Raw genomic sequence first — 126,584 nt, forward strand, 5'->3', positions numbered from 1 at the left:
CGGGTTTGTGTGTAACCTGAAGGTTGCAAACTGGGACACTTCCAGAAGCCGTTGGCACCACAGGGCATACACCTGGACTATAACACTGGGGAAATTGGAGAAAATTGCCAAGAAAAGGAGTGAGGATGAGGACAATGAGAAAATCATTTAAACCACCACAGAGGTAAAAAGCAATATGTACATGGAAATAAAACAAATCATAAATCTAATATATAAAGCAGAGTCGATGTATATATGTGTGTTTGTTTGTTTGTTTGTTTGTCCGCCGGGCATCCGATCGCCACCAAACTGGGGATGGGGCTCCTTTGTGACCAGGAGGTGGTAATGGGGTAGGTTTGGTTCAGAAAAATGTTTGTGTTGAAGGGCAGGGCACCTTTCCACCAACACAATGTTCGGCACACGTCCCCATACTTATCATTGACAAGATGGCCGCACGTTGCAACAGACGTTCACTGCGGCGCCATCTAGCGGCACGTTTGGTCTCTGTGCGTCGCTCTTTACCCATGTTTCTTTAAATTGCCAAGAGATCGCGGAAGTGTCCAAGTAAAAGAAGGCTGACTGCTTTGATCGGGTGAAGGGGAACTGCCGTATGGATGTAAAACGTGAACGACCCACTGCACGTGACTGGCTAACACACCCGCTTTTCCGCGGGTCACTCTCCCACATGCACTGATAGCGCTGTATGTCATTCGCCAATGTCCGTTGTATGCAAGCATGTTTGAACAGAGACTCGCCTTAAAAAGACAGCATCCTTCCCTCACCATTTTCCCCAGACGCAGCACCGGCTGTATGTCACTTCTCTCTGGAGTTACCATCGCCAACGTCTGTTAGATGGCAGCACGGTTCAACACAGACGCTCCTTAGAAACAGAGCACCCCTCCCAGCCATTTTTCCCAGTACAGTTTCAGTGCTACTCTCTCTCACTGGCTTCCCGTATTTGTGGTACTATTTGCTCGTTTTCTGACTCACAGTACGATTTCAGTGTTGCTCTTTCTGACTGACTGGTGCTATTTGTTCGCTTTCCGACGTACTGTAAATAACGTAAATTCATCTCACTGTGGTGCTTAATCTGTACGTAATACCATGTAACACATTATATTTGTCCTGCTTTTCACCAACATACCCAAGACACCGAAAAAAAGACATAGAATTGGAAGGTCCACTTCAGATGCCACAGCAAAGTCTATTTCAAGGGCGTCTGAAACGCCACAGCAGACACAATCCAGAGTGGACGAACTTACAATAAAATGTCAATCAGAAAACTATTTGTTCTATTTCTATGTTGTGTTTCTTTCACCGGTTATAGATTCCGGGGCAACGCCGGGTACTCCTGCTAGTTCATAGATAAATATGATGGCAGGAACAATCATTATGGCACATGTAAACCATAAGGCACTTGGGTTCATCGCTTCTCCACGACGTTACCTCAAACAGCTGAGAGAAAAGAACCTTCCGAGGGGTCTCGTACTGTAAACGTCCAGAATTCATGGAAGCAACGATTCAAAGATAATCCACAGAAAGCCTGTTGGCTAACAAGGGACGAAAATCTGATTTCCTTTCTGTCAAGTGTGCACATACTGTACAAAGAAAAGCACAAATACTGTCAGTCTTCAAAGTTCATTTTCTATGCTGTGCAAAACTTTAAAAGCCCACCAAATTGGCACTCTTTCCAAATCAAGCCCCCACCCAAGTTGGGAGTGAAGCAGTTATCACTTTTATGGTTAAACGTGTATCATAAGGGAAGCTGCAGCGCCTTGTGATGGCAGCACGCCGGGTGAAGTGGGGCATCAAACGTGGCTGGCATACAGCAAGGGGCATTGCATCACACCATTATAAAACCCTGCTCTGCAAATACAGTAAGCTGGCGGATGTGCCAAGATACCGCAGTGGGGGGGTAGGATAGCAATTTAGTGTCATCAAAACTTTTAAGGTATATCAGGTTTTAGCTCCAGGGACAAGTGACGGACATCGGCAAAAAAACATTCTCTTTATAGAGGGGACACGACATTCATCAGGTCTTCTTCCCTTTGGAACCATCATGCTGGGAATTATCTGTCCATAGATTAAAAAAGAGTTAATGAAAGAGGGGACAGATGGGAGACCAAGGAAAAGCAAGGCTGGGATGCGATGTCAATAACAAGCATGAGAAGTAACCGCTGAAGAGGGTCGGAATTTAAGTGACAATCGGAGCTCATTAAACTCAAAAAGCGGATTCTGTTAACTTTGGCTTACAGCAGAAAGGAAACAGAAGCCAAGTCGGGACACAGCTGGAATAAGACACCATCGTGGCTCCCGATGACGGCACGTGGCCCACTGGTCTGCCAGATTAAACAGAAAACTGGAAATTCATGGACGCGAGTTTTCAAAGAGCTGGTAAGGAGCCCAATTCCTTCTGATTCATTTGGTGGATAGAGCCAAGACACATCTGATCTCGTTTTAGAGTTGCCCGCTAAATTTACCGCACGATTCCTAATGGAACACGTGAGTGCAAATGAAGGGGAGTGTTTAAACTCACGTTTGATGGGCTGGCAAAGTTTATTCTGCACTGGCAAAGTGAGGAATGACTAAAAAGAAAAAATGAAAAAAAAAAAAAGATTCAGAGGGATGACATCAACAATTAAAATGCGTAAAAGGACAGAGAAGGGAATGAGAAAGTTTAGAAAACGAATGGACGGACTCCCCTGGTTTTCTGGTCTGCTGTTCCTTGGCACAAACACGATGCCACGCGACTTGGGCTCTAGTTCGCTTGTGTTATGTCTGTCGCTACACAGCTCTGGATATAACAAAGGTAGCTCACATTTCAATATGAAGTATTAACAATCCGACATCACATTGGACCCAACCACAGTTTAGTAGTGGCGCTGTGCTTTCAGTCTGGCAGTGCAAAGATGATGGAGAGCCTGCTACGTTTTCATCTTGCCAAGGTTAGAAGAAGCGGAGCAAAGACCACAAGATGTCGGGCAAAAATAAAGAGAGGAAGAGCGTTCAGTACCTTACGCTCCTACATCCGTTTAAAAAGTTGACCAGGTTTCCACATGAAGAAATGCTCCCTGGTTCTCCATTTTAAAAATACCGTCTCCTTAGGCTCTTACTAGATGTCCCCAAGTGAGCGATTCACTGTTTGAACTGAAAGGAACCCCTGGCTCAGCTTTATCAGTGCCTGCTTGAGGTCACCATGCAGACAGACAAACTACCTTAAGCTGTCAGAGTAAGACTTGCCCTTCAATCCTTGCATGAGCAGCTGCCGCATCTCTTTTGTGGCATAGCGACCTGACCAGCAAGCAGTGTGCAGTCTAAAGGCCTCCTTCGTGAACTTCTCTATTTTATTTAAACCAATATACAGGGCGAGTCAAAATTATGTTAACACTAATGGATTCTTTTTATCTCAACCACACGTTTCCAGGTTAATGGGCAGGTCGTGGTGGACAACTGCCACGGCCTCCATACTCCCCTGACTTGACACACTGTGATTTCTGGTTATGGGGTATGGTGAAGGAGCATGTGGATAGCAGGAAAGTTTGTGATATCAATGACCTGAAGGGCAGAATACAGACCTATCCCCCATGAAATGCGTGTCCGGACTTTAAATGGTACTATTGCTCATTGGTTTGTGTGTGTTGAACATGATGGCGAACAGGTTGAGACATTCCTGTAAATCATCTTGCACATGTGAAGTACCTCTTGGAACCTCGGGTCACGAACGTCTCAGACCACGTACAAATCAGGTTACGACCAAAAAGTTCGCCAAACTTTTGCATCTGTTCACGACCACACACTCGGGTGACGAACAAGCCAGTTTCCCTTACGTACGAACCGTGTTCAGTCTTTCCTGTGCAGCGAGAGAGAGAGAGAGAGAGAGAGAGGGCTGGCCGCGTAAGGCCGAGAAGGCAGTTAAAGAATGCATTGGGCTTGTTTTTAAAGAGACTACTTCGAGCATTGTTTTAACCTCATTGTATTTAATGTAAAGACTTTTTTCTATTGGATTTTAACCTCCACTTCACTTCTGTTTACAGAGATCGCTTCATAGCATGCATTGTTGTAATGTTACTTTTCTTAGTTTTTTATTAAATTATGGATTTTTCAAATGGTCATGTTTTTCCCTGTGCTTAAAACTCATTTAAAAAAAGTGTTTACAGCAAACAGTTCGTCAGGCTGTAGCGTGAACTCCTACTTTTCTCTGTTCAAGGTTTTCTCAGCGTTATTCAATGTTTTTACATTTAGCTTACTATTACACTGTACATTCTATGGTATAATTATTTTTGTGCTTAAAAATCTTTAAAAATATATATATTTACATACAGTTTGTGCAGTCTGGAATGGATTAATTGTATTTACAAACAATACAATAGGGGAAATTACTTCGCGTCATGACCAAATCGGGTTATGACCAGTTTTGGAATGAATTACGGTCGTGACCCGAGGTTCCACTGCATGTTTTGTGAATAAATTGTTTCTGCCATTCAAATATTAACATAATTTTGATTCACCCTGTATTTTAATTGGGGCCAACGTATGTCGCGTCTCTGTTATGAGGGCACAGAATGTATGAGCTTTGGTGGCCGATTGTGCCAAAGGCAAGCCTCCATTCTTGAACTGTAATGTCTTGGATCCAGGTGCACCACGGGTGGCCTGGAGGCCTTTTTCAGCCCTCTGGTGCATGTCTCTCCGCCTACTGGTCAACTGCGAACACTAATGCTCCGTGGCTTAGGGTGGAATTGTTCAGTCGGCCAACGTAACCAAACGGTATGGCAGCGGTGGCAGTAATGGCTACAGTGAACGGTAACCCCTGTAGAGACAGTGACCTTCGAATTCCTCATAAGGCCACACATGCAGGGAGCTGAAGAAGAGAGAGTAGGCAGGGTGGACTGGTGGAGAAGAGTAGCAGGAGTGATTTGTGATAGAAGAGGACCTGCAAAAGTGAAAAGGAAGGTCTAGAAAACGGTAGTGAGACCAGCTATGTTGTATGGTTCGGAGACGGTGGGAATGACAAAAAGACAGGAGGCAGAGCAGGAAGTGGCAGAGTTGAAGATGCTACTATTTTCGCTCGGAGTAATAAGGGTAGACATGATTAGGAATGAGTACATCAGACGGACAACACAGGTATGAGAATGTGTTCACAAAGTGAGATCGAGACGGTTTGGGCACATGTACAAGGAGAGATGATGGGTACACCGGAGAACGTTGAGGATGGAACCGCCAGGCAAGAGGAAAAAAGGAAGGCCAAAGAGGAGGTTTATGGATGTGGCGAAGGAGGACATGAAGGCAGCCGGTGAACCAGAAAATGAGATAAAAGACAGGTGATAGATGGAGACAGATGATCCACTGTGGCGACCCCTAAATGGGAGCAGCCAAAAGAAGAAGATTGCATCTGGGACCACATATGAAAAGACCGGAGGGTAACAGGGTGCAAGATTCCAAGCCTCAAAAGTAAAATGAAGGTTTGATCAATTCTGACCTTCAGGCTGACTTGGACCTTCCGCTCGGTGCCAGAGCTTCTGGAAAAAACTCGTGGCGGTAGCAGCCAGGCGAATTGTATGCACCATAATGATGTAATTTTAGGTTGGGGGCACATCAACCTACCATTGGAGCTTTGTGCAATTCCTAAACAGGCAAGCTCAACTGACAATCCAAAAATCCAATTAATTCATCGGACACCCACATTCGGGCAAAAGGAAGGGGTTTAGAATACTGGCAGGAAGCTTCACAAAACGAAAGTTCATTATTTTAAGAGAATTTGTCACGTCACAATTTGAAAAGCAAAAACGGTCACAATTTTCCTCAATCAGAAACCATCAACAATGGTGAATGATGTAATGATATCCTTTACTTTTTATAAAGTGGGTACCTTTAATCATAACCTTTAAGTACTCTGGCAGAACTGGCACCTCCTGCTATTCCACCAGAAAGTTCATCTCACACTCAGTATTTATTAAAGATATTGACTGTCTCCTGTAAACACAAAAAAGTAAAATATGCAACACTCGTTCAACCATTAAGGTTGATGTACCATCCCAGAGAAACACAAGGCAAACCCCCCAGACTGGTGATCCACACCTTGGCAGCCAGATTAATACGAATTACACAGTTACAAACAATACAGAAGAATTAAGAAGACTCTTTCTCTACTAGTTCAGCGTTTTTGAATAAGCGCCAGTCTTATGTTTGACATTTTTCACATTTCTATCTATACATTTTTTGTAAAGCGACACCAGAGTGGGCATTCAGACTGAACACTCCTGGCTTTAAGGCACTTCTGGTTACATCGTCGCCCGCTTCCAGTTTTATACTAAGCACCAACTCCCCAAGTAATTCACCCTCTAGAAAACCTCAAGATCTGTTTTAATTGGCCATACTACAGGAGAAAACGTACAAATCACAGAAAACAGTGTAAATGTGCACATACTTGAGGGGTCTCGAGTCTACAGGCCAGTAAGGAAAACACCAAAAGTAAAAAAAAATAAAATAAAATAACAGGTGAATTAATGCCCCGTTAAAGGTCTGTAAGATTCCAGACAACCATATAAAGCCAGCCGTCTCCATCTGGAGGCAACTCAGAATGGACCTTAGTGTAAGTGGACAAAGGACCCCCATTTAAATTAACACCAGTGACTGTGACTAATTAAAGCTGAAAGTGCCACTAAAATGCCCCTTTACCACTTTGTGGCCTGCAGTGAGCTACAGTAGTGACAAATGACCTCATTCAGGACAAACATTACACAAATTCATTCAACTTCTCATTTGTTTAAGAAAGAGTGATACTGCTAGGCTATAAACTAAAACGTCTTTTTTTTTTTGTCTCCCTAAATGAAAAAGACACCACTTTTAGTGTGTTAATTCAAAATTACAATAAATCAAAATCTTTTCATTACAATATATTAAGATTCAGCATAAAACTATCAATTAGAATTACTCCCCTAACTAGTACACTGGAATTGTATTTCATTTTTATAATTAAAGGCTGCAAACTTGATTGACAAAGGACATGACTCCATCGTCCATTTCTTTTCGTCCGTCGCTGCTCTCCACAAATCGGAAAGATAAGAAGTGCCGACTCTCCATGCTGGGTCCCCCTCCCCCAAAACATCATGCTATAACTTTGATCCCAAAGTACTTTCGAAGTTGTTCAAGAAAGACAAATGTGAGGATCGTGTGTGGGACAAGTCGAATTGCAGCAGGAACAAAGCCCTGTAGTGAAGAGAAGTCAGAAAATAACGAAAGAAAAGCATAAAATATTTACTCTTCTATTCTATGACTAAAGCCGATGTCACATTACACGACTTCTGTCAAACTGCCAACTGCTCATTTTGCTGCTTGGGATGTCAGATTACGAAACTAGGAATCACAGGCTCATGTCAAACTTGTAGCAGCGTTTCTAAAAGTTGCCTACAACTCCCAGCAGCCCCGACAGAGCTACACTACTGGGCAAATTCAGAGGGTGCAGGGGTTGCTGGGAAGAAGGATAATTAAGCTGACTCTTCAAAAGGGAGCCAAAAAGACGCTGAGGAGATTGTGATCAACTGTAATCCACGGTGGTTGCCTTGTAAATTGTAGTATTTGTTTCTAAGCCTCACACACACACACAATTGGATTACAACTCAACCACTGTGGACTACACTTTCTATCTGGATGTATGTACCTCAGAGTGCCTGCTTATCTGTGTGATTTTGTCAAGGGTGGGTACCTCTTTGTCTGCAGAGCGCACCCAATCACACCAAATCTTCTCACTACAAATGGAACCTGGTAGGACAAAACTTTACATTTCTTTCAGAGGGCAGTTCACTGGGATTGTCATTCCAGACTCCATCGTCATCTGTGCCTGCTGTCCTGGACAGTTTTTGGACTTTATTGTTAAGTGTCTGTTGTTCTGTTCTGTTTCACGTATGTAAGTAATAATTGCCGGCGGGGAACCTGGGAGGACTTTTGCATACGTGCTGTGTATTTATTTTTTTCCTTCTTTATTAGTTGAATTTATACTTTATTATCTTTATTATGTTTAATAATTTATCAAGTCTTTGAATCACTTATCAATGTCTGTGTGCGTGTGAGTGTACGCCAGGTCAAGGCTGGGGGTGTTCCTCCAGTGGCCGTAATAAAATAAACAAATCTCGGTCTTTGGACAGTGTGAATCTTAGCGTCCTCGTGACCGCTACATGACTGTGTGAGAACTTTCCAGCACGGTTTCACATTTTGCAGGTATTGCAAGCTCCACCATTGTTTTGGACCGCCAATAACTGCTATTTTTATTACTTATTATTTGGCTGACACCTTCATCCCCTGTGACTTAGAATATCTGAGATACAACTAAATAAAGAAATGTATTTGTTTTTCCAATTGGAACAGAGGCAGGTGAAGAGACCAGCTTATGGTCACACAATATTAGTAAATGGACTTGAACCCACGACCTTGGGGTTGGATGTCCAAAGGTATTACCCACTATGCCACTGAGCCTGTGCCAAATCTTTGCAGTTATAGCAAGTTCAGCTGTAATCTTAAAACACCATTCTGTTGAGGTACATAAAACATGAGACATCAGACAGACGAGCCTCTCTTCTGTTTTTAAGGTCCAAAACACACACAATCCTTATTTATTACAAGGGGGCTTCACCACCCCTCCCCCCCAGGAATGCTATGCAAAAGCCACTGTTGTGAAGGGGGGGCTAAACGCATACTAAGGAGATGCGGACAGATCAACTGCTGTCTTGCTGCTGCCGAGCTGCATGTTCTGCTTGTCGCGCTGCGCGTCAATCATTTAAAAGCCTGTACAGCAGTTGTCCTTTTGTCTTACTGACTTGTCTCGTAGGACGTAAAAGTGTCTCTCGCGGGACGTAAAAGTGTCTTCCGAGAAGATCATGTCTCAACCCAAGATTTTTTTATTATAATAGAGGGGTATGGATTACACTTGCAGGTGGGCGATCATTGGTTGTCCGCTCTCACACGCACACAAGCCCGCCTCTGCGACTTAAGACTAAATCAAACTGGATTTGTCAGGGCTACTCGCAGACTGGTCTGACTGAGTTACTGGGCATGTCAGACTTGACAGCTGGAGTTCACTGGAGAATGCCACGACTGCCTGCTAAGATTACGCAAATGAAGTCCGTGACTGGAAATTGCTGGAAAAGTCGTGTGATGTGACATGGCCGTAACACATTACATTCATTGACAAATAAGTCAGAGTAATTCGGGGTGATGGTTTTACCTTATAAAAGGCCAAAGGTCCCAGTTTTCCTGTCTCCACTATGCAATGCATTACACCCTGAAAGGCAAAAAAAAAGCAGAAACACAGTCATGTATGGAAAAACCAGTGGCTACTGGTCAGAGTCAGCACTTCTAGAAACCCTAACTGTGTGCAACACAAACACGAACGTGGCCAAAGAAACATTTGCTCTATGAAGACTGTAGCATAACGTTAAAAATACAAACACTCATAATTTATACATAAACAGTAAAAATAGAATAATACCACATAGTGCGATGGTGTAAACACTGGTAATGTAATTGCTGCCAATCACAACAGGCCACAGGACCCGCTAAACCCCAATAACGTGTAAGGACCCTGCTAAGTCAGGGGCACCAAGAGAAGCCCAGGAACCTGGGGGACATTGGGAATCAGGCACTTATGTGGCAGCAATGAGGACATGTCAGGTAATAAATATCTCCCTGCTCTCCTCCAGATCTCTGAGGGAATGCCTGGCCACTTTGATAAGAGGGTGAGGGTCCGGGATTGTGTGGACACCTGGTGATACAAGTCATACTCCGAGTCGGGAGGTATAGCAGTGGCAAGGGTAGAAAGAGAGGCCAAAGAGAGAGAAATGTAGGCGGTGGCAAGCAGGAAGAGATAAACTGAGGTGGGCAAAGTGGGCCAAGCACCCTGCCTGGTAGACAGGAGTAACCTTAGTTTAATCAGGCCCAGAGGACTGCAAGGTTTATTTTTTTTACCTATCATTTGGTATCCTTACCACCTAAACACAATACTCTGTTTTTTCCTCCTCTTCTTCTTCTTCTTCTTTCAGCTGCTCCTGTTTGGGGTTGCCACAGTGAATCATCTGTTTCCATTTCTTCCTGTCCTCATCATTTTGCTCTGTCACACTCATCACCACATCCATAAACCTCCTCTTAGGCCTTCCTCTTCTTGGCAGCTCTGTCCTTAGCGCCCTTCTCCCTCCTCTGCACATGTCCAAACCAACACAATCTCGCTTCTCTGACTTTGTCTCCAAACTGTCCAACTTGAGCTGACCCTCTAATGTCCTCATTTCTACTGCTGTTCATCCTCGTCACACTTAATGCAAATCTTAGCATCTTTAACTCTGCCACCTCCAGCTCTGTCTCCTGTGCCATCTCCAGCCCTTACAACATAGCTGGTTTCACTACCGTCCTGTAGACCCTTCCCTTTCACTCTTGCTGGTACCCGTCTGACACAAATCACTCCTGACACTCTTCTCCACCCACACCATCCTGCCTGCACTCTCTTCTTCACCTCTCATCCGCACTCCCCATTACTCTGTACTGTTGATTCCAAGTATTTAAACTCATCCAGCTTCGCCAGCTCTACTCCCTGCGCCCTCACCATTCCTCTGACCTCCCTCTCATTCACACACATGTATTCTGTGTTGGTCTCACGGACCTTCACTCCTGTCCTCTCTAGAGCACATCTCAACCTCTCAATGGTCTGTTTGACAAACTCCCTACTCTCATTACAGATCACAATGTCATCCGCAAACCTCTTAGTCCACGGGGTCTCCTATCTAATCTCTAATGTACATCTTTGGGTATAATGGAGGAAGACAGCAGCACTAACCACGGCACCAATGTGTCTTTCCCATAAAGGCTCCACAACAAAGGGGGCTGTGACTTTCATACCACTTTAAGCCACACATGAGGAGTGGTGGCTCTGAGGCCAAGGATCTGCAGTGGTATCGGGGAGGTTTGTCAGATTCAAATTCCGCTACAGCCAGAAGGGATCCTACTCCATTGGACCCTTGAGCAAGGCCCTTAACCTGAAAGCTGCTCCAGGGGGTGCTGTACATTGGCTGACCCTGCTCTCTGATTCTCCAAAAGGGTTGTGTGAAAAGACTATTAATAAAGTTCATCAACATCAAAAATCTGTAGTGATTCCCTTTGCCGTTTGCATTCCTAGATGTTCTCCTCATTGTGTCTCCCTGGAGGAAGTTTGACATTTCTTCTCTAGATTGTCTTCGATGCACCTCAGAACAAATCTTCTGAACCTGTGTGTGTGTGTGAGGCATTTATGGAGTGGGGTCTTTGCTGCTCCATCTCCTGCCACATCATAACCCACAATTTCTCATTTTTACATTCACTTTCACAATGCATCTGCTAAGATGTAAAGGAGACCCGCATGTTATTAAATAAAAGCAGGCGTGTGTGAGCATCTTACCCGGTATTCCCCTTTGGAGTTCATCAGCCTGGTCTTCAAAACATCCAAAGGCTGGCAAAGGAAAGTGGCACAGCCACCCTGGAGGGAAACAAAAAAAAAAAAAAAAAAAGAAAACAAGCTTTATATGTTTTTATTTTCAGCTTGGGTGCTTTGAGTTTATTTTAGTCGAGGCCAGTCCTTACACGCTGCTGGTGCCTTATCAGTTTTGGACGCACTAACCCGACTCTGCTCTCCAGCAAGGTATGCAAAGTTGCCACACAACCTGTGGCGGGAAGGAGCGGCGGTGTAATGAAGCAGACACGTCACAGTCAGCCGCACAACAGCGGTGCAGTAGGCACATAAACGACAGAGTGAGCCGAGGTTGATTCTTTATGATTGGGAAATGGGATGAGCAGGATAGAAAATGGAGGAGTCTGCAAGGCGCGTGGATACAGTGGGGCAGCAGCTGGCTGCACTCAAAAACGCAGATCCTGCTTAAACGTGAAAATTAAAAATCAGTCCAGCAATGATGACGGCAAATTCTTACGTGCAGGTGCTAATCCAGTACAGCAATGTGAAAAAGTAAGTGCACCCCATGAAAGGGGTTTTTATTCTTCAAAACTTTGCTCGCCAACCCATTCCCCAATCCCCCCTGGCAGCGCTACACGCCGTTGTGAAGAGGGGGGCTGAACGCACCCCTAGGAGACGCAGTCGCTCCTCCGAAATCCCTCTAAAATGGTGACACAATGGGAAACAAATAGTCAAGTCAGTCATTATCCAACCCACTATATCCTAACACAGGGTTACGGGGGTCTGCTGGAGCCAATCCTAGCCAGCACAGGGCACAAGGCAGGAACAAACCCTGGGCACACCGCAGGGCACACACCCTAGGGACAATGTAGGATCGCCAAAGCCTCGCCAATGCCCCTAACCTGCATGTCTTTGGACTGTGGGAGGAAACCAGAGCACCCGGAGGAAACCCACACAGTCACGGGGAGAACATGCAAACTCCATGCAGGTCTCCTTACTGTGAGGCAGCAGCGCCACCGTGATGCCCGGGAAACAAATATTTTTTTTTTTTTACTTCCTCTTTGCACGATCAGTTGCTGGCTTGCTGCTGCCGTGCCGGGTGATCTGCATCTCGTGCGCCGCTTTGAACACTTAAAAGCCCGTACAGCAGCTGTCCTTTTGTCTCACTGCCTTGTCTCTCTCCTCCCCCAGACATCCTCAAACACTACACGATCTCTTTTCACTGTTCTGTTATTTCACCAAGTAATATCCATCCATCCATTATCCAACCCGCTATATCCAAATTTCAGGGTCACGGGGGTCTGCTGGAGCCAATCCCAGCCAACAGAGGGCGCAAGACAGGAAACACACCTCGGGCAGGGCGTCCGCTCACTGCAGGGCACACACACACACACAATCGCCAGTGCACCTAACCTGCATGTCTTTGGGAGGAAACCCACGCAGATACGGGGAGAACATGCAAACTCCACGCAGGGAGGACCTGGGTCTCCTAACTGCGAGGCAGCAGCGCTACCCACTGCACCACCATGCCACCCACACCGAGTAATATTTTCCACTTTTTTGCGCTAATGCGATCTTTACTATCATTTTTTTGAGACTTTCAAATTTTCCTACTTCCATTATCTCTAACCTGCTCTGCATGTGTATGGCGCCAACATTTTTGAATTCTTTACGACGTTCTACTTTGTCTTTTTCCAGCCCTGGACGTGGTTAAATCTCCTGGCACAAAGTCTAGTCTCATGGGACGGGCTGATTATTACTTTCCTTATTTTCAGAATTTGCTTGATTGTTCTTTTTTGCATTATTTTCTCTAAAAACGCTTTTGGGTCTGTTTTTCGACGCGCTGCTCTTTCTTCTTCGCTTAGTCGTTGACATGTCATCTAGAACGTAGGCATGTTTTTAAGAGCTGAGAACACAGGATGTGCGTCTGCCAAAAGCATTGCAACAACTGAGAGGTGAGATGACCGTGGTCTTGTTTGAAAATGGTTGTAAGTGAGGCATGACTTGCAAAAGTCTCCGTCTCACGGGTCGCGCTTCCAAAGGTTGCAAGTATGATGCGACTTGACCGCCTCACAGGACGTGAAAGCATCTCTCTTCAAAAGATCACGTCTCGTCTCGTCCCAAGATTCTTTTTTTTTTTTAATAATAGAAAGATATCTGGACACATCAAGTTTAGACCTTCATTTAAACAATATCTTTACATTACAGCAATCGATTCAAGGACACACTCAAGCACACACACAGCCATACACACCTTCCCCGGAGTCTTACTGACAGTTGCCACGTATCCTCAGCGGTGAATGGATATATGGGCAGGAAAAAAAAAAAAAACATGGTGGCAGCATTCAAGTATTTACAGAGATAATAAATGGGCATGGGAATCAAACTACAAGGCCACATCATTCACGATTGTGCCACCTTTCCAGTATATTTACCACTACATACGATAAAAACTGACTGAACATGCAAGCATAATTCCCGGCAGTACGCAGCTACAGAGTGCAGATGCCAAGCTGGGACGTGAATATTCTCCCCGTGTCTGTGACGTTTGCCCTCCAGGCATTTTGCCTTCTCCTCCCACATCTTAAAGACACGTGTGTTAGGTTTCATCTCTAAATTCACTAATAGCAAGGGTGGCATGACGGTGCCCTGCAACCGATCGGGGCTCCTTCTAGTGCTTGTTCCAGTCTTGTACTCAGTGCTACTGGGATAGCTAAACTGGATAAGTAAATTAGAAAATGGATTTAAATGAAAGCTCTCACTGAACAACACAGGCCCTGTTTCATTGTGACAGTTACAACCCGTCCAGCAATGACCCATTAAAATTAAATAAATAAATGCATTTCTATTTCTGCACGTCTTGATGTGTACGAATGTTAATACAACATTTCTAGAAGCCTCCAACGTTACATTTTGCTCAAAAACGCTCCTCCCTGCGGGTTTGAGGACACAGGTTTTTGGCAGATCCCGTTTGCCCCTATACAGTCTTCTCATTGCTGCTCATTTCCCCAGGCCTACTGCTTTGCACGCTGTTGCCTCATATGCACGAGATCCCTGGTGACACTGGGATGCCAGCTGCCTGCTAGCTGCCATCTTCTGCTATCGCCTGTCCAGCCTGTGACGACCCTTCTGCAGATTCCACTTCTATGTATTTTAGTCAGGCAGGCCCTTCGCTATTCCCCATTAAATAAGGTTCGCGTCAGGCCATCAATTTCCTGATTTAGTGTGCTTGACGTCTTTATATCGAACAGATCAAAAGCTGACCTTTAAGATACTAACTTGGACTTTTTACAGACTTTATGCCTCAGCTGGCTGTGCGTGGACTGTGACTGAGAGACCTCATAAGAGAACACGGTGCTGAAGCGGACGGTGATTTTCCTAACTTCTGTGTCACTTAAAGACGGATTATTTCTATAGATTGACAGACAGACAGAACTTTATTTGTCCCGTTGGAGAAATGTGGCATTCTAAGGTTACCAAAGCGTAACAGTTTCACCATCTGATGGAAATAAAAGTTGACTGTTTTATTCATATAATAAAGTAACTGGACTGGCACTGCTGGCGCTGGCTGATTCCAGCTGTATGCACGATGCTGACAGTATGGGCTGCAGCCCCCCAGTGACCTTCAGTGAATTCAGGAAGAGTGCAAACGGATCTCTCACGGACAGCTTTTTACGTATTTTGAGGGTATATCAAAAAATAAAGGCAATTTAAAAATTATGCAGTAGCCGCAACGGATAGAATTGGACACAATAGAAAGTGTCATAATCTCTCCCTCTATATAAATTCCAACATTTGTCTGTCTGTCCGCTTTTCACAGGAGAACTACTTAACAGATTTAGATCGGGTTTTTTATCTATAATTTGCTTGAACATTCCGGTTGAATTTGTGACTTCTCTCTTCATGCTCTGTATCGTAGTTCGCTTGCGGTACCGATTTATTTCCGCAAATCCGAGAGACACGCAGTGGGCCGAGGCCCTCCTCACTCACACGTCAGCCTCAGGGCATATCTTACATCTGCTTACCTAGCAAACAACAGAACTATAATTTGCTTGAACATTCTGGTTGATTTTGCGACTCCTCTCATCGCACTAAGATTCAGAGTTCACTTGCACTAATCCAAGAGAAAGGCAGCAAGACGTCAAGAGTGGGGAGCCGGGCAGGGCCCCCCTCACTGTCCTGTTTCACTAATACGCGGGCAAAGCCGCGGGGCTCGGCTAGTACACAATATAAAGAATCACATGTAGGAAGTAAAAAATGTGAGGTTTGAATACACAATGGGAGGTCTGAAAATTGAAAGTACACCTTATAAGGATTCAGGAGTCGTAGTGGACTCTACGCTATCTACTGACAGACAGTGTTCAGAAGCCATTAAGGAGGGTAACAGAATGTCAGGTTATACAGCGCCTTGATGTATGGAGTACAAGTCATTGGAGGTTCTACTCAAGCTTTATAACACACTGGTGAGGCCTCATCTGGAGTCCTGTGTGCAGTTTGGGTCTCCAGGCTACAAAAAGGACATAACAGCACTGGAGAAGGTCCAGAGATGAGCGACTAGGCTGATTTCAGGGGTACAAAGGATGAGTTATTAGGAAAGATTAAAAGAGCTGAGCTTTTACAGGAGATTAAGAAGAGAACTGACTGAAGTGTTTAAAATTATGAAGGGAATCTGTCCAGTGGCTCGACACGGTGACTTTAAAATGAGTTCATCAAGAACACAGCTGGAAAATTGTGAAGGGGAAATTTCACACAAACATTTGGACATTTTTTCTTTACACAGAGATCTATAGACACTTGAAATAAGTGACCAAGTAGTGTAGTAGATAGACAGCAGGACTCTAGGGACCATCAAAACTTGACTTGAGGTTATTTTGGAAGAATTAGTGGACAGGACTGGCAGGTTTTGTTAGACTGAATGGCCTGTTCTCGAACAGATTGTTCTAATGTTCTAACACGTTCGCGGTGGATTAAACACATGCCGTGTGTCGTGAAAAGATGAAATAAAATAATAAAAATGTTCAAGATGCGCAACAAAAGCAGGAGAGAGATCTTAAGAAAGAGCAGGACAGCAGGCTGAAGTGGTATGGATCAGTGACGAGGAGAGACAATGAACATGTGGGCAAAAGACTGATGGGAGTGGAAGTCCAAAGTGGAGGTGGACAGGCAAAGTAAAAGAAGAAGTCTTGACTGGAGGAGGTCCAGAACTGAACCGAGCTGTATGGAGAAGGTTGATCAAGGAAATTGACCCCACAAAGAAGTTGGAAAAGAAAAGGAAGATGAAGAACTGGTGCATTGTAACTAAATTATCTCTAATTTTTAGGTTAAGAGTTGTATTATTGGAAGAGCATCGATTTCTGATCAATTTTAAGAACATTTTTATTATTTATATTTTTTGCTACACATGGCATGTTTTGATCTATAGTAATATTCCAAGTCAGTTGCTCTCTCTGTAGATGAACTGCAAGCACCCAGTAATTATAGCCAGCATTAACTGCTCCGTACGATCGTTTACTTGTGACAGCACAGTCAGGCCTCGGCCTGCTCAGTGTCCCATTCCGATGGCTCCAAAGGCAGCATTTCCTTTTAGAAAACAAATAATAAAGTAGCCAACCGTGACGGGGCCTTTCACACCATGACCTCCTCCACCTTGCACACACATGACCTCCTATACCCGCTCATGACGAGACAAGACAACAGCCTGCCCGCCACCCAACTGCTGCACACCTCCGTTTACTGACCTTAGGACGCAGTCAAAGCTGTTGTATCTTCCAGTCCATAATGTGCAGTGAAAAAGTTTCAAGCAAATTCAGCCTCCGCCACTCGAGTTTCGTTTATGGTGAACGTTAAGAAATTTGACGCACGAGAGATCGTTCCGTCCAGTTGTCGCTCATTTGTTCAGCTAACAGCTAAGCTGTCACCTCTGCTCATCCAGATCCTTCTTGAAGGTTGTCAGGGTTTCTAATTGGACGACGTGGCTTGGTAGTCTATTCCAGATTCCCACAGCTCTTCGAGTAAAGACCTCCTGTGTGGCGCTTTTGCTTCTTTTGCACTGGTGTCCTCGAGTACGCGATTTACCGGGAAGTTTAAAGAATTCTGCTGGCGCTACTTTGTCAATGTCTCTGAACGACTGCACCCCAGTGAATATGGACAGGCCCCCTAAACAAAGACTGCGACAGTAGCCACGCTATGGCGCCCCTGAACACGATTCAAATTGGCAAAGTGAGCAAAAATGAATGGACCATTAAAGAGCTACTTTGAAATTCCGTGATTATTTGTAACCAAAATTAAGGGTGCACTCGCACTTGCAATTCGTTCCGTACCTGAGTACGTCTGTCCACATGTAATACCCCTCCAAAAGTCAATTTTGTTTGATTAGAGTGATTGCTGTGTGCCAGGCCAACAGTACCATGCCTTGAATGTGGTGGTCCCAAGCACAATTCAGTAGGATTCGGGAACAGTGTGATCGCTGAACGTGCCCGAGAATGGGTCACAGACATGATGTCACTGAATTGACGTCATTTCATTCGATAACAGGTGTTTATTCTCTCCTCACAGATTAACGTGAATTATAGTTGGCAAGAAAATCTGCAAATTCTTACTTTAACATCTTTTGTTTCCGTAAAAATCTTCTCGGTGCAGCATGATTAACATTAAACTGCTGTAAATAAATCTGTAAGAAGGTACAGCGTCATCCTGCCCTACACGACGAAGGGAACTTATTTTGACGTGCACACTGTCACTCCGTATTCGGATCTTGTTTTGGTTTTACACAAAGTCGCAAGGTGATGAGTGGCAGGCCAGCAGGGGGCAGTAGGGAGTCAGTATTAAGTTTGCTCAGGCACAGTAGGGAAGAAACGGGCCTAGTGCGAGTACAGCCCCCCAAGGTTAAGCAGAGGACCGCTCCCCAAAAACACTTACCGCAATAAAACTGGAAAGGAAGTGGGTGAAGATATTATCCGACAGGAAACCCGTGCTCAGAACGAGCTGCTTAGCTTGGTCGTAGCAGGCCAGCTGTAAAGAGAAAGCATCAGCAGACTCAGAGCTCCAATTCCTGCTCTCCTGGTCCATGCCGTCTACACCGTCGGACAAGAAAGGTGTATTCAGCACTTCCAGGATTGGCACAATTGCAGTATTATTGGCTAAAAATGGCTTTCACCCTTTGATGTATGCCCTTTAGTAGAACATGCGGCGGGATCAGGAAGTATTCAGACCCCTTCACTTCCTGCATGCTTTATTTGGTTGTAGATTTGGTTTTAAATGCCCATAAATCTACACTACATAACACGTAACGACAAAGTGAGCAGGTGTGTTCAGATAGTCAAAAAAAACTGAAATCTCTCCTTCATACAAGTATTCTGACCCTTCACTGTGGCACTTCACTTGGATGGGAGACCATCTTGGAAAAGCTTGGGTGGCTGCTGGAAGAGGTGTTGGCGAGGCCAGCAGGGGGCACTTACTCTGTGGTCTGAATGTGGACACCAATGCCCCAGTGCGGTGACGGGGACAACCAACTCAAGTCAAGTCAAGTTGGGGAGCATGCACTGCTACAGCGCGTTGCCGCAAACAACTGGGGATCCCCCCAGGCAGACGTACGGTCCAGACCCACCATCAGGAAATGACCTTCTATCTGCCACAGCCGTGTGTTACGTGGGCGACTCCTTGGTCCGGTCCAGCCACTCGGGGTCCCCAACAATGAGAATCTTACAAGCTGGATCACCCTCGGGGAAACGCGCCATGTGGCCATAATGCCATAACTGAAGCTCCCTCACAATGCAGGTCATGTGCCTCATTCGGGACTCCGTGAGCAACACAAAGTCAAACCAGCGGGACCCAAGTATTTTCCAGAGAGACACACATGAAGGAGTCCAGTCTTCGTCTCAGGTCACTGGATAGCGTCCATGTCTCACAACCATATAGCAAGACAGGAAGCACCAGGACTCTAAAGACATGGGAACACCGTGCTGTAAAAATGGCGACATCCTTTGGGTGAGACATAAAGCTGAGGCCCTGACTCTCTCTGGTCATTAAAGATCCCTGGGCATCCATAGTAAAGAGTAGGGTGTATCCCAGTGTCCTGGTTAAATTGCCCACCACGGCCCCCTAATCATCCTCTGTCTACCTAACAGCTCATGTGTGGTGAGCATACTGGTCCAAAAATGGCTGCCATTGCATCATCCAGGTGGGCACTGCACATTAGTGGCTCCTCACTCTTGATGTAAAGCACTTTGAGTAGTGAGAAAAGCGCTAAATAAACGTAAGGAATTATTAGTACTGTGTTACTCTTTCTATAGCCACATGCTCGATTGAAAGCCTTTTGACTTTATTTCAATTCATGAAGTTCATGCATAAGAAACTTTGAATAGTTTTTTAATATTACAGAAGGATTTTCACAATCAAATGTATGATTTGGAGGATGGAGGTGGGCTATCAATCCTGCTTCAGGTAGTAGGCAGGAAACAGTCCAGGACAGACCCCTACAGGGTCCCCTTACAGCAACACCAGGGTAGTTTTTTTTGTTCTTTATTTCGCCTTATACGATTTCTTGTATTAAGAATTTGTTCGTTTTCGCCTACCCCTTGGGGTCAGAGACCAGGGTCAGCCATTGTACAGAATCCCTGGAGCAATTCGCAGGTTAAGGGCCTTTGCTCAAGGGCCCAGCATAGTAGGATCCCCTTTGGAAGTAACAAGGATTCAAACTGGCAGCCTTCTAGCTACCAGTGCAGATCCTTAGTCTCAAGAGCCACCACTCTGTTAAGAATCTGCCCAAAAAATTCACACAAAAGTCTTTGGGATGTACAATATAAAGTACATATAAAATTATTATATACAGTATACCATTTTTTTTTTTTTTTGCCTAGAAAGACATCACATCTTACCTGCCCTACTGTGACCAGAGCCCCTCGACTAGATGCCATGGTGGCTCCAGAAAAAAGTTTCCTTAATCCCTCTGGAAGAAGAAAAAGAAGACATGTTGCAGTTTTAGGATACGTCCCACGGGTCAAAGGCCACAGTACAGCTCAGTTCAATTAGTTCTAATAAGGTACACTTCATTTTTGAGCAAAGCGTGTTGTACAATAATCACAAATATATGAAACAAAGAAAAGTAACATAAACAAAAAACATAATGCTGAAAGAGTGAAACATGAAGCACCTTGTAGACACATACTAGTTGTGTTAACCGGCTTCACTTGGCCAATCAGAGTATGTCGCGGAGGACTTTTCTGTAGACATTATTTGTATTGTGTCCCCCCCTGTCACCAAACAGGGGCCAATATTATTAGTTGACTGGAGCCCCTTAACTCTTTCAGGGCTGATGTCGACTTTTGTTGAAATTCAGGGGCAGAGGACGGTAATCAGCTGTAAACTATCAATCAATCAATCAATCAACATTTATTTATATAGCACATATTCATACAAAAAAATGTAGCTCAAAGTGCTTTACAAAATGAATAGAGAAATAGAAGACACAATAAAAAATAAACATAAGTCAACATTAATTAACATAGAATAAGAGTAAGGTCCGATGGCCAAGGTGGACAGAAAAAACAAAAAAAACTCCAAAGGCTGGAGAAAAAAATAAAATCTGTAAAGGGTTCCAGACCAAGAGAACTACAACAAAACTTGTTGTTACGTTATAGTTTGACTTTCCTTTGCTAGACGGAAAGTTAGCTTTGTTGATTTGACCTCGGTTCCCATGTGCTTGCATGAGTAGTGAAGAGCAAACAACGTTTGCAAAATGGCATTGACATCGAACGAGAAACCAAAGTGAATGCGCAAAGGAACATACTCAGTGGACAACGCTTTGCATGTTATCGCTGAATCGGACTCTGGCTTGTCGGACTCCAGAATTGATGGAGATGGAGATCAAAAACGAAAGTGAGGTACCAGCATCAGCTGATTGTGGTGCTGAACACACTTGTGTAGCTGATGTCCTACAGCAATGTTCACCTGGGAGGATCGCCACTTATGATGACAAGCCGTACAAAACCAGATTGCTTCACACTGCGACTGCCACCACCACACACCTGCTCCGCAAAGACAGCCAGCCCGCCACACATTCCTGCTGGCCATCGAGCCGCCCCCACGCAGCTCCTGTTGCCAGAGACGCCAACAGCAGCCACAGCACGCAGCAACAGACATTTTATGTTAAATTTATATGTGAAAACATTGCTTTGTGTGCTTTTCAGAAAATCAGGTTTTTTTGGTAAAAATATTTAGCCCTTAAAGAGTTCAATTAAAACATGAAGTAAAACATTCCTGTCGTAGGTCACTTCCTGCTTTTCCCAGTGACTCGGCTTCTGTAGCTGGCCAATGCAAAGCGCTGTTATAGAAGAAACTGTGTTCTTTGGAATTCAAACTGGTATTTAGTAGGAATAATGGGTATAAATATATGCCACCCCGTGGCAGGTCCTGTCGGCTTCCATTAGATCTGAACGTATCTCTTTGACATGTAATCTTGTTTAGATCGCTAGCCACTGAATCGTCATTTACATTACCTTCGTACAAACCAAGGTTATTATAGTTTTGCCTTTTTATATTAGTTTTTATTTCTATATTTTTTCTGACCTTACTTGGAAATTCAGTTTAGTTTTAGTTTTCCTTCATCGTGTATTTTTAGTTTTAGTTTAGTTTTTATTTCCCAAAGACATTTCTATTTTATTTTTATATCTATTAGTTTTAGTTTTAGTAATTATGGCATGGAGTGCCTAAGGAGTTTAGTTTTGTATCACAATCAGACAGAACTGTACACTTAACGGATTTGGATACGAGTTTAATGTTAGTGGAAGCTTACTGCACTACATGGTTTACTATCTGGTTTTGCTTTTGGCTGATAAAAACAAGCATAATCAAAACTAGATAATGAACATGAACAATTATACACAATTTTATAATTTTAAAAATATTTTCTCATGAAAATCATGGGGGCTTAGGAAGAACAGGGCTTTTAGACTTGAATCATTGTGCAAACCCCACCTAGCTGTATTGAGGGAAACAAAGAAAAACAAGCATGTAGTGTCAAGGTTAGGGGCAGTGAGACTTGAATAGCCCACCATAAAGGACAGTAGACCCATAATGAACAGAGCAAGAGCAGGTAATAGGAGTACGGACAGGCATAAAACGACAGAGACAGCATCTGAGATTAAGAATAATATATACATTATCTAAAGGCAGGAAAAATCTCTGGTGTGAAATATGAATGATAAGGCTGATGTTAAGAACATAAAGAATATGATATTTCATGATATATCTGTTTTGAGAGAGAGAGAGAAAAACATTGAAAAAGGGAGACAAATATTTTAAAATATAATTCTGCTAACGGATTACTTTCACAGTATCAGGTATTTTGAGTTGTGACTATGAACTAAAAAAGATAAATTAATAACAACCCATTAGTATGTTTAGTTTTTCATCACTTGGCAGACTCTCTTCACCTACCTACCTTTGCTTGTATCGCTTCACTGTTAAACGATGTTTTTAAAGCAAAAGTGATTGGTCAGTATGGAAGACGAATGTTCTCTTCGTTCCCTTGTACTAATTCATGTCTGAGAAGTAAGCTTTACTAAACCTTGTAAAAGCATGCTTTGTTTTAGCAAACAGAAAAATGTTTGTGCAAAGGACTCGAGGTCTAAGCATTCCACACATGAGTCTGCCTTATCACGTTTTCCTTTAGCTTACATCTGAACGCCATAACAAAAGGGGCCAAGAATTCAAGTTGCATAAGGGGCGTTAAAGGGGCTCAAGGATTGTGTATAATAAATGTTGACTGTTACATTTCATAACGATATTAAATTACGCATTCTAGGGGTATAAAAACTTGCCCCACCCAACAGACGGGGTTCACAAGAGCCCCGATGCTGTCATGTATATTTGATTGTCTGCTTTTCTGAAACTCTTCTCACTGTGACTCTGAAAAAATAAAGCTGCTTTATAACTACACCTGCTGTCTAGTCTGAAGTCTTCATCCACATCAGCAACAATATGCTGATCTTGTATGATGACCTAGTCAGTCTCTCGATCAGTGCCATTTTATTTTCAAAAACCAGGAGTGGTCTCCCCTCGACTTTCTCGTATACTCAGATATGGGGATGGATATTTGAGGAGTAAACCACAAGATCAGGATTATATTTTTATATTATGTACACTAATGAACCATCGACAACAAATCAAATCAAATCACTTTTATAATAACTGTTCAATATATTATTAAAGTTGAATAAATTGGACTCTGCAGCTGCATGAATAAGAAAAAAAAACAACAACTGAGTATGTGTTCAGGTAAAGTACCACTTCCGGGTGATGGATTTGGCCCAAAAGTTAATACAGATCTACAGTTGGAGTAACAACCACATGCCGAATTTCATCCATCTATCTAGTTGCATTTTTGAGTTATTGTGTTTACACACACACAATTCCAAAAAATGGTATTTTTGGATACTGGGAGGTCTGTAACGTCAAGATTCATCAAAATATCGAGGTCAAATTTATTCATGATTACTATACTTCGCACAGGAGAAATCGTTTTTACTTTCTCATAGACGAAGTGGCAGGTGAATTGCTGTCAACAAAAAAGCAGTCACCTGAGAAATAAACTGAAACGTTACTCTCTCATGATTTTTCTGTCCTTTTAAGGCGACCGACTTTTAAGTTGACCACTTCTTAAGGCAATTCAATATGTCGATCAATTTGATATTTTATACAAACTCATTAATTTGGTTATATTGCATTTGAGCGGTATTACTTTACTACTCGTAGTTTCTGTTATTTTTGTGATGAAATTTCAACTTTTTTTCTATATTGAGGTCGCCCTTTTGAACCCCCTGATATTTAATACGCGGTGAGGCATTTGTACTCCATCAACATTAATTATTTCCAGAGACATAATTTTGTCTATTTTTCCAGCGCATCGCGCACAAAAGCAAGGGAACGATTGGAGCACCAGAACTCTGCTCACATCATGTCGCTTCGTACCGCAAGCTGCAAGTAGTAAGTCTGTGATAAGCGGAATACCGCTACGCTCTCCACTCACGGAACGGAAGGACAATCCCGACCGCTTTTATATAGTAAGAAAGGAGAAGAAGAAATCGCACAGTCTGGAGTAGAAAATCATCTTTTACCTGGAAAAACAAAACTACAAATCCCATCATGCATTGCAAAATGGACGGGGCGTGTGTGAAATTCCGCGCCTGCGTAGCACTCACGGGACGGAAGGACAATCCCGACCGCTTTTATATAGTAAGATGGTAAAGATTTTGTGCACCAGCACATTCTGGTTTCTACCGTTTGAATTACATCTTGATACACAACAAGCGCAAATGAAAGGCGGCACGTAAATCGCTTTGTATTTCACACACTTTACACACCCGCATTCAGCTTGCTCTGTCACCGCAAATGCGGTTTGAACACCCGCCCTCCATCCAGTGAGCGGTGGCTGGTGATGAATATACGCTGGTGGCTTGTGGTGGATGACTTTCTGTTTTAGAGTTAAAACTTACAAGGGTTACAGACTAACAGCAAGAATATTCATTCAAAAACTAAAAATATTTGAGTAAATTCTTATTTTATTTCAGTTAGTCTTTCCAGGCACTTTAGTAGTTTTGTTTAGTTTTTCATTTCAGTTTTGTTAATTATTTTATTTCAGTTTACGAAAATGTTTTTTTAATAATAGTTTCAGTGTTGATTTTAGTTTTCGTTAACTATAATAACCTTGGTACAAACGGCATCGAGGTTTACAGGCCGCACATTAACACGGCCTACGGTTATAAGCTGAACATTTTAAGTGCTGCACAGATAAGAGCAGGTGAAAAGAAATAATATTACAGAGTTGCATACAACACCCACCCCCTCTGTGTTCTGTCCATGAAGCGTTTAAACTGACCAAGATGGGCTGTCACTCCCAACTTGTGTTGTACTCTGGGCTTGAGGTGGGCCGGCATTTCCCTGTTAATGCATTGCAAACCGCTCCAAAGGGACAGCATAATTCACAATACTGTGTGTATTTTACCAGCTCACAAACCCCCCCGTTCTATGACGTTCATGTATATAAAAGAGTGCTCGACCACCCAAGCCGGCTTGAATTTGTATGCCATTTACACCTCATCGTGAGGAGTAAGGAGAAGCCGACAGAGCAGGGGGCTACCTAGTGTACCCAAGAAGGCCACCTTGTCCCCACGTCTTCTCCGAGTTTCGCCCCTGACACCTAATCAAAGCACCGTGATGTCCCTACACTGATGGATTAAAGGCCAGAAGTCCACATGACCGTCATCATCAAGTTCTTCCATGTGAACCCTGAATACAATGAGGACTGATTGTGAGGTCATTTACGTTAGGTAGAAGGCCTAGAGGGGGCTGGGTGGTCTCAGAACACCTGCATATTCAATTTTTTTTCTCCAGCCGTCTGGAGTTTTTTTCCGTCCTCCCCAGGCAACAGACCTTACTTTTATTCTATGTTAATTAGTGTTCCCTAATACTATTTTCTTTGTATTTATTTGGTCTTTTTTCACTTTCTTCATCATGTAAAGCACTTTAAGCTCCATCATTTGTATGAAAATCCATCCACCCATCCATTATCCAACCCGCTAAATCCTAACTACAGGGTCACGGGGGTCTGCTGAAGCCAATCCCAGCCAACACAGAGCACAAGGCAAGAAACAAACCCCGGGCAGGGCGCCATCCACTACATGGCACTCACTAGGGACAATTTAGGATCACCAATCCACCTAATTGGACTGTGGGAGGAAACCCACGCAGACACGGAGAGAACATGCAAACTCCACGCAGGGAAGCGAACCCAGGTCCCCTAACTACAAGGTGGCAGCGCTACCCACTGCGCCTCCGTGCTGCCCTTGTATGAAAATGTACTATAGAAATAAATGTTGTTGTTGTTTCGCGTTTTCCACGCCACTTGCCACCTCGTCCCTTTTCTTCCCGCAGTCCATCAAGTCAGAAGTGTGACCTTAAAGGAGTCGCCGGTTCACTTGGACATATTGAAAAAAATGACACGGAAATAATAGGAGGATTTTTCTGTGCTTGTGAAGTGCAGGAGAGGTCAAATAGAAAAAAAACATTCTGTAAAGTTATTTTTATTAGTTAGCCTGGCAGTGTCAAAAAGCCGGCGTGTTAAGGGAAAGAAAAAAACCCCACAGGAGGTACCGGGAGCTACACTGCTTGCCGGTGCCATTATTGTAAGCATCGATTAACCCAACAAATGGAACTCGGATTGTGGCTAAAACTAACAGGCATCTTGCGTAAGGCTGCCATTAGAGTCATGTCATTAAATCAAAATTTGTAAAAATGTTTCACACCTTCTGTTTTAAAAGATGCCCCCTAAATGCCAAGAATTTCATCGCCTGTTCCCCTTATTAAGTTAATATTTGACTGGGTTGAAAATGACGACAGGATGATAACCTCGCATAAAATAAAATAAAACACTGCCTCTCTCTGGCCCACTGAGCCATTTCTCCTTACCTTCTCTCCAGACCCTGAACATCCCATCCAGTGCGTGAGCGTAGCTGGAAAAAAAAAAAAAACAAAAATGGAGCATTAAAAGGCCACCGCGAGCTTCAGATCACGAGCCAAACCTTCAGCGAGATTCTTGGACGCCGTGCCTGCATTGCTCATGTGTTAGAGCCGTCTTTCCTTGTGGTCTCATATCAGGTGTGCCTTGAAACCTCTGGGGGGAAAAAAAAAAAAAACGTGCAGCAAAGCCATGGAAGTAAAAATAAAAACAATTCCGATTTTTTCATAGCCCGACAAAGCAGTGAGGCAAAGATCCAAGAGGAAGCGAGTCAGTGTCTCAGTATGAAGAGCAAGGATGTGCTGATGGTAACGATTAAACCTTTGCTATCTGCTTTAGGCAGAGTGGTGGCCCTGAGGCTAGCGATCCGCACTGGCAATCGGAAGGTGGATCGTTCAAATCCCGTAAAACGCCAGAAGTGATTCCACTCCGTTGGGGCCTTGAGCAAACACCCTTAAGCTGCAATCGCTCTGTCCTGGGTAGGACGTTAACCTGCATCCAGCCCTGTAAGGAGTTCTCTGCAATGAGCGACGTCATTAACCGAGACACAGGTGACTTAAAGTATACAGGAGGATATGCGTAGGTTCTATGCAAATCCCTTGACACTTTATATAAGATACCTTAACAGGCATGGATTTTGGTATCCTCTGGGGGAATTGGTTCCAGGGTTAGGGTTAGGGTTAGGGAGGGCTAACTGTACAATGTAGCTTCGAAACAACAAGGGTAGATTAGAGGTACAAAAACACCTGGGGTAACGGCAGAAGGCTCTGGGCCTATGGCAGGACCCCGAGGGACTCCTCACTGGCCTACGAACTAAGGGTATTCACCGTGCCCAACAAATCCAAATCGTATTCTGTGATATCATCTACTGTCGAATTCTGTTCTGTACTTGTAATATTTCTATTGCACTATTGTATTGTAGTGAGGATTACTTGTGTTCTGTTCTCTGGTTTTTATTGTATTTACCCCAATTTTTTTTTTGACATCCACTGTACGCCCAGCCTACCTGGAAAGGGGTCTCTCTTTGAACTGCCTTTCCCAAGGGTTTTTTTGTTTTGTGAGTTTTTCATTGTCTTCTTAGAGAGTCAAGGTTATGTCAAAAGGCACGGCCCGTTAAAGCCCATTGCGGCACCTCTTGTACGATTTTGGGGCTATACAAAAATAAATTGATTTGCATTGTATTGTAACGTGATACAAATAAAAGTGTGCTCAGTAATGTTAAAATTGCACATTTTTTGATATACGTGACGTAACAGGCAAACCAAGAAAGTGAGGTTTTAAGAGGCTGAAGGACATTCAGGGATACATTTAGATGACAGTGCTTTGAAGGCCTGTCTGTAAAATCTCGGGATGCACTATAGGGGGGAAACTTTTGTCTGCAAATGTGAAATCTTTGTCCTTGACTTTTGTCTTTTGAAATGCACCATGTGTTATACATTACGGTGTGGACAGGAGCCAAGTGTAATCGAAGGTGCAGTGTTATTGCAGAGCAGACACACGCGCTCTTATTTATTTTATATACACGCACTTGGCCTGACTTAACACTTCTAGGCATCAGCCAAACAAAGCCCAAAAATCCACACCAAGTCCTGACAACGGTGCCTGAACACTTGCCAGGTCTCAATCACACTGACTTACTGAGGCCGGGTGTGCAGCACCCTCTAGAGGAATACTGAAGATATTAAAAAAATGTAAAAAACTGAATACACAGTAAATTATTTATAATAAATTTGAAAACATTCCTAAAATCCAGTTTTCACTTCATCATTCTGGGTTATTGAGTGTTGCGCAACAAGGGGGAAAAATGAATTTTAATGATTTTAAAATGTGAAAAATGTGAATACTTTCTGACTCCGTTGTGCTAAATCCATCTCTCTTTTAAATCCACTTTTTTTTTCCAGTTTAGGGTTGACAATACCACTGGGATCAAATGGGGCACAGAAAGCAGCTTTACATGGAATTCTGGCCTGCCCTTTTCACACACCCCCTTGTCACATAATCGCATCAGGCACCTTTAGAGTCACCCACTGGCCCTCCAGAGGGTCCTGACAATTAACGTCAACGCGCTGAAGGTCCTTGGGCGAGCCAAACAAAACAAAACTGATTTTCATCGCTGGCCTTTTCATTTGGAAACCTTCATTACTAACTAACATCATAAGGCATATTGTGTTGAACTGAAAAGCAGACTGCAAGATCTCGCTTTGCGTGATTGAATTTCCAAGGTCTCGGCCGAAGGAAAAGCCATTCAGTGTGCGCTGTGATGTACATAATGACGCAGGAAGTCACAATTACTAGAACAAGCATGTATATTTAGATAGTTACTTATTTACAATGTTTATTGTCCATGATCTCCAGAGAAATTTAGAAATGAGTAAAAAATTAAAAAAAAAAAAAAAACGATAATACTACACTTTACTTATATAGCACCTCTCCCATGCTCAATTATTATTATTTGTGTAGCGGTTGTGCCACTACACTTGTAAAATGAGGGATGCCCATACCCAACCAACAGCCATACCACATGAGCTTCAGAACAGATAACCCGCCCAGCCAGCACTTGGATGGGACACCATCTAGGAAAAATGTGGGTGGCAGCAGGAAGAAGTGTTGGAAAGGCCAGCAGGGGGCGCTCACCCTGTTGTCTGAATGTGGATCTCAATGCCCCAATGCAGTGGCGGGGAACAATGTGCTGCAAATATGGCGCCCATCCATCATGAGGTCTTGAGGTCATTAAAGATCTCTAGGCATAAAGAGTAGGGTGTATCCAAATCAAATCATATTATGTGATATCATCTACTGTTAAATTGTACTCCGTACTTCTAAAATTTTTATACTGTATTGAGGATTTGTTCTGTTCTGTGTATTATATTGTATTGAATTGACCCCCTTTCTTTATGACACTCACAGCATGCCCAACCTACCTGGAAAGGGGTCTCTCTTTGAACTGCCTTTCCTGAGGTTTCTTCCATTTTCTCCCTACAAGGGTTTTTTTGGGAGTTAGAGAGTCAAGGCTGGGGGGCTGTCAAGAGGCACAAATCCATTGCGGCACTTCTTATGAGATTTTGGGCTCTACAAAAACATAAATTGTATTGTATTGCATCCCAATGTCTAGACTAAACTGCACTCCATGGCCTTTTTATTCAGGCCCCCTAATCATCCCAGGTCTCTAATTGGCCATCTCTCTGACCACTGCACCACCTAGCAGCTAAAGTGTGGCAAGTGTACTGGCACAAAAATGGCTGCCATCACATCTTTTAGGTGGGAACTGCAGGATTTGGGAGTCCCTGTTCTGTGGGGCTCCAACCTCACCTGGAAGTGTTTTGGAACTGCAAAACCATAGCACCGGAAGCACTCTCGGGGGGGATTAGATAAAAGGAGCCGCCTGCCTCACCTCAGGGAGCCAGAGTTGGGAGGAGGTGGACGAGGCTTGAGTGGAGGAGGCAGCAACCGAGATAGAGAACAGGGAAGAGAGAAGCCAAAGTATTGTGGCTTTATTGTGCTTGTGGTGAGAAACGCTTGCTTCAAAGAGGTTCCCACAAAATAAAGACTCTTGTGCTTTGAGCCTGCTTGCTTGTGTTGGGTGTTTGGGGAGCTGGAGCACCCCCTACTGGCCACAGACTGTAAACACATATGGCTCCCTGCTCCCCCACACTATAGTGGGCGTCTCTGCTGTAACGCACTCCACAAACGGTTCACCGGGTTGGGGTTGCTACCTTCCTTTAGTGTCCTGCGTGTTAATATTAATATATACATTCGAAGAGCTACGAGAGCTGCCCCTCTTGGTGAGTTGTATATTCAATTCAACAATCAAAGAGCAGGGAAGTTATGACAGCATTAGTAAACGACCAGGAGTGAGATGCTTGAAGGTACTTCTGGTACCGAAATTAAAGGAATGCTGGTATCTTTCCATTTGAAAAATTGGGTTGCTCACTAGTTTTTATTACCAGTATACCGCGCAGCCCTAACTGACAACAACAAACGAGAAAGCGAGCGATCCTCTGACATAAAATTATCTGTCAGGTAATACCAGTCTAATTAAAGTTCCACACGCCACACAGGTAACAAAACTCACTGCTCCCTATGAAGTGAGACGGAGTTCAGGTTTATTACTTCCCTCTTCTGCTACTTTCATTTCAGCCTGCTTTTTCAGACACCAACACCCCCTGTCAGTTCTCTCGCTCTCCTACTTTTCCCCAGCACATTCCCCTTATTCTGCTTTTTCCAGAATCTGACAGATCAAAACATGGGCCTCAAATTTACTGCCGCTTGCATTCCTCCGCTCTGCTCTGCTCCAGCCACAGTGAAAAAGCCCAACTCTCTTAAATCGTGTACTTAACCCCTAAACACACACACGCACTTTCAGGACTACAGGGGGTGTCAAAAGGAGAATTCCCCTCTCTGTTACCTGACTACTGCTCTACTTGTGTGGAAGGTGGCCCCAGTCACACCTTAACTCCAGAATGTCGATCGATCGATAGATAGATTTTATTAATCCCAAAGGGAAACACTAATTATAGTTGCAGGCTGATCCTTTTAGGAGTGATAGCTCCCTAGTCGGTTCTTTTGTAATCACTGCGTTTTAAGACCAGAAAACTATATACAGTCATGGCCCAAATTATCAGCACCCCTGGAATATTCCCAGAAAATGCACCATTTCTCCCAGAAAATTGTTACAATTACAAATGTTTTGTTATACACATGTTTATTTCCTTTATGTGCATTGGAACAACACAAAAAAACAGAGAAAAAAAGCCAACTCTGACATCATGTCACACAGAACTCCAAAAATAGGCCGGATAAAATTATTGGCACCTTTTCAAAATTGTAGATAAATCGTTTTATTTCAAGCATATGACGCCCATTTGAACTCACCTGTGGCAAGAAACAGGTGCTGGCAATATAGCAATCACACCTGATGGCAGTTAAAATGGAGAAAAGTTGACTCAACCTTTCTGTTATGTGTCTGAGTGTGACTTGAGAACAAAAATTGTGGAAAAATATCACCAATCTCAAGGCTACAAGTCCATCTCCAAATATCTTCATGTTCCTTTGTCCACTGTGCACAACATAATCAAGAAGTTCACAACACATGGCACTGTAGCTAATCTCCCTGGACGTGGACGGAAGAGAAAAATTGATAAAAAGACTGCAACGAAGGATAGTCCAAATGGTGGATAAACAGCCCCAATCAACTTCAAAACATACTCAAGCTGTTCTGCAGACTCAGGGTGCAACAGTGTCAGCTCGAACTATCCGTCGACATCTGAACGAAATGAAACGCTATGGCAGGAGAACCAGGAGGACCCCACTGCTGACACAGAAGCATAAAAAAGCCAGACTGGAGTTTGCCAAAATGTACTTGAGGAAGCCAAAATCCTTCTGGTCGAACGTCTTGTGGTTAGATGAGACTAAGGGTAGAGCATTTTGGTAAAGCTCATCATTCTACGGTTTACAGAAAACGGAATGAGGCCTACGAAGAAAAGAACAACACAGTACCTACAGTCAAACATGGTGGAGGTTCTAAGATGTTTTGCTGCCTGTGGCACTGGATGCCTCGACTGTGTGCAATGCATCATGAAATCTGAAGACTACCAAAAGATATTGGGGCGCAATGTAGGGCCCAGTGTCAGAAAGCTACACTACTGTGCGGCCCCAGAGTTAATTATGACCCACCAAAACAGAAAGATTTATGCTTTGTTAACCACACCAAATAAAAATGTGTCGGAACTTTCAGTTTTAAGAGAGCAAATTGTGGTAGCAGATGCGAGGGATGAATACTTTTGATAACCACTACACAAACAAAACAAAAAACAAAAGAAGCCAAACCCAAACCCTCTCGTCGTGACTTTTAAAAAAAACGGCTACTTACTTTCTTCTTAGTTCAGCAGGAAGCTTCATATCATTCTGCATTCTGAAAACAAAAAACAACAAGAGAATTCATCGACTTATTGTTTTAATATTGCGTCTACAAGTCTCTTCACAACTCCCACACAAAATGTTGGCAGCAACAGGAAGTACTTGGTTGGCTTTAATTGTGGCACAGCGTTTCCCCCTGTCCATTTCCGTTATCCGCAGTTTGAAAATGTTACACCGGAAAACAAAAAATTTGAACAGGAGCGTCAGTAGGCCTTGTGCCCCACGAACCAAGTTACCCAAATTCTTCTCTAACATTACGGTAATTATCTACCGATTATCTTTCTGACCACAAAATCGGTCATTACAATACCAATTGATGAAAAGAATTCATAATTAATTAAAGAATTATGGTATTTGAGGGTTCCTCTCGAGTGCCTCTTTCCCTTGCACTAATCAGCATATCGTCATCTCATAAATAGGCTTAAGTTTCAAGTTTGGTATTTTTCCATCCAGCCATTTTAGCTGTAGATCGAGATACCAACGTTTTCTGTATAAGGGTACCGTAAAACGTCGAGGAGGAGACTGAAATTTTTGACGACTCATATGCTTTCGTTTCTCCCCTATAGACGATAGGTTATGATGGGGGAAGGCGCAAAGCAAAAAATCTAGGACTTAAAATTTTAAAACAGTGCATTTAGGTCCGGCACAAATGATCCTGTTGTCCACCATTTTTGACGTCACCTGCTCCGGCCATCCTCCCTCTCGCCGATAGTCACACTATAGAATCAGAGGTGTGAATCCACACTCGCAGTATCACCATGAATATAACTTTTAGTTCGCTTAATACAGTAAAATCTCACTATTGTTTATCCATGCCTACAAAAGTGTAACCCACCGGTGGTCTACTTGGCCATGCACAGTAGGTAAAAAACAAAAAGAACATTTTGGGGGCCTAGGGCTAGGGGCTGGAGAGAGAGAGAGCACAATGTGATTTCTATTTTATCCTTTATACCCAAATAACCATTAGTGACAACATAACAATACGATCCATAACTGTAACACTTTGCAATAATATTAAATCTATGTCAAAGCTATCGCTTGTACAATATACAACCTTATTCTAAGACTACAAAATGTCAACAAAAATTTAGAAGAAATATTTCCATGACCAAATAGTGAACTGTGCGAGCTGGAATGTTAAGGGTCTCAATCATGAATTAAAGAGCACTTAACAAGTTTAAATGCCAAGATAGTATTTTTACAGGAGACTCACTTATTAAGCAAGGACCCGTTTCGGTTATAAAGAGAGTGGCCTGGCCAAATTTTTCATTCTAGCTATACAAAGTAAACCAGGGGTGTGGGAATCTTAATACATAGAACTATCCCATTTGTAGTGTCAGATGCAATATCAGATTCTGAAGGGCAATATGTCATGGTAACAGGCAATTTATCTAATATTAAAATGATTCTGATTAATATCTATGCACCTAACGCGGATGATAGAGCTTTCTTTCAAAATGTATTTGCATCTACCCCTAATGTGGACCACTCACAAAATTAAAATGGCCGGAGGCTTTAATTGTGTTTTAAATCCAGACCTGGGAAAACATTTGGGAAGCCTATCATGCAACAGCAATAGCAGGTCTAAGATGTCCTTAGATCTCTGAGGAGGGTGCACTGAATGGGCCAACTTGTGTCTACCTGGTGCCAAGTGGCATGGCTGAGTCATTAAGCCCCATTTTTCATGGGGGCTTGCAACTGTTCCCCATGCACAAGGAATTCCCAGTAAGTGCAGGTCATAAGATTCGCACGGAGCCCCTGCCTGTTGGTTGGATGGATGGATGGATAGATGGATAGACAGACAGATTATTAACCCCAGGGGGAAATTCACACTTTTGGATGGTTTAGTCAGGTCGGGGCTTCTGGTGGAGCCCTAGAAGGCGATCAAACTTAACTAAAAAGTTGTAACAAGTTTTCTGAGGTGAACCTCCAGAAAGATACTTACTGAGCCTCAAGGGGTGAGAGCAGAGGTCCGGCATATCTACCAGACCCCGTTTCTCCCTGCCAAGCTTGCTTCCCGCCTGAACCAAGCCCCAGGTTTTCCTATAGGATTAATGCTCCTTCAGAATCTGTGCGCAGTTTCTGAGGAATGTTACCTGAACATTCTTTAGGAAAAAAAATCAAAGGAAACAAACAAACCCCCACAAGAAAACATGTGGAGGGTATAAACGCAACCCACACAGTGAGCAGGCTGGGAATGGGTCCCCACATTCCTGAACTGTTAGGCAAACAAGCTAAGCTTTCTCTGATCTGTGATTTTAAATTGTGGAGCAGAGTGGGAACATCAAGTACAAATGGGTCTTTGTCCCAAACATTACGGAGGGCACTGGATGAGCTCGTGTTTTCTTTTTCCGTATCTTTTATCTCACTGTTTGTCACTCTGTTGGCAGAACTGTCCTCTCTGATCACCCAGTGCACAGCATTGAGCAGTGGATGGCCCAACATTAAACCCGGTAAGAATGAGGAGCTGACTCATTGACACGCTGCCACTTCTCGCTAAGTACAACTCCTCCACGGTTTACACAAAGCATGACTCAGCTCAAGAGGACCATTCCCTTCTGTTTACTTTACGCCAGGAAAAATCCCAAGTAGTGTTCTTTCAGCTACACACAGAGTTCTCAGGGGTCTGCCCTTTTCCAGAACCCTGACCATCCCACAGAAAATGAAAGTTTTAGCTAGTGTCGTAAAAGAGGATGGACCAGCTGCTCACTGCCACCAATATCAAGTCTCCTCTAGAAAGTCTACTGCAAATTTGCAGGTCCCTGACCTTCTATACTCCACCAAAAATGAAAAGCCCAAGGTGCCCAGAGAGTTCAGTGTCAACTCCTTGCCAGCCTGCAGGATGTGATTATAAGCTTCAGAATTTAAGTTAATAATTTATCAATATCAAATCCAGTTATGCCAGTTCAAGGTCATGAGGGCTGCAGTCTATCCCGACAGCATTGGATACAAAGCAAGAATCATCTCGGGACAAGGATCTGTTACATCACAGGGGCCACCCACATGGTGCCAACTTAGAACTGCATATTAACCTAAAATGCACAAATCTGGGATGTAAAATGAAAACCAGAAAAAAATTCACACTGAACATGGATGCAAGTTTCCCCACTCAGGACGGGCAATTTCTGTGAAGTGGTGCCAATGTGAATTTTTTTTCCACAGAAGGGTAACAGTATGCGTGACTATTTTCCAATCGTTCTGGACTGTTTTGGCGGCCATGTGTGTTCAGAGAGAAAACTGATTTCACTTTTACTTGTCTTAATGTCCCTAGTAGTGTTGGACTGGCACTAACATTTTGAAATTGGTATCAATACCAGCTTTCAGTCCCCAGTACTGGTACCAAAACAGTTCAGAAGCAAATAAGGGATAACTCCAAACCTCCCGGCTTACGGCAGCCCCTGATGCCCCACACAACTGCTCACTTCTCAGGAGCACCAGCCATTATGTTGCAGTATGTCCCACCTCAGTGAAGTCCAATTCACATCGAAGCAACATTCTCCCATGAGGTCCTGATGATATTGAAACATTAAGTTGTGCTGGGGTCCCCATTAAATCCTGATCAGGTCAGACCAATTGTAGGGGTAGGGTCCCCATAAAGTCCCAATCACGTGGGTTTGTGTCCAACGTGAAGTCCTGAACGTGTCAGAGCAACTGGAGGCGTGCTGTCCCCATAATCTCCTAATCGCGTGGAAGCAATAATGGCAGTGGTTGGGTCCACCATGAAGTCCTGAATGTGTCAAAGCATTTGGAGGGGTGTGCTCCCCATAAAGTCCTAATAGTGTGGAAGCTAAAAAGGGGGGTTTGGGTCCACCGTGTAGTCCTGATCGTGTCAAACATAGTGGAGGGGTGGGGCCACCTTAAAGTCCTAATCGCATGGAAGCAATAATGGCGGGGTTTGGGTCCACAGTGAAGTTCCAATCGTGTCGAAGTGCATAGCAGGTATCAACAGAAATGGGACGGGGGATTGACAGGAAAGCTGATATTTAACTTCCAGTACCGAAAATCCCAAAATGCTGCCACTGTGGTGCTTTAAAATTTGGCTTTTCCTGTACTTTACCATGTGGCCCTGGCCCCTAATCACTCTTTTGGTCTGGAAACTGCTCCCGACTCCTCATCCTCCTGCCTGGGTCCGTTGCCGTGCAACATAAATCAGGTGGTAGTCACATGATGGGAGGAGCAAAGGGAAATAAAAGCAGGAGGTCGAGGTATTTCATTCCAGCATCCTGTATTTCTGGATTCTTCTGCTTCACTTTTTGGGTATCTGTGCCTACTGCAAAAACAGAACCGTCTATCCGGCGTTCTTTAGTGCCTGCCTCCTTGGGTTGTGACATCTGTCTTTTAAGTAGCTTTCTTGGATGGCAGATATAAATATTTGACAATTCGCTTTGTTCTTTTGTGGGCACCTTCAAGCAGCACTTGTTTGACATTTCCATGCTGGCAGAGATCTGCACCAGATATGCAGCCAGTCAGCGGCATTCGAGCTCTGGGACACAGTCCAATACCTGAACGTTAAAATGTAACGTATCTCCATCACTTGTCTGCTTCTTGAATTCCCGTTAACTGAAAATAAAGCAGATGACACTTCAAAGAATGACTCCTACTCATCAAAACAGCTTCATGGTCCTCTTTAACGCTCCCTTGTGTGGCAACACAATGCCACTTTAAGGCTCGAGTGGGGAGTTTGCATGGCTGCCCCGCGTCCTACTGGCTCACGTCCACCTTACTCTCATCTCCTCTGGCATCCAAAGGACGAGCGCAGATTCTTAATTCTCACCTGGTCAGTGTATACTGACCACGGGAAACGAATTCCAGGATGATTTAGGCCATGGGCCACTTTCATGTGTTACCTTCCCAACACAAGACATGAAGTTTAATGGTTATGAAAAACATGTGACGTCCAAAGAAGAATGGTGCAGTGCGAAGTGAGGTGCACTCAGGAGTTCAGGGGACCACACCTGCCCTCCTTATTGCTTTTGAAGGAATCAAATCTTCACGGAGGACATTATTGCTTGGATGCAGTGGATGGTGCAGTACATCAGGGAGGCAGCTATGAAAAGTGATGCCATGTCTTCTTCTTCTTCCTAACCTGTGGGCCTCAACGGCATTGCAGGTGGGCCGACGGCAATACTGAATAAAACCCTGCCCACCTCCCTCAACCGCTCCACTGATCGAACTCGATTCACTGCAGCAGCATAGCAGGTGGACTGCAGCTGACCCCCCAGATGAAACACCACCCATCGGCCCAACAATCGCATTCAATTCATAGTAGGTGGATTGTGGCTGATCCTGGAAGACCTCCCTAACCGCCATTCTGACGATCAGACTCAACTCACCATGGCGGAAAAGAATCGACGATCGCGTTTGATTCTTCTTTCTAACTCCCTGACGAGGTGGTCACTTTGACAACTGTGCTTGATTCACAACCGTTGCAGGGGATTGTGGCCAGTCTTGGATGCCCCCCTCCACCTCCCCCATCCCTAAACCCCGCTCTGGTGATTGCACCCAATTCATCAAGGATGAAAAGCATCGACAATCACGCTCCTCTAAACCTCTGACACGCTGACCGTTTTGACGAAATCACTCGATTCACTGAGGGGGGGACCACCCCACTCTCCCAGCTCAGATGATCACCTTAAATTTACAGAGAGGGGCCGACCAGTGTGTGCCAAAAAAAAACAAAAAAAAAAAAAACACTGGCACGTGAAAAAGTGGTAGGTGACACCACAAAGGTTGGGAAACAGAGTTTTAGACACCTGTCGGTGTAACTGATCTCCCATAACCTTCATCTTTAGATGACGAATTTTACTGTGGTTTCAAAATTTAAAGAACCAATGACTGAAGGTATCAGCTCACACCTTTTTTCATTTTGCATTGTGTGATATTTCAAGGGGCTGGCAGTATTTGGTGAAAGGCAGGAGACAACCCCGGAAATGGTGCCAGTCCCACTGTAGGGTAAACACATGCTGGGGCAATTTAGAGCACCCACCTTATCTGGCAGATGCACAGACTCCACACAGGCACACAGGGTAGAATTTGGACCCCAAGCTATAGAGCTGTGAGCTAACCGATGTGCTATTATGGCGTTGCAGCGCCGAGCCTGTCTGACGAAAAATCTAACTTGGCCTATGCAGCAAAACAAGACACAACATATAAAGAGTTAAAACGTACAGTGCCATGATGGCGCACTAAATTCACTTCAGAGGGATGCAGCAAGTAGTGGAGCAGAGTAACAACAACCAGAAGAGCTGACATAAATGTGAACTGAAGTTAAATGAAAGGCAAGAAAGAGGGCATACTGGACATCGGGACAGTAAGGTCAGGTCAGGTGGGGGAGCCTGCACTGGTACAGAGTGCTGCGCACATGCCATACGACGAAACAGCTCAGGATCCTGGTTGGCAACCCCTCAGGCAGACACGCGGTTCCATCCCACCCTCTGAAAATGACCCTATCTGCTGAAGTCCAGTGTCACGTGAGCTTCGCCTTGGTCTGGTCCAGCCACTTGGGTCCCCACCAATGAGGTTCCTGCAAGCCGGATCACCCTCAGGTAATCGCACCACGTGGCCATGGTGCCGTAACTGACGCTACCTCACAATGCAGGTCAAGAGCCTCATTTGGGACTCCATGAACAACACAAAGTCAGACCAGCGGGACCCACATAGACACACATGAAGGAGTCGAGTCTTCATCTCAGGTCACTGGATAGCGTCCATGTCTCACAACCAGGGAGCACCAGGACTCTAAAGACTTGGACCTTCGTCCTTTTGCAGAGATTTCAGGAGCGCCACACACCCCTTTTCCAGTGACCTTATGATCCCCCATGCTCTCCCAATCCATCTACTGACTTCATAGGAAGAGTCACCAGAGACATGAATGTGTAAGTGAATCTCTCGACGAGGTCGACACTCTCTCCGCAGACAGACACACGGCTTGATCTTGACAGTGGCTATGAAAAATGTGAAAATAGCACAGGCTTGCGAGAGACAAGCTTTTCTGTAAAATCTTTGACACTGGGAGTGCCACCACGCCTCCAAGTTCTCCGGCTGGCTCTCCACCGACACTCCTCACTACCCCTGGATTAGCGAACGCTAATATTTACTCGCAGCGGCCCGAGTCCAGTAAACATGTCTAAACATTTGTAAACCGTCCTGTCGTGGAACTCAGCGGCCCATTTTTCTCATCTGCTAGCGCCTGTCAGCAGAACACTTGCTGGTGTTTGGCTAAACTGGGAAACGCGCCTGGTGATTGAACCCCAAGGGGGCTGACAAATTTGTCCACGTCTGTAACTTTCTCTGATGTGCTTAACCCAATGTGGGGTGCGAGTCGCACTGGGCCAGACTGGACTCACCCAAACCTTTGGAGATGTGGGGAACCCAGAGCACCTGGGGAAAAAAAAACACGCAAATCTGAGGGGTACCCTTTACTGGTCGTCTTCTCGCTCTTTGGTGGGTCATTTCTGGAAAATGGACAGGATGTGGCTACAGTAATTCCTTCACGTGCATTTCAGGAGCTTGATGAACCCCACTGGCGTTTTTACCAAACATTTCTAATACTCATTACCTGCTCTAAGGAATATGGAATAAAGAATAGTGGATGTCAATTAGTTTGGTCTGTCTCAGCTTATTATTTTTGTAAACAACGTATAAAGGACGAAAAAAAAAATTAGGGAGTGGTCTCCCCTCGACTTTCTCGTCAGATATGGGGATGGATATTTGAGAAGTAAACCACAAGACAATGATTATATTTTTATATTATGTACATTAAGGAACCACCAACAACAAATCAAATCAAATTAATAATATCTTTTTATAGATATTATTTTCACCATTTAAAAAAGATCTTGAAATATCATCGAAAACCTTTGCAGTTATCACTGCAATTCTCCATTAAAATTGCCCAGACCATGGAACATCTGTTACATAGTTGTAGTTACATGCCCTAATGTTTTTATTACGTTTTGAAAGTACAGATACAATGGATACAAAGTACAGTACAATACCATGGAGCGCCTGCTGCTTCACCACCACGCCCTCGACCCTCTGCAGTTCGCATACCAGGAGAAGGTGGGAGCGGAGGATGCCATCATCTACATGCTACACCGATCCCTCTCCCACTTGGACAGAGGCAGTGGTGCTGCAAGAATTATGTTTCTGGATTTCTCTAGCGCCTTCAACACCATCCAACCTCTGCTCCTTAGTGACAAGCTGACAGACATGGGAGTAGATTCACACCTGTTGGCATGGATCGTGGACTATCTTACAGAAAGACCTCAGTAAGTGCGTCTCGGGAACTGCAGGCCTGACATTGTGGTCAGCAACACAGGAGCGCCGCAGGTGACTGGACTGCCTGTTCAGCCAACATTCATCGGACTTCCAATACATCTAGGAGTCCTGCCACGTGCAAAAGCTCGCTGACGACACTGCTATGGTGGGCTGCATCAGGAGTGGGCAGGAGGAGGAGTATAGGAAGCTAATCAAGGACTTTGTTAAATGGTGTGACTCAAACCACCAACACCTGAACACCAGCAAGACCAAGGAGCTGGTGGTGGATTTTAGGAGGCCCAGGCCCCTCATGGACCCCATGATCATCAGAGGTGACTGTGCAGAGGGTACAGACCTACAAATACCTGGGAGTGCAGCTGGATGATAAATTGGACTGGACTGCCAATACTGATGCTCTGTGTAAGAGAGGACAGAGCCGACTATACTTCATTAGAAGGCTGGCGTCCTTCAACATCTGCAATAAGATGCTGCAGATGTTCTACCAGACGGTTGTGACGAGCGCCCTCTTCTACGCAGTAGTGTGCTGGGGAGGCAGCATAAAGAAGAGGGACACCTCACGCCTGGACAAACTGGTGAGGAAGGCAGGCTCTATTGTAGGCACAGAGCTGGACAGTTGTGGCAGAACGACGGGCGCTGAGCAGGCTCCTGTCAATCATGGAGAATCCACTGCATCCACTGAACAGGATCATCTCCAGACAGAGGAGCAGCTTCAACGACAGACTGCTGTCACCGTCCTGCTCCACTGACAGACTGAGGAGACCCCACACTATGTGACTCTTCAATTCCACTCGGGGGGTAAACGTTAACGTTATACAAAGTTATCGTCTGTTACACCTGCATTGTTATCACTCTTTAATTTAATATTGTTCTTTATCAGTATGCTACTGCTGGAGTATGGGAATTTCCCCTTGGGATTAATAAAGTATCTATGTAACTATGTAAGTACACTTGTTTTTGGATCAGTAATAAATTATTACATTTTAATTATATTAACTGTGGAATAACAATGAAAACTGAGTAATTAACTATAACGTTACTTTGTATTACACAGTAAGTACAAAGTAATAACTCATAGTTACACTGTACTTATACAGGTAATTACATAGTAGTTACAGTGTAATTATGGACACTTAATGTAAAGTGTTACCAAAAAAGGTGCTAGCAGCAGGCCCTACACGTCCCGATGACAACAAATTAAACCATTTTTAATAAGTGGGCTATTTCTGTGGACAGGGAAGAGAAATGAATACGAGCAGCTGTAAGTTCTAAAAGAACTCCTTTATAAAATACGTTGCTCCCAGAATTTCTCAAGACATTGGTCTTGCCTTTTGCAGCAAAATGGCAGGAGGAGGTAAAGAACTCACTGAAATCAAATTCCCGTTAGAAGATAAAAACTGAAGAAGTGGAGAACAAGGAAGACAAAGACATTCAAAAGGAGCACCAGAGAGGGCAGGGACAAAATGTATGAGAATAAAATGGAGCCCAGCACTCTGAGAGTGGACGAAAGGGCCGAGCCCATTATTAAATATCGACTTGAATAAATTCTGCAAACGATTTTATATCGAATAAACGGCTACTTTGAATTTATGGAGCAGCTTTAACAATTCATTCACAGTTTAAGGCCGGAGAGGAGTGCAGATCCGATGTTTCAATGCATTTAATATAAAATTGTGATTCTTTCTTGAAACAGTGGATCTGTACGATAAAAAGGCCATTCAGTGTGTGAGACTGCATACTAAACAATTTGCACCAATTCAAGAGGTACCACTAACCCGCCAGCGTAGTACTGAGAAGTCCATCACCAACATGATGTCAATCTTAATCTGGATTACCATACCAGACGTTAGCTATGATGACTCGGGCACTGGAGCATCATAACTGGGACTTTACAAATTGTTCATGGTGGCTTAGTCGTTACCCAACCTACCTGGAAAGGGGTCTCTCTCTTTGAACTGCCTTTCCCAAGGTTTCTTCCATTTTTTCCCTACAAGGGTTTTTTTTTTGGGAGTTTTTTCATGTCTTCTTAGAGAGTCAAGGGTGGGGGGCTGTCAAGAGGCAGGGCCTGTTAAAGCCCATTGCAGCACTTCCTGTGTGATTTTGGGCTATACAAAAATAAATTGTATTGTATTGTATTATATTGTACTCTTCTACAGCTTGCAAAACGAAGAATAAAACAGGCCGTCAACCTCAAGCACCCAGCCTCATTTTTGACTCCCTGTTTCTCTTCTATCCTGATTTAAAAATAAGAGGAGGTAAGGTAGCCAAACCCTATAAAAACAAATCTCCACAGTTGGGTTTATGGAAGTGGCATCATTGGGGGGTTTTCTTTCTGGGGTTTTAATTCCTGATCAATGATAGCCTTCCTCCTTTCCTTTCAAATGCACTTTGGTCTCCAGCCCCTGATGTTGTCAAACTCAGCCCTTGTTCCTCCAGTTTCAAACATTCTCATCAACCCCGAGAAAACTGCAAAGTGGAGCACCCCTCCTGCTAAAACTCCCAGGTGGACCACCCCCTGCTTGCTGGCCCTGCTATAACTTCAAGGCGGACCACCACCTTGCTTGATGATCCTGCTAAAAAAAACCCAAAATGGACAAACCAATTAATAATAATAATAATTCTTTGCATTTATATAGTGCTTTTCTCACTACTCAAAGCGCTCTGCAATTGCAGGTTAAGGGCCGCCTTGCTCAAGGGCCCAACAGAGCAGAGTTCCTTTTGGCATTTACGGGATTCGAACCTGCAACCTTCCGATTGCCAGTGCAGATCCCTAGCCTCAGAGCCACCACTCCGCCAATTAATTGCTTGTCGACTCTGCTATAACTCCAAAGTAGACCACCTCCCTTGCTTGTTGACCCTGCTAAAACTACTGGTTGGACCAGCCCCCAGTTTGCCGATTGTGCTAAAACTCCAAGGTGGAGCACCCCTCCTGCTAAAACTCCTAGGTGGTCTACCACCTACTAGCTGACTCTGCTAAAACTCCAAGGTAGACCACCTCACTTGCTTGATGATCCTGCTAAAACCCCAAAATGGACAAACCCATTAAATGCTTGATGACCCTGCTATAACGCCAAGGTAGACCATCTCCCTTGCTTGTCAACCTTGCTAAAACTACAGGTTGGACCAGCCCCCTTGTTTGCTGATTGTGCTAAAACACCAAGGTGGACCACCCCTCCTGCTAACACATATCAAGGTGGACCACCACTTTGCTTGATGACCCTGCTAAAACCCCAAAGTGGCCCACCCACGTTTGTCAATCCTGCTAAAATTCCATACTGGACCACCCCCTAAACTTTTCAACCCTGATAAAGCTCCAAGGTGGACCACCCTCCTATTTACCATGTTTAAGCCCTCAATATGCACAGCAGTAAGTGACGCCCACATACAGAAGATGTTCCAAGTTTGCATAATTAGAAAACCTGTAGATTCAGCTGAATACCACTAATACAGAGACATAACAAACGTAAGGGGGGCTTACCTAACATTGACCATATCAGCTGGCGTTCCTATAAAGCCACCAGTGAAACCTGCAAGAAGAGGAACTTGTGTCAAAGATGGGAGGTCAGGCAGTCAACTCTGAGACATAAAGCTTTTCGTTATTAAGTTTAGAGTGGCCAGTGGCCACAGCCCACCCCAGTGGCATCAGGGCACAAGCAGGAAGCCACCCACTGAGGTGGTCGCTTGTCCAGTGCCGGGCAAACATGTGCACAGCTCCACACTCACATGGCTTAATCTGGAATGGTGAATTCAACAAACACACGCCTCTTATGTGAGGGGAAAACTGAAGGAAAACCCACAGAGAGAACACGTGAAGCCCACACAGACGTCCACTGAGCGGGGTATCCAAAGCACCAAGGCCGCCTAACTGAACTATAAATCAAGGAGGCTTGCAGACAAGTAACCCTTTTCGTAATTAGTGACCACTTTGTGCTGCTGATTAACTCATTTTACCTTTGTTTTTATTAACTTGACTTGGGGTCAGTTGTTTTTGACATTTTAGCTTTTATAGAGTAAAATCTCCCTCGCTGGCATTAGGGACGGGCGACTTCAGCAGTTTCTAACGCCGCAAGCCCTTCTAAATGGTCCTCTGTCGCCCTCTGCTGGATCTTTATCTGTTCAAAATGCACTGAACACAAAGGCCACGTTCAGAGTGCCAGGGGGGAAGCGACTCAAATCCGACTGGCTTGTCTTAGGGTGACACAGATCTCATGTTTTTTTAGGGCTGTGTGGACACAGAAATCCGATCTTTACAAACCAACTCTGAGCCACTTCCACACGTGGTCCTACGTATTCCAATTCATGGCCATTCGACGTGAACAAGAATGGGCAGATCGGAATTCATATTTGTTTTCTTGCCTAAACAGTACACATGGGTGGAGTGCTGAGGTCATCAGCCAGCACCGGCAACGTAGGAAAACAAAAATGAAGAAGGACAGCTACAGTACTGTGACAACAACAGTCGCGGTCGTCGTCATATCACTGCTGGCCCCTTTCTCCAGCAGGTTTGGGAAAGTTGGATTAAAAGAAAAAAAAAAAAATCAGGATTGAAAGTTTGATTCTATGTTCAAATAAGGATAAAAAAAAATAACCTCCAAAGGCTCCAAGTAAGACTTTCTGGTAGAAGGGAAGAGGTCCTTGACCGGCCAGTTTGTCCCTCACAGTCTCATAAATGGCAAAGCGCGTCAGAGAGTAGGTCATCTGCAACACAAAGAAAAGAATACTGACTGAATAACAAAACGTTCAACAAACTGGCTTTAAATTACACAAAATCTAACCAACTGGTCCATGTAAAGATGTACTACCCGACTAAGATGAGATGAAATCTAAGTAATCAACGTAGACGTCAGCATTACCATTTGCAGTGCACATCTATTGGGGTGTATTTTGTAATGCATGTAAAAAATAAACTGCACTGCATTTGTCATTCCAACACATGGCACATCAGGAACATTTGCAGTAATAGAATGTATTGCATTTGTCACTCCAACACATGGTGCATCACAGACATTTGTAGTAATAAATTTCATTTCATTTACCATTCCAAAACATGGCCCATCACAAATATTGTAGTAATAAAGTGCATTGCATTTGTCCTTCCAAAAGATGGTGCATCAGAAACATTTGTAGTAACAAAATGCATTGCATTTATCATTCCAACTGATGTCATTTCAGAAACATATGTAGTAATAAACTGCACTGCATTTGTCATTCCAACACATGGCACATCAGGAACATTTGCAGTAATAGAATGTATTGCATTTTGTCGCTCCAACACATGGTGCATCACAAACACTTGTAGTAATAACATGAATTTCATTTACCATTCCAACACATGGCCCATCACATTAATTTGTACTAATTAAACACATTGCATTTGTTATTTCAACAATTTGGTATTTCCGTACTGACCCCAACTCTCTCTTCTGTTTCTTTTTCCGGTTACTTTGTGGTGGCGGCCTGTGCCACCACCACCAAAGCATCATGATGCACCAACATTGATGGACTGAAAGCCAGAAGTCTACGTGACCATCATCATCAAGTCCTTCCATGAAAACCCTAAATACAAAGAGGACTGTTTGACTTATGTTAGGTAGATTGTCCAGAGGGGACTGGGTGATCTCGTGGTCTGGAACCCCTACAGATTTTATTCTTTTCTCCAGCCTCTGGAGTTTTTTTTTGTTTTTTCTGTCCACCCTGGCCATCGGACCTTACTTATTCTATGTTAATTAATGTTTATTTTTTATTGTGTCTTCTATTTTTCTATTGATTTTGTAAAGCACTTTGAGCTACATTTTTTTGTATGAATATGTGCTATATAAATAAATGTTGATTGATTGGATTTGAAACAAAACCCATTACTGCAAGTTTTTGTGATGGGCCATTTGTTGGAATAACAAGTGTGATGCATAAGTCTCTGTTAAATGCCATTTGGTATGAGATTTGTAAAAGCAGTGTTAATGTTTGTGATGCACCACCTGTTGGAATGACAAATACAATGTAATACAATTTATTTTTGCATAGCCCAAAATCACACAAGGAGTGCCACAATGGGCTTTAACAGGATCTACCTCTTGACAGCCCCCCAGCTTTGACTCTCTAAGACGACAAGAAAAAACTCCCCAAAAAAAAAAAAAAACGTTGTAGGGAAAAAATGGAAGAAAAGAGAGACCCCTTTCCAGGTAGGTTGGGCGTGCAGTGGGTGTCAAAAAGAAGGGGGTCAGTACAATACAATACACAGAACAGAACAAATCCTCAATACAGTATAAAAATAAACATTTTTGAAGTACGTAGCACAACTTAACAATGGATGGCATCACATAATATGATTTGAGTGCACATGAGTGCATTTGCAATGCACTTTCTTACTACAAATGTTTCTGATACGCCATGTGTTGGAGTGACAAACGCACTGCATATGTCTGTTGAATGCCAGTTGGTATGAAGTAGTGTTAATGTTTCTGATGTGCCATTTGTTGGAATGACAAACACAATGCATTTTATTACTAAAAATATTTGTCAAGGGCCACCTTTTGGAACATCAGAGACCTAGGAAGTGGCCGGACACACTGACACGTATCCTGTCCTTTAGGTACATGAGCAGCAGTCAGCTTTGTTGCTTCATTTTCCAATTCAATCCTTCCATTCACCACTCAGGTTTCAGACCGCCTCATGCCGTTTATATCTCGTGTCCATGTCTGTCCCCTTCTGATCCCCATCCTTTCACCTTAAAGGCAGCACTCGAGTCACCCTGGGGTGGGCATTAGCCCGCCAGGCAATCTATGGAGTGTTTAATGTCAGTCTAAATTGTTTGCCGTGTGGGACGTAATTGTAAATCGTGTAGGAGGCCCAGGAAAAAGACGCAGGACAAAAAAAAAAAAATACTTCATCGCAGACTTCACCTCCATGTGGCCCTGGTGTGTAGAACCAACCAATGGAAAGACAGCAGAACAGTGTCATCTCCTGCCTAATCCAATTATAGGTGACAGCAGAACCGGTCACAATTCAAGAAACCAAAACTAGCCCATTTACACGCAGGCCTCCCTTCACACGGGGTCATGTTGAATTCGCCAATTTAACTACCCTTCATTTCCCTGCAGACGCGAGGACAAAACCTACGCAAACACAGGGAGAACATGCAAACTGCACTCGGACAACAATCCGACGGGTGCTTTCAACCTCAGGTCCCTGGATCTGCGAGGCAGCAGCAGCATCATTAACCACCATGCCACCACGTGAAGGAATTCCTAGCGCAAGCACTTGAAAATGCCCACGGGCTGTGACTGACAGACCCCACACTATTAGTGAGAGATAAGAGACCCCTATAACAAATGCAGGCTATGAAAGCAATGTCAGTATGTTAGGAATGGAGGTCACGTGACTGAAGAGCAACGGTTACCATGGAGAGAAGCCCAATTCTACAATACCCGGGAATGGACGGCTTAGTTTCTGTGTGTGTGTGTGTGTCACGTCTGCACAGGGTGACCTAAGGGGCCGAGAGGCTAATGCTAGCCAACTCATGTTAAGGGGGTCCGACTGTAAGGCCAAACGTTTTCAATTATTACATTAAACTTTATGGTGGTTCTGCTATTTGAAAAATGTCTAAAGATGTGACACCATGAACTGGCAAACTGACAAGAAGTCATTATTACAGTATAAACCACCTGAAATGAGCTCTAATTATACTCCAAAAATAAAACGAGCTTCCATAAAACAATTTCAGCCCACAGCTTTAACTGCCATAATGACCCTGAACAGAAAAAAAAAAACCCTAAAATATGACTTTGACGAAAACTCTCTCAGCTCACACCGTTAAACTGCAGCTCTGCCCGCTGCTCCCTCGTGCCCTTCAGTGATGGTTTATAAAAGTCTGCTTAACAGAAGGGTTTCCAACATGAACTGTGAAATGGCTTTGCAGGGAGGGTCAAAACACTTAAAGGGGGGGGGTGCTACTTGATGCTTTGAAAGCCTAAATTGATGAAAAAGCCGAACCCGCAATGAAGTGCAACACATGCAGTGCTTTTAGCCAATCAGATTATCCTAAAGCACCATCTAACGATCCCTGTGGTTAAAGGCATCAAATAAAATCTCCCTGTTATAAAAACAAATAATCTTGAGACGATACGAGATGAATGCCAAAAGATGTTTTCGAGTCCCGTCCTCCACTCCACGTCCATCCTTTCACCTCTCATTGGTGTGAATGCTTTTGTCAGACACAGTTCCTGCGCTCTCAGCTCTTATAAATTTTTACGCTTTCCTCACTTAAGTTCTCAATAAAAGAAGACGTATTATGTCCAAATCTATTTGAAGAATTTCCGCCCGAAGGGATATCAACAGAAGAAATGAGTACACCGAGAAACGATGAAGTCAAACGAATTAACGCGAAAATTGTCAATCGGTTACACGGCAAATTGGTTAAATGTGTATCAATAGACTCTGCTGAAACAGCTGGTGGTGATGGTGCGGAAGATGAAAACATCAACTTACAATATCACGAAGAATATCTACAACCATTAACACTGTCTGGTCTTCCTCCGCACAAATTACCATTATAAGAAGGACGTATCATAATATTATTGCGTAATTTATGTCCGAGTGATGGGCTATGCAATAGGACAAGATTAGTTGTATTCAAAATTGGTCGAACAATTCAGACCTGTAAAATTTGAACAGGCGACAAGAAAGGTAATGTAGTCCATCTAACATAAGACACCAAAGGAGATCGTGATATGCCATTCGTATTATAACGTTAACAATTTTCCGTTAAGATAGTTTTTGCTGTGACATTTAACAAATCACAGAGACAAACATTTGAAAAAGTCGATTTATTAGAGAGAAAGAAACGACATTCACTCACGGGCAGATATACGTTGCGTTGTCACGATGAAAGTCCAAACACGGAATCAAAATTCAAAGCGATATTAACGGAAGGTTCCTTCAAAAAAGTGTTTTTACTGAAGTTTTACACTTTAAAAAGTATTTGCGTGTTAATATCAATGAAAACGTATAGCGCAACAAATACCTCGAACGCAACATGAAACCTCATTTTCTTTCAATTTATTACATTTTACTATTCTTTACTATGGTTAATTACTCGCTGTAATGTAACAATTCCCATGAAAATAACAAAACTGTTTAAATTGTGAATCCGTTTCCCTACACGCGAGCGGCAGAGCCGTGAAGTGACTAGCGTGTAGCGCTGCACGCGAGCAGGGTGCACAGCCCCCTAGTAATAATAATAATACTAATAATTCCTTAGACAGTGGAACCTCGGGTCATGAACGTCTCTGAACACGTACAAATCAGGTTACGACCAAAAAGTTCGCCAAACTTTTGAAACTGTTTACGACCGTACACTCGGGTAACGAACAAGCCAGTTACCCTTCCGGTTCGTACACGTAGATGATTTCTGCACGTCTTCAGTCTCTCCCTGTATATTGTTCTCGTTCAGACGTGCATGCATGCAAGGTTAGTTTTCTTTTATTTATTAAATTAAGGATTTTTCAAATTTTCCTTTTTTTTCCCCGTGCTTAAAACTCATTAAAAAAAATAAAGTGTTTACAGCGAGCGGTTCGTAAGGCTGTAGCGTGAACCCTTGCAATGTTAGTTTTCTCAGTGTTATTCAATGTTTTTACATTTAGTTTACTATTACACTGTGCATTCTATGGTATGATTAACTATTTTTCTGCTTAAAAATCTTTAAAAAAATATATTTACATTAAGTTCGTATGGTCCGGAACGAATTAATTGTATTTACATATAATCCTATGGGGGAAATTAATTCGGGTCACGAGCAAATTGGGTTGCAACCAGAGTTTTCGAACAAATTCCGGTCGTGACCCGAGGTTCCACTGTATTCATATACTGCATTCTCACTACGGAGGAGCCACTTCAACCACCAATAATGTGCGGAACCCACCTGGACGATTCGATGGCAGCCATTACAGCACCAGTGCGCTCACCACACGTTAGCTATTAGGTGGTGATGTGGTGTGTGTGTGTATGAGAAAGATAGCCAATTGGGGACAAGGGATGTTTAGGGTGGCAGAATGACCAGGCTGTGGTGGGCAGTTCAGCCAGGACATTAGGATGCACCCTACTGTTTACAAAGGATGATCTTTTATGACCACAGAGAGTCTGGAGCTCAGAAGGACGACCACCATGTTTATCCCCGTCATTGCACAGGGGCATTGGGACCCACTAAGAGGCATAGGTTAAGCATGCCCACCCCCGCCCTTCTGGCCTCACCCACATTTCTGCCAGTAGCAACCCAAACACGTCCAAGATGGCCTCTCATCCAAGTACGGACTGGCCCTGAACATGAATCAAGTAGAATTGTTGGTGGTGTGGGGGGGGCATGGGGATGTGCTGCCCCCCACATTGGTAAACCGAGCATGGTTATCATAGCAAGGTAAGGGGGTGAATTGAGCAGGATCGTCACAGGGAGATGGTTCTGAGTGCAATTGTTGGAGTGGCAACCCAGCACAACCCGCTACAATTATCAACAAATGCAACTCGCAGCCCACCAGCAGCAGCCCAGTGGTCAGGTAACGCTGCTCTACTGCGCTCCATTATGAGCTTTTGATAAATTAGAATAAATAAATAAATAAGACCAACTAGTTTGCCCCAAAGTCACAAAATGCTTCCTTTGCTAATCCGCACTTTGTAAATATGGTGTCTTATATGGGCCAAGTTTGATTGTAGTGTATGAATAAAGCCAAAAACGATAGAACAACAGATAGATAAACAGATACTTAAACTAGATAAGAGAGATGAGCTGCCCGATGACACACGTGGACACACGGTCATCCATCTTGAGGCCAGCAGCTTTAGGGCTTCCATGAGCACCAGGGGGAACTTCAAACTGCTTATGACAGAATAACAGAGGACATCCGGGCACAGAGAAGGGGTGAACGCTGCAAAGCCTTACAAGATGGCCATCTAACAGAGTTTACTGTTCATGCAAATTGCATTCGAGATTTCCAGTTAAAAGACAGCAAGGGGAAAACAATCCAAAAAAAAAAAAAAAAAACTAAAAGATACTCTCATATAAAACCAAAAAGGGGGTCCACTACATCTACTGAACAGCTGAGGCAACTGATGCAGCGAGTGGTACAAAAACAGCACTCACCTGTCTGAACAAGGAAGCGCTCAGCCCGTTGTAGAGGGCAAAAAAGCCATCGCTGCGAACAACTTGAAGGGCCATCCCAGTCATCCTCATCTTCACCTCCTGCTGCGTCTGCAAGTGCACCTGCCAAGACAAAGAACGATGGTGGGACTAGGCAGTCACGTCCAAAGCGAAGGTGACGTTCGGTGAACTTACTGAGCCACTCGTACTTGAGATCTTAACCAAAACAAAAGGCCACACAAGACCCCCGCTATGCACCACACAGCACTCAGGGTAAAACCCTTACAGGAGTAGGCTCGCTTACTGCACACAGCGGGCATCCAAGTCCATACACACAGACCCTTTAAGATACCCATAGTGCCCCCCATGATGTTAGGGACAAAGACCCATTTTGTTTCCTTGATGTCCCCCCCTCTGCTCCAGAGTTTCAAATTACAGCCGTGAGTGAAGTGCGCACTGCAGACTCCCATACACTCCGATTACACAACACCTTTTCTGTAAGGTCAACCCCCTAATTTTTCACAGCACCTTAATGTTTGCTCATTTAAGGTCTCAACGTTTAAATGTTTTTGCAACTTTTCCATTCATTTTTAGCACATTGATAAAACTTTTATTTTTCCTCTGAATCAACACCAGAAACGAATTTCAGCCAGGAAATCAAATCAATGAGGACATCACCCACCCCTACATCTCTGCCATGGTTACTGTGAGGGGACGTCGTAGTATGGCTGCAATTCTAAAAAGAACAGTGAAAATGCGTGCCCACTGGAATAATTCCACATTAACCCCCCCAGTATACTTAAAAAAAATAAATAAATAAAAAAAAATAATATGAGGGCCATCTTTACATGTACATGTAGACAAGTGTCACTTCCCACGGCCTGTAAGTGCAGGCACCAGCATAGTTTTTTTTCCCAGCACACACGTTAAATAGAAAGACACACACAGGGTGGGTCACCTTCACATCTGCGATGTCGTATGGCAGGTCACCTTCACATCTGTGGTGTCACAGGGCGGGACACCTTCACATACATGGTGTCACAGGGCGGGTCACCTTCACATACATGGTGTCACAGGGCGGGTCACCTTCACATACATGGTGTCACAGGGCGGGTCACCTTCACATACATGGTGTCACAGGGCATGTCACCTTCACGTACGTGGTGTCACAGGGCGGGACACCTTCACGTCTGCGATGTCACAGGGAGGATCACCTTCACGTACGTGGTGTCACAGGGTGGGTCACCTTCACATCTGCGATGTCACAGGGAGGATCACCTTCACGTACGTGGTGTCACAGGGTGGGTCACCTTCACATCTGCGATGTCACACGGCAGGTCACCTTCACGTACGTGGTGTCACAGGGCGGGTCACCTTCACGTCCGTCGTGTCACAGGGTGGGTCACCTTCACGTCCGTCGTGTCACAGAGACGCACACACAGGGCTGCTGGCCTTTAAATGTAGGGGTTTGGAGGTCAGTTACTAGGGTGTGGTACCGTGTTGGCCATTATGGATGCAATGAGAAGTCAAGCAAAACGACAATTTTAATTGGCTAATTAAAAAGATGAGAGGTGGAAATTTAGAGGTTCACCTCTGGTGGTTTCCTGCTTACCTTTTCCACCATTTTAGGTCAATTGTTGCATTTCAGCCGATTACATTTGAAGAAAAAAAAACGCGAAGACCCGGGGTGCAACAGCCACCCCAACCCGACACAGACACCAATCCAATCAAGTCCTTTATTCAAGGAAGGACCCCGGCCCCCTGAGCAGTCTCCAAGGACTGACACCCACAGCCACAAGCAGGACACAACACACTCGGTCTTCTTCCCAGACTCCTTCAGCCTCCTTCTCCACGCCTCATAAGTAAGCTTTGTCCCTCTTCCTCTTGACTCTGCATCCCGGGGTAGCGGTGACGGTTGCCTCCTTTTCCCAGAAGTCCTCCAGGTGCTCGAGGACCCTTTTCCGGCAGCACTTCTGGGTATTGCACAGGGATTAACGGTACCTGCAGCACCCCTGATGGGGAGTCTGAGGCACTGCTGCAACCCAGGGGGGCTGCCATCTATTGCTCCGGGAGGGAGGCAATGCTTCAATATGTTCTCTCCTCCCCCAGTCCTTCCAGTATAGGGACTTCCCGGCCATCCGCCACAACTGGAAAGATGGAGGTGTTCTAAAACATTTGACCAGTAGCGTAGTCCATCTGGCACGTTAAAAACTCACCAACCTTCACCTTGGTCTCCACCAAGAGCTTCTGTCGTGACGTACGTAATGCAACCTATAAATGGAAGTGCGGGCTACCTAAACTATGAAGATGGGCTTTGGGTCCTTCTCAGGACAAACAGTGTGACATGGCTGACAGGGAAAGCACATCTGCGTGGGCACCCCAAGTGAAACTGGGGGAAAAAAAAAAAGAATTGCCGGTCTGGGCATCCTCCACCCCCACGTCATTGGGCTTCAGGTGTTTCACACACCCCTGGAGTGGAGCGGAAGACAAGTCGACGACGGCAACACGAGCAGGCGGCATGTCTGTCAGGAAACGATCTGCGACACTGCACCAGCCTTACCCAGGGAAGCCACGCCAGCCTCAACCAGGGTAGCCACGCCAGCCTCAACCAGGGGAGTGGCATGTCCGTCAGGAAATTATCTGCAACAACACTAGATGGTAGAGAAGGACACTGCAGCAGCCACGCCAGCCTCACCCAGGGAAGCCATGCCAGCCTCACCCAGGGAAGCCATGCCAGCCTCACCCAGGGGAGCTTCGCCAGCTTCACCCAGGGGAGCTTCGCCAGCTTCACCCAGGGGAGCGGCATGTCTGTCAGGAAAGACCTGCGGCAACACTGGATGGTTGAGAAGGACATTGCAGCAGCCATGCCAGCCTCACCCAGGGGAGCTGCGCCAGCCTCACCGGTGTTGAGTGCTCACTTGGAAGGAGTCGAGGAAGACCGAGAGAAGAGAGCTGCATTTGTGTTTGGAATTCAACAAGAAACCCATTTAAAGGCCTTCAGTTATAACTGGGTCTGTGAGGTTGTGTCTGCGGTTTGGCGCCCCTTACAGGTCACAACTGAGGTTTCGATTTGCACCAACTTCAATCCAATCAAAATTCCATGCAAATGAGCAGGAACCCCAAGGAAGCGAACGCATAAGACGAAGAAATGGCAGAAACTCCCATCTGCAGCTGCTGCTTCATCAGACAACCAGCAGCAGGCACAATCACACAAACACCTACGGTGTGCCTAGGCAATATGTGCCAGTTTAAAGATGCCAGTCAGAGTGGCACGCCCATCTCTGGGATGCGAGGAGACACTGGAGGAGTAAACCCAAAATGACCCCAAAGAGAGCGTGACAGAGAGAGGGGGTGAGCGGGCAGGGCAGGGAGCGGAGAAACTCCTAATTCACTGTGAGTCAGCAAAACGGCAGGCAGCACCAAACACCCTGCAGGAAGTTCAGGAAGAAATCCTGTTGTAATGTGAAGAGGGAAGACCTGCGGCTCTTTGGAATGTTATTGAATAGCAAATGTCACTAAATGTTAAATAGTCCATTTTTTCCTCTATTTTATGGCATTTCGCAAAGCTAAACAGAGACGGATTTAATGTCCTTTAAAACCGAGAGTTTAATTACACAGGCTGAGTAAAAAGACACACACACGCAAGCAAACACACACACACACACACAGTGTGCAATTCATATCTGTTTGATGTATTTCACTAGCTGAGTGCTCTACTGTAGGCGTGGAATGGGTTAAGGAAAGTAAGCAGAGGTTTATGGTTTTTCAACTGGTGACCCTGTTATTTCCCGACATCCCACCCGTCATCCACACTGGCCCCTCTATTAATGTCTCTGCTCTTGTGAGATGAGAACATGTTCTTTTGGGGTCTGATTGGGTTGTGACCATGAATGATGCCATGTCTGACTCATCCTCTTAGTTCTATATCTATCTAATATTGACAGTTTGCACAGCTTAAATTGTGAAGAAAAGCCCACAAAGTAGGAGATAAACAACAACCCCTCAATTTTTCTTTGTGTTGCGCTGCACCTCCACTCTTGATCGAGCCTCACCCAGCACCACCTGTAAAAGCGCACGATGCTCCATTGTATATGACAGTAGAGAGAAGCAGCACAGGTGGCGTTAAGCTCTGGTCATTGTGTCCGCTAGTTTGGCTTCAGTCTGTTTCAGATGTTTTACTTACTCTGAGCCAGCAGGTGGCACACTGTAGCACACATACCAAAAGGGAAAAAAAAAAAAAACTCACCGGGACCCCCAGGTCAAAAGTTTGGGATCAAAAGTAGTGTACCTTGTCTGTGTGGTCATAGAGAGCAACTCTGCAAAATTTGGACCCAATTGCTCAAAGGGTGTAGGATTGTATAAGAAACAGACAGACATATCTATTTCTATTTTATATATACATACACACACATATATAAATACATATACATACGTCATATATTATATTACACACTCGCATATATGCACACACACACACATATAAATAAATACATATATATATATACACACACATATTAAATTAGACACGCACAAATATACATACAAATACATATATAAATACATACATATATACACATACTGTACACACACGATAGATATACAGTATATATATCTCTATATATAATCTTCATTTTGATCTTGATCTTTGTTTGTCCGCAAATGAATTAGAAGAAGAAGCACTAGACGGCAGTAGAGAGACAGCTAAAACATGGGCCTTGCATTAAGAATCTCCATCCATCCATCCATTTTCCAACCCACTGAATCCGAACACAGGGCCACGGGGGTCTGCTGGAGCCAATCCCAGCCAACACAGGGGGCAAGGCAGGAACCAATCCTGGGCAGGGTGCCAACCCACCGCAGGACACACACAAACACACCCACACACCAAGCACACACTAAATTTAGAATCGCCAATCCACCTAACCGGCATGTCTTTGGGCTGTGGGAGGAAACCCACGCAGACACGGGGAGAACATGCAAACTCCACGCAGAGAGGACCCGGGAAGCGAACCTGGGTCTCCTAACTGCAAGGCAGCAGCGCTACCACTGCGCCACCGTGCCGCCCATTAAGAATCTCCTCCAGGCTTATACTACTGAAGACTGTAGTACGCCAGTCACACCTCAAAACACAGACATACAAACTAAACAAACTGTTGTGCTTTAAATTAACTAAAGAGATCTTCATTTAGATCTTGATCTTTGTTTGTCTGCGAATTCCACGCATGCGTAGACCACCTTCCAGTTTAGTACGTTGTTGTTACTCACGGATTTCAACAATGTGCTGGAATAATGAAAGGGGTGGTGGGCAGTGTTACGCTGGTTAGCTCCTGAGGCCTGGTTAGAGAATTAGATTGCCGAAGATAAAAGGTACGCGCCTACGTAACATGAAAGAAAGACAGACAGTGCGTAAAATGAATGACAACGTAACAGCACGTTCCGAAAATTATTATAGTTACGTTGTAGCCGGCAGTGCTGCGCGTCTCACAGTTGTACCGTGGCTTTCTTACATGTCAGTGAAGTGATCTCTATTTATGCTTTAAAAGACCCTGGATACCCATGTGTCCCCCTTTTATAACCATTGCTCCGTGTATATTGCCTTACTCTTTGGATTGCCACAAAGCAACCTGCGAGATTGGAGAAAGGTTGAGAAGACATCGTGAGAGGAAATGAGCGCGTGAAAACAAGACGGACTGTGAACGGACAGAAGCAGAAATGCTGCTACACCAGCACATAATTACGATTCGGACAGTAATGTCGAGTAGGCCATTCTTATCAAATCAATGTCCAAGGGTTTTCTTTTGTAATTTTGTTTCCCTTATAAAAAATCATAATGCTGTGCAACAAAGGGCCCAGTTCACGACTGGCAGAATTAGTGAGGAGTCAGTGAGTGAGTGCCTTTTATTAGTATAGATATATATATACGTACACACACACATAATATATTATATTACACACACTCATATATACATACAAATACACACACACACACACAAACGCTGTGGACCACCAGAGGCCTTATCGCTCCCCAAACACCAACACAGAAGTTCAGCACAGCAGACGTCTTATTCTTCAGTGGGTAAGCCATTTCCGTTGAAAAACAGTTCGCTAGCACTAAATTATATAACACACACACACACCTTTCTCTCTCTTCTTTGCCTCCTGACTGTGACTCATTTCTGCAAGGTCAGTCCTGTTCTTCTATATTGGCCAAACCGGAAGTTCTTCCCACGTGGTCTGCAAGTACCTCCGGGTCAGGCACAAATGTCATGCCATATGTCCCTTCCATTTTAACAACATCCCCTGGCAGCACCCCTGGTACCCAACAGGGCTGAGATAAAGAACTCCAAGTCCCATAGTACCCTGTGGGAATCTGGGGCACCCCTCCTAGCGTTCTGGAGTAAGCAGTGCCCTAAAGAGACGGCCTTCTCCCATCCTTTCACTTCTTGGGCATCCCAGCCAGGTTGGGCTGCTGGCCTTCTCTCACAATGCACACATATATATATATATATATATATATATATATATATATATATAGATATAGATATAGATATAGATATAGATATAGATATAGATAGATAGTTATATTATATACACACACACACACACACACACTATTACCCAATTGTTTTGCTGTGGCCCTCAGCTGTAAGTCCAAATGGCCTCAACTCAGTCAGCCATAAATGAGCGCACAACTGAATATATAAGATGCTAGTTGTTGTGTCGGCCTGTCACGTGATTACTTGTGAAGCCTTGATCTTGGTCAGAATTGAAAACTTATAACTTGATATGCGCTACTGAAGCAAAAAACGTGTCTGGCAGCAAGTTCTGCAAAGTGATCAGAGAGAGTAACGCCTTGCCTGTGACAAATGGCATAAACTGACCGCAGTGACAAGGCAGAAAGAAAAAGGCGAGCTGCGACATCTGCTGAGCATGAAGCAAACTGCAGAAGCTTAATATGTAATTGGAGGAAGAAAACGAAAAAAAAGAACGACGGCAGTTCCAGCATCTGCTGCATATTAAGCTTATATGGCACAGCAAACTGCTTAAAGCAGCAACCTTGAGCTTGGGAGGACTGAAAGTCCGCATGCTTTCTAGTACTCAATAAAAAACTGATGAAAAGAAATAAAAAAGTAGAATTAAATAGATACTGAAGATTGGCATCCCAAGCATTGATTCTTCATTAGTCATAACAAAAATCAGCGTGAGTGATAAACAATTAGAAATCTTCAAAGGAAATAATTGAAAAAGCCTCTCTAATTATATTAAAAGCTAACAAAGGAGCGGTCCGCTCAGCTGAACCCGGGCAGGGTGGACATTTTGGATACCCGGCCCGGGTTCAGCTGAGCGGACCGCTCCTTTGTTAGCTGGGCAGCTCCTGCAAGATGGGCGCCTCGGCTGCTCGTTCACGGCACGTCAGGAAGTTCCAGTTTCAGGTGACTCAGCAAGTCGGCTGCACCACAGGCTCTTTGTGAGGAAGCAGAAATCTGAACGGCGATTGTGTTTACCGAGGGCTCCCGCGCCGTCCTCAGGCAGACCGGAAATGTGGAAAGATAAGGGGCTGGAATATGACATGACTGAACCTTCTGTCGTCTCCTTGCTGCCAAGCCAGCATTACACAGCATTTCTTTCATCTTAGAAACTGGAACTACAAACGTTTTTTGGCTGACAACCAAGCACAGGCGTAGCGAAACAAAACCAAATCAGAAAAGACAGGACAAGCATCCACTTACAGCGACTTATTGGGCTGTCGCCTTTGCCCAAGGCGACTTATAACACGGGTGGCACGGTGGCGCAGTGGGTAGCGCTGCTGCCTTGTGGTAAAGAGACCTGGAGTTCGCTTCCCGGGTCCTCCCTGTGTGGAGTTTGCATGTTCTCCCCGTGTCTGCGTGGGTTTCCTCCCACAGTCCAAAGACATGCAGGTTAGGTGCATTGGTGATCCTACATTGTCCCTACTGTGTGTTTGGGGGGTGTGTGTGTGTGCCCTACGGTGGGCTGGCGCCCTGCCCGGGGTTTGTTTCCTGCCTGTGTTGGCTGTGATTGGCACCAGCAGACCCCCCGTGACCCTGTAGTTAGGGAAAAGCAGGTTGGATAACCGATGGACTTAACATTTGAGACACAACTGGTTCCGTTTTTTTTGATTTCCCAATTAGAGCCCAGGCAGGTCACATGACTTGCTCAGGGTCACATAGTGGCGTCAGCAGTGGGATGTGAAGTGAAGTCCAAAACCTTCATCAAGTACACCACACTGCCTTCCACTGCATCCACTACTGGTGGGAATCGGCTCAGGCTCTCTGTGATCTCGAAATGAAAAAAACGGTTTCAGGAAATGAATGTGATTGATTAACTGAGGTGGCGCAGTGGTCACCACTGCTGCCTCACAGCTAAAGGGGTCCTGAGATGGAGTATCGGTCTGTGTGAACTGTGAATGCTCTCCTCGTGTCTCTGTGGTCCTCCTAAGGACAATGGGGTATTAGGTGAAATGTTCACTCGAAATTTCCTCATTGGGAGACATTCAACTGACATGCCACCCGAGGAAGATTTTAGTCCTTGTGCCCGATGATGCCAAGGCCCCAACAACCGCAAAATTTAGGAAAAACCCTTCAGAGCTTTATAAAAATCCACCCTCACTCACAGCAACCATGGACGAGACAGCAGTCCACGCAGGGCAAACTCACCCACTCTGTTCAGGTAGGTCACCGTTCAAACATGTTTCCATGGGGTGCACTTACTTTTTCACACGCCTGTTTAAAAAGTGCTCCAGTTCCTTTACCCATTCACCCCATGCAAGTCTACACCAAAGGCTCACGTCCCTTTGTTTCGTTCCAATGCCAGTCTGCTTTGGCAGAGAGCCACACAAACAGCAATGGCGTCACCGTCCAAACGCCATACCAGAGGACGCGTACTTCGCTCTTCCACGCCAAATTCTGCAGTTGGGTGGCCCACGAATGCAACAAGAATTTTTAAAAATTCCCCCAAAAAAATTTTAAAACATATGCCACACGAAATCCGGGCACACCCACCATGCCATTTAATGGCCACTTGGCAGAAGCTTCTCATCTGTGCTTTGCATGTCATTAAAGTGTCTCTGTATTCAAGCAGAACACGGGCCGCTTTCTAATCTGAATTATCCTTGCAGGCATCCATTCAGACAGGACCTGCGGCACACCGTCGACCATCACATCAGCAGCTCACCCCTTCTGGAGAAGGCGACAGAGGCATCCAGGAAGGCCACCACCTGCTAGCTGTGACATCAGTCACGAACTCGTTTAATAAAAAAAGAGACCGAGAAAGAGAGAGAAAGAGAGAGAGAGAGAGTGTGTGCCAAGGGTAGTCACCGCTAAAGAATGTCATTTGAATTCAGGCGCTGGAACCAAATAAGGGTCATGACTTAAGGTCAGTTCCTCCATTAAGGGCACCAGCATGAGGGCTGCTGAGGAGCAGAATGTTAATGGACCACCCTGGTGGGAGAATCGTTTCGACATTTCATAGCACACGTCAGCCGAACTTAAACCAAACCAGGGTGGCAGGGCATGGCAAGGCAGGGCCGGAAGTAACGACGCTGCCTTAAAGAGAGAAGTGTGCCGTTTTTCAAGTCAAAGTTATTTCTTCACAATCATGGTGTAACAGTGCCCTCCATGCTTGGGACAGAGACCCTTTTTTTCCTCGATTTGCCCCTCTGCTCCAGTGACAAACCAAACACTTCAGTCGCAATTAACGTGCCACACCGCAGACGTTCATTTATGGGGATTTGCAGACATTTCGGCCACCCAACACTTTTACTACACGGAACCCCCCCAACCTCCATTTCAGGGCACCATAATGTTTGGGATTCTGCGGGTGGTGCCAATCGAGCTTCTGTAAAAAGTCAAGTTTACCCCTTGAAACAAAAAGTTCTGTCTATCACTCTAAAGGTGATGTACACACATAATGTTTAAATGTGCAGGTATCTCTCTCTCTCTCTCTCTCTATATATATATAAAAATATAAATATATATAATATATAAATAAATATATATATATATATTTAATTTATTTAGATAATATATATATTGTGGCAGACGGCCGGGTCCCATACCCGGCAGGGACGCCCCTTCCACATCTGTTCCAGGGGAGCAACCATGGGCAGCTCAGTATCTCCCCCGGGACGCTTGGTGGCAGCCTCCCTGGCCGACGGTGATTCACCAACCTCCTGCAGGGCTCCATGGGAGATAGTCTAGGGACTAAGCTAGAGGAGGAGTGGTGGTAAAGGAGAAGAGTGTCTGGTGCTGTTGTGATTGATGTATTGGGACTGTGTGTTACCTGTGCCCACGGGGGAAGAATTAATAAAGCCTCTGTTTATTTTGTGTCAGTCTGTGCCGGGTTATATATATATAATCCAACATCTGTCTGTCTGCCTTTCTCAAGAGAACTACTTCACGGATTTAGATCTGTTTTTTTTCTAGACTTGATTGAACCTTCCGGTTGATTTTGCAACTTCCCTCATTTCGCTATGTGTAATAGTTCCCTTGCGGTACAAATTTATTTTACGCAAATCCGAGAGACGCAGCGGGCCGAGGGGAGGGGGACGGTGCCCTCCTCACTCATGCACCAGCCTCGGGGCGTAACCTTACCTCTGCTTAGTTAGCGAACGAGAGAACTACTTAATGGATTTAGATCGTTTTTTTTTGCTGGTTGATTTTGCGACTTCTCTCATTGAGCGGTGTGTCACAGTTCGCTTACGGTACATATTTTTTTTAACGCAAATCCGAGAGAGACGCAGCAGGCTGAGGGAAGGGGCACTCCAAACTCATGCTCCGGCCTCGGGGTGTGCACCTTAACCCTGCTTAGTTAATGAACAAGAGAACTACTTCACGGATTTAGATCGGGTTTCTTTCTGTAATTTGCTTGAACGTTTCTGTTGATTTTGCGACTTCTCTCATTGCACTAAGTAACATAGTTTGCTTGCAGGAGTGATTTATTTGCGCTAATCTGAGACAGAGGATGCGGGCCGAGGGGAAGGGGATGCGTGATGTCAGGAGTGGGGAACTGGCAGAGTCCTCCTCACTCACACGCCAGGCTCCATTCAAGTCGCTCTACCTCTGGCCACGTTTTGGAGCATACCTTGCCTCCGTTTAGCTAGCGATACCTGTCTGTTTATTGATTTTTAAAGTCTGTACTGTTTCACAACTATGTGGGCCGAGCCAAAGGGGATGACTAGTATGCTATACCAGTAACGGTGCACTTCACGATAACGTGCAGTGAATACACCTGACTTGTGCAGAGAAAGAGTCTGAAAACTAGGAACACTTGTTTTAAATTCGCTTGCTCAGAGGTTGATGCGCTTGCTGCTTCTTGAGCAGCTCTTCTTTTCTCCACCCCATCGGCCCGCTTCTTCTCGGCATCTTTTCGCGTTAAAGCCAATTAAGTCAATGTTTGTGTTGCAATCACTTGGTACGTTTTCTTTAATTATTCACTTAAGCACCACTCTTCAATCTGCCTCAAGAATGATTTAAGATATGAAGAGGTAGGAAAGTGACGGCAAAGGTGGTAGGGAATGAGAACGGCGCCCATATGCATGTGTCGCACGGCCGCCCTGCTGGCCATTGCCGAGAGTTGATTCTACAATAAAATAAAATAAAAATACAAAGAGGAATAACCTTGGAGCTCAATCACCACCCCGAAAGCGGATAGTAAACATCACGTAGTACATGCGTACCAAATTTCAGGACAACAGCTCAAACGGTTTGCGAGCTACAGGCGATTTAAATTCCTGGAGAGACAAACAGCCAGCCACGGTAGTGTATTATGTAGAAAGATACGGGATATATTTTACGGATATACTGTATCAATACGGCAGGGAAAATAAGTATTGAACGTGTCAACGTTTTTTTCAGTAATTTTTTAAATTTCTAACGGGGCTATTGACGTGAAATATTCACCAGATGTCAGTAACAACCCAAGTAATCCACAAATACAATGAAATCAAAACAAATTGTACATCCATAAATTACTGTATATACTCGCGTATAAGTTCTCTCACGGATAAGTCGGGGCTTGATTTTTACCATATAATTTCCGGTATTTTATAATGTCAGTCGTATAAGTCGACTCACGCTATCGGTCCAAGAGACTACGATATTGTAATGCCCGCCTGAGAGAGTAACCACGGAGCACACGGCCTTTTATTTTCTTTTCTATGAATTGTGTCTACGTGACCACACGTTAACACCCAAACTATTCTGAAGCGACATTTGCACCGATTTGTGTTTTTTTGTATCTCACACCCTCGTGCTCCTTTATCTATGATGGAGCGTTCGATCCGAAGAAAATATGAAGCTGGTTTTAAATTAAAAGTCGTTGAAATAGCGAAAGAAATTGGTAACTGCGCTGCTGTAATAAAATTTGATGCATCTGAGAAACTGGATGAGAGACTGGAGGAGGCAAGAAGATGTCAAAAAAAAAAAATGTAAGTGTCGTATGTTTCAACGGGCGTATAAGTCGAGGTGTGATTTTATGATCGATTTTCTGAGTTTCAAGACCCGACTTATTCATGAATATATACGGTAAGTTATCTTCTATATAAACCTCTACGCGTGGAAGTGGGTGTGCGTCTGTCTGCCCGGCCCGGAAGTGCAAGGCTACAGCACGAAGCTCAAAGAGCACGCAAGGCGGCCTCAAGTTAACAAGTCAGAAGAAGAAAGAAGTGCGAGGCTACAGCATGAAGCTGAAAGAAAGCGACTCCGTCGCCAAAGTGAGACCGCCGAGGGAAGACAAGCGAGAGAGAGACGACTCGCTTAGCCGCTGACAGACAAGGAGGGGCGAGCATGTCCGTAAAACGAAACCGCCGACTCTACATTTCAATTTTTTTTTGGACGATTTCAATAGTTTCTAGGAGCCCAGGGCTTTTTGCAGCACGGGCTTACACAGCTAGTGTGTAATGAAATGGAATGACACAGGGAATGAGTATTGAGCACATGAAGAAACCAGCGGACGTGTGTCAGCATTTAGAAAGCAATCCTGATAGCCAACTCCCTATCAGTGCAAATGAATACCAGCGGGTTTAGTCCTAATTGATGGCCTATCATTACCATAAGTGTCACACAAGAAGCGTCTCATGATGGGTAAAAGCAAAGAGCTCTCCTCTCTCAAGACCTTCACAACCCTACTGTTGCCAAACACACAGATGGCGTTGGCGACACAGACGTATTTCTAAACCTCTGAATGTTCCAGTGAGCACCGTTGGAGCCACAATCCGGAAGTGGAAAGAACATCATTACACCATAACCCAGCCACGACCAGGTGCCCCTCGCAAGATTTCTGACAAATAATCAAGAAGAGTTCTCCAAGAGCCAAGGACCACTCGCTGAGAGCTTCAGAAAGACCAGAAATTAGCAGGTCCAGCTGTTTCAAAGAAAACAAGAAGTAAACAACGCTCACCACACAAGACTCCACTGCTGAAAAACAAGCACATTGAAGCTCATTGAAAGTTTGTGGCACAACATTTGGACGAGCCAATGAAATACGGGGAGGACAGAGTCGGGTCAGAGGAGACCAAAATGTTACTCTTTGGATGTCATAGCACAACACCATGTTTGGAGGAGAAATGGCACTGCACATCACCCCACAAACACCCCAAAATACAGGCAGACTTCATCGAATTGATGAAAGGATGAATGGAGAAATGTACGGGAACGTTCTTGATAAGAATCTGCCGCCACCACCAGGATGGACATCTCAGCAAGACGATGATCCCAATCACACAGCCAAGGAAACTCTCAGTTTGCTTCAGAGAGTAAAGAAGCTGCTAGAATGACCCAGTCAATCACCGGACTTCAATCCATTTGAAAATCGATGGAAAGAACTGAAGATCAGAATTCAGAGAATCCTTCGAGATTTGAACACAGCTTGTGTGGGAGAATTGGGCCAAAATGACACCTGAGCAATGCGTGCGACGGGTTTCTCCATGCAGGAGGTGTCTTGAAGCTGTCATTACAAACAATACTACTATCATACTATACATATGTATGGTGTTCGCGTCAATACCTCGACTCAATACAAGTTAGAACCATGCAATGGGACTCTCGGCTTAGGGCAAGAGATAGCAAATATCATTAAATGACCCGATTACCTGTCATTCAGCTGGCAGCGTGGCTGATGTGTGCAGACAACACCGACCCCCTACTGACTCAAACACCAGGCATTTTTCACTATTTGAAGACACTAGGGGGCTTTGCCCTCTGCTCACATCGCTTGCCAACCCCCCAGACTGCGCTACACTCCAGCAACTTTGCATCTCTGTCACTCACGTACGTGGATTTCACTTTCCCCAAACAACAAATCTTTTAATTCTCAAGGATACGCCTCTTCATTGGGAAGAAACACTGATGGCAACACAAATTAGACGATCTACAAAATTTAAAAAATTTAAAATTTAAAGCCGAACAATATCGACATACCTCTGTCAGATCACCTATATCCATATTTTCAATCCAATTTTCGCGGTTACCTTTTCGTCAATATCGCACTGAATTTTGATCCCGTGTTTGGAATTGCATCATGTCAACGCAACGTATAACTGCCCGTGAGTGAATATCGTTTCTTTCTCTCTACATAAACTGTGTCTGACAATAGCGTTCACACAAATGAGGAATGACTGAACCGTGGGTGTGGGTGTAAATGTTTTAGATGTGGACGGGACTTTTCCAAATCTCTTTGCATAAGCTCTTGTCTTGCGGGGCTCGACATTTTCTCTCGCGGGTTTTCACTTCAGCAAACAACAAATCTTTTAATTCTCGCGGATACGCCTCTTCATTGGGAAGAAACACGACTTTTCCCTAAAGGCAACACGAATTAGACGATCTACAAGTCTCCAACTTAAAGTTTAAATCCGAACAATACATTCAATCTCTTTTCGCTGTTCCGTTATATTTCACAGAGTAATAATTTCTATTTTTTTGCGCTCATTTTTTTGAGACTTGCAAATTTTCGTACTTCCATTATCTCTAACCTGCTCTGCATGTGTACCGCACCAACGTTTTTGAATTCTTTACGACGTTCTACTTTGTCATCTACACTTCGTCTTTTATTTCCGGCCCCGGGCGTGGGTAAATCTCGACACAAAGTCTCGTCTCGCGGGACGTGAAAGTGTCTCTCTGAGAAAGTCACGTCTATTTATTTATTTATTTATTTTTTTAATAATAGAGGGAAACTAAAATGTAAAAGTCATGGCATTCGACCTCACCAAAGGGTTCATTTAAGCATGCAAAAACAAAAACAAGGAAAAGGAAACCACAATGACGTTTCTCAATTAATAGAAAGAAAAAGATCTCCGTGTCGGACTTCAGCGGTTGCACAACTGCAAGTCAGCGAGATTGTCGCTCGAGTTCCGCCTGTACGCTTTCTTTTTAATCTCAAGCTTATTTGTGTTTCATATTTAAAAAATGTATGCAGAATGTGATGAGAAATCAAAACATACACAGTATCATGCCTACACGAACATTCAGATACACACAGATTTAACACGCAGTACCCAAAAATTGTACTTTTTGAGTGGTGGCTCTGAGGCTAAGGATCTGCACTGGTATCCGGAAGGCTGGCGCTTCGAATTCCCGTTCCTGCCGAAAGGGGATCCCACTCTGCTAGGCCCTTAACCTGCGATGGCTCCAGGGGGCTGTACAGTGACTGACCCCAAGTGGTATGCGAAAACTAACAAATTCCTAATACAAGAGTCTGTAAAAGGCAAAATAAAGAACAAAAACAAAAGAATAATTCAGCTTTTCATTTTCATTTTGGGCAGGTATGGCAGCGCAGTGGTAGGCCTCGCCGGGTCCTCCCTGTGTAAAGATGGCCGCAATGTCTAAGTGGGTTTCCTCTCACAGTCCAAAGTCATGCAGGTCAGGTGACATTAATTTTAGGCTAGCGTTTGTGTTCTGGCACCCCGTCCAGGGTCTGTTCCTGCCTTGCACCCTATGCTGGCCGGGATCGGCTCCAGCACTCCCCATGATCCCTCCGGATTATACGAGTTGGAGAATGAAACACGACATTTTGATTTTCCTCTTTTCTTCCTAACTCCATCACAGATTTTTTTTTGTGAAACTCATTCACGCCAAACTCCAACATGCCCTTTTTGGCAACAGACCTTCCTGCAGCAATAAAACGAGCAGAAACTTGTGCACGACTGACAAGTTTAATTACACGAACTTGACAGAAAACTATTTTGGAGTAACATTCGTAACTAAATATTACAGGCTGCTGCATATTTTTTTTTTATTTATGGCCCCTTCAGTCATTTTAAACCAAGAAAACAGAAAGCCAATATGATGAAGTAAATCTCCTTTTCTGTTAGCCTCACCACACTCATGAGCCCACCAGAGCGGTGTGGCACTGCAGGACAGCGACGCGAACAGAGCAAAGTGCAGCATCTTTCACTTCAAGGAGACCCCTGGTGCAAACCTCTTTGAACCTGGGAGGGGTCTTGTCTGTCACCACAAGCCAAGTCCTCGCTCTTCCATATCCTGGATGATCCTCACATACATCCTCCTTGAATCGAAGGGAGAAAAAGACGGCAGGTCTGGAACTGGACTCCATTAAGGTCCTGTATACATCACGGGTCAGGAATTGTACTGGCGATTTAATCAAAGGCTACGGTGAATACCAGCAAGGAAATGTTCGCGGCCACTAAAGGCAAGAACTATGAAGACATTCAGACATTCCTACTGCAGTCACTCTGGTTAAAAAGTCTCAGGTTCATCTGTCTTTTCACAACTCCTCCATCCAATCTACATTATAAGAACTTACTTGATATGAGACTGGGCGGGAGTGCAATTCTACATTAACTTATTGTTTTCTGTTTTGTGCTTACCTCCGTACAGAACATTGTGATTGTGTCATGTAGTATATATTGTGTTGCTTAATCATATTTACCTTATTATGTGCATGGGGGAAACTTCTATCAACAAAGTTCAAGTTAGTTAGTTCGGGTTAAGGTTACAGATATAACACTAGGGCCAGATCTGAAGGGGGGGTGGGGGCAGCATAGAGTTCAAAGTCCGGACAGCACAAGGGGTAGAAGTGGCTGCAGAACTGGTGTGATGGCTTTGATACCTCCGTCCAGGTAACGCTAATGCCTCTGAGTAAAGAGATCAGGGGTTTGCATCCCGGGTAGCACTTATTGTAGTGAGAAATGCGCTATATAAATGTTAGGAATTACTATTATATTTTATTAAAGAGACCCTGGGAAGGGTGGGAGCAATCCTTGACAATGCTGTAGGCTTTGGGAATGCAACTCCCGATATTTTAAATGAAAAAAAAAACCTGCACACCTGGGATGAAAACCTGCAGTCAGGTCATATAAAGGTAGCCACTGGTTTAAAGCATACTCGGTAAAACATTTCTAGGATGTGACCTTAAAGCCCACTCGTGACGATCTGACATATGTTAAGACAGTGGAAGGAGGTCGATCAGGCCCCGGTTGTGTCACGATTTGATCTGGTGTTACAAAACGGTAGACCGTGACTAACAGAGGTCTTTTCCCCAATCATAACAGTCCCAGTTTGATTTACTGGTGTAAATTATATCCTACATTCCCTTATTTTAAGCAGCAGGTTTCTGGGCCGGGCGCTTCACGCGCCGCAGTAACCAGTTCTTTAAAAAAAACGGAGGATCGAGGCCCAGTGATGAGCTCGTGCAAAGGGGCCACTGAGACCCTCAACTACAGGACAATCCGAACCGCAGATGACAGGATGAGCCGAGTCACCAGGACGGGCCTCCCGACTAAACTCTGTCAGTCACACTTTGCACAACTCTCGCCACACGTACCTTGAGCAGGTCGAGCGGATGAGTGCAACATGCCGCCCCGCAAGACGCTATCCCTCCGAAGTACCACCTCGAGATCCTCTTCTCTGTCATTTCGATGGCTCTTCGTCGCTTTGCTCGGCCAACTTAGATCTGGTGATGCGAATGTTGACTTGAGGTCCTGCCTGGGCTAGGGGAGCCAGCCCGCCCGATTAACCGTCCTCCTTTTATAATGTCAAGACAGGAGGATTTCTTGGTCACACTCTACCAGTTAATGTTTAAGCTCCTGCAGGAATGCAACATGTTTGCAGAATGGAGAATTATGACACGACTATCGCTGTAACGGCTGCATTTTCGCTCCCACAAGCAGCTGCCACTGCCGCACTGTGAAGAAGTAGAGCGAAGTGCCAGCCAATAGCAGAGCGTTATGGCAGACCGCCCAGTTTTGAAGACCCCGCCTCCTCGAACTCGCATTTTTATTGGACCGCGGCAAACATTAAGACGGGAGGACTTTGAGCCCCAAGGGACACAAAGTTAACGAGCATAGAGAAAGGCAATTTTTTCACCTCGTCACACGGCACAAGTTCTTATTTGTCCGTGTTAAGACGTTTTAGTCAGTACATCGTCTTCTTCCGTGTTATCCCCAGTTAACCACACCTGCTTTATTTCGTTCGACGTCGACCTGTAAATGACGACATCAACATACGCCCCCCCCCTTCGCGATTGACACCGCCTTAATCGAATAGTAACGCGATATTCAAGGTTAACCGCGCGCTGGCTCTTGTTTGATTGGTCAAGGTTCGAACACGCAGCTTCTTTTCTCCACCCCCGCCGTCCCACGTGTTTGACTCGCGTAAACTTGAACTTGCACCTCAGTAGAGGAGCGCCAGGCTTTCGTTTTGGCTGTGCTGGCGATTTTTCTTGAAATATCACGGTGAGGTAATTTATTTTAATGAAGATTCGAGGCCTTGTTCTGTAATTAGTGATATGTAATATAGTCACACGCTATATGTTTTAAAGACAACAACAGGGCGACTGGTGATTTGTACCAAGATACATGACGTTCAGTTTTCTAAAGATGAGGTTCTGCTTGACTTGTGACCTTCGATAAAAATAAACTCGATGGTCAGTCACACGATGAATACAGAATGAATACAGAAGGCAGGGTCAGCCTCGAGCTTCCTCATATCCGTGCGGCTACTGGACTGAAAGCAGTTAATACCGTGCGTGTGTGTTGTCTGTGCCACAGAAAGACAAGATCACGCATATCGAATCAGAAAGATGTCCGCACAGACGGGCAGCGCTCGATAGACGGCACTTCGAGGACTTGAGTGGTGTGCCTAAGCCCAACGGCTACAGTGCCGTGAAAAAGGAACTGCCACTCCCCCGATTTCATCTGTTGTCACCCTTAGCACAATGGGTGGGTGTAGCGGAATTAGCCTGTGACGGCACCACCACTCTGCTATACAGCCGCCATGAAGTGGTTAAGTTCAAACAGCGTGGACTGGAGTATGGGGCGAGAAACGTTAGCTCATAAATTACAGAATAACAAAAAAAAAAAGACAACTAATACCATATTGTACCATTTTGGAAGCCCACGTTATTCTGGACAGGGTTGTGGGGGGCTGACAATTGATAATTTGAAAAACAACACAAAGTACAATAGACTTAAACCAGGAACAAATCGGGGTCTGAAGCGCAACACTACCAGTCAATACCACCTGCCGGATAAAACAATGGGTGGGTACGGAGGACGGCACCGCCACTCGGAGCGAGAGCCGTCACGAAGTGGTTAAGTTCAACCAGCGTGGAATCAAATGTGAGGTGAGAACGTCAGCTCAGTCACTTCCACTGAATCACCGGTGCCAATTACTACAAGGAAGGGCTCATCTTCTTCTAATTAGGAGATTAGAGCAAGAGAACATCGGTGAGGCTCCCAAGTGGCCACAGCGTCGGACAGAAAAATAATCCACGCCAGCTGGCCACTGTGCGACCCTGAGCAAGTCTCATACATGTCAGGGGCGCCGGTGGTCTCAACGCAGCGAGATTTGTTAGATGCTTTGTATAAAATAGGCCCCCCATGTAGAAAATAATGATGGTGCCAACTGCGAATGACAAAAGAAGCTTTTTCCAAATCACTCATAGGACGGACGCTGTGAATATTGCCGAAACCTTTGATTTACATGAAACGCGGACTCGTTAAATGAAAGGCGTCAGTTGTACGTGTAAGGCTTGGAAGGTTGAGGGTTTCTGGAGGAGGCACAAATATCCTTGAAAATTGATAGGAAAGAGGGGTTATGGGGTGGATGTCACAATACCAAAACACACACTGAACGGGTGAGGGTCTGCATGTTGCTTTGCATATGCATTGAGGGGAACAGTGGATTGGGAAAGAACTGGAGAGGATGAAGAGGTCTAAGCTAAAGATAGACGGAGAAAACAGTGGAGGCAGGAATAGCAAAACTACAAGTTCAGGGCAAGTGTCCAACCGCAGGAAGGTCAAGGCTCCTCTTTATTGACAATGCCAATTCCAAACGGGCAGTTCATCACCAGCCCACCTCGCAGTCACCTCCACTACAGTATGCTGCCTGCAGCGTCCGTCCACCGAGAACGAATACGGTGTGGCCAAGGCAAGTAGTGAATCACCCACCACCGCCTCCATTCAACGGGCAGCCACCCGAGCCTCCCTACAATGCTAGCCCCTGCCGCTCCGTTCAGCCACAACCGGGTCACTGCTGGCAACATTACCAGCCACCCACCGAGAACGAATGGGGCAGCCGTGTGTGGTGAGCGGGCAGTGAACTGCCTCATCAAGCCTCAGTCCTGCACACGGGCAATAGCTGTGGCCTCGGTGACTATGGACCACGGGTCACCGCTTGCCGCCGGGAGCCACCCGAGGGACACTACACTGCGTGGGCAGCAAAATCGCCCCCCTCCAGCCACCGCTTGCAGCATCCCCAGGCCGAAGATGGCAGAGCGGCAGTTACTGAAGTGCATGTGTCGCAGCTATGGCCTCGTTCATAAGTTGTAGGTCGGATGTCCGTAACCTCGGGACTACCTGTATATATAAAATCCAACATTTGTCTGTCTGTCTGTCCGCTTTTCACAAGAGAGCTACTTAACAGATTTAGATTGAGTTTTTGTTCTATAATTTGCTTGAACATTCCGGTTGATTTTGCGACTTCTCTCATCGCGCTAAGAATCAGAGTTCGCTTGCAGGCGCGGTTTATTCTCGCTAATCCGTGACAGAGGCTGGGGGAGGCAGGACGTAAGGAGTGGGGATCCGGGCAGGGCCCTCCTCGCTCACACTCCAGCCTCCGTTTGAGTCGCTGTACCTCTCACAACATTTTGGAGTATACCTTACCTCCGCTTAGGTAGCGATACCTTTCTGTTTATTGATTTTTAAAGTTTGTCCTGTTTCAATACTACGTGGGGCGAGCCACCGAGCCACAGGGGGTGGCTAGTAAAGAATATGTAGACATGAATCTTTTTAATCCTAACACTCACCTATTTAATGTTTAGTATAAAACAATGCTTACTTTCCCATGTTCATATAATACTTTTCTATACTTCATACAATTTTACGGGGTCATCAAGATGTAGTATTGTGCCTGAACTCGTTCAGAAGAGCGCCTCCATTGAACGAGCTCATTTTTATAAGAACGGTGAACTTAACGTAACGTATTTGCAAGTGAAGAACTTGAACGTGAGCGAGTTCAGTTTTAGGTGACAGTCTCGATCTGGTTTAGCTCCACATTAAACGTTTTTTCCTTACCCTGTAATGTAGGGGTGGAGCCGAATCCGAATATGGTGTTCAACCAACCAACCCGCTATATCCTAACTACAGGGTCACGGGGGTCTGCTGGAGCCAATCCCAGCCAACACAGGGAACAAGGCAGGAAACAAACCCCGGGCAGGGCGCCAGCCCACTGCAGGAAAATCTATTAGATATTTCTAAATTTTTGTGCAGAATATATTCAGATAAGCACAAATAGTGGATTTTTTTTTTAATTTTTATTGATTTTATTGTAATCATTCCATACAAATAGATTTACAAAAAAATAGGATTGAAAACAAATTAACCCCCACCCCTGACTAATAGTTGATTTTTATAAATATATATTTCGTACACGTTTTTTTACCATTAATTTGTATTCGGAAAAAATAACTCAAAAATAAATCTGCGCTGTCTGTCTGCCTGCTTGTGATTAAGCTGCACGCCCCTCTGTCACGAGCACATGGTGAAGCTCTGCTATCGCTTTTAGGAAAACGTTGGACTTCGCGAGGCCACTTTAGAATTTTCCCCGTTAGACATGCAATACGTGACGCGAATTTTAGTTCACCTGCACGCTGGTTCCACAGTCACCATTTGTGTCACATGGTTGGAAACTGAGCAGTAATTTATATGGATACTTGCACCTATTTAATTTCTTTTTTGACCCAGAGGATATTAGTATATATGGCTATACGTGTTTGTTGCTGCAATGCAATAAAGTGTATTTAAATAAAAAAAGACTTTATAATTATTGTATTTTTTGAAGAATACTGTAATAGCCTAATATAAGGCTTGCAAAATTGAAAAAAGTAAACTCCTGGGTCATTTATTCTCACTCCTTAAAAATACAAAATGAACTGAACATGAGCTGTAAGTGCCATTTTCCTAGTTCTATAAAATTCATGAATATTTTACTAGATGATAATGCATAAAATATGGGAGGTTCCTATAACCCCCGCGAATAGAATTGTGTTGGTATTTTCCTGTCATTTTCTAACAGCTTTGAGTGAACAATGTTCTCCAGTTAGTGTCTAGTCTTACCTTGCGTAAGGTATAGAGGCATACGGTTTTTAACCGTGTTCGTGCTTGTGGACGTGACTGTGCCTGGGCACATGCCTACATGCCAAGCGGCCTACGGGCCTTTTGAGTGTGAAGTAACTTGTAAAATAGCACTTTTATTTAAGTGTGGAACCATATGCTTAAGGCATACAGAAGAAGAAATTAAGAACCTTTAAGTATGGAAAGAAAAACGTTTAAGTATAGAAATAACTAAAGTTTCTCAAGAAAAGCTAAGTTTATAGAAGATACATTTTTTCTTTTTTTTTAGCCGTTATTCTATATGTGTAACTATTTTTCCTTTTATTCTGGTGTGGGTTCGGATTCAGCGGGTTGGAAAATGGATGGATGGGTTATTTGCCTTTAACTTTCACTAAATATTTTAAAACTAACTTTTGGACTCTGAGATTTCTTTGACATGTGTTTTACCCGTGCCTGACTTCGCCTTATGCATCGGCGGCTACATGAAACTGAAAATTGAAATGGTGAACTAGGAACGTGAATGTATCTATATATATAATTCACTAAGGCAAGTCACCCATGGAAAGCCGGCGTGGACTCACTAAGCCGCCGACAAGTAAGACACCTATGGCGCATGCAGGGAGGAGCCACGCCCACCAACTTCAAGACCATTGGATACGACGACAACTCGCAGAGCCACGCCCACCCAACTCGGACACGATGACACAGAAAGAACGGCGTCATTTATATTCATCTGTCGTAGAGGCCTCATGTACCTCCGAGCCACCTTGACTGTTCATAGAGGCATGTTTCTCGCGGAGGTGAGTCGCCATATGCAGCATGTAAAACGGTTTGCGAGGGGTATCCCATGGGATCCTTAAAACAATCGTTTACAACTGAGGTTAAAACACAATGAAGTAAGCAGTCTTTAAAAAACGAGTTTTCGGTTACGACGCACGACCTCGTGCACCATAGCAAACTGTTTTACACGCTACATACAGCAATTCGCATCCGCGACAAACATGCGTCTTCTTCACTCACGGACAATTATACGTTGCTCTCTCCAGAGTTCCATCTTTTCATTCACTTTCTGTTGTATCCTCAAACCCTCCCTTTTTAGACAACTGTGTCTTTCCAGAAGTGTTCAACCATCAATAAATAATTATGTGGTGTTTGTTATGCTGCGGGTTCACTGTTGTGTTGTATTCTGCTCTCTCCAGACTTCCATCTTTTCATTCACTTTCTGTTGTATCCTCAAACCAATCTGTTTAGACAACCGTGTCTTTCCAGAAGAGTTTAGCATTCAATAAATAATTATGCATGACATTGAGCGTGTGTCTACCCGGCGTGGGTAAGCCGTCAAACCCCATTCGGGCTGCAAACTGTGGAATTCCCACTAAGTGCGCCTCATACGCTCCCACTGGTTACGTCCCAACCCTTTGTACACACCCCCCTCCCACCTCGCGACTACCGTGGTCGGGTGTCTTGGTGGATTATATATAGAAAAGCAGCCAAAACCGCACAGAGCAATGAAACGTCTACGTGAGTCACACATGTATCTGGACTGTGTAAAGACGACAACGACTCAAGTGACGAGTTGGAGGTGGGCACATGAGCGGGCAGTGCATACTGAACGAGAAATCAGCAGACTAGCATGACGGAGGGAGCTGAATGGACGTCCTTCGCCTCTCCTGCCGTTCCACACTCTGCACCGTGCACCCCCATCCCTCCATCTGGCAGGAGAAGGCACGATGGGGATCCGCCAGTTTTCAGTCACGGACGATTGTGTGTTGGTTCGTTCAGTGCATTGTTACAATGCTGCTTTTCTTGCTGATTTATTGCATTACCGATTTTTCAAATTGTTAATTTTCTCCCTGTGCTTAAAAATCATTAAAAAACCGGCCTGATTATGTGGCGTATGGTACGCCGCGGGTTGGCTAGTTCGTTTTAATCTGCGTGAGCTGAACTTTGAGCGAGTTCTTGGGAGGTGTGAACTTGCACAGCACTGCCCAGGTGGCGCCCTGACTCTTTATCTTTGTCTGTCGCCTCTTTTACAACTCACTTTGGTAAAAAAAAAAAAAAGCATAACCATAGAGACTCTTGACCAGTGAATGAGGGGGAGAGGCGGGTCTTCAGCTTTAAAGCAGAGAATTCTGGGAATACATTTTGTACATACCACAGGATTAAAGACATGTGGATGATGGGAAGGTGAGAATTTTTTTCTGTTTTTCCCCCCCAAGGCTGTTGATCACATCGTTTACTGCTGGACAGGACAGGTCACCATTACGTTCCATTATATCATCAACTTTTTTCTCTCATTCTGGATGAAAGTGCAGGATTAAAACTGTTTCTCTGCCGGCACCACAAACTACATGGCGTAAGTCACATATCTGGGTGGGGTGTTCCTTTAATGTGCATTTTTAAATTAAAACAGCAGTGAAGTCATTGCTCCTCTTTGGCATTCAAAGCTGTTTGCGCCCGTGTCTGCAATGGTCAGTCGTCAGGATTTGGATAAAAGTAGCAAAAGGGAGCAAACTCTACAGAAAAGCAACAAAACATATTGTAAGTAGTTAAAGCAAAGAGTATGCATTTGTATGAATATTATGAAAATATCTCCAGGTGAGAAAACAAAATGCAGAATTAATAAGCAATTAAAAGTAAGGATGAAATTGTCAAGAATTAAATACTTGAGGGCACGGTGGGGGTCCCCCAGGACTGAACTTGGTAACCGCTGATTTCATTTATACAGGCCTGAATTTCATATCACAGTACTTGTAAGAGTAATTATATCCCTTTCCAGATCTCCAGTTGATTCCATTGGCATAACTCTCATGGCTGCCACGTAGATAAAGTCCATTCAGATTAGAATAATGGCAGTCTGCATACCACCACCCTCCCTTGTAGACACTGGCACAGAAACTGGCCGAACCATCATTATCCTGGTCTTTGGTGGAAAACATCATGTCCTTCTGGGCACTCAGTGAATCCCCTGCAAATTAAAACCAAAAAAGAAGCACATAATGGCAGAAGCGGAGCAGCAATCGCTTTAAAACATTGACCTGCTGGTGAACTCACCTGCTGTCCCACCTGTAAAATCCCCAAGAATAAGTTTGTACTTTTCCGATTCCCCCATAACTTTAAAAGAAGCGTACTTGGCAAACGTGCTGGCATTTTCAAAATCGATGAAGTCCACACGCAGTTCGTGAGATCCTTTAAAACAAAACGAGTGACAGTTCATTAACAGTGTGCAAAGCAAGTCACTGTTAATGAAGCAGACGGACAATGGGGGACACACAGTGACCCGACATTTGCGTGATAGACATATGAGCGCCCATTAAAACGCGGCGTCAAAATCATGCCGACAAAATCGTGTCAACAAAATCGCGAAAGTGTCATTAAATATGAATTACTAGTTTAAAGCATATATAATAATGTTTATTTTAGAAGTCAATATTATGAGACACGGCACGCAGATTGTCCTTAAGATCACGCCCTGCATATGTAGGAAGAATTGCAGCAAGACGTCTTGATAGTTGAGCGTATTTAGACTTGCTGGCTGCCTGACTGCTGATAATTCCGCTTTGTATACGACGTGTTATGCCAACCCTCGACTGAGTTATTTGTTCGCGGCATGCCATCAGCAACACGTTCTCGCCTGTTCCACACGGTGATAGGAAACAACGGGTTGGCTCGTCGATTGCGTCTCAATCGACCAACATAATTGTCCTCCCAGTAATCATAAACGTTCTGGAGATTGTCGGGTCTACTCTCGCTCAGTTCATCGAAAGCCGACCCAACATCTTCCGGAGGAACGAAACTCAGTGCAATTAGCATCTTTGAATACAGTTATAACCTATGTCATTAATTAATGTGTACATAATGCGCACGTACGCGTCCCACTCTTGGTCTCTCTCGCGATTTTGTCGGCGCGCATTTGTCGAAAACCAGTTAGCGAGTTTGTCGGCGCGAGTTTGTCCGTCGCAGTTTTGTCGGGGCTCATATGTCTATCGCGCTTTTGTCGGTGAACCGGAACACACATAGACACAGAGGGGTTTAGAGCATGGCCCCTGAAATGAGGGCGCTGCTGTTCCCAGTCCTTCTCCTGCCAACCAACAGTAAGCCACCAAGTGATTCCTGCACCTATGATTATAAAGTCCCCAAGTGTTGTTATGAACTTGGAGTTTCACAGCAGGTAGATCCCAAAAAGTTGCAAATGCACTTCCAGTAGTGCCCACTAGAGGGGAATAAACCCCCCTAAAAATAAAAATACAGTGGTACCTTGGTATATGTCCGCTTTGGAATAAGTCCAACTTGGTATACGTCCTGTTTGGACGTGAAAAATTTTGTTTGGTATACGACTCGCATGCTAGAACACCGCGTGCTACTCTTGTTAACCTCTCTGGAGACAAAGCCACTACTGCCCACGAGCGTCAGTGCGCCAGTTGCTAGCATTCAGTGAACAACCCGCACTATAACTCTATGTGAATTTTCAGGATGTGTGTTATAGCGGGTCCACAGCTCCTGTCAAAGGCCAGCTTTAAACTAAATAATCACCGCGCTCGCAGTTTGGTGAAGGGGCGTGGTGGTTGTGTGGCTGAAGCGGTTCTCAGGGCGATTCACGATGTGGGCGCTTCTCACCTAAGTGCACAGGTGAGAGACCATCCGCATTCATGATTGCTTATCTTGATAAATAGAAGCGCGAGTCGGCTAGAAGGGGAGGAAAAAGAAAGAACGGATCGGAGGTTGAGAGACACAGAGACAGACAGACAGACAGACGGTGCAGGAGAGCATTGCAGCTGAATAGGGAGCCTGGGTGTTGGGCCGACACCCAGGGAATAGTAGTAGTGGTCACTCCCGCGGAGTGACCATGGAGCGGGATTGACCGGAAGAAGGGCGACTCTCCGCATAAGGCCGCGGGAGTCGGGATTTGGGCGAGTGTATTCCCCCAGCATAGGCACCCTGGTCGCTGCGGATCCCAAGTCGCTGTCAGGAGGAGCCTATTGGTGCCAGGGATCGGAGAGGTGAACTGAACAGCTGAAGGAGGCAGAGTGAAGGTCAGCTGCAAGTAGGGTGACTCCCCTGTTGAGAAGCAGGGGGTCCACCAGGTAAAAAGGCATCAGACGTCTTGTTGTTTTTTTGTTTTTTTTAAAAAAAGAATGCATCCTGCTGTATTTTAACCTCGTTGTTTTTAAGAAGACTTTTTTCTATTGTTTATAACCTCCACGTTTCACTTCTGATTTTCTGGATTATTTATTGGAACTGTGGACACTGCACTTTAATTTGAACACCTTGTTTTGTTGATTGTTTTAATAAAAGCACTTTGCACTTTTTCACCATCCCGTGCTTTGTTGTGCCTCACTGATAAGCTCATAGGTAACATTATCGACGGTTTAAGGTTCAAGGGCTCCTCGACGGCAGATGGGAGCATACAGCAAACCCGCATCGTCACAACGTGATTTTGTGTTTTTTCACGTACATTTGAATTGATTGTTGAAAAGTATGAAGGTGGCATGCGTATCCGGGAATTGGCTGCTGCATACCACATGCCGAGAACGATGGTATCTACGATTGTGAAAAACAAAGACGTTATTAAAAAGTAAAGTGAGGTTAAATTTTTATTTATTTCATCTAATTGCTTTTGTATTTATGTATTTTAGTATTAAGCAGTGTTTAAATTATTTTATACAACCCCATCAATGTATAATATGCCAATAACAATGGGATTTTTTTTCATGGGAACGGATTAATCATTTTCCCATTATTTCTTATGGGAAAAATTAGTTTGGTATACGTCCCGTTTGGTATAAGTCAAAGGATCCAGAACGGATTAAGGACATATACTGAGGTACCACTGTACTATCTTGCCAACTACACTATAATCTATCTGTCTCTCTATCTATCTTGCCAACTACGCTATCTATCTATCCCAAACCACAGCTGAATAATCGGGCAAACAAAGAAGCTTAAGAAAACGTTTTTGTTCTTTATGAAAAATGCTCTGTAATACTGTGAAGCTCTGAAGGGCACAAAGGCAAAACTGAGTTACCTAACCCACAAGACAATTCACGCAAACTAAATCCTCAAACAAAAATCCAGAAAATGGGCAAAAAAAACCAGCAAAAGAGGGACAGAAGTTCACAAAAGTACAGCAAAGTACGACAACTCACCAAAACTTTCTAGCACATTCAAAATTTACCTCTAGGAACAATGGGAGACCCTTCAAATTTATAGGGTGGAGGGCGGTTCCTAGTGCTGATTGGCAGGTGGGCCCACTTCCCAGGGAACCACTCACAAAACACACAGAACACAACCCAGGTAGCATACGCACATACATTTGAACACCAACCGGGAGGGGCGAGGGAGGGACCCCAGCTGAAACACAACACCAAGATGTCATATTTTTGGTACTTTGTGTCGTTCCCTGTCCCTTTTCCTCTTACTAAGGTCTAAGCCAGCTGTGGTGAGGCCTAAATGACAATTTGCTGCTGTCATTAGGGTCGCAGTCACCTCAGAGGACTATAAAAGACACTGAGTTGCACAGCTACAGCACTTCACTGTCATTGTCATGGATAAAACAGTGTTTCTGTCCTACTTTATGTTCAAATGTCCTTTTTTTCTATCTTCATTGTTTACTTTTCATTTGTTGTAAACTGCAGAGTTCCTGGTATGCACAATAATCCTAAAAAATGACTCCAAAATGGTGATTTGATGGAGCTGGTAACTGTCAAACCCTGGCGAGTCAGGAAAGGGCAAACGTGTAATCTTTATAAATAAAAAGATTTAAGTTTTACAAAAATTGCTCTGTGACATAAAAATAAGGAGTCCTTGTGTGCCACTAGGGGGAGCTGCTGGAGGCTGACTCTTATGTCACAGGAAGGTTACACTGACCCGGAAGTGCTTCCTGGACGCAATATTTGATAGCACCGGAAGTTCTTCTGGGTCCGTTATAAAGGAAGCTCCTCTGCGTCACCCGGAGAGTCGGAGTCGGATGAAGCTCACCTGGGGGGAGTGGAGAAGGGATGAGTCGTATTTGTTGGAGTTGTAGAGTGTGTGTGAGCTGCTTGTGACAAGACATCTGGAACTGTATCCGTGCTGTTGTGTCTGGGGTTTGGGGTGCTGCAATGCCCCCTTTTGGTTCACACTAAGAAATTGCAGGTGCCACATCATTAATGTAACCTGCTTGCCCTATTGTGTATACATATAAAATAGATATTTTCATGTTATAATTAAAGGAAGGTAATATTTTTTAGGGAAAGTCATTGTTATCATAGCACAAGCTGAAGTTCACTCAGCAGCTGACCAGAAACTGACAACCCATAATGCCTTAGTAATACAGAACAATAGAGGATATTTATGGGTCACGATTGACTCTTGATTTAAAATTCACTTAAAAAAATCACAAACATCTTTGATATATGGATATAAAGTCTGACATATTCACATTTCACAACATCAAGTCCAGATGTAAAGTGACTGGTGTGGATGTGCTTTGTATTTTGTACTGTGTCATAAGAAGAAGACAAGATGGAGGACAAAGGAGTTTGTCTCTACCTGTTGATGTCAGCATATGAATGTAATCATTCCCAAGCCAAAATTCTGACTGTTTATTCCCAAAGCCTTTTTTATACAGAGTCCACTCTCGGAAAAAATCAACTGAGCCATCCATGCGTCTCTGGAACACCTGTAAGAGCGGCAAGAAACTGTCAGTAAGCACTCACATCTGGAATATCGCGCTGTAAGTGAAAAATTCAAAAAGGGCAGTGACATCCTTCACACTGTTTTACAGCTCGCTGATGGTCGGTGTGCTGGCCTGGTAACATCTCTTTAAGAGCCGACCAACAAGCTGACTAAGAAGAGCGGCTCAGTTATGGGACACCCACTGAACCTGCAGGAGGAGAGAAGGAAGACAAAACTGATAGCCATTGTGAGCAGTGCTGGAGCATTGAGGACTCTGAGCCAACAGAAGTTTGACAAGAAACTCAACTGGGACTCCTTCATGCCAACAGTGGTACACTGGTATAGCGCCAGTGTGTGTCGGGGAGGGGGTGTTTGTTATAATATTTCTTGAGCTTCTGTAAAAAGCTAAATTTCACTCAGAGACAAATAAAGTACTATATATCTATCTATCTATCTATCTATCTATCTATCTATCTATCTATCTATCTATCTATCTATCTATCTATCTACACTATCTATCTATCTATCTATCTATCTATCTATCTATCTATCTATCTATCTATCTATCTATCTATCTATCTATCTATCTATCTATCTATCTATCTATCTATCTAATCCTGCCTACTATACCAAATTCTATCTATCTATCTGTGGCAGAGCAATGGGCGCTGAGCAGGCTCCTGTCAGTCATGGAGAATCCACTGCATCCACTGAACAGGATCATCTCCAGACAGAGGAGCAGCTTCAGTGACAGACTGCTGTCATCGTCCTGCTCCACTGACAGACTGAGGAGACCCCACACTATGCGACTCTTCAATTACACCCAGGGGGTTAAATGCTAACATTATTCTAAGTTATTGTCTGTTTTTACATGCATTTTTTATTACTCTTTAATTTAATATTGTTTTTTGTATCAGTATACTGCTGCTGGATTATGTGAATTATCCCTTGGGATTAATAAAGTATCTATCTATCTATCTATCATTCTTTAAAACATCTCAAGTACTGGAAGCTAAAAGCTGCTTCCAAAAACAATTTATTTATTACTAAGGTCTTTTGTCACATTTCTCGGACTTTGATTTCTGGTACTGTCATAGTTCACTTGTTATGATTTCCAGACCTCCATTTTTCCTGTTCCTTTTCATTCCTCCCATTTTCTGGTCTTTCAATGATCAAAATGTAAATTAATTTATTCTTATTAAGTGCACCTCCACTCAAGACGCTTAGCCATCACTTACCAGCCAGCCACCTCCATCGGTGTCCATGTCACAGAAGACACTAACAGGCTTCCCCGTCACCGTATACACCATGTACCAGCCGCTCAGCGTGTTTCCTGTGTCGAGAAGCTGCTTACAGTTCTGGGCACCTGTGTTGGCCGTAGAGAATATTTTTGTTATAACAGAGCACCAACACAGCAGTGAATCTGCTAAAGATGCTCATACAGTACATGATCAATAAATAAAATGCAAACACATGTAGTCCTATCACAAATATTCCAGATTTGAATTGCTGCTTGTTCACCTAAGATTTTATTTTTTTTTATGTGATTTTTACCAGCAGTATCCCACAGGATCTCCACACTACTCTTGTACTGTGTGAATCGCTCTCAGTAGAATACCTACTGTATTTACTCCACACACGCACACAGATGTTTTGTAAAACAAATCCGTTGATTGCAACAAATTCCATTTCAGTATTTCTAATTACTCCTAATCCATACAGAACTTCAGATGGAGTTCACATGGGGCAAGTGCTTGATATTTAGGTGACCTTCATCAATCTTACATCCACTTGCCGGAGTACAGAGAGACGTTAAGGTCCAAAATGTCTCAGAGAGACGTGCTGCTGATTCACAAAAACCTAGAAAAGAGCGAAAATGCAGGCCACAGACTACATCGTCTGTAACAACACCATCATGACAGAAGAGCGCCATGGAGGAGCACCCTGAATGTCCAGTAGTGAGTTACAAATGAATGATAACATTGAGGGCACATAAAGTCAGAGTTATTTAATAATTACAAAGAAAAGTTGAGTTGTTTTGAAACACATCCACTCCTCCATTTACTGAAGTCACTTTGTAATGGCTGACCACTTACCCAGTCGGCAGCTACACTACCAGGACCTGTGGCCTGGATAAATTACTGAGGCTAATCTATAAATACCAAGCCATACCTCTAACAAATAAAATTTTCCCCTCAATCAACAGTTTAAACATAAGCACACAAAAGCAGATATGTAAAAATAGCCAGATAAATATATTAAATGACACAATAATAAAAAATGCAAATTTCACACGTTGAAAATAAGTATTGTCACACACGCATGTTTAAGAGGCAACTAAAGGCCTCGAATACATGTAATACCACGACGGACCAGGGGGTGACGAAGTGCACTAATCCTATCTCTCGATCTCTTACAGACCATTCTAGGGAAATCCCGCCCGGCTCTGGGGCAGCCAACGACGTCACTTCCGGTTCCGGTCCTGATGACATCACTTCCTTTAATGGCCTTTAAAGCCGCCATCTTGCTAATACTGAGTTAGTTCTGTTTTGGACTGAGTCGTGTGAACATGGAGTTAATTATCAAGAAGTTTTGAAGCCACGATTATACGGGTGGCTGCCCCAAACCTTCGTAATGTCTTGTGGTCATTATTGTTTCAGTATATATATATATATATATATATATATATATATATATATATATATATATATGTATATCCCACCACCAAAGCAACAACGTGACAACACCTTATACTGTATACAATAACAAACCCTCCCTTGTCGCAGTAACATATAACAAACACAAAACACAAATAACAATGAATGAATACGAAAAATGCCAATGATAGTGAACTTGAGTCCGAGTATACGGATGACTGGTCAACAGACAAGTGATGTGTTTGAATTTGAATTGAAGTTTGGTCTCGAAAAAAGTTAAGCCAAAATTAAGGAAGGTGTTTTTGCTGGGCCAGAAATCTGTGAACTGATGCTTGACGAGGAGTTCAAAAGGAAACTGAAGCCCACCGAATCAGCAGCCTCATTCGTGCGGGTTTGTCCAGATTTTTCTTGACAGTCACAGAGCAGAGAGTTAATGCTGAGCTTGTGGAGAACCTGCTGTAAGCGTATCAGCTTAATGGAGCTGCAATGTCACTAAAGACGCATTTTTTACATTCTTGTTGTGATGTAAGATTTTGCATATAACTTGATAAATATTTTGCATGTCTTTATTTGTAATTTAGGCAAAGCAATGTAATTTAGTGTTTATACCCCCTAACACCCCCTTTAGGAATGGGTCTCTGAATTTTACAACAGAGTTGAAGGAGGATGTGCCTTAAACCAGTTTGGCGAGTATTTCTCTGCTAAAGTCTTTCAACCCCTGCAAGGAAGCCAGGTTACCTGAACAAATGGTCTTGGGGGGCAGCAGGTGTTAAGATGTTCTATTTCCCCCATTGATCTGAGGTATGGCTGTTTGGAATTGGCTTGTATCAAAAGCTTTTAAGTACCATGACATCCTATTGGCTCTAGGGGTTGGACAGAGAATCTATAAATTTACTTGTTTAACCTTGCACTCTCTCTCTTATTAACCTCTGATGATGAAGAAGTATCTCTCTCTTAGTATGATGAAGAAGACAACACAATGGAGAGCACAGCTCCGCAGCCATATTGAACAGGCTTGCGGCCTGTTCTGAAGAAAGCTGAGCACCAAGGATGCCTTAACTAGAGACATTTTAAGTAACTAACAAGTCTGTGTGCCACCTGAAACTACACATCACCATTTAATCAGGTTGTATGGTTTCCAATATTCAAATGTACTTTGCATATTGTTATTATTTATGAATGTTATCAATAATACATTGTTTAAATTGTAACTTAACTCCTGCTTGTCTTTTACTATACCTAATTGCCTGAGGTTATAGATGTAGAAGGGAAGGTGCAGAGAAGTTATATACAATAATACCTTATAAACAGTGGCAAGTCTGTGAGATTAGGCATTCTGACAGAGGCTACATCTTAATAATACAAAGGGGAAAGAAGAGCAATATATTACTTGTGAATGCTGAAGTAAAAAAAAACAACGGGAGAGTAAACCAATTTAAAATAAAAAGCAATTTCTTTATTCTTGGTGAGTTAGAGAGACTGCAGCCCCAACATGCCTCCGAAGAGACTGGAGCCCCCCTAACCAAACCCCCTCTCAGTGCCACTAGCTGGTAATCCTGCTTAAAAGAAAAAAATCCTCTTTATATTACCTAGCTTAGAAAGCAAAGAAATAAAACATGACAGTTCATTTTGAGGTCACACTTAGATTGCTGTAAATTACGGCTACATACTGATTTATTACATGCAGGAGTGCCCAGTTTCTTACCAAAATAAAGAGTTATCATGGCACTCACATTCCTAAAAATATGCCATTATCAGCACACAGACACAAGACCAGTTTAAAGCTGGTTCTTATAGTTCAGTACATTAGTTATTAAGAAACTACATTTTTATAGCTTTAATATCTTCATTAGATTTTGTCTGGTTAGATTAATAAATCCTTATTTATTAATCCATAAGGGACATGTTTCTTATAATTGTAAACAAGGATTCAGAAACTATCACATTGATTTATAATATCACAGGGTGTTCTGTTAGTATCCGAGTATGCAAGTTAGTCTCATATTCTGTGCATAAACTTAATTCCTTTTCCACCTAAATGAAGATCAAATCATATAGAAGTAAAAAATCATATAGCTCTCTGCAGAATGATTAATACAAAATACAGTCCTTGAGTTAAATACTTATAATCATTACAGTTAATAATTTTTTTTCTTCCTCATACTCATTCTCATCTCGACTTTTTTACACCAAATCTGGGCGAGGATCACGGGGAAAGATTTCATCAAGATATAAAGGTGATGGAAAAACTGATATCAGGGAAAATGTACTCCGAGCATGATGAGTGACTACTCCAGCAAAGAGAGACGGATGTGCAGTACAAGCGCAATAGCAATGGCCTTTTTTGAGCACGCTCACCTTGCTTTTATATTGAGGTAAATTGACATCAACTTGTTTTAAAGTGTCTCTGGTATCGTCTTCTGGTTTGTTTTCAGAATAAACACATTCAAAACAATTTTGTTGGGACAGAGTTCAAACTCTATAGTAGATAATGTGTTATATTGATATTCAAAAGTGTCAGAACAGCAATGATGTGTATCTCAAAAATCTAACATTCTGATTGCATATATGAAATCAGTGTAAAAAACTTAATAAAGAGCTGATCGAAGTTCCCAGTAGCAAAAACCAGTGAATGGGTCGGTTTGCAAGTGCCATCTAGTTTACCGTACCAGTCTTTGAGATTTGGGTAGAAAACTGGAATATCATGAAGAAAAAAATATGAGAGGTCAACAAAAGGCCAGGATTGGAAGCCGCGAGGCCTCAACACTGAGGACCGCACCACTGTGACCCGTCCTCACCCAGAGAACAAAGCCTGGGGGGAAAGGAATTACTGGCGGGATCAGAATACGATATCCTCGTGATACACGGGTCAAAACGTGAAGGTGTTGCATTATATTAACTCTTTGAGGGCTGAATATTTTTTCCAAAAAACATAGTTTCTGGAAAGCAATGGTTTCACACAGAAATCAACATAAAACGTCTGTTGCTGCCAGCTTGCCAAGAATGTGAGGCAGGCTTGCTGCCAGGCTGTCTTCGTGTCGCAGTGCATTACAATCTGGTTTCTACCTCTTATCATTGTTAAGTGGCAGTCCGCCCTAGTGAACATTGTCAGTACAACGATTAGCTTGGGACCAGTCAGCTGAAGCTGGAACCTCACATTCATTTTCAATCACTTGTATCAAAATCTGACAAGTCATAGTCCAGTTCAGAGATAATAGGCAAAACGCAAAATGTCAGGGCCATTTTTGCCGTTGTTTGCGCCTTGCTACTCATGCGAGCGCAGGAAATCTCGGTCAGACCAATTAATCAACGAGAGTCCAACTAAAACACTTGGTTTTGCCACAGTTTACAGTCGATCACCATCGTCAACTCCTCCTTTTGACAAAAGTCGACCATCGGCCCTGAAGGGGTTAAATACTAGCTGTCCCCTGCGATCCGCCCACGTAGTAGTGAAACAGGACAGACATTAAAAATCAATAAACAAACAGTTATCACTATCTTAGCGGAGGCGAGGTGCACTCCAACACGCAGTGGTAGAGCAACTCAAACGGAGGCTGGCACGTGAGTGAGGAGGGTCCCCTCCCACCCGGCTCCCCACTCCTGACGCCCCTCCCCTCGCCAGCCTCTGTCTTGGATTAGCACGAATATATCGCTCCTGCAAGTGAACTCTGATTCTTAGCGCGAAGAGAGAAGTCGCAAAATCAAGCGGAATGTTCAAGCAAATTCTAGAAAACAAAAATCCCTGATCTACATTCGTTAAGTGGTTCTCTTCGTTCACTAGCTAAGTGGAGGTAAGGTACACGCCCAGGGGCCCGAATCTTGGATTCGCGCAAATAAATCGGTACCACAGGTGAAATATGATACTTAGCACGATGAGATCAACCGGAATGTTCAAACAAATTCTAAGAAAAAACCCGATCTAAATCCGTTATGTGGTTCTCTCGTGAAAAGCAGACAGACAGACACGAGTATTGGGGCCCTATGCTGCATTGTATACCAATCGAGTTATCACGTTTGTCTTTTTCAAGGCTCATGTTATATCGTTCAAACGTTTGTGTTGATTAATCTTTGCTGTACAGGATGTTTTTTAATGTTTAAACACTGATTATGTTGGAAGTACCACTACAATAAATATATGTATTCTGATATCCTCTGGTGAAGGAATCTCCACTATAATTATGTTGTTAGACTTAAGAGCAGCATTTGACCCCATTGACCATTCGATTTTACTGCACAGGCTAGAAAATGATGTTGGGCTTACAGGCTCTGTACTCGCTTGGTTTAGTTCTTATTTATCAAATCGATTCAAATATGTAACAAAATTTGTGCTGACAATACTCCATCATTATACACAGAAGTTCAATATGGTGTCGCGCAGGGCTCAATACTCGGACCTTTACTGTTTTCACTTTACAGGCTTCCACTGAGATCTCTCATTAGGAAACATCACGTTCATTATCACTCGCATTCACATGACACCCAGTTATAACTTTCTTTTAGATCAAATGAAGTTTCTCCGATGTTGTCTTTAATTAGTTGTGTTAGTGAATTAAAGGAGTTGATGGATGAGAACTACTTGTCTTTAAACACCAGAGATGTTAATTGTTGGCGGGAATGACGCTGATCACAACAATATTCTGTCATCGTTTAACTCAGTTGGAATCCCCATTAATTTTACTGAATCAGCCCAAAATCTCAGAGTTCTCTTTGACTCAAGCATGTCATTTAAAGCGCATATTACAAAGTCGTCCAAATCACGTTTCTTCCATCTTAAAAATGTTGGGAAATTAAGGCGTTTTCTAAATAACCAGGATTCTGAGAAATTCATTCATGCATTTATTTCTAGTAAGATTGACTACTGCAATGCGGTGTTCACTGGCTGTTCAAACTGTTCTCTATACAGCCTCCAGTTAATCCAAAATGCTGCTGCAAGAATTATTACAAGAACAAGAAAATACGAACACATAACTCCAGTTCTTAAATCCTTACACTGGCTCCCGGTTAAGTTTAGGGAAGATTTCAAAATCCTCCTTTTAACGTATAAAGCATTAAATGGCCGACGTCCGGCTTACTTCTCTGAACTTATCATGACTTACAAACCAGAGCACACATTAAGATCTCAAGATGCCGGTCTGCTTAGGATTCCAAGAATTAATATAATAATAGTGGGAGGTCGAGCTTTTAGTTACAGGACCCCCTAAACTGTGGAGTGGTCTGCCTGCTACTATAAGAGATGCCACTTCGCTCTCAGCTTTCAAGACTCACTACTTCAGTTTAGCACACCCTGACTAGAGCTGCTGATTAACTGTACAGACTGCATCTCTGTTGTTAGTCATTAGCACTAAAACATAAGTAACATGATACAATGGAACCCAAACTAATTTCCCCATAGGATTGTATGTAAATATAATTAATTCGTTCCGGATCGTACAAACTGTATGTAAGTATATTTTTAAGCACAAAAAAAGTTATAGAATGCACAGTGTAATAGTAAATTAAATGTAAAAACATTGAATAACACTGAGAAACAGTTTTTTTTTAATGAGTTTTAAGCACAGGGAAAAAATGAACACTTGAAAAATCCTTAATTTATACAAAAACTAACCTTGCAAGAGTCAAGTTCTGGCATGAAGGAAGTGAGGAGGAAGCTGGGTGGAGAGGAGATTACAGTTTTGAGCTAAAGTCCCTCTGCGCGATGCACATCTGACCGAGAACAATGTACAATACAGGGAGAGACTGAACACGTGCGGAAATCATCGGCACGTACGATCCAGAAGGGAAACTGTCTTGTTCGTTACCCGAGTGTGTGGTCGTGAATAGATGCAAAAGTTTTTGGTCGTAACCCGATTTGTACGTGTTCTGAGACGTTTGTGACCCAAGGTTCCACTGTAGTTAGAATTTGATACTAATCCTCACCTATTCTGTTCTCTTCTCGGTTCTCAAATGTGGCGCTCGGTGCCACGGCCCACCAGCCAAGTTGTTTTGCAAGCCTAAGGTAAAGTCATCTCTAACTGAGGATCGCAGGAATTGTGGGAAAGAGGGGTCCTTTCATCGGATTAGCGCTATTGTTTATTTTTAGCAGTACGCTGCTGCTGGAGTATGTGAATTTCCCCTTGGGATTAATAAAGTATCCATCCATCCATCCATCCATCTATCTATCTCAGCTGTAGAATGTCCAAATGGGGGAGTCAGCTTGATGGCCGAGGTCTCCAGGACTCTAAACAAGTCCAAATCATCTGATATCGTCTAAATTTTTTATACTGTATTGAGGATTCGTTCTGTTCTGTGTATTGCATTGTATTGTATTATGTTGTATTGACCCCCTTCTTCTTGACACCCACTGCACGGGGTCTCTCTTTGAACTGCCTTTCCTGAGGTTTCTTCCATTTTTTCACTACAAGGGTTTTTTTGGGAGTTATTTCTTGTCTTTTTAGAGAGTCAAGGCAGGCGGGGGTCTATCAAGAGGCAGGGCCTGTTAAAGCCCATCGCGGCACTTCTCGTGCGATTTTGAGCTTTACAAAAATAAATTGTATTGTGTATTGTATTGTATGTTTCATTTTATCGACCATTTACATTTTTATTCCTCTGAGTGGTTGTGTAGGTAGGGGCCCCAGTTCACTGCTTTGCCCGGGGGGCTATAATGCTGTTAAGACAGTCATGTACGCTGTGGTAGTTTTGTCTGGGGTGCGCCCCCTGGTGGCTTCAAGAGTTAAGGGTCACAGGGAGGCAGTGATCACTGCAGCAGCACTGAGTGGAAAGGACAATAAACACGAATAAAGGAAATGTTTATGTAGAGTACACCATAAACCCCACACTTACAGGGTTATGTTGCCCCCATTTCTTCAAGGTCAGGTCTCCCTTATGCCATCTCTCTCTGTTTATGTCAGCTGCTATCAAATTCAAGGCCTAGGAATTTATGGTATCAATATGGTTATGGAAAAGCCAAGTATCCCGATCTTGTACTGCTCTATAATAACAACCCGTAATGCAGCCCTGCATAGCACCAGAGAGCTTAACGTGAACCGCGGACGCTATATCAGGCAGGCGTGTTTGCTTTCCCACAGTGCACAACACATGACAGTAGAGGAGCCATGCGGTATGGGCAAAGGTTGCCACGGTAGGCATTACGGTGCACTTTGTTGTATTGTTGTTGGCACGTAAATCAGTTGGTTGGATCTTTAATAGGGAGAACTTATGGCTCCGCATGTACCTCAAAATCTCCAAATAATATCAAATCCCAGGCATGCTGAGAGAGGAGAACAGTGGCATACCACGCATGCCTGGCATTTTTAAACTTTGCTCACAATGTATGTTAATTTCTGAGCAAACGCAGTTAATGGATATTGAGATCCATTGTAAGCCTGGGAATTTCAGAAGGTCGTAACGTTAAGGGTGACATGAAAATGAGTCAGTTCAAGAACATCCAACTTGCATTGCCTTTGGTTTTCTGTGCCGTAGCTCCTTAAATGTTTTTTGACTGGAGGAGGTTAAAAATGACACAATGTTTGTATATATCGGGACCACTAGGGGGCATCAGTGAGTCCAAAACCCCAAACACAACCTGTGTACCACAGTCCTGGGATTAAGCTCAGGTGATTTTATTTACTGGTTTCTTCTTCAGTAAACCACAGTACAGATAAATACAACTCTGTGCCTGTCCTTCCACTCCTCCCGAGCAGACCTTGTCCACCTCCACCCGACCCCAACACCCAGATTGTGGTCGGGCAGCTTCTTTTATGTTGCACCCGGGTGTTCGGTGCCTTCCAGGTCATGCAGAAGCTCCTCAAATCAGAGAGGCCTAGGACCCCAACAGGGTTGCCCTTCTGAACTACAAAGCCCGTGCAGCCCTGCGAGTGACCCTGCCAGAGGAGCAGTGCCACCTGTTATACTGGGAGATGTGCTGTACAATGAAAAAAGTATAACCTCCATTCAACTTAAAATAATTTCAACAGGTTGCACGTCTGTGTAGTATCAGAGCATCTTGTCAATCGACATTTATTTTGCTTAGTTTGTTATCATTTAGACTCACCTGTTTGTGCCGGGTCACCTGAATTTCCCTTTTCTCCTGCAATGAAATAAATGTTACGTTAATGGCTTATAACAAAAATGTCATTAACTCGCTTCCCCTTTCTTGGGTCTTGGAGATGATGGCAGCACACGTTTGCCAAAGATCTGACACGGGTGAGTGCCGTGGACTCATCATCCTCGCTCAGGCCATCTGTACAACAGCATAATGTCTCCCAGGTTCTGCCACTGATGTTCAAAGTTCCCAGAGGTCCTGTCATCGTAGTTTGCCACTTAACATCCGATCAGAAATCTGAAACACCCTAACATTCAAACAGTGGGCAAAGCGACAAGACTTAAACCTGTGATTGATAAAGAAAATCGAATTTGTTTGTTCGTCTTTTCAAGCGTCGCACAAAAACCTTTGCATCTAATTCTATGAAACTATCTGCTTATTTCCGGTATAGTCTATCATAACAATATTGGCTAATAAAATTTGAGATATTCTATGTTTAGAATAGAAAGAAATAAAAACTGTGCCAACCCTATTTGCAGTATTTTCATGAGTTGAAATAGTACTAAATTAATAGCACTGCATATCCACCAGATGGCACCACCTGGTCAGTAGTATCCATCCATCCATCAATAATCCATCCCGCTATATGCTAACTACAGGGTCACGGGGGTCTGCTGGAGCCAATCGCAGCCAACACAGGGCGCAAGGCAGGAAACAAACCCTGGGCAGAGCGCCAACCCACCGCAGGTTGCGCACACACACACACAAAGCACACACTAGAGACAATTTAGGATCTCCAATGCACCTAACCTGCATGTCTTTGAACTGTGGGAGGAAACCCACGCAGACACAGGGAGAACATGCAAACTCCACGCAGGGAGGACCCGGGGAGCGAACCCAGGTCCTCTAACTGCAAGGGAGGCAGCAACGCTACCACTGCGCCACCATGCCACCCCATAATGGCCAATCAAATCACAAATTCATTCCCTCTTTTCTGAATGCTGAACAAGAAAGATCCAATTCCGTTTTCGTCCAGGGGAAATAACAAGCAAGCAAACAACCGTTTTGTGAGGAGGCCCACACCTGAGCTGCGGTCACCAGAGTTTTTCGAGATGGTCGGAGTGAGGGAGGTAGATCCTTCACTGCTCACATGTACCGCGTGACCCTCACTTGTCTCTCAGCGACAGAGCTATACCGGCTAATCCAGGTAATTCTGGTGTTTTCCACCTGAGATGTTCTAATCTTTATAGTGATTTCTTTGTAATTCATCCCTAATTATCAGGTATTCCAGCAGGTGGTGAGGAAGGGAAGCTCTATTGTAAGCACGGAGCTGGACAGTTTAACATCTGTGGCAGAGCGATGGGCGCTGAGCAGGCTCCTGTCAATCATGGAGAATCCACTGCATCCACTGAACAGGATCATCTCCAGACAGAGGAGCAGCTTCAGTGACAGACTGAGGAGACTGAGGAGACCCCACACTATGCGACTCTTCAATTCCACCCGGGGGGGGTAAATGTTAACATTATACAAAGTTATTGTCTGTTATACCTGCCTCACAGTCTCCACCTTGCATTTTTTACTTGCACTGCATTTTTATTTAATTAACATTGTTTTTATCAGTATGCTGCTGCTGGAGTATGTGAATTTTCCTTTGGGCATTAATAAAGTATCTATCTATCTATCTATCTATCTATCTATCTATCTATCTATCTATCTATCTATCTATCTATCTATCTATCTACAGTATCTATCTATCTATCTATCTAATCCTGCCTACTATACCAAATTCTATCTATCTATCTATCTATCTATCTATCTATCTATCTATCTATCTATCTATCTATCTATCTATCTATCAGTTAATCCTTTTCTATGGCAAAGATTTCTAATCCCACAGTAATATTGTAAAAAAAAATTTTTCATTTCTTGGCCACGGTGTTCTTACCTTTTTGTCCCACAGCACCACTTTTTCCAATCGCTCCTGGTTCTCCTTTGCTCCCTATGGCAGAAGAAGAAGAAGAAGAAGAAGAAGATAGAAATGTAAGAAATGTTAGAAAACAGAGCACATCATCCTCTCTGACGTCTTTGCTTGGTTAGTTGGTACCTTTTTTTGTCTTTTGTTAATTGCGTTATCATTTGTGATGGTGATGGTGGCAGCGGTGGTGGCTAATTTAAGCCCCACTGAGCCTGCAGTTCCTCAGGTGTGGTGATCAGTCGAGGTCTCGGCACACGAGGACAACGTGATACGTGTTGATTCGCACATGCAAGTGTCAATGCCACCGTACCCTGCAGACTCCTCCAGTCTCTCTGACTTTGGAGTTCCATCTTCTGCTGTGTCTGCTCTGCTTAGTTTTGTTATGGCCAGGGTTCATCCCTGGTTTCTGTGTTCCTTGTTTTTTTTTCACTTTCTCGTAAAGAAAGTCTGTCTGTCTGTATGTCTACCTGCTTTTCACAAGAGAAACTACTTAACAGATTTAGATCTTTTTTTTTCTAGACTTTTTTTGAACATTCCGGTTGATCTTATCGTGCTAAGTGCTAATATTTCAGCTGCGGTACCGATTTATTTGCATGAATCCAAGAGAGATGAGTGATATTTTCGCACCAATCCGAGACAGAGGCTGGCGAGGGCAGGGGTGTCAGAAGTGGGGAGCCGGGTGGGAGGAGACCCTCGTCACTCATGTGCCAGCCGCTGTTCAAGTCGCTCAACGTCTCGTCACATGTTGGAGCGCAACTTGCTTCTACTCCCCAACCTGTTTGTTCAGCAGACATTCTCATCTAGAGATTGTTAAGGAGTAACGTTTGATGCTTTTGAGCGTGAGATCGGAGCTACGTGTGTTTTAGAGGGTAGCTGCCGATTGGCAGAGATATCACGGCCACGTGCTTTTGCCCCCACATGAGTTGAACACGATCAGATACAGTGCCAACGTTTGACATCGAAGCGTTACTGACCTTCCACTTGGCCAGAATTACATTTGTTTTATTGTTTTTCTGATTGATTTTTAAAGTTTGCCCTGTTGCCAAAATTACGTGGGCGGTAGCCGCGAGGAACAGCAAGTATGATATAATACTAACACCGTTTCTATGTTTTTAGGTGACTGCAACTCTTTTTACTTTGCACGTAATCTTGGTAATGCATATCTCTCTATTATTTACATGTAAAAAAATCCTTCAATGAGACGAGACTTTTTGGAAAATTTTTTCCAGTCCTGCGAGTCGAGACTTTGGCCATGAGGTTTTTTCAAGTCCCGTCCTCCTCTCCACCATTTCCGGTTCAGGCCCCACGCCCGCGGCCCTCTCACCTCTCATTCATGTGAATACTTTTGTCAGACACAGTTCCTGTGCTCTCAGCTCTTATAAATTTTTATGTTTTCCTCACTTTAAGTTCCCTATGAATTATTCCGATCAAATCTTAATGAAGAATTTCCTCTTGAAGGATTATCAACAGAAGAAATGAGTACACGAGCAATCCTAGCACCGAGAAACGAGGAAGTCAAACAAATTAACGTGAAAATTGACGATCAGTTACACGGCAAATCGGTTAAATGCGTATCAATAGACTCTGCTGAAACAGCTGGTGGTGATGGTGCAGAAGATGAAAACATCAACTTACAATATCACGAAGAATATCTACAACCGTTAACACCGTCCAGAATTACAACGCACGAATTACTGTAGAAAGAAGGACGTATCGTAATGTTATTGCGTAATTTATATCTGAGTGATGGGCTATGCGATAGGACAAGATTAGTTGTATTCAAAATTGGTCGAACAATTCTGTCCTGTAAAATTTTAACAGGCGACAAGAAAGGTAATGTAGTCCATCTAACATGAGACACCAAAGGAGATTGTGATATGCCATTCGTATTAAAACATTAAGTTTCCCGTTAGAATAGCTTTTGCTATGACAATTAAAAAATCACAGGGACAAACATTCAAAAAAGTCGGTTTACTTATTAGAGAGAAAGAAACAAAATCCACTCACGGGCAGTTATACGTTGTGTTGTCACGGAATCAAAATTCAAAGCGATGTTGATGAAAAGTTCATTCAAAAAAGTGCTTTTACTGAAGTTTTACAGTTTAAAAAGTATTTACGTGTTAATTTCAAAGCCAAACAGAACGAAAACGTATAACGTAATGAATACATCTAACGCAACATGAAACCTCATTTTCTTTTGATTTATTACGCTTTACTATTTTTTACTATGGTTAATTACTCGCTGTAATGTTTTAGTCTAGTCAGCTCTATTATGCATATGTAACAATTCCCATGAAAATAACAATCTGTTTAAATTGTAAATCCGCTTCCCCAGATGTGAGTGGCAGAGCCATGAAGTGACCAGTGTGTGGTGCCCGCCCGGGGGTTGGCAAGCAAAGTGTGCAGGGGGTAAAACCCTCTAGTGTAATCATGAAAAAAAATCCACAACTGTTTTCAACATCCCTAAATGCGAAAATCTCATTTTAATATAAAGTTTGATTATAAATAGAGAGAAATGATTGTGTATCGATATTGTCAGTTAGTTCTGATGAGAAACAAAGACATATGATATCTGAGAAATATCGCGCAACTCCAAGTGGCTCTGGTGACCTTTTCCTCTATCTTAGTATACGAGAAAGTTGAGGGCAGCACACTTGCGATTTTGTTCATTTTGGTTACCACCTTAAACTACCTGCCATTGCCCAGGCTTCTTTGTGGATGATGGATGGGACAGCTGGCAGTAACAACAGGGTCACCATTTAAAAAACAAACGCCTTCTTTCTTCAACCCAATCTATAAATAGGCCTGAGTAACACCAGGCACTTCATCTACTGCTTATGTATGTAAGTGTGTGTGTGTGTGTGTCTGTCTGTATGTTTGTGTGTGTCTCTATTTGTGTGTGTGTGTGTGTGTGTGTGTGTCTGCGTGTGTGTCTGTATATCTGTGTGTGTCTGCGTCTGTGTGTGTGTGTGTGTGTGTGTCTGTCTGTATGTCTGTGTGTGAGTGTGTGCATGTGTGTCTGTCTGTATGTTTGTGTGTGTTTCTGAGTGTGTGTGTCTCTATTTGTGTGTGTGTGTGCGTCTGTGTGTGTGTGTCTGTCTGTATGTCTGTGTGTGTGTCTGTGTGTGTGTGCATGTGTGTCTGTCTGTATGTTTGTGTGTGTGTCTGTCTGTGTGTGTCTGCGTCTGTCTGTATGTCTGTGTGTCTGTCTGTCTGTATGTCTGTGTGTGTGCGTGTGTGTGTGTGTGTGTCTGTCTGTATGTCTGTGTGTGTCTCTGTGTGTGTGTGTAACACAGAATTTTTGTCAGTTTGTTTTGAAGCCACAAGTAAGACCACCAGTGACGTGCGGAGCTGCGACTTGGGCAGTAAAGGAAGCGCAGCAGGAGACCCCACAGTGTGAGCTGGCAAGTGTGGGCCTCACCCGTGACCCGGTTTTGGGTAAGCGGTGAAAACTGAATGAATGAATGAATGATTTCTTTTATTTCTTATCATCTCATTATTCAGCCATGTGCCAGTCATATAAGTAATGGCTGAAGCCCTCCTAACGTTTCCGAATTCGAAGTGAAATGACGCCACCTTACCTTTCATTCCTGGAGTTCCGGCATCCCCCTTAAGTCCTTGTGCTCCTGGATACCCAGGGCATCCTTGCAGAATGCTTAGCTTGTCTTTGTCATTCAGGCTCACGGTATGTATTTCTGAAAATCAATCAACCAATAAATAAACAATCAGACAAATCAATAAACCTCAATTGACGCTCCAGTGACACCTTATTGGCCAGTCTGAACTGGACTTGGTGACAGGGTGGGACTGGGCATGTGTGCGTGCTTTTGCCCCATGGTGGCCGGGCAGCCTGACCAGAATGGACTGAAGCTAACTGGTGAGTTTCAGCAGACAGACTGACTGACTGTAAGTGTTACGGTAAAGAAAAACTCCACCCAAAAACTGTCATTTTTTACATGCTGCTGCTTAGCAATGTCGTCCTGGCTATGACGTTAATCTGCATCCATCCCTGCATGTCGGCCCTCCAACCTGCAGGGAAAAACTTGGGGGTTGGTGGCAGAATTGGCACTCCAGCCACCATAAAAAAACTGCAAACGCCTCCTCACCTGCCTGCCTGCCTGAGCCGTTGATTTAACTTGTAATAACGTCGGGTCCCCCAAATATTTGTGCACAAACAGACCCCGGTAAATTCCTATGCTGTTAACTCATCAGAAGTGTTTGCTGTTACAGAATTTGCAGAGGCCATTGTGCTATGTGCCTTCTCGCCATCGTCACATTTTACTAAGCTGTGCCTGAGGTCAGCCGGTCATCTCCTTACCTGGGCAGCTCCCAGCAGTAATGGTGTGCATGATGAAACTCACTACCAGGCTCAGTGCTGTCTGACCCGCGTTCACAAGCACCATCTTGTCAGTACTAAGCGCACTCGCTTTTTGCGCTCCACTGGGTCGCAGGCTCACTTTATATTGGCCTCACCTACATTAATTCTTTTGACCGGAACATTTGATACAGATGTCAGAATTGCATTAGCGGTGCCACAGTGTCTGCCTTTGCTGCAAAACAGTGAAGATCTGTTGAAATCCCCATCCAGATGGCCACATTGGTCACACTAAGGGGGTATCTGGCCAACTTTAAGCAGAACAATAATAACTTAGAACAGCACAAAATTAGATCTTTGTTACCTTGTTTTAGTTGCCAGGCCCATATAAAAATGGGAAAAGGTACAGAAGAAGAAGAAGTTGTCACTTTTCTGTCACTTTTTTTTTGTCACTTTTCTGCAATTCCAAAGCTCCATAAAATCTCATCCACACTGGATGGGTCACACACAGCCAATTTACATTCTCCGATGTAGTGTATATTGGGTGTTCCTCACGGTCTTGGCTAAATCCCCACCATTTCTCTCACCCTATGAGTCTAATGGCTAATGCGTGTTGAGTGTACTAATGTAAGAATGGCTGCCCTGCTGTCTATGTAAAGCAATTTAAGTGTCTAGAATAGCTAAATCTATCTATCTATCTATCTATCTATCTATCTATCTATCTATCTATCTATCTATCTATCTATCATCAATCATATAATGCCTTTTGTATCTATCTACCTTATGTATCTATTTATCTAATCCCACCTACTATGTTAATATTAAAATCTATTTATCTATATATCTCAGTCAATCAATCATTGAGTTTATTTTATGTATCTAGCTAGCTATCTATCATACAATGTCCTTATCTCTCTATATCATATAGCACCTTTCATGCCTATCTATCTATCATATAGTGCATTTAATCTCTACTATATAGCACCTTTCATGTCTGTTTATCTATCATATAGTGTATTTCATCTCTATTATATAGCGCCTTTCATGTCTGTTGTGGCAGACAGCTGGGGTCCATCCCCAGCCGGGACACCCATTGGCTATATGTCCAGGGGAGCAGCCATGGACTGTGCAATACCTCCCCCTGGACACTAGATGGCAGCCCCCCTAGGTTGGAGCGGTGCCTCGGTTTCCCGCAGGGCACAATGGGAATTGGAGTTGGGCGCCGCCAGGGGGGTGCCGCAGCTGGGACTCCTGAGCCCTTAAGGGCAGTGTATTCGCCACACCTGGACTATAAAAGGGGCCAGCAGCCACCACTCAGGAGCCAGTCGGTAGGAGGAGTACCACGCTTGCCAGGAGGAGTGGTGATGCAAAGGAGGCTCTGTGTGTTGGTGTTTTTTGTGTGCTTGGGACGTGTTGTGCCTGTGGGACATGGGGTAGACGTGCACCACAGGTGAAGAAAAATAAAAGTTTTTGGTTTATTTCAACATGCCTCTTTTGTGAGTCTGTGTCGGGTCAGGCACCTACAGCATATAGCGCCTTTGTTACACTGTCTATCTATCATATACTGCTTTGCACATCTATCTATCATATAGTGCATTTCATCTCTATCTGTTATATAGCGCCTTTCATCTTTCAAACCTTCTCCAGTCCACCCAGTCACAATCCCTAACGTGTTGCCCAATATCAGGCATAGTTCTCACGAGTTCTTCACTCTTTGGCAGTCACCCATCTAGCAGATGTTCTTCTCACCCCCTTTTTGCTCAATCCCCATATCTCATGCTTCTTAACGGCATCAAGACGTGCGGACGTGAGGTGTTTTTTTTCTTTGCAGCTGTTTCCATTGGTCACAGCTTCAGTCCTCGGGTTCCTGGTTTGTACCGTCTGTACGGCCATCTTCATTCCGTTTTGTTCTCTCTGTATCATCGCTATTATGACTTTAAGCATTTTCTAATCTCCTGAATATTACGGTTTCCCTGATTTTTCTATTGATTAAATTATTACTTGGACCAGTTGTTTATTTTCCTGCAGCCAACCTGACTGTGGGCACTCGGTGACAGAATGTGTCTTACATGAAGCAATGGTCAGTCAGACTGAGCTCCGGACAGCTTTGTGGAGATGGGAGAAAAACACCCAGAGAGACAACCATCACTGCAACACTTCACTAATGTGGGCTTTATGACAGAGTGGCCAGAAAACACATGAAAGACCACTTGCAGTTTGCAGAAAGGCACCTGAAGAACTCTTAAGAGTGTGAAGAACAAGATTCTCTGGCCTGACGAAACCAAGAATGAATTGTCTGACCTCAATTCTAAAATGCTACGTCTGAAGGAAACCAGGCACTGTTGTGACATGTGACATGCCTCTCTAGCATGGCGGTGGTGGCGCGGCATCAGGGTCTGGGAAACTAGACAGGGTTGATGGAAAGCTAAATGGAGCAAAGTTCATGAAAATCTGCCCAAAGTCCCCCGAGCACTTGGGACCTCAGACCGGGCTGAAAGTTCACAAAGCAAAGAAAACACAGGAGGAGCGGCTGAGGTTCAACTCTATGAATGTCCTTGAGCTGCCCAGATCTGAACCCAATCAAAAATCTCTGGAGAGACCTGAAAACTGACATCCATCATTCGTCTCCATCCAGTTTGAGAGATCCTGAGAGGACCCACGGCAAAGAATGGCAGAAAATCCCCAAATCCAGGAGTGTGAAGCTGCTCTCTCCTTCCACTGCCTCAACTTCAACCAAGTAAATCTCTAGAGAAGGCAGTCATTATGCAGCTAAATAAGCACCTCAATAAACCTGCTATTCTTGATACGTTTCACTCGGGTTTCAGAACAAATCACAGCACAGAAACTGCACTCGTTAAAGTAGTCAATGACTTGCGGGTAAATGCAGACAGAGGCTGTTTATCTGTTCTCATCCTCTTAAATCTGAGTGCCACATTTGACACCATTGATCACAACATTCTTAGAAATCACCTTAGTCAATGGGTGAGCCTCTCTGGCAGCATCTTAAATTGGCTTGAATCCTACCTGGCAGGGAGACAATTCTTTGTTAGTTGTGGAGATTATAGTTTAAAGACACACGATATTCTATGTGGTGTTCCACAAGGCTCTATCCTGGGTCCGCTGCTCTTTTCGATTTACATGCTTCCCTTAGGTCAGATTATCTCGGGGCATAACGTGAGCTACCATAGCTATGCTGATGACACGCAGCTGTATTTATCAATAGCACCTGATGACCCCGACTCTGTTGATTCACTGACACAATGTCTTACTTGTGTTTCTGAGTGAATGAGTAGTAATTTTCTCAAGCTAAAAAAAGAAAAAAATGAAATTTTAGTGATTGGCAATAATGGATATAATGAGGGTATTAGAAATAAACTTTGATGCATTAGGATTAAAAGTCAAGATGGAGGTAAAGAATTTAGGGCAGCGCTTCCCGATTCATTTTACCCTTGCACCCCCTTGGTTTGAAAAGAAGTTATGAAAAAATATGAGTTCATATGATAGTTCATAATACCCACGCAGCACTAAGTGCTCGTAAGAGCGGAAGTCATCCATTTTAATAAGCAGCGAATTGCACTGATACAAAATAGCCTGCCCATTTAATTATTTAGGAATGGATAGATAAATTAAGATTTTGTACAAATAATGTTTTTCATTTTTCTTCCTCGATGGATTCTGGCACCTCCAGCAACAGCTGCGAGCACCCCCAATCGGGAAGCGCTGATTTAGGGGTAACTGTTGACTGTGATCTGAGTTTAAAATCGCATATTAGATGATCACAATCACCCTAACCCTAATCAGATCACTAGGACAGCATTTTTTCACTTAAGAAATATAGCAAAAGTTATGACACTGAAAAATGCTGAGAAATGAGTTCACGCTTTTGTTTTCAGTCGACTAGATTACTGTAATGCACTCCTCTCAGGACCACCCAAAAAAGACACAAATAGATTACAACGAGTGCAGAATGGAGCTGCTAGAATCTTAACTAGGAAAAGAAAACCCGAGCACATCACCCCAGTCTTAGTGTCACTACACTGGTTACCGGTGTCATTCAGAATTGACTTTAAAATACTGCTTATGGTTTACAAAACCTTCAATAATCTACTCCTTCTTATATATCGGAGTGTCTGACACGTTATATTCCAAATCGTAACCTTAGATCCTCAAATGAGTGTCTCCTTAGAATTCCAAGAACAAAACTTAAAAGAAGTGGTGAGGCGGGCGGCCTTCTGCTGCTATGCACCTAAAATCTGGAATAGCCTGCCAATAGGAATTCGCCAGGCTGATACAGTGGAGCTCTTTAAAACACTGCTGAAAACACATTACTTTAACATGGCTTTCTCATAACTTCATTTTAATTTAATCCTGATGCTCTGCATATTAAATTAATTATCATTACTAATCATGGTGGTTCCAAAATCTGCACCAACCCCTACTCTCTCTTCTGTTCTTTTTCCGGTTTTCTGGGGTGGCATCCTGCGCCACCACCGCCTAATCAAAGCACTATGATGTCCCTACATTGATGGATTGAAGGCCAGAAGTCCACATGACCATCATCATCATCAAGTCCTTCCATGAGAACCCTGAATACAATGAGGACTGATCATTTATGTTAGGTAGAATGCCTAGAGGGGGCCTCAGAACCCCTGCAGATTTTATTTTTTCTCCAGCCGTTTGGAGTTTTTTTGTTTTTTCTGTCTTCCCTGGCCATCGGACCTTATTTTTATTCTATGTTAATTAGTGTTCTTCGATTTTAATTCTTCGTCTCTTTTCTCTTTCTTCATCTTGTAAAGCACTTTGAACTACATTATCTGTATGAAAATGTGCTATAGAAATAAATGTTGTTGTTGTTAAAGGAGAGAGAGATGGTAGAGCTCTGCCAATATCTACAGACAATCGTTGATGACGTGCTAAACCAGGGGTACCCAGCTCCGGTCCTGGTGGGCCGCAGTGACTGCAAGTTTTCATTCCAACCCTTTTCTTAATTAGTGACCTGTGTTTGCTGCTAATTAACTTCTGTTGAATTCATTTGAACTGACGTGCTGACGGCCTCTTAACTGTTTCTTTTTCTTCAATTAGAAGCCAAACAATAAGGAGAAACAAAGCCAGTACAACGTGTGTCCATCATACAATATCTGAAAATAAAGAAAGGTGAAGGTCTTGGGAATGTCGATCTGCTCAGGTCCCCAAAACATTTTACCAGTGTGCGCTTAGAAAAGTGAAAATCCACAATTTCGGACAGGTCTGCTGTTACACAATGAGAGCAGCAACAAGCCATGGAATTAAAGAACGGGTTTAATTAACCACAAGTCTCGGCGCCAAATGAAGAAACTGGTTGGAGTTTGAGGCCCTGACTTAGGTGGTCTTCTGTTGGCTCCCTCACCTCACATTTCATTTCTCTATGGGTGCCATTTAAGGAAAGAAATTAAGCAACTCAGAAGAATGATGAAGAAATTCAGGGGAACAAATCTTAAAACAGCAATTCAATTAAAATGAATTGAAAACGAATTAGCAGCACAAACAGGGCACTCATTAAAAAAACAAAAAAGGGTTAGAATGAAAACCTGCAGCCACGGTGGTCCTCCAGGACCCCCTGCTCTATATGATAACACCGGTGGTCAGTTGTGTTATTTTCTTGCAGCTCAGTACCAATGGCTCCTGCTTTTGTACTTTTCCTGCTGCAAACGCATTCCCCTCTGGGATTAATAAAGGCTACCCGACCTGATCCTCGGAGGTCGTTATACCACATGACAGGTCAAAAGGTCCTGCAGGAAACCCAATTCCTCATCAGATGAAAAACCCTCAATAAAGTTGCTCTTTCAAAAAGTTTCTCGGTTCCAGAGTTTCTTTGTTCCTACGTTTGGCTCTGAATTATGGCTTTGACGCTCAAGTTTTTGATCTCCTGCTTTTGACCCTTCATCTGCTAGCTCGTATTCTCTGGGTCACCCGTCGGCTTGCTGTCATTAACAGCGTTGGACCTAAAAACCTGAACATCAATAAAGAAGAAGGGAGGCCTCCGAAAGACCATAAAACACAGAAAAGTTTTCACTGGCCAGCCCAGAAGAGGCTCACTCAAGCCAGCCAGTCCCCCAACATGGCTGTTAATGGGGAGCTGAATTTAAAAGTTCAGGCAAATGCCATTCATTTCCAAACTTCACAAAGGGTGAGAAACCATAAAAACTATGGCATGTAATCAAATAAGGCCACCAGAACATTAATAAAAAGAAGGTATTTATTGAAGGAGACAAACAATAGACACATATAAACAACAAATGCTTAAATGAGTTGCCTTAAAGATAATCTCAAAACACTGGCCAAAGAGCAGAATCTAGACGAAGAAGCAAAATAATCACAAAATACCCTAAAAGTCCAAATGAAGCAGCAATACTTACAATTAATTCCTTATCAACTCAATTTTTCTCTTTCTGTCCAACTTATTAAAGCAGAGGGAGGACCCAGCGGCAGTGACATCATGGTGACCCCGCCTCCTGGAGCTCCACCCACACAACACAGAGAATGACAGCAAATTTAAAGAAACAGAACATAAGAAATAAATAAATCAAACAGAAATAAAAAAAAAAACTAAACAATGAAAACCAATAAATCAAAAGTAACAAAAATAACAATTAAATAAAAAATAAGAAGAAAAAGCCCAATAGTGTAGATTTGTAGGCTGTCACGGCATTAAAACATCATTGCGTTTAAAGTGCTGTTGCAGACCCTTTTTTGTGTTCCTTCACCTCCTCTGAGCGGACTGCAGCCAAGCGAGAACGTCCTGAAGTCCCTGCCCGCTCCGGGCGCTCATTTCCAGCACCGTGATTGATTGCTTGGCACAGGAGATGATGCTGTCCAGTCGAAACAAAGATTTCATTTCCAGCAGAGACACGGGGCAGGGCAGGTCACTGAAAAAGGTGCGGAAGAATGAGGAACAGGATGAAAGAAAACCAAGTGACAGACAAGGGAGTGATTTAAAGACTTAACATGCTACTCGACGATAAGCACAAACCCCTACTTGAGGGGGAAAAAAAGGGGGTTTGCTTGGCTACAGCAAGCCAAGACTGCAAGAAACAGCAAAGGGCAAATTTAGTTTAATTGAATCTGAATTTAAATTGAATTGAATCTTAAAGCAGGATTTTAGCAGGATACCATTACATCACAATATTCAAATCGCTTTATTATTATGTTATTATATAATAAAGTCAGGGAATGTGGACTTTGGACTTCAAACCCTGAGGTTGTGGGTTCAAATTCCAGTACTGACACTATGTGACCCTAAGCAAATCATTTTACCTGCCTGAGCTTCAACTGGAAAAACAGAAGAAATTAAACCAATTGTATCTCAAACTGGCTGTGCTACCCATCTAAAGTGCAAATGTTTGTGATGCACCATCTGTTGAAACGATAAATGTTACGTACCATCTGTTGAAACGATAAATGCAACACATTTCACTACTACAAGTGTTTGTGATGCACCATCTGTTGAAATGTCAGACAAAAGCCATCGGATGGACACACAGACACTTATCCTTTAATTAAGGTGGATATTGTATTTAACTAATAAGCAAATTACACCTTTATTTTTTTCCAGCACATGGTGCTTGTAAAATAAAGTACACTTACATTTTATTAAAGAGAATCAAGACTGTGGCCGATTCAAGAGCTGGCGCAGAGAGGACTTCCAGTAGCTGAATGCAGGATGAGGAGATCTGGAAGGGGTTTGCAGCATCGATCACAAACTAAAGGGAAAGACAACAGGACCAACAGGTAAGTCTGGATGTGGTAAAACAAAAAAATGACCAAAAAGAGCAACATCACAAACTGCCATCTGGTAGCGCTGTGGCCTAGCGGTCAAGGTAATTACCAGGTAATCAGTTTAACCCCCATTCTTCTTCTTTGGGCTGCTCCTGTTACAAGTTGTCACAGCAGATCATCTTTTTCCATCTCTTCCTGTCCTCATCATTTTGTTCTGTCACACCCATCACCTGCATGTCCTCTCTCACCACATCCATAAAACTTCTCTTAGCCTTTCCTCTTCTCCTCTTGCCTGGCAGCTCTATCCTTAGCACCCTTCTCTCATTATACCCCTCATCTCTCCCCTGCACATGTCCAAACCAACGCAATCTCGCCTCTCTGACTTTGTCTCCAAACCGTCCAACCTGAGCTGACCCTCTAATGTCCTCATTTCTAATCCTGCCCGTCCTCATCACACCCAATGCAAATCTTAGTATTTTTAACTCTGCCACCTCCAGCTCTGTCTCCTGTGCCACCGTCTCCTGCCCATACTGTATAACATGGCTGGTCTCAGTACCATCCTGTAGACCTTCCCTGTCACTCTTGCTGATACCCGTCTGTCACAAATCACTCCTGACACTCTTCTCCACCCACTCCACCCTGCCTGCACTCTCTTCTTCACCTCTCTTCCACAATCCCCGTTACTCTGTACTGTTGATCCCAAGTATTTAAACTCATCCACCTTTGCCAACTCTACTCCTTACATCCTCACCATTCCACTGACCTCCCTCTCATTTCACACACATGTATTCTGTCTTGGTGGTCCAACTGACCTTCAGTCCTTCAAATGTGGACAACAATACAAATCAGTTTAATCCCCATTAGTGACCCATAAACCAGAGCTCACACCTTAGAAGGAGGGCTTCAACTGTACTGTATGTGTAAACTGGTGTTATCTGTGGAAAGACAATAATTAAAAGCAGAAAAGTGAGGTCCACCACACTGACACCAGATGCCATTTAGAGCGGGTCTCTTCACGTGCTGCATTCCATTTTTATTGGCAGGATTGTGAGAATGGTTACTGACAACCCACAGATCACCTCCAAAGACCTGCAGGAACATCTCACTGCAGATGGTGTATCTGTACATCGTTCTACAATTCAGCGCATTTGTATGGCAGGGTGATGAGAAAGAAGCCCTTTCTGCACTCACACCACAAACAGAGTCACTTGTTGTATCAAATGCTCATTTAGACAAGCCAGATACATTTTGGAGCAAAGTGCTTTGGACTGATGAGACAAAAACAAAAAGCGCTTTGCATGGCGGAGGAACAACACCGCATTCCAAGAAAAACACCTGCTACCTCCTGTCAGATTTGGTGGAGGTCCCATCATGCTGTGGGGCTGTGTGGCCAGTTCAGGGACTGGGGCCCTCGTTAAAGTCGAGGGTCAGATGAATTCAACCCAATATCAACCAGTTCTTCAGGATAATGTTCAAGCATCAGTCACAGAGTTGAAGTTACACAGGGGTTGGATATTCCAACAAGACAATGACCCAAAACACAGTTGGAAATCTACAAAGGCATTCATGCAGAGGGAGAAGTTCAATGTTCTGGAATGGCCGTCACAGTCCCCTGACTTGAACATCATCGAAAATCTATGGGATGGTCTGAAGCAGGCTGTCCATGCTCGGCAGCCATCAAATTGAACTGAACTGGAGAGATTTTATATGAAGACTGGTCACAGATACCTCCATCCAGAATCCAGACACTCATCAAAGGCTATAGGAGGACAGCGTCGAGAGGCTGTTAGATTGGCAAAAGGAGGCTCAACTAAGTACTGATGTCATATCTATGTTGGGGTGCCCAGATTTATGCACCTGTCTAATTTTGTTATGAGGTGTATTGCATATTTTCTGTTAATCCAATAAACTTAATGTCACTACTGAAATCCTACTGTTTCCATAAGGCATGTCAGATATTAAAAGGAAGTTGCTACTTTGAAAGCTCGGCCAATGAGAAAGAAAAATCCAAAGCATTAAGAGGGGTTCCCAAACTTTTTCATATGACTGTATGACTGGCCCCTTGTCAAAACCTGAGCAAGTCAATTGACCTGCCAGTGAAAAATACAGAAACGACTCATCCATCCATTCTCTAACCCACTACTTCAGGATGAGGTTGTGGGGCAGCTGGAGCCTAACCCAGCAAAAATCAGACGCAAGGCAGGAACAACTTTTTTGTCCCACTTTTTTTTTATGCCTATGTAAGTTTCTGTTTTGCTATTAAAACAGGGGTCCCAATGCTCTCCTGTGCCTGGATGCCTATGATGCTGTTAAGATGGCCCTGCTGGACAGGGTGGACACACATGCATCAGGGGTCGATTTGGCATCAAGTCATCCTAACCTGCAGGTCTCTGGAAACCCAAGCAGGCACAGGGAGAGCATGCAAACTCCATGAAGGGGCTCCTGGGACTGGAACCCTTCTTACTGTACTACCACTGCACCACCTTACTGCCCAGGAAAGGTACTACATAAATAAAATGTATAATTGTGGTCACTTCTGCTACGATAATACATTTCCTAAATATCAAACAATACTAAATACTAATAATAAAAATAACAATTAGAAATGGATGCAACATCACGCAGATAGCATCTTATTTAAAGCTCAGTATGAATTATGATCTCAAGGTTATTACTTACAATAACAGAGTCGAAGTCTTCATAATAACTGGGCCATATTGGTGCCATGCAGCCCCCCATTTCTCTCAGTGTAACCTTCTTCTTATCAACGACAATGTCCGTCAGATTTGTGCCCACCTAAAGAAAGAGCACAAATTACACCAAATAAGCAGAGTCCATGCATGCCACCTTTTTTATTTCTGAACTGATCACTCGGGTTATGAAATGCAGTGAATGCTAAGGCACTTGACATATCCGGCCGCAAATTTGAAATTGAATAAATCTGCTTTAGGGCGAATATGGCGGCTCATGTGTGGGCTTTGTCACAGATCTGTTATATAACTGCCCTCCAGGTCAGAAATTGAAAGTACACACCACAATAACTTTGACTTCCCTTGATTTAGTGCCGTGAAAGCTTCCGTTTGCCTGCAACGGTGTAACTTTTAAAATAAAACTACTGTGGCAGAATTTAAACGTTGCGCAAATTTACTAAATGATGTTTCCGGTAAATGTCATTTGAGGACTTGTTCAAAAAGCGGACGCCATCAGTATACACCAGGGTTCAACTTTAAGATTAGACACCCTTACACTATTTTAAGATTAGGCACTTAATCTAAATAATAAGATTAGGGTCCCATGTGTACCTGGTTTTACCCTACGAACCTTAAGTTTAAAGACCTGTCATTTGCATTTATTTTACTTATCGATTTATTCAGCACTACAATAATTTAAAGGTGAGTTTCTTACTGTCGGTAACGTAGCCGGTGGATTCCCGAGCTCCGCGCCGCTGTCCTGCGCGCTTATCTGTGAAGCAAGAAGTTAAGGAATTAATGCAAAAGACTTAAACAGAATTTTGCACATCAATGAGCAGGACTCGGAGACTCTCTGTGAAGGCCACCTCAGCATGAAACGGCAATCGGAAAAGCACAGATTTAAAAAGGATATTCTGCAGTCTTTTCAATAGCAGCGTCTTTCCGACTCCAGTGGCCCCGAGCAGCAACGGCATGGCTAGCAGACGTTTCTAAAACGTGCGAGTTTTCCTAGGATCAGTCGCCTTGTTCTGTTACGCTATAAAAAATGTAAAACCCAGCTGCACGAAACATGTTAAGAAAAATGTAATAAATGATAGCACAGGAGTGCTAATCCTTAATAGGATATGCAACAGAAACGTCAAACCGTTTCGTAAACAATAAACGAAATAGCGGAAACGCGCGCGTAGCAGGAAACACACTGATGGGAGCCATGGTTACGAGAAAAGACCGCCTACTATACCACTATGCGAACAGTTGATTGGCTAAGGTGTGCGCCTGCGAGTCAGTACCACACTCTGATTGGTTGAAACGTTAGAGAAACCTTTCCCAAGAAATACAGAAAAGGGCCAGCAGGATCCCTGATGCTGTTCTCCTAAAACGATAACGAGTCAGCCTCTCAAGCACAGGGGGTGTTAAACTCAAATCCTAGAGGCTCGCACTGCCATCATAAAAATAAAGTTGCCAAAGCGATGCCATTAGGCAAGGATTCCCAGATTCAGTGCTGGAGTAGCACCGCGGTTACTGGTCTTCCTTCCATCCAATTTCACAAATCAGTGGGTCACGCTTACTGTATATCTCATCGATCTAATTGTTTAGCAAGCCTTTTTTTCTTATTCTGCATTCAGAAAAGAACTCTAGAATAGGGTTGCCAGACGTCCCTTATATACGGGACATGTCCCACATTTGATAATTGTGTCGGCTGTCCCGTACTGACCTTTCAGGGACACCCAAATGTCCCTATTGAAAAATTCATTTTCAAATTTCGTAATAAAACATATATTTTTTTACTACCTTCTTACGGTACTTAGTTGTAACTTTATAAGTAATTTTATTTTATTTTCCCAAATTCTCTTGTTGAAAATAATCCAAATTTTAACGAGGAAACTCGTGTTTGCTGCCTGTTTGCAACTTGTTGAGTTGGTGTGGTCGGCTGAGGACAGCGACACTCTTAGCGTTTTGCTTTCCAGCCGCGCTGCTGTGTAGTTCTGGATCAGCTTTGCAACATACAGTGACTGTCAAAAAAGTGTGTTGTTACTACTTGCCATGGCCCAATTTTTTTTCTAACTTAAAAACTAATCCATCCATCCATCCCAAGATGCCAAAACGTAAGTGTACATTTCGTCATGAATATTCCAGCGAATGGACATTTATCAATCAAGGCAGAAGCTGTTTTGAAGCAAACTGTGGTGTATGTAATTGCACTTTCAGTAAGTAATTTTCAGATGTTTTTACTTTTGTTTTCCACGTAACCCGCTTGCTTTATGTTTTTAACTCATGTCTCTACTTTTATATGATATATTGGTCTGGGTGTGTAGGGGGCATGTATAAATCTATATATATTGTAATATAGAGGGAGATTTTAAGAGAGTCTCGTATTTCTAATTATGTAATCTGGCAATCCTACTCTGGTATAATATTTGCACTTGGAAGAAATTCAAAAACGTGTTTTCTTTGTCACCATTTTAAACACGTAACTTTCTTTTACATTTTATTTTAAGTCATCTTATTTCTATAGAGTTTGCTCCTTAAATTGTATCCAGATACTGACAGTTAGTGAGTAGCAGTGCAGACGCGGGTGCAAATGACCCTGAATGTTAAAGCAGAGCCAGCCACTACTTCATCTCTGTGCTAATTAGTAATAATAGACTTAATTAAGTGGTCCTCAAGTTCAGTCCTGGGGGACCACTTTAACTGCAAGTGTTCATCCCATCCACCTCTTACTTCTAACTGGACTCTTACCTTTATTAAACAAGGTGTGTTTTTTCCCAGTTTCTGTCTTTGTTTGTGTCAGCCCAGAAATTCCAAAATGGGTTTGCTAATCTTTTAGGCGAATGTAACAAGTATTTGTGTGTGTGTGTGTTTGTGATATAAATTATTGTCCTTTTTCTTGCTTTTTTAAGATTCTTTCTTTTTTTATGTTCTCATTTAAGCCTTTTCTTATTAATCGGCTTACAGGTGAATTTTATACTGAAATAGCTGCTTTCCTTAAGTATTCAGTGTTATTTGCATCTGTGTCTGTACTGCTCATCACTAATTGACAGTATTTGGATTCATTTAAGAGGGTAAAATCCACAGGAAAGGATTCATTAAAAAGAATATGGCAAAAGAAAGATAATATTTAAAGATATGGCTATACATTTTGGAAAATTGTTTATAGGATAACTGTGCGGAGAATATTTCTAAACAGTGTGGGAGAGTTTATAAGGGCTTAAAATATATAAAAATAACCATACAAACATATTGTTTCTAACTTTGCGGATATTTTGGGGGGGGGCTCTGGAACGCATCCCCCGCGATTGAGGAGGGATTACTGTATATGTAAATATACTAGGACATATTTCCGATTGAAAAATAAGAGAAGAAAAGGTCTAAATAAACATGTACATCATTTTTAACATCAGACTGACTCTGTGTTGCAGTGCTAGCAGTGCTGCCTTGCCTAACGGAGACCGGCGTTCACGTCACTATTTCCTACATGAAGTTTGAATGTTCTTCCTGTGTCCAGGTGGGTTTTCTCCCACAATTCATACGCATGCAGGTTAGATGAATTGCCATTGCTAAATTGGCCCTGGTGTGTGTGTGTGTTTTCACCCTGAGATGGACTGTATGAAAGTTCCTGCCTTTATGCCCAATATCAGACGGTTGTGACGAGTGCCCTCTTCTAGACGGTGGTGTGCTGGGGAGGCAGCATAAAGAAGAGGGACGCCTCACGCCCGGACAAACTGGTGAGGAAGGCAGGCTCTATTGTAGGCACGGAGCTGGACAGTTTGACATCCGTGGCAGAGCGACGGGCGCTGAGCAGACTCCTGTCAATCATGGAGAATCCACTGAACAGGATCGTCTCCAGACAGAGGAGCAGCTTCAGCAACAGACTGCTGTCACCATCCTGCTCCACTGACAGACTGAGGAGACCCCAAACTATGTGACTTGGGGGTAAACATTAACATTACACAAAGTTATTGTCTGTTATACTTCCATTGTTATCACCCTTTAATTTAATATTGTTTTTTTATCAGTAATAATAATAATAATAATAGATTTTATTGGGGCGGCACGGTGGTGCAGTGGTAGCGCTGCTGCCTCGCAGTTAGTAGACCCGGGTTCGCTGGAGTTTGCATGTTCTCCCCATGTCTGCGTGGGTTTCCTCCGGGCACTCCGGTTTCCTCCCACAATCCAAAGACATGCAGGTTAGGTGGATTGGCGATTCTAAATTGACCCTAGTGTGTGCTTGGTGTGTGGGTGTGTTTGTGTGTGTCCTGCGGTGGGTTGGCACCCTGCCCAGGATTGGTTCCTGCCTTGTGCCCTGTGTTGGCTGGGATTGGCTCCAGCAGACCCCCGTGACCCTGTATTCGGATTCAGCGGGTTAGAAAATGGGTGGATGGATGGATAGATTTTATTTATAACGTGCTTTTCATTGACAAAATCTCAAAGTGCTACAACAAGAGCAATAACCACAAAGTTGAAAAGTTTAAAAGACTAGATTAAATTTACAATCTCAGCAGTTATATGCTTTCCTAAATAAAAAAAAAAGTCGTCAAATTTGCTTTAAAAGTGTCCAGCTTTTGTGTAGTTCTCAGTTCAACAGGGAGCTGATTCCAGAGCTGTGGGGCAGCAGAGCAAAAAGCTCGACCCCCCATAGTACGGAGCTTTGTAAGGGGAGTCTGAAGCTGCATGCTGCCAGATGATCTGAGGATCCGATTGGAAGTTTGTAAGTGAATCAAATCTTGAAGATAAGAAGGTGCCTGGCCATAGATACATTTATGGGTTAATAGAAGAATTTTGTACTCAATCCGGGAGGAAACAGGGAGCCAATGAAGTGATTTGAGGATGGGAGTAATATGTTTGAATTTCCTTACTCTTAGTAGGATTCTTGCAGCACTGTTTTGGATATATTGAAGCTTTTGTAATTCCTTGGTATGAATACCCACAAAAAGTCCATTGCAGTAGTCCAGCCTTGAAGAGATAAAGGTATGGACAAGTTTCTCTGCATCTGGGCGGAGTTTGGAGATTTTTCGTAGATGGTAAAACGATGCCTTACACACATGTTTTATGTGGTCACTAAAGGTCAACTGTGGATCAAACCGAACCCCCAGATTAGTGACCGAGGAAGAAAGAGTAATGACCTGGCTGTCAAAAGTGAACTGGAGTATTGGAAAAGAACGAATCTGGTGGGGGGTGCCAACAAGGAGTCCCTCAGTTTTATTGCTATTCAGCTGTAGAAAATTGCTGTTCATCCAAGCCTTTATCTCCTCCAGGCATGTAGTAAGGTGTAATGTGGCCTCTGAAGGATTTGGGGCAGTTTTAATGTAGAGCTGCGTGTCGTCGGCATAACAATGAAAAGATAGTCCGTGTCTGGCAATGACATGCCCAAGAGGTAACATATAGATATTGAAAAGGATAGGACCAAGAACTGACCCCTGCGGGACCCCACATAAGACGGTGGACAGTCTGGAGGAGCAATCTCCCAACGAGACCTGTTCAGTCCTGCCAGACAGGTAGGACTGGAACCACCGTAATGCAGTTCCCGATGTTCTCGATGGAATGATCAACTGTATCGAAGGCCGCTGACAAGTCCAGAAGAATAAGCAGGGATGGTGAGCCTGCATCCGCTGCCATCAGTAGATCGTTTGTCACCCTGAGCAGTGCTGTTTCCGTGCTGTGGGCTGAACGAAAACCTGACTGGAACTTTTCAAACAGATTATTACATGTAAGATGACTCTGGAGTTGAAAGGCAACTGTCTTTTCTATAATCTTTGACACAAACGTCAGGTTTGAGATGGCCCTGTAGTTAGCAAGAACCTCAGGTATGCTGCTGCTGGAGTATGTGAATTTCAAATTGTGGATTAATAAAGTATCTATCTATCACTGCTTGCTGAGACAGGCGCCAGCTTCCCCAAGGCCCAGCTCAGTATATCCATCCATTATCCAACCTGAGTTGGTTTAACAGCAACTGTGCCTGTGGCCTTCCATTTCCTGATTCCATTCCTTACAGTTGAATCTGACAGTTTAAACCTCTGAGATGGCTTTTTGTCACCTTCCCCTAAACCAGGAGACTCAACAATCTTTGTTTTCAGATCTTCTGAGAGTTGCTTTGAGAATCCCATGCTGTCTGTCACTCTTCAGAGGAGAGTCAAAGGGAAGGAAGCACAACTTGTAATTGACCACCTTAAATACCTTTGACCACTCATGATTGGACACCCCTGTCTATGAAGTTCAAGGCTTCACGAGCTCATCCAACCAATTTGGTGCTGCAAGTAATCAGCATTGAGCAGTGACAGGCATTCAAATCAGCAAAATGACAAGGGTGCCCACATTTTTGCACAGCCAGTTTTTCACATTTGATTTCATTTCATACAACTAAATACGGCTTCACTAAAAATCTTTGTTCGGAAAACACCTCACGACACAGATCCAACCATCCATTAACCAACCCGCTATATCCTAACTACAGGGTCATGGGGGTCTGCTGCAGCCAATCCCAGCCAACAAAGGGCACAAGGCAGGAAACAAACCCTGGGCAGGGCGCCAGCCCACCGCAGCAGCAGCAGCTCAGTATAAAGTGACTTTTATAGTGGAAGGATAGACGACAGAAAATTAAATCTAATCAGGTGAACTCATTTCATATCAAGCCATTTCATCTTGTTTTCTTTATTGTAAGGTGTGTTGACTTGGTGAGAAATTTGTATTTTTTTTGCTTATTTTAAGAAATCATGTCAAGTAAATTTTATTTGCCCCGTTAGCAGATTTGTTTCCTAAACAACTCTTGTGTCAAACCTTTTTCTAGTTTTTGTATATGTATTTTTTTTTTTAATTTAAAACAAGAAAGTTGATATTCCATTCATTTACATTGACGTTATCGACATTAAAGTTAGCCTTTGACATCATGAAGTATGGGCTGTACACAGCAAAGTCACAACATTTCATATATATATTTAAATAATGGTGTAAAAATACCTGCTTACCGTGTAAATGTAAAGACCCCTTCTTTAGTCAGTGGTGGGGACTGATGCTGAAAGCTCCTAGTGTTTAGTTCAGCTCTCAGGGGACATACTGTCAGATGATTATTTGTTTCATATAACTCGTTTCCACATATCCGACGAAACACTTAACAGCTCAACCGCAGACCGCAGTACCTAGTACCTGAATACATAAATCGGCAAACCAGCAGTTTACATATACGTACAAAATGAGATATTTCACGCACAAACCGATAATGCACGAACCAATATAGTTCATATGAAAGAAACTAGTACTGTTCACACGTAAACCGATAGTAAATACTCATAAACCAATAGTGTTCACGTGTAAAGCAATAGATCACGCACAAAAGATGATATTGCCTCATAGTGGGAAGGGTTATCTGACTCAAAGCGCGTTATAACGAGTACACTACAGTACTTTCGCCAGCCACTTTCCTGCACTTGCACTACCTAGTGATGGGCCGCTCGATACTCAGGTTTCGACACTGTGTCGAGCTATCGAAGCACTGGAGATCGAAGCACCGCTTCGAGGCTTGCTTCAAATGCGCCCGTCACGTGATTTTGAGCACGCTAGCGTAATGACGTCATTGATATCCGCGCAGTCAGCAGTCGATTTGGTCAGTAACTAGTCTGCTGAAGTGCTTTGGCTCAAAGCGTAAATAGCGGTTGTCTGTGTTATATTGATAAAATACGCTAACCGAGTTCAAATCCTAGTTGGGGCTCGCATATGTTGAAATAAGGATTTTGTATAAAACAGTTAAGTAGTACTTGTTTGAAAGTTAACAAATATATTTTGGAGACATTATGAACGATTTACATGGGGCACCTTTTTCCTCGGTGTGGAATTGTGTCCACCAAGAATCTGTAACAAATCGATGAGCATATTTTGCGTAAGGTAGCACGTATTGTAACAATCCAGAATCTATTCTACCCCATGTCGATCATATCACAGAGGCTAAGAAATGCTTCACTAAAGCCGACGTGGTCATTACACCAGTATATGCGCAAGACATTCCTCATTAAACGTTTTACTATTCAGTGATTCCCAGATCTGTTGCCGATTTGTATTATTGATTTCCAAAAAGCAATGTGAGTAAAAGCGTGTTCTGCATAACTAATCACAATTGTCTTTAAAACAGAATCAGCGCCATCAACAGTGTCTTCTGCAATTTTAGGAAAGCCTTGGGATTTCTGCGTTAATGAGACAAAAAAGTTGTAAAGAAACTTTGCAAATTCATCCAAAGGTGAACGTAAAGATCACTCAAGTACTGAGAAGAAGGAGAAGCTGGATAAGCACATCTGGAGCCAAACTTTCAAAAAAGCACCTGACTTTGTCATGAACATTCCTTTAGTTGTGAATTCATCTTATCAAAGGCTGCGCTGGGGGGGTAAATAAGTAATCTTCCGAAGTGCAGCACAACAGAGTAAATAATTGATGTAAATAGAATTACTGAAAGACTAAGTTTTTGCCGTTTCTGTATTCTTAAACCATCTTCCAGTTACACAATCCCCCGCAGTCAATATCACATTCAATGTTCTCTGCTCCTTAACCTGTCTTGTTACCCAAAGCATCAACACTCAGTTTCATTCAAGGCTTTACCGTCCTTCCTTTCATAGACATAAAATAAAACACATTTCCTCTACATGTCCAATAATAATAGTAAACTTGCAGGAACGAGAAAAGCACAAGATGGGAATATTTATGACAAGAGCCTGGACATCAGGATGAGAATGTGCCTTGTCACCCATTACGTGAGCTCGTCTGCCATCCCTCGGTTACACTGGCACACGTTACACTCGGAGCAAATGCAATGGAGAATATCATTCAATCTATCAATCAACATTTATTTATATAGCACATGTTCATACAAAAATGTAGCTCAAAGTGCTTTACAAAATGAATAGAAAAATAGAAGACACAATAAAAAATAAACAGAAGTCAACATTAATTAACATAGAATAAGTAAGGTCCGATGGCCAGGGTGGACAGAAAAAAAAAAAACTCCAAAGGCTGGAGAAAAAAAAATAAAATCTGTAGGGGTTCCAGACCACGAGACTGCCCAGTCCCCTCTGGGCAATCTACCTAACATAAATGAAACAGTCCTCTTTGTATTTAGGGTTTTCATGGAAGGACCTGATGATGATGGTCACGTAGACTTCTGGCTTTCAGTCCATCAATGTTGGTGCATCAGGATGCTTTGAGTAGGTGGTGGTGGCGCAGGCCACCGGAAAAGAAACAGAAGAGAGAGTTGGGGTCAGTATGGATTTTGGAGCCACTGTGAATAGTTATTATGAAGAATTGAACATACAGAGTATCAGTATTAAGTTAAAGTGAAGTTATAAAAGGCCATGTTAAAGTAATAACATGTAATAAAGTAATACCGACAATGTACACCTTCAGAAGTGGAATAAATCGACTGTATACGTAGAACATTTCAGATAAACGATGAATTTTGTTAATCATAAACAATGCAACATAACTATTATATGTGTTGTTACTTTTATTTATACTCACCAAACGTTACAGATCTACATGGGAAATGAACACAGGTAATATGTTTATAATCATTCTCACTAAAAGACACTGTCAAAATATATTAATGAGAAAATTGAGACACATTGGCCTTTAGGAAATATAAAAAAGTGTGTGCGCTGTCACTTAGGACAGAATGCATTGTTAACGTGACGCACTCTCTACTGACACGATGTCACGAAAAAAAAGAAACAGTGCAGTCCATGCTAACTCAAATCCTCCTTGATGTTTGACCTAATGATTAATTGTCAATATCAAATCGATAAAATCATTTTAAGAAGATGACAAGTCTGCTATAGTCAGTTTAATCAACGCTACTTTTAAAAAGTTTCCTTATACAGAATATAAAACAGAATCTCAATGATACGGGACTCGCGAGTAGTAACGAATAATATGTGACACTGAGAAATTATAATTCCTAATAACGGGAACAAGTAAAACTACGACTTCCTAAAACGGACACTGTAAATGTAGGCATTTCAATAAATAATTTAGGAGACTTGTGTGTGCATTTCAATATCGATTTAAGAACTACGTAGGCCACCTGTTGTACTATAAACGGTAGCTCAAGCAGCACTTAACAGTAAATAGTCTAACAGGACAATGACTGACTGAAACGAAGATGCTGCGCAACAATTAAGGTTCACACTGTCGTTCTGCATGTTTAGAAGGTTGGCTGAAACTGTTTATAGCGAATTGTCCCAAGTTGGAAGTGCCATATAGCGATCAGACACGAAAAGACACATTTAGGCATAATGGACAGTAGTATATTTTTCTACAATACAAATTCAGTACGACACCTGGGTCTCCAAACACACAAATATGAAGCTTATTACATTTTACAGTGAAACTCTTTACATACACAATATAATTAGGGGCGTGTGCCACCTGCCCGACTACGGTGGCCCAACCTTCCCTCGATAGCTCGATTCGCTCACTATCCGTCCAAGCTTGTTAAATGGAGGAATAGAAAAAAAACTTTCACAAGAGGAGGATCAGCGACACGAACCTGAGCGACAACACCACTGAGCCACCTAATCCGGATAATTAACGAGCTCTGCACAACTGAACTACTACTACTGTTCTTACTGCGGCGGATGAAATATGTTGTTTGACATATGCACGTTAAAATGGTTTAATTGATACGAGAGTATCATTGTTGTATTCTCCTAATGAAGACGAAAAATTATATGTATAGATGTATACTATATGACGTACGGTTTTGAACAAAATTAAGTGTTCCATAAAAAGGTTGAACGATTTACCTAATCTTTTCATATATATATAAAGTTAATATATGACAATATATCTTTGACACTATGTATCAGACAAAGGAAATCACAGCAATCCACAAGAACAATAATTAATTCTCAGCAACTACCTGAATTGTAGCTTAACCATATCAACTGAAATGTGTAATGTCAATACGAATTACAAAATATAACTAGAGAGTTAAGTGTCAGATAGACTCTCAAAATTAAGAGGTCAATGCCTTTCAGTGTGCTGAGGCTTTACAAAGATTCAGTAACCAGTGACCATGTCTGCTCGAAGCCCTATCATGATCCAATCTCGGTACTACGCATGTCTGAGGCTTCAGTAGCCGCGTCATCATCTCAGTAGTACGCATGTCTGAGGCTTCAGTGCCCGTTCAAAGCCTGTCATGACGCAATCTCATTTGTACGCATGTCTGAGGCTTCAGTAGCCGCGTCATCATCTCAGTAGTACGCATGTCTGAGGCTTCGGTGCCCGTTCAAAGCCTGTCATGACGCAATCTCATTTGTACGCATGTCTGAGGCTTCAGTTGCCTCGTCATCATCTCAGTAGTACGCATGTCTGAGGCTTCAGTAGCTCCGTCATCATCTAACTAGTACGCATGTCTGAGGCTTCGGAGACCCGTTCAAAGCTCGTCATGACGCAATCTCAGTACTCTGCGCAAAGCTTCCACTCATTATTTGTTCAACGAGCTCCCGTTTGAAGTAGGCTACATATGGCATCAACAGAGTTAAAAAACTCAACAGAATTCCCATTGAAATGAAAGTTTGTAGATGATCAATACATGTTAAATGATCGTGCCCGATTATACGTTGTGGCAAAAAATAAAATTATAAATTATACATCATACAAACGCCGACTTGTTGAATGCATAATGCTGCAAAGAAGAGCTTTAGCAATACGGGTGACGACACATCTCTCACTATAATACTCTCCTAAATATCCATTCTTCGCCTCAACGTTTTCATGCAACACTGAAGGTATGTCATATAGTATACATCTATATATAATTGTTTTCGTCTTCACTACATACATACATGTATACATTAAAAAACATACATTATATACCATCCTCCTGAAAATAGTAGTGGTGCAGCGGTAGCGTTACGCTTCATACTAAAGCATACGTGGGTTCGGGTCCTACGTCCACCCCCTGTAAATTATGACCCAAAAGAGTCTGATTTTCTTTTTTCTTTTTTTTATTAAACAGCAAATTCCAGCGTGGACCGGGAGCGAACAAGGCGAGAACACTAGTAAAGATATATCAAATGGAAACGTGCATCTTGTTTTATGTCTATAACAAAAAATATTTGAGTAACGATTTCAACTGTTTTTGTAGTTGTTGATGGCGGGTTTAGCGGTTTAAATTTTTAAATATTAAATTGATAAGGTGGAATGTGTTCTTGCTTTGAGTGTTAATGTGTTAGTAACTGGGATTGCGCCTCTATTACTGGAAGATTGCTTAGGAATGATACAGACTGGACAACTATGTGTTTTAGGAAATGTTTTATTATTGCACTGTGCTGTGACTAAAAACTTTTACTGATCACCTGTCCGGACCTTGAAGATGTGTTCACCAGGGAGGGATGCTGCTGTTAAAAGCAAATGCTTTTTCAACAGCAGGTCCAGATGTGTTTATCCCGCTGCTTTTGTTGCCTCAGCACTCAATCTTTAATGCCGACCTTGATATGTGCACTGCTCACCTTGGAGTGCCCGTGTGTGTCTGTGCCGGTGACTGATCTGCGTCGTGTCTCTCAGCCTCTCTGATGTGCTCTGGATTGACACCTTTGAATGTTTGGTGCAGCAGAGCAAATTCAACCTGATCTACCACAGTGGCTTTGTTATCACCTTATTCCAGCGTTTCTCAACCTTTAAGTATTTGCAACCAGAGTTTTCATAACAGTTTTAATCGCGCCCCAACATTTTTTGAAATGTAGATGCATATTTGATTATACCTACTTAACTTTTATCGACATTTATCTAACTCTATACAGTATTTATTGTTCTATTATCAGAATGTAGTTTAAGTTACCAGATGTTTTCTTTTTCACACCTCGCGCCCCACAGAGGCACTGTTCTATCCTGACGGTCCTGCATACGAAGTCGATGAGGCGCATCAAACCGCGCAGGCGCAGATGAAGGAAGCCGGAAGTGAAGCAACTGAGATTTCACCTTTTCTTTCTCAAATGTGCTTACCTATATCATGGCAAAGTACAGGGTGCACGAAGCGAACGGAACGGAGCTTCACTGTTGATCAGTCGCAGAGTGCCGACGTTGTTGTTGTTGTTGCTGCATTGAAGTGGATCATGAGTTTGTGTAATGTTAACGTCGTCGTCTGGTCATTAGCAATGGGTAAAGGAGGAGGAACTTTCGAGAGACTACTCGGTAAATAATGTTTCTATATTTCTCTCTATCTGTGATTTATTATCGTCTTGTATTTGTTTGGTTAGGCCCTGTCTAGGTTTTGCTCGCTAAGCTTTTTTTACACTCTGTTGAGTAGATCTGAAGCGAAAGACAAGCGATTAGAGCGATTGTATGGCTTATTTGATCAGATGTATCTTTAAAATGACTGTCCTGTAATATTCATAATTATGTACAGTCTGTAATCGTCCGGTAGTCGCTCTGTAATCCTCAAGTTTCAAGATGTCTGTGCTTACTCATTCACGCAAAGACTTTTCATAAAAACTGTAGAGTAAAATAAGATGACATGGCGTGATTGAGAAGTATTATGTACTGGCGAATAGTAAACGTATGAGGAGTAATGGTTGACAAAGATCGTTTATTTTTTAAATCCAATAGTCGTGTATTACTTGTGTTTATGTATTGTACGGTATGTTGTTTATACGTAGAACTGCTGTTATTTTATTGTTTTTTAAATTCGGCTTTATTCCGTCCTTGTAAATGTAATCATATGTTTACAAATTGTCCTAATTTGAATACGATCATTTCCACACTGAAAACGAAAGAAGGTTAAAGACGCAACGTTTCGGATGTGTAGCCTTCATCAGGTGAGCAGATAACAGAAACGGAGTAGGAGGAGGGAACGCAACCATGGCAGATAAAAAGGTTAAAGGTGACAGTAGATGAAAAAAATCTGCCATTAGAAAAGATTAAGGAAGAGAATAAATAAGTTAGTCGATCGCTGAGACGTGGAGAAATATGTTATGCTAGGGTGAGAATAAGCTTAGGTTCTAATGATTTTTTTATAGAAATGTGTCTCTGGAGCCCCTTGAAAGAACACAAACCGAGAGATCAGCATGGCTGTGATCAAGGAGTGTTAAGTGTTCTACGGTCCGCTTTGTGAGGCCTTTGACTGTAAAGGCTCAAACCTGCACTGCTAGTTGTTTCCCTGTTTCATCATGTAAATGGCTGGACACTTAATACAAGAAAGGCAGAAAAAAAGATTTTTAAACTGCCAGCAGGCCTGTTGTTTAATTTTAAATATGCCAGAGGGACCAAAACCAAGGGTAATGTCGTTGACATATGTGCAAGTCACACAGTGCCTCCTGTTACATCTCGAAGCACCTAGTGTGGAATGTAGCTCCTCCGTTAAATGGGCTGTGGATGAGAACTTTGTGTGGGTTAGGTGGTCGCAAGAAGGACATCGAGGGGACGGTTAGAGAAAACGTCTCCTGTGGAAGGACCAGTCCAAGAAACGGGGAGATTTAGTTTGATGACCTAGAGTTAGGGTGGAATGGGAGGACCCTGTTGATGAAAGTTTCATTATTAGGGTTCTTCTTGGAGTGGATGTTACAAGGTCTACACCTGGCTTAATTAAGGGCCCTGTCCATAATGTGAGAAGCGTGTCCTCTGTCAGTGAAGAAACTCCTCATTTTGAGTGTTTCATTATAGAAGTCAACCTCGTCCGCACAGAGACAACAAACTCTTAAGGAACTGTGAAACCAGCTGAGAATTTTTAGTATGGCTTTGGATGGAAGATACTTTAGAGAAGGTAATGGTGTGAGTCAGTTGGCTTATAAGTGCAATTATCTGTGTGTTTGTGGAGTCCTTGCCAGCACTAATTTTCACACAAAAAAGTCACTGGTGGAGATTTAAGATCCTAATGTGTGGAGTACAATCTACAAACCGTTACCACTATATGAGCATACTTACTTTACTGTTTATTTAAGACCATAACATCTTTGACAAACAAGAGGAGACCATTCTGACTGTTAATAGATATGATGTTCCACTATCTCATCCAGATTCTTTTTAGAAGTTGTCAAGGCTTCAACTGCATGACATGCTAGCTGTCCAGATTTCCAAGTCACTTTGTCTAAAGAAGTGCTTCCTGGCTTTTGTTTCAGATGCAGCTATTTTTAAAATTTCTATCAGCATTTTTGATCATGTCACTCTCTATTTCTAAGATTATTCATTTCTGTGAGAACTATAGAAGACTCAGTGAAGGATAGTCTTTGCTGCAGACAAGTTTCTTGTCAATCACTGGGAATGAGCTGCAGGTTCCTATTCTTTTTAAAAGTAGTGGATATTTTTGGGTTGCCTAGGTGATCGGCATCGCCGCGCGACATATTTCTGCTCCCCGGCTCTGACATGATAGATTTGAAGGGAGACCAAACCCCGTTCTGAGTATTCGATTCACCAAGTGGGAGACAACAACAACATTTATTTCTATAGCACATTTTCATATAAACAATGTAGCTCAAAGTGCTTTATATGATGAAGAAAGAGAAAAAAGACAAATAAGAAGTAAAATTAGGGAACACTGATTAAAATAGATGAAAAGTAAGGTACGATGGCCAGGGAGGGTAGAAAAAAAAACTCCAGACGGCTGGAGAAAAAAATAAAATCTGCAGGGGTTCCGAGGCCACGAGACCACCCAGCCTCCTCTAGGCATTCTACCTAACATAAATGACCCCAATCAGTCCTCAGAAAAAGTGAGCCAAAGTGAATTGAGACACCAAAACAAGTCAAGAAACATTGCTGTAGACTAAATTAGTGGTTATCAGGTTTTGACCTGGGTACCCAATGTACCAAATGAGTGGCTGTGCTCGTTATTTCCATTATCAGGCTACTGAAGGGGCAAACTACACAGGTACACATGTCAATTAGTAGGAAAGCAAGAATAGAGAGTTTAATATTTGAAGCTACATGAACAATACAATTATGTCTATAGTATTTACATTGCTTCTTTCTGAGTTTTAGAATTGGATTAAATAGACTTAAATCACCAAAGTTGGATGCATCTTTTAGTAGGGCTGTGGAGTTGAGGAGTCGGAGAGAATTTTGGGTACCTGGAGTCGGAGTCAGCAAAAAATGTACCGACTCCTAATAAATTTAAATTGTAATGAATAAAAAATACAGAAAATTCAACTGTCCCATTTCACAAACAATAGTCCTAATTAAGTACTTCTCTGATGTAAGAATAAAGCCCAGTGCATAGTTGTGTTACTACTAGTGTGACGTTCAGCTGAGCTATTATACAACCTATCATTCACATATTGTGATCTGGATTATGGTTGATTACAAAAAGTGTTTTCATTTTATTTCAGATGTAATGTGTTTAACAAGTTCTTGTGAGTGTAAACCAGTGTAATGATGTAGGTGGAGGTGTGTGCTGTGGCCTGATGTGTGTTCAGGGGTTCTTGTCTTTTGTTTAAACTGGTCAACACGTTAGAGAGTCAGCTTCCTAGCCAGTAGTTCTGTGGTTAAATGTCGTGTATGTTGCCTTCCTTCAATCAACATGGAAAATACATTAGCAATTTAAATACAGAGGAGTCAGAGTCAGAATTACCGGAAACTAAGGACTCTGAGTTGGAGTCAGAGTCGAAGGATTTATCTACCAACTCCACAGCCCTGCCTTTTAGTGTATTTTTTTTGTACGCACAATACTTCAGATGTGGCGTCACCAGCATATTATCTTGTATATAAACATCTACATCTACACATGGAAGT

The 126,584-nt window shown here is 43.3% G+C and overlaps 4 protein-coding genes across 7 annotated transcripts in view; 1 reads left to right on the forward strand and 3 right to left on the reverse strand.

The window, feature by feature from the left end:
* Window positions 1-6,165: 6,165 nt before the first annotated feature.
* LOC120517428 (mitochondrial dicarboxylate carrier-like) lies at window positions 6,166-70,443 on the reverse strand. The gene is made up of 11 exons (XM_039739755.1): window positions 70,030-70,443; window positions 52,237-52,356; window positions 45,698-45,806; window positions 44,587-44,635; window positions 32,785-32,826; window positions 26,867-26,910; window positions 20,278-20,348; window positions 18,320-18,412; window positions 11,393-11,470; window positions 9,197-9,253; window positions 6,166-7,185 (listed from the first exon to the last, which is right to left on the reverse strand). Exons 1-11 carry the CDS (start codon window positions 70,117-70,119, stop codon window positions 7,084-7,086), a joined length of 855 nt encoding a protein of 284 aa, XP_039595689.1. The 5' UTR covers window positions 70,120-70,443; the 3' UTR covers window positions 6,166-7,083.
* A 6,743-nt stretch (window positions 70,444-77,186) lies between these two features.
* LOC120517879 (ficolin-2-like) lies at window positions 77,187-99,555 on the reverse strand. Its single transcript, XM_039740390.1, has 8 exons — window positions 99,445-99,555; window positions 98,708-98,821; window positions 95,097-95,150; window positions 93,161-93,196; window positions 83,713-83,840; window positions 82,349-82,478; window positions 77,873-78,007; window positions 77,187-77,786 (listed from the first exon to the last, which is right to left on the reverse strand). Exons 1-8 carry the CDS (start codon window positions 99,527-99,529, stop codon window positions 77,539-77,541), a joined length of 930 nt encoding a protein of 309 aa, XP_039596324.1. The 5' UTR covers window positions 99,530-99,555; the 3' UTR covers window positions 77,187-77,538.
* A 6,505-nt stretch (window positions 99,556-106,060) lies between these two features.
* Window positions 106,061-111,089, reverse strand: arl16 (ADP-ribosylation factor-like 16). The gene is made up of 5 exons (XM_039740562.1): window positions 110,800-111,089; window positions 110,602-110,660; window positions 109,876-109,992; window positions 107,065-107,180; window positions 106,061-106,346 (listed from the first exon to the last, which is right to left on the reverse strand). Exons 1-5 carry the CDS (start codon window positions 110,858-110,860, stop codon window positions 106,181-106,183), a joined length of 519 nt encoding a protein of 172 aa, XP_039596496.1. The 5' UTR covers window positions 110,861-111,089; the 3' UTR covers window positions 106,061-106,180.
* Window positions 111,090-122,895: 11,806 nt separating this feature from the next.
* Window positions 122,896-126,584, forward strand: part of hgs (hepatocyte growth factor-regulated tyrosine kinase substrate) — a 27,748-nt gene continuing 24,059 nt past the window's right edge. For all 4 annotated transcript variants that reach the window (XM_039739448.1, XM_039739449.1, XM_039739450.1 and 1 more), the window contains exons 1-2: window positions 122,896-122,964; window positions 122,998-123,056. In XM_039739448.1, the coding sequence (XP_039595382.1) occupies window positions 123,020-123,056 (37 nt within the window). In that variant the 5' untranslated portion in view covers window positions 122,896-122,964; window positions 122,998-123,019. The remainder of the gene's footprint in view (window positions 122,965-122,997; window positions 123,057-126,584) is intronic.

Source organism: Polypterus senegalus, chromosome 17 (genome assembly GCF_016835505.1).
Source record: "Polypterus senegalus isolate Bchr_013 chromosome 17, ASM1683550v1, whole genome shotgun sequence".
NCBI lineage: Eukaryota > Metazoa > Chordata > Cladistia > Polypteriformes > Polypteridae > Polypterus > Polypterus senegalus.

Bases quoted from the DNA above. Each gene is read 5' to 3' on its own strand.
- LOC120517428 (XM_039739755.1), bottom strand. From the start codon at position 70,119: ATGACAGAGAAGAGGATCTCGAGGTGGTACTTCGGAGGGATAGCGTCT. The intron at 52,357-70,029 runs GTACGTGTGGCG...TTGTCTTGGCAG, and splicing joins ATCCGCTCGACCTGCTCAAG to GTGCACTTGCAGACGCAGCA. The intron at 18,413-20,277 runs GTAAGATGTGAT...TTCTCTTTACAG, and splicing joins CTCTGGTCACAGTAGGGCAG to CTGGCCTGCTACGACCAAGC.
- LOC120517879 (XM_039740390.1), bottom strand. From the start codon at position 99,529: ATGGTGCTTGTGAACGCGGGTCAGACAGCACTGAGCCTGGTAGTGAGT. The intron at 98,822-99,444 runs GTAAGGAGATGA...ATTGATTTTCAG, and splicing joins TACTGCTGGGAGCTGCCCAG to AAATACATACCGTGAGCCTG. The intron at 78,008-82,348 runs GTAGAGACAAAC...TTTGTTTTAAAG, and splicing joins TCATATGCTGACATCAACAG to GATCTCACGAACTGCGTGTG.
- arl16 (XM_039740562.1), bottom strand. From the start codon at position 110,860: ATGCCGTTGCTGCTCGGGGCCACTGGAGTCGGAAAGACGCTGCTATTG. The intron at 109,993-110,601 runs GTAAGAAACTCA...CTCTTTCTTTAG, and splicing joins CACCGGCTACGTTACCGACA to GTGGGCACAAATCTGACGGA. The intron at 107,181-109,875 runs GTAAGTAATAAC...CTTTCCCTTTAG, and splicing joins AAGACTTCGACTCTGTTATT to TTTGTGATCGATGCTGCAAA.